Source organism: Lithobates pipiens, unplaced genomic scaffold, assembly GCF_037356315.1.
Source record: "Lithobates pipiens isolate NorthernLeopardFrog02 unplaced genomic scaffold, aLitPip1_a1.2 Scaffold_3, whole genome shotgun sequence".
Classification (NCBI taxonomy): Eukaryota; Metazoa; Chordata; class Amphibia; order Anura; family Ranidae; genus Lithobates; species Lithobates pipiens.
In genome coordinates, this window is record NW_027507790.1 from 212,253,362 (window position 1) to 212,397,540 (window position 144,179).

The window sequence follows — 144,179 nt, forward strand, 5'->3', positions numbered from 1 at the left end:
TATTCTAGACACTAAGGAGTTGATTTACAAAAGACACATTGACTGTGCACTTTACAAGTGCAGTTGCACTCTACAAAGGCATTTGTTCAAGAGGTTATTACATGAACTGAAACTTCACTTTGAAAAGTCTACCCAATTACATACAAGGACAATATTAAAAAACAACATTTTTACTTGCACATGATTGGAGGATGGAAGTCAGCAGAGCTTCCCCTCTTATACTAAGCTCTGGAGCAACTGCACTTCCAAGGTTCATGGCTGATTTGTCTTTGGTAAATCAACTTCTATGGCCTTGTTCACACCAGGGTGCAGATACATCAGTTTTTCTGCACACGTTCCGCATGGGCTCAAAAAAACAATGGTTCTCTATGTGCCCTGTTAACACTACAATGTGCAGATTTTTTTCAGCCGCAAGTATCTGCAATGTGTATGCAGTTTTCTGCACAGGAAAAAAAAACAGACATGACATAAACATTGGTGTGAATAAGACACATAAATGACACGCATGCAAACTGATGTTAATGTGCATAAAAACTGACTGAACTGCACATAAAAACTGATGTAAACTGAGGTCCCTGCAAGTGAAATCTGTGCGGCTTTCTCTTAAGTTTACATGCAGGTATGGCGTGGACGAACCCTATATATTCATATATAATTGTCTATAAGCACATAAACAGGTCACGAAGATGCCCCACCATCTGCGATACCCATCTTGTACAGTATGCGTCTTGCTGGCTTTAATGTTGAGTTTTCCCTGCCATAATTATTAGTTCTGTTCCTGCCAATCTTGAATTTTGAGAAGTTCTAATTTAGCATATACAAACTATATATAAAATACCAATCAACATAATATAAAATAAAAAATGAAAACAGGACAGTGAAAAAAATGCCACAATAGTTCCAATAGTCGTGAAGACTTGGAAACTCAAATACAGAAATATCATAGTTGGAGATCTCTTAGTTGGAAATCTCATAGTTGGAGATCTCATAGTTGGAAATCTCATAGTTGGAGATCTCATAGTTGGAGATCTCATAGTTGGAGATCTCATAGTTGGAGATCTCATAGTTGGAAATCTCATAGTTGGAAATCTCATAGTTGGAGGTCTCATAGTTGGAGATCTCATAGTTGGAGATCTCATAGTTGGAGATCTCATAGTTGGAAATCTCATAGTTGGAAATCTCATAGTTGGAAATCTCATAGTTGGAGGTCTCATAGTTGGAGATCTCATAGTTGGAGATCTCATAGTTGGAGATCTCATAGTTGGAAATCTCATAGTTGGAGGTCTCATAGTTGGAGGTCTCATAGTTGGAAATCTCATAGTTGGAGATCTCCAGGAGATCTAATAAAGCATTAAGCTGACCTAAACCCATGTCAGACTTTCTCTTCCCGTCTTACATAAAAATCACCAGGTAGTGCCTAAACGATGCTTCTAATGGCTGTGATTCTAGCATGAGGGGGTTCATATGAGGAGAAGGTACTAAAGGAGGCTGCCTCTGCATTCTGATCTTATACAGCAGCTGCTGGTGGAGGGAATTGTTTGATTTTGGTTGTGCTTGAAACAACTTCTAACAAATATTGAAATACAATTTTTTTGGTACAATGTCCCTTTTGGAGTCTAACTTGAAGACATGTTAAACACAAAGTAAAGTCTTATGATTATTAGGTTGGGATTTCAGAAATTACATTTATTCTGAATTCCGATGTTCCAGCTGTGACATTACATTACCGAGTGATAGCAAGTCTGATCATTTATGCTTATTACAATGGCAGCAGTTAGTTGAAAAGCTAAATTGAGTTGTGTTGCAAATAATTTCCACCAAGGCCTTAGAAGATTACATAAGGCAACAGTTTTTGGCACTGCCATGTAACCAATCTCTGTATGAACCTAAAAAAAAAACTGGTGATAGCATTGCAAGGGGCCTGGTGGATTTCAAATTTTTGACATTCAATTAATCTCTGACGATAAATCAATGGTGAAAAGAGATAATGCAGCATTCCCTATTTCTCCTTCATGAGACAATTTCTTAACATGCTTGGAAATGTGTCCTGTATATTATATGAGGGATGGATTATCCAAGGGTCTAACTACCCATTTTTAGAATGATCAATTCACTCCATGTCTGGCTGGTATAAGCCTTTAAGAATACAAAGACAAAGATAAAAACACAAGACATTACTATTCAAAGAGGGAGTCCTAGATCTTGATTAAACTAGATTGACTTGTGTCTTTATTCAACCAGACAAACTATGTCACTATATACTGTTCTCAAAAGCTTGCATACCCTGGCAGAAACTGGGAAATTTCTGCATTAATATTGAAAATATGACTGATCATGCCAAAAAACTGTTTTTTATTTAACCGCTTCAGCCCCAAAAGATTTTACCCCCTTCCTGATCAGAGCACTTTTTACGATTCGGCACTGCATCATTTTAACTGACAATTGCGCGGTTGTGCAACGTTACACCCAAACAAAATTAACTTCCTTTTTTTCTCATAAATAGAGCTTTCTTTTGGTGGTATTTGATCACTTCTGTGGTTTTTATTTTTTGCGCTATAAACAAAAAAAAGAGTGACAATTTTGAAAAAACGCATTATTTTTTACTTTTTGCTATAATAAATATCCCCCAAAAATATATTAAAATTATATTAATATTTTTTTCCTCAGTTTAGGCCGATATGTATTCTTATATATTATAAAATATACATATTTTTGGTTAAAAAAAATCGCAATAAGCTTATATTGATTGGTTTGTGCAAAAGTTATAGCATACAAAACAGGGGATAGCTTTATGGAATTTGTATTATTAATTTTCTTATTAGTAATGGTGGCAATCTGTGATTTTTATCGGGACTGCGACATTATGGCAGACACATCGCACAATTTTGACACTATTTTGGGACTGTTGTAGTTTATACAGCGATCAGTGCTATAAAAATGCATTGATTACTGTGTAAATGGCACTGGCAGTGAAGGAGTTAACCACTAGGGGGGGTGAATGAGTTAAGTGTGTCCTAGGAAGTGATTCTAACTGTGAGGGGGGTGGGCTTCAAGTCACATGACAGCGATCACCACTCCCGATGATAGGGAGCTGTTATCTCTGTCATGACACTATCCAGAACTGGGAAGTGCCTTGTTTACATAGGCACTTCCCAGTTCTGAGGCTTCGTAACACAATCGCCGGGAGACCGACAGACTCCCTCAGGCACGGTCAAGCTGCACGTGGCAGCGCACATGCGCCTGCTATCCCTGGCTCTTAAAGGGGATGTACAGGTAGGACCATTTGCCCCCCTCTGCCATTGTGCAGGTGTATATCGGCGTGCGCCGGTCAGCAACTGGTTAAGGATAGCAATCACATAAAGCCATTTATTATCACATAGTTTTTTGGAGCCTTTTTAAATCTTAATGATAACAGAAATCACCCAAATGGTCTGGAATGTTTGGCCTTGGTACAGACACAGAAGGTGGCACACACAGGTTAAAATGGCAATTAAAGGTTCATTTCCCACATTTAAGGCTTTTTAAATCACAATTAGTGTCTGTGTATAAACAGTAAATGAGTTTGTTAGCTCTCACATGGATGCACTAAGCAGTATAGACACTGAGCCATGAGGAGGTAGAAAAGAACAGTCAAAAGACCTGCATAACAAGGTAATGAAACTTTACAAATATGAAAAAAGAAATAAAAAGATATCCAAAGCCTTGAATATGCCAGTGAGTACTGTTCAATCACTTAATAAAAAGTGTCAAATTTGGGGATCTCTTGATACCAAGCCAGGGTCAGGTAGATAAAGAAAGATTTCAGCCACAACTGCCACAGGAACTGTTCAGGATACAAAGAAAAACTCACAGGTAACCTCAAGAGAAATACAGGCTGCTTGGGAAAAAGATGGTGTGGTTGTTTTAAGGAACACAACACGATGATACTTAAACAAAAAAAAGGTGCATGGTCAAGTTGCCAGAAAGAAGCCTTTACGGCACAATTTTCACAAAAAAGCCTGGTTACAATATGCCCAACAACACCTTAACATGCCTCATTGGCAGCTCAACCATGCATCTCTTTTTTGTTCAAGTATTGTTGAAAAATATATAAAAAAAATTGAAAAAAAAAAACATTTTTTACTTACCAAAAACCCCTGTTGCTAGGCAGTCTGCCTAATCTGCCTCTTCCTGTTCCGCGGCGCTGTTCCTTCACTTCCTCCTCTTTGGCAAGCTGCCCCTTTGTCTTCTGGGACATGTGTGTGTCCCAGAAATCAACAGGGCCATTCACAAAGTGGCGCAGCGACTCGTGTATGCGCAGTAGGAAACGGGCAGTGAAGCCGCAAGGCTTCACTGCCTGTTTGCCTTCGTTAGGATGGCGGCACCGCCACCCGATCCAATGGATGGATCTGCCTCGAGGGGGGCGACATTTTGGGCTCCCTGGACAAGTAAGTGTCCTTATTAAAAGTCAACAGCTACAGTATTTGTAGCTTCTGACTTTGAAAAAAAAAAAGAAATTGCGGCTGAACACCGCTTTAAAAAAAAAACACACTGTCATTTTGTAGGGCAGCCTGTATTTCTGTATTTCTGTATTTCTGCGGTTACCTGTGGGTTTTTCTTTGCATCCTGGGCAATTCTGTGGCTGCAATCTTTCTTCGTTTGTCTGACCATGGCTTGGTATCAAAAGAGCCCCTAATTTTCCACTTCTTAATAAGTGATTAAACAGTACTGACTGGCATATTCTAGGCTATAGTCAAGGCTTTGTAAAGTTTCATTACCTTGTTACACAGGTCTTTTGACTGTTCTTTTCTATCTCCTCATGGCTCAGTGTCTAGCCTGTTTAGTGCATCCATGTGAGAGCTCACAAACTCATTGATTATACACAGACACTAATTGTGATTTAAAAAGCCTCAAATGTGGTAAATTAACCTTTAATTACCATTTTAACCTGTGTGTGCTACCTTCTGTGGCTGTACCAAGGCCAAACATTCCAGGTTAAGTTAACTTTTTATTAGGGCCATTTGGGTGATTTCTGTTATCATTATGATTTAAAAAGGATCCAAAAAACGATGTGATAATAAATGGCTTCATGTGATTGCTATCCTTAAATAGAAGACAGTGTTTTGGCATGATCAGTCATATTTTCCATATTAATGCCAAAATTTCACAATGACAGGGTATGCAAACTTTTTTGCAGGACTGTAACTTCTGTTTTTCTTTTATGCAGTGACATCATTAGAGGGCTTTTCCCTTATATCCGCTACAGGCCTTACATGATTCATTGTTTGTGTGTATCCAGGTAAGTCTGCCTGATCAACAGCCCTGGACAAACTCTGTGATTAACAGCATTTGCTAAATAAAGTGACAACATGCAAACAATATTAAATATAATAAGAAGCAACTGTGAAAAAACTGCGTGTGTTGAAAAAAAAAAAATTATCAAATTAAATTAAAAAACACGCTCCTATATGTGATCCAAACAGTGAAGTTGAAGCAAAGTAAATGTGTCTTATGACAGGAGGAGTCAAATCAGGCTTGTGTGATCACCGTGACCAATTGCAGATTTCCAGCTGGGACTCCCGTCCACTTCGTCTGGTGGTGCTAGATATCCATAGTGCAGGCTTCATGATAAGGAGTCACCATAACCGGATAAGGGTAACCGACCAAGACCCTGTTCCTTCCACCCAGCAATGTGAGATAGCACAAATGGAGACTCTTGTTTAGCAGGCTGCAGCCTAGGAAGTAGACAGATCAAGTCTGTTGGAGCTAAAGGTTCACCCTGCTAAACAAGAGTCTTCGTTTTGGGGTATCTTTGTTTTTTGTTTTAGTTCGATTTTTTTTTTCAACACAGTTTTTCCACAGTTGCTTTTTATTGTATTTAATATTGTTTGAACGTTGTCACTTTATTTAGCAAGCGCTGTTAATCACAGAGTTTATCCCGTGCTGTCTATTAAGGATGAGCCGAATAAATCCCCCCAGTTCGGTTCCCACCAGAGAATCTGAACAGGCAAAAAATTTGGACGAACACTGTTAAAGTCTGTGGGACACGAACATGAAAAATCAAAATCAAAACCTAATTTCCATACCAGACCCAAAGAGCCTGATAATGGACTGGGGGGAACTCATGCCCCTTTTTCAATGAGTTTTATCTATATTGCCGAGACTCGACAATTCATTACAGCTGCGATCAGTTTTAAATTACAATTTTTCCTTTAGAAATGTCATTTTGCTGTGGTACTTTTCTAAACACAGGAAAAATGTGCCACTTTACAGGCATACTGTAGAACCTACCTAATTTACTTCAATCACTGAGGTGTGGCGCGGGTGTTATACGCTATTAGCATATATATTTTATCGGATCTGCCTGATCACCTGCCGGTCAATTATGGGGTGAGCATAAGTCCTTTTGGCAAAGTACAAAAATAAACAAAAACATGTGTAGCTCAATGTAAAAACCCAACATCTGCCAGATGCCAGGATGAAATTAATTCTTACATCTTCCTGGGCCGGCTAATCATAATGGCCAAGGATGCCTAACCCCAAAAAAAAAAGGCTAACATGTTAGCTGTTGTGCTGGTGGAGTTCCTTTGACCTGCAATTCTGCCATTAAATATAAATATGTTGTAAAAACTTGCATGTTATAGAAAAAACCCTGGGCACTGGCAACAGGGTGTTTTTCCTTTTTAAAGTGGTTGTAAAGGTAATTTTTGTTTTAAATAACAAACATGTTATACTTACCTCCACTGTGCAGCTCGTTTTGCACAGAGTGGCCCCTGAACCTGGTCTTCTGGGGTTCCTCGGAGGCTGTCTCAGCTCCCCCATGCAAGAACTTCTCACGTTCATGTGAGCTCCCTCACATGGTGAGGAGTGCTTGGGCACGCTCCCATGATACAGCCAGCGGCCATAGCCACTCACTGTATCACTCAGCCCCGCCCCCGCGCCCCATCATTGGATGTGACTGACAACAACGGGAGCCAATGGCTGCGCTGCTTTCAATCCATCCACTGTAACCAATCAACAGCCAGGCTGAGCAGCGAAGAGGATGTCGGGGGCAAGCGCGGGACTTTACAGGGGCCAGATAAGTAAAACGGGGAAGCTGGGGGTCCGGAATTGTCAGATGTTTTTTCACCTTAATGTATAAAATGCATTAAGGTGAAAAAATGTTTACCTTTACAACCCCTTTAAAGCCTAAAACAGCTTAGTAAACAAAAAAGAAACCAAAATTCATGTATCTTAATGATTTTGCATGCCAAAGGATTGACTGTTTAGCCACTCTTCAGATCCAGGCAGACCTTTTAGGCATTATAGCCAGGTCAAAGACCTCATATTTCTCTACTGCAATTGACTGTACAGCTTGGATCAGGATATACAGCAGATTTCTGAATAGGCTACAAAATAGCAGCAGGAAACTGATAAGTCCACCCCTTTGCTTTCCAATCCTGTAAGCATGATAGGCCGAAGTGTGGGAAACAACAGAGCCCTGACTGGATCAGAGTGTCTTTTCATGAAGGGGTGGGGGGGGTTGCAGCTTCACTGTGCCTATTTCAATCCAGTTGAAGGGATAGAGGGAACTAAGCGTTACCTAAAGCCTAATTCTAACCCATCTTTGACAACTGCATATCAGCATGCCTTCCCAGATGTTATAAACGTGATATCAAGTTCGGTTTGATATCAAGATATCAAGTTTTCCTGGCCAATCATTATTGTTTTTTCCCCAAGCCAAGGTGGCACATGAAGATTACCCCCTCCCTGTTCCATGGACACAAATACAAATACTTGCCCAGTGTGAACATATTTGAACGCAGTCATTTGGTGGCTGGATCATGTCACCATGGCCATTCATCATCCAGAGTCTGTAGGCATGGCTAGGATTCCCTTTTCCTTTGGAACATCCTACGTTTCCTGTCATTATTAGTATAAAACTTCAAGTCAGAGAAAAGGCAATTTTCCAAGAGAAAAAGGTCTCTGGATAAAAAGAAAAAACAAGGGGTTGATTTACTGAAACTGGAGAGTGCAAAATCTGGTGCAGCTCTGCATAGAAACAAATCAGCTTCCATTTTTTTTGTCAAAGTTTAATTGAATAAGCTGAAGTTTGAAGTTTATTGGCTACCATGCACAGCTGCACCTAATTTTGCACTCTCCAATTTTAGTAAGTCAACCCCATAGTATTTGTACAATAAAAGAAAAGAAGAGACTAGAACTCATACAATTATATGTATACAGTAGTGCTCAAAAGTTTACCTACCCTCGCAGAATTTATGATTTCTTGGCCATTTTTCAGAGAATATATTTTGCTCATGGTTAGTGTTTGGCTGAAGCCATTTATTATCAATCACCTGTGTTTACTCTTTTTTAATCATGGTGACAACAGAAATTACGCAAATGACCCTGATCAAAAGTTTACATACCCTGGTGATTTTGGCCTGATAACATGCACACAAGTTGACTCAAAGGGGTTTGAATGGCTATTAAAGGTAACCATCCTCCCCTGTGATCTGTTTGCTTGTAATTAGTGTGTGTGTATAAAAGGTCAATGAGTTTCTGGACTCCTGACAGACCCTGGCATTTTTCATCCAGTGCTGCACTGACATTTCTGGATTCTGAATCATGGGGAAAGCAAAAGATTTGTGAAAGGATCTGCGGGAAAAGGTCTGTATTTAAACAAAAAAGATCTGTCTAAAACAGGAAAAGAATATAAAAAGATATCCAAGGAATCCAGAATGCTAATCAGCAGTGTTCAAACTCTAATCAAGAAGTGGAAAATGAGGGGTTCTGTTGAAACCAAACCACGGTCAGGAAGACCAACTAAAATCTCAGCCACAACTGCCAGGAAAATAGTTTGGGATGCAAAGAAAAACCCACAAATAGCTTCAGTTGAAATACAGGACTCTCTGAAAACATGTGGTGTGGCTGTTTCAAGATGCACAACAAGGAGGCACTTGAAGAAAGATGAGCTGTATGCTTGAGTCGCCAGAAGAAAACTGTTGCTACGCAAATGCCACAAAGTATCCCACTTAAAATACGCCAAACGGCACAGAGACAAGACTTAAACCTTCTGACACAAAGTCATTTGGAGTGATAAGACCAAAATTTCGTTTTTTTGGCCACAAACATAAATGCTACATTTGGAGAGGAGTCAACAAGGCCTATGATGAAAGGTACACCATTCCTACTGTGAAACACAGTGGTGGATCACTGATGTTTTGGGGATGTGTGATCTACAAAGGCACAGGAAATTTGGTCAAAATTGATGGCAAGATGAATGCAGTATGTTAACAAAAAATACTGGAGGAACATTTGCATTCTTCAGCCAGGAAGCTGCGCATGGGACGTACTTGGATATTCCAACATGGCAATGATTCAAAACACAAGGCCAAGTCGACCTGTCATTGGCTACTGCAGAAAAAAGTGAAGGTTCTGGAGTGGCCATCTCAGTCTCCTGACCTGAATATCATTGAGCCACTCTGGGGAGATCTCAAACGTGCAGTTTATGCAAGACAGCCCAAGAACTTACAGGAACTGGAGGCTTTTTGCCAAGAGGAATGGGCAGCTTTACCATCTGAGAAGATAAAGAGCCTCATCCACAAATACCACAAAAGACCTCAAGCTGCCATTGATGTTAAAGGGGGCAACACACAGTATTAAGGACTGGGGTATGTAAACTTTTGATCAGGGTCATTTGGGTAGTTTCTGTTGTGATTATGATTTAAAAAGAGTAAACACAGAAGTTTTTGTGTTATCATTTCCATTCTCTGAAAAATGGCAAATAAATCATAAATTCTGCCAAGGTATGTATACAGCTCCCAATTGTCCATCATTTGGAACCATTCCTGTTTTGCAACCAAGCCCTTCTTCTTTTCTTTTTTTTTCAGTCTGATGAATTGACCCCTAAAAAAATATACTATTACTATGTCAAAAGTGTTTTGATACACTAAACCTTTTATCCAAACTCTAAATTATAGATTTTTTTTATTTTGAAAAGCCAGTATTATATTATTATTATTATTATTGTTATTATTTATTGACAGAATTTATAAAACACCAACAGTTTGTGCAGTGCATTGCAAAAGTACCTTTTTGAAGAGCCCACAGTCAGCTTTCTTGTGATAACAACTGATGTGGCTAAGCAGTCGCTCAGCTGTTATCCCAAGCAGCAGGAGGGGACATCCCCTCTCCCGCCCAGGCTCTCCCGTCCCACCGGTAGGCCCGAGCAGCCAGCCAAAACGTCCCCTGGCTGGACGGAGACCCGCACAAAGCCAGAATTGCCTTTGATCGGGTGTCGGATCTAGTAACCTGGAAACGATAGCATGACATCACTTCAGGTTTACTGAAGATGTAAAGGCGCCACATTTTTTGAGGTTCTTTTTTAATTCATGAAAGTGTATTTCTGGCAAAAAAAATTGCATTTTAAAGATCACTGTATAAATAGAGTATGATATAAAATATTGCAACAATCTCCATTTTATTCTCTAGGGTCTCTGCCAATAAATATAAATATATATATATATATATATATATATATATATATATATATATATATATATACATATATATATATATATATATATATATATATATATATATATATATATACCGGTATATATACCAATAGGCCCAGGCAACCAGCCGAAAAGTCCCCTGGCTGACCGGAGACCCGAACAAAGCCAGAATTTTCTTTTGATCGGGTCTCGGATCTATTAACCTGGAAACGATGGCATGGCATCCCTTCAGGTTTACTGAAGACATAAAGGCACCACATTTTTTTGGGTTCTTTTTTAATTCATGAAAGTGTATTTCTGCCAAAAAATTGCATTTGAAAGATCACTGTATAAATAGAGTGTGACATAAAATATTGCAACTGTCTCCATTTTATTCTATAGGGTCTCTGCTAATATATATTTATATATATATACATATATATATATTTATATATATATATACACACATATATATATATATATATATATATATATATATATATACATATATTACATTATATATATATATATATATATATATATAATTTTTGGGGGCTCTAAGTAATTTTCTAACAAAAAATATGGGTTTTAACTTGTAAGCAACAAATGTCAGTAAAAGGCTTAGGCATGAAGGGGTTAAAGTGTAATGCTGGGATATTTTTTTTTCTGTTTATAAGTCCCCCCAATATCATCAAAAGTCCCTCTAGGACTCATGCACATGGGGCTTAAAAATAATGGTTGCACAGCATTTTTTTTCCTCCTCCTCCTGTAAATGCGCCTGTATGTTAGCCTACACATAGGCTTTTACAGGTGTATTTGAAGAGGGCCGTTTACAGGCAGAATAAAAAATGCACCAAAGGTATGTTCTGAAAGGAGGCTATGAGCATAATTTAACCGCATAAACACATGCGTATGCGAGTAAATGTATTCCAATAAATATAAATTCATATACTGGCCAATAGAATACGCTCAATGGCCTACTAGTGCCAACCCTCACTTACCCTCTCTAGTACTGCCCCCAGCTTCTTTCACTTTGTTCGAGCCGGGCATTCCTCTTTGTTACTCTGCCTATTTCCTATGAGCCCAACCTATCATTTACACACCCCTCTAGGGGTAAAATCATCACACAGACTGAGCTCACAGTACTTCAGGATTGAGTGATGCTCATTTTTCATTATATGAGTGCTACTCATAAGTCCTTAAAGAACTGCTGATACAAAATAAGGAAGAGCAAGGCATGGTATCACAAGACCTGCAAAAGGCAAGACAAGACCTGCAAAAAAAAAAAAAGTTAAAAAAGGTATGTATAGGGGCTTTAAAAAAAAACCAGGATGGGGGCTTCATAAATGGGAGGAGGATGGTGGCAGGAGTGTAGGGAATCTGGAGTTACACTTTAACTCTTCCTGCTGTGCATAAATAATGCCATGGCTTAAATTATTTGCGTTATAAGGTGTCCCTCTTTACTATCTTTACAGTGCATTGCATACATACAGTACACACACACACTATTCCACATGTACCATCAGATAAGGCATATACTAGAAGAAAACTCCAGACAGCTCAATGAAATCCAGTAACTGTCATTTTATCAGCAGCAGGCTTGTCCATCAATAACTCGGGTCTGTCTGGAGAGGAATTCCTTTTCCTTACCAGTCTGAATCAACAAATAGTGCTAATAGCAAAGCATGCAATGCCGTCTTTCCCAGCCAGAACAATCAGCTGTTGATCAGCTGTTAATGTGGCTATCCTTTCATGTGGCCATTATTTTTACACCGCCCCAAGCCGCAGCTGTGAATCAGTTACATATCTGTGAAAACAGCCAGTGTACTTTTTTTTGAGTACTTCACACATATTTACATACGTTAATGTTGGCAGAATATAAATGATTGTTTTCAAATGTGTTAAAACACTTTAAATAAAATAGACAAAAAAAAAAAAAACCTGCTACAGAGCTTGTAAAAGAGAAAGCCAATGAAACCCTTGTCTGTCTTTGAAGCTAACACTGAAGGACAATTAAGACTTTGAAAGTTCTTCTTTTCTATATTATTTGCCTGCTGAGTATTACGGTGCTAAAACATCCCAGTTTTTCACAGCCTGCACAATCTCCCTTTAAAATCAATGGATGGTGAGAAGTCTGCAAATGAAACAGAGCTCAGGAATGTTACTCTGCATTGGCTTGAATCAATACCATGAACTTGTAACCTTCCTACTGTGGCTGCTAATATTTTGGTAGTATTAAGTGGAGCAGAGTTGAAACGTTATAATATGCATATTTCTGAAGTGTAGTTTGTATAAAAAAGGCAGATTTCTCATGGCAGTACTTTAGTTTAATGCTCTGGGGGATTTATACATGTTTACATTATATGTTTTTTTTAAATTAAGAGCAAAGTGGGTGAGACTGGGTTGAAGGGAAGGGAGGGCATTTGCTCCCCAGGCCTAATAAGAATTGCTAGGCTGGTGATCATCAGTGGAGTTACCATCACCATTCAAACATTAATCAGAGCAGGACCCACAGTGAGTTTTATATAGCTACCCGCTCCCTGTTCGGATCTAAATTACAGAATCTGGCATTGGGAATTCTTCCAACACTAACTACTTTTAAAACTCCAAAATCTCATGTGAACAAATCCAGGGAGTCACAAAGAAAGATGATGATCGAAAATGTAAAAAGAAGTGTCAATAAACCACGTCTTCTAGAAACTTCCTTCTTTCACCATTCTCACCAATCAATGAGGTACACTTTGTGTGGTGTACTTTCTATGGCCCCCAGGAATCTATCTCGACCATAAAATGGGAGAGTTTGTAGTGTTTGATCCACAGGGTTCCCGTTCTTCTTCTGCTAAAATATCCATCCTCTTTTAAAATTAAAAGGTGTTCTCTGATTTTACTGTAAAATAATCCAATTTGTGTTGTTATCCAGGTGGCAGGGTCGATTTAGGCATCAAATAAAAGTCACCATAGAACACTTGAGTGATCAGCAGTGCTAAAATAAACCACATATAGAGATGCAAACACAGGAAAGTGAATAGATGGAAATTCAGTGAATAAAAGACCATACACAATCAATGATATTAGAAGAAATATCCATAAACATGTGAGCAATCTTCCAAAGGGTGATAAAGTCTTCAAACCACACCATGTGTGTCACAAGTACCACTCCCCATCAGTATTGAACTCACCAAGAGAAGTTGTTTGGCAGTACCCATAAAGGGTTAAATCCACAAATCCTCTCCACTCGGTACAGACGGGCGTATGCAATTACATGGGGGGAGATAACAAAAGAGAGCTTCACTAGCGCAATAATGTCAAACACACTGATGTATTTATTTAATAAGCCTTCATAAATTGCACTCACACGGTACATGAATAACACAAGCATAGAGGGTATAAAACCAGAGAGCTGTAACGACCTATAATCAAAATAATCCACATTGCAGATACAGCTAAAGCTCTCGTTGTGACCAAGTTTTCCTACTGCCGTCCATCCACGGCCTGACGCGTTTCTTCATCTGGACTTCGTTCTGGGATTCAGGCATCATGTTGCCTTAATTACGCCTGAATAATGATACCAGTTTTAAAGAAAAGCATAACCTTTTGTTATGTTGATTAATAAGCTTACTTGTATGTGGGGATTTTTCCAGATATAGACCACCAAATAAGAGAAAAGAGAGATGGTTTTATGTTTTGCGATTTGTAAAAAGTCTGCTGACTTATCCCAACATCCCCTGCAACCCCTTTATGTTGCTGTTCTTTTAATGAATTTAGCCACAGATATCTAAAGGTAGACCAAAAAAAACAAAATAATTTAAAGCTTGGTGCCCTAACCGTGCACTGACCCAAACATTTCATTTTGGCAGATATGGCCCTGCTTGTGGAATACAGGTGTACCAAAGTTAATTTTTATGCTGCAAGGGTAAGGTCTTCAAGAGATCTGATCTCTTGCTAAAAAACAAACAGGATGCCTAAATGTATAGGAGTGGACCTTTTAGTGATATCATTGTGTGTCCAATATCCAGTAGGACGCTACGAGGTTGAGTTACTAAAACTGGAGAGTGCAAAATCTGGTGCAGCTCTGCATAGAAACCAATCAGCTTCCTTTTTTTGTCAAAGCTTAAAGGGGTTGTAAACCCTCATGGTTTTCACCTTTTCAGCCCCCCAGCCCCCCGTTTTATTTACCTGGACATGGTCATCCTCTGTCCAGGAACGAGCACACCATCTGTAGCTGGTCTCTCATGTACCGATTGGATAGATTGATAGCAGCGCAGCCATTGGCTCCCGCTGCTGTCAATCAAATCCAATGACACGGCGCTGGGGGACGGGGCCGTTTCCTGCATTCTGTGTGAATTGACACAGATGCAGGACTCAGGAGCATGCCCAGTCGATGTGGGAGGAGCCACCAGTGCCACCGAGGGACCCCACAAGAGGAGGTTCGGGGCTACTCTGTGCAAAACTAACTGCACAGTGGAAGTAAGTATGTCATGTTTGTTATTTAAAAAAAACACAAAAAAACAAAGGTTTACAGCCCCTTTAATTGAACAAGCTGAAGTTAGAACTGATTGGCTACCATGCACAGCTGCACCAGATTTTGCACTCTCCAGACTTAGAAAATCAACCCATATGTATGTAGAGATTTGGGATGCTAACTTTGTGGGGTTGATTTACTAAAGGCAAATAGACTATGCGCTTTGAAAAGTGCAGTTGTACTCTGCAAGAGCAGTTGTTCCAGATGTTCCAATAAACCAGCAGAAGTTCTGCAGTCTTCCATCCAATCATGTGCAAGCAAAAAAGCAGTTCTTTTTGTTTTGTTTTTTTCCTTGCATATGATTGGGTATTCTTTGCAAAGTAAAGCTTTATATAATTTACTAAGCTTTGAAGCAACTGCACTTGCTGAGTGCAAATGCACTAAAAGTTTTATTTGGTAGCTTGTGTTAAATGGTAGACTAAAACATATGCTAAGTATATGTAGTTACTATCAGTTAAGTTAAGGTTTCCTGAGAGGAAATTGACATGGAAAAGGTATCAGGACTGTATAATCTCACAGATAAACTTCACAGATAGTGTACAGCCTGTCTGGCTGGCCAGTGGCCACACACAGGGTTGTAAATGCGGCAGTAATGCGTGGTTTATGATAAGCATACGTATACTTATTTAAAGGATAACTCTACTTGCTTTTGGGTAGGTCCGAAGCTTTTGTTTTTTATTCCCTGCCAACAGCTTGTATTTCTTGGGGACACCAATTGTGAGATCTGCCAGTAATATAAATAATAAAAAAAGTTTGTATATTTGCCCCATCCACAAGATCACAATGTAAGCTTCTACTCCGCTACATTTCAACTCACAATTTACTTAGTTTATGTATAATATGGAGAACACATTAGAACATATCACATGTTGGGGCTGCCATATTTTTTCTTTTTTTCTTTTCCCTTTATTTTTACCTGAATATCTTGCCAGTAACATACTTCTTATCCTAAAGTGGCAAGGCCAAAGCTGAGTATACATGTCCAGTTTTTTTTTCCTTCTACCAGCAGGTTGAATGAAAAAAAAAACTGACATATCAACACAAGCAATGTTGATGCAGGGATCTCTTCCGCTGTTCTACTGTATTCTGACAGCAGATCAGATTACACAGATCAGCGCTTGCATCCATTGGCTGGGAGCGCTGATTGAATGCTAGTTTTCCAACATGACCATTCCAATGAAGGTGGCTGCTAGACCGGCTTCTGTTGAACAAACAGCCACACACACATACTGAAATTTGTCCGGTTCCTGCTGAACGTACTTAATTTTAGTATGTGGCCTTTACTTGTACTACATCTACAAAGAAGCAGTGTTGTCACCATAGGATATAAATACAGAGATAGTCCATCTCTCCCCAATGCCATACAATAGTGGAAAGCAGGGAGATCCTTCCCTTACGGGCGCACAGCCGCCGCCTCTCTATCCATGCATCTGGCCCCCAATGCAGGACTCCGGATGCATGAATTCCAATGGGGAAGGGGGGTTTGAAGCACCTGAGTTGAGCCAGAGGCCCTAATAGGCTTCAAAAAAGGGTGGGCTTGGGTGGAAGACCACTGTGAACCAAGCCCACCCAGTTGTGTTTCAATAGCGAATTAATATTTGCTATTTTCACACTGATTCTCCTCCCCGCCAATCAGGAAGCAGGTCTGAACCCTATTTCTCAATTGACCTAAAGGAGAAGCAATCTGATTGGCCACCAAGAAGGTGGGAGGAGACAGAAGATGCCATGATGCCCGTGGAGGAGAGCAGGGGGGCTGCCCATGATGCCCACGCCTGTAACCCGGGTGAATCGCTGCCTGCCATAGATGGGGTAAGTTCTCCGGACCCCCGACCAACCGACCGGAGGGGGGGTGGTGTGAGTTACCCAACTGACCAAGGGGGTGGTTGTGGGTACACCGCGCCCCCCCCAAAAAAAATTACCACCAGCCGCCATTGTTGGAGAGGTGTTATGTAATCCACAGAAAGAACTCGGAGCAATGCTAACAGATCAAAATGCAGCACAGGCAGAACAAGGGAGATAATGACAAGATTTTTTACAGGATCGACAATTATACTATTTGCGATTATTGAACAGATTTAAGAAAACACTTTTAATGGTTTTGTTAGCACTAAGTGGCTAATTGTCACAAAGTGGGCCAATAAGAAAATGGCATTCTTAGGATTTGCATACCTTGTAAAGAACTCTAATAGGAGGGATTTGGATATTCTGGAGCAACTTATCAAGCCATGGCATAACAACTGAGGTTGATGTTTATTCTTGCATTTGCTTTAGGCTCCATGCACCCTAGCATTTTTTATAAGCTCAAAAAAATGCTAGAAAAAAAAATGGCGGATGAAAAATGCTGATTATAGCTTTTTTGTGCTAGCTTCTAGTAGCGTTTTAGTAGCTTATAGAAGCTTTTAGGCGCATTAGCATTTTTTTAATCATTTTACAGTTCACAAAGTAAAAAAAATATCAAAAAAATGCTTTTAGAAGCGCTATAGTAGCGCTTAGAAACATTTAGGTGCATTTAGGAGCATTCAGCATTTTTTTCTGCCAGAAAAATGCTCAAAAAATTCGAGCTCCTAGATGCTGGAACGCAAAAAACGCTAATAGTCTAATGTAGTATGCATGGATATATAGGATAACACTTTCTGACTTATAGAAGTAGAAAAAAAATGCTAATAACAGGTTCTAGGAGCTTAAAAAAAGCTAGTGTGCATGGAGCCGGAGTTATGCTGGTTATAAACATAAAATTCAGTTCAATCACTTTCAACTTGCTTCATCACTAATACAATATAAAATGCCCTTGAACTCCGGGGCCAACATGTCCTGTCCTGTACGTACTGGGTAATCGCCTGTCTGATTTAGTAGAACCCCCAGCCCCAACTCACACCGACCGCTCGGCCCCAGGTTCCTATTTCAGCTAGACTGCTAGGTTGCTTTATGGATCCCAACCTCCATTCTGCGCATGGACAAATGGGGGAGCCCGGAGAGAAAACCCCCTTCCTAACCCATTTACCCACTATCTATCCCCCATCCCCTCTTTTGCTGTTCCCCTATCCTTATTCTTTCCTTCTTTCTTTTTGAGTTCACCACCCCCCCGCATGGGGGTTCGGCCTTCGACATTGACACAGACTCCCACACACAAGGACGGTTACCAGCCTCTGATTGACGGAGTGAACCCCTTCCCAGCCCCCTACGCCTCTCTTTTGGCAGAAGTTTTATCACCCACCCACCATTCCCCTCTATCATACTCCGGGAACTAGCCCGATAGCCCTATTGCGATGGACGACTGAACATTCTCGAGCCGATTAATTTGCCAATGATTAGCTACCCCCTGACACTCATTGGGATTGCAATCTTAAAGAGGAAATGGAAAGGAGTTGAGACGTAGGGGTTGTAGCACTGTGTGAAATTTGAACAGGCGATGTGGGGAAGGTCTCATTTCCGAGTTCCACTTCAAAACTAAGCGCTTTACGCCTGTTCACCTGTACGAATACTTACTTTGTTATTGTCTGTAATATTGACTTGTACTTCATTTATGTAGTACATTAAGTATTGCTTGTTACACTTTTTGTTTCTTTGAAATTCAATAAATACTTTATGGAAAAAAAAAAAAAATAAAATAAAATGATTGAAAGCATAAAGACAATCTACAGCAATAGACTTTACAACTAGTTTTACCACAATTTTTGATGTCATCCTTGCGTTCGCAGTCACTGGCTTCTTTTTCATTTCCCAGCAAAATTTCAATCCTTGATATTCCTGTTTTTAGGGTGGGTACAGTGGCTCAGAGGGAATAGTGCAGTCCTACTGTACCTACCCTTATGAGTGCATTCCCAACCAGGACTACAGCCCCATTTTACAATGCTTTATGATCCAAAATGCAGAGGCTGCTCAGGAGCACAAGAATCCAAGCCATTTCCATGCTCCTTCTCCAAGAGGATTGATTGGTAGGGACTCAAAACAGCCCTGGCCACTCATTATTGGTGATTGCATGTATTGCATATGGTAGCATTACAATGATTGAAAACAGAAATATAAAATGTGTAGTTTTTCATTTTAAATCATTATGTGACATTTGTGCAAATTCAACTCCCCAAATGGAAGTTTCAGGAACAGGTGATGATCGAAAAAGAAGAAAAAAAAAGGATGGTACACATTTCCATGTTGGATATAAATACCTAAATGTTAACCAATTAAGGACCAAGCCTCTTTGTGAGATTTATTGTTTACAAGTTAAAAATGTATTACAATTAAATGTAAAAGAACCCCCAAACATTTTATATATTTTTTTCTAACACCCTAGAGAATAAAATGGCGGTCATTGCAATACTTTCTGTCACACCGTATTTGCGCAGCGGTCTTAAAAGCGCACCTTTTATGGGAAAAATACACATTTTTGAATTAAAAAATAAGACAACAGTAAAGTTAGCCCAAAATTGATACCTAACATGTCATGCTTCAAAATTGCGCCCACTCGTGGAATGGCAACAAACATTAAAAATCTCCATAGGTGACGTTTAAAAAATTCTACAGGTTGTATAATTTAAGTTACAGAGGAGGTCTAGGGCTAGAATTATTGCTCTCACTCTACCGATTGCGGCGGTACCTCACATTTGTGGTTTTATACACTGTTTTCCGATGCGTGCGCTACTCACATATGCGTTCGCTCCTGCACACGAGCTCGGCCGAAAGGGGTACGTTTAAAAAAAACTTTTTGCTTATTTATTTTACCTTTTATTTTTTGTAAATGCAAACATTACTTGTAATAGAAAAAAAATCATGGCAGGACCTCTTAAATATGAGACCTGGGGTCAAAAAGACCTCAGATCTCATATTTACGCTAAAATGCAATAAAAAAAATATTTTGTTATTTGGGGAAAAAATATGGCCCTTTAAGAACTATGGGCGGAAGTGATGTTTTGACGTTGCTTATGTCCTGCAATAGTATGGAGACAGGTGGGGGCCATCTTTCCGCTCACTCATTTCCATGCCTAGCAGGAAGAACGATCCAATCACCTCCGCCGCTGCTGAGGGCAGCAAATCTGCCGCAGAGACCACTATTATCAGAAACCAGACCACCCGCCAAAGAAGAGGATACCAGGGTTATGGCAGCTATCTGCTGCCATAATAAAGATATTCCTCTTCAAATTTAGGACGTATATCGGCGTGCAACGGACCAGAAGTGGTTAATCCGTCCTTCTATTTTCATGTACTAGGTATGCTGTTCTGACAGTTGGCCCCCTCTGCTTTCAGAATACCTGACAAATGGCTGCATCTGTTTTGATGCAGCCACTGTTTGGCTTTCTGCCTGACTCTTTCAATTTTCAGATCAAATGATGTTGACCAGAAAGGTGCTGACAGGGTCATGTATGGGAAAATGTCATTAGTAACTGGCCCAAATTCACTTGAATGTATGAACACCATTTTCATACGTGGGAGCTACTCACCTTTAAGTCCGAATCCGCTGCAGAGACCATTTTTTATCTTGTAGCAGACTGATCGCTGAAGAAGGGGATACCAGGATTATGGCAGCTAGCTGCTGCCATAACAACGATATCCTCCTTCAAACAGCCAACGTAAAACTGCGGCGGGCAATCAATAAGTGATTAAAAAAGAGGAGGGTTTAGTATCGCTTTTTTAAGATTAATTGCACTCAAGTAGAAACCAATCAAAAGGACAGGATCTCTGTCAGGGAATCTGGTAAAAGATGATCAGATTTTCCTCTGTGTTAACCCCTTTCCTGCCAGTGTCATTAGTACAGTTACAGTGCATATTTTTTAGTACCGATCACTGTATTGGTGTCACTGGTCCCCAAAAAAGCATAACTTAGTGTCTGATTTGTCCCAATGTCGCCGTCACCACCATTACTAATGAAAAAAAAAATAATAAAAATTCCATAAAAATATCCCATAGTTAGTAGACGCTAAAACTTTTGCACAAACCAATCAATATTTACGCTTATTGGGATTTTACTAAAAACATGTAGCAGAATACATACTGGCCTAAATTATTGAAGAAATTTGATTTTTTAATTTTTTTTATTGGGTGTGTTTTATAGCAGAAAGTAAAAAATATTGTTTTACTTTTCAAAATTTCTGGTCTTTTTTTGTTTATCGTGCAAAAAAAAAAGAGATGATCACATACTACCAAAAGAAAACTCTATTTGTGGGGAAAAAAAGAACATCACTTTTTTTTGGGTTCAGTGTTGCACAACTTCGCAATTGTCAGTTAAAATAACACAGTACCGTATAGCAAAAATATGGTCATAAAGGGGGGCAAACCTTCCGCAGCTGAAGTGGTTAACCTGCTATCTCCCCTCTCTCCCAGGACAAAGTACAGGAAAGTTATGCCAGGAAAAGATTAGTTGGTCACTCTGGGAACCTGAACACTCTTCTGCTTTTCACATCATGATGTTAAATGTGCCCACTGGCTTCCTAAAACATTTTCAAAGAATTAATATTTTCAAAGCAATGACAATCTGTATCATCTGTCTCAGGAATAACATTTAACCAAGCTGAAAAACTTTTCCGTTTCCAGATTTTCAGTACCCCCTACTGCCAGCAGACCCCTATATCCAACAGTCTACGGATGTTGGTAAGAGTCCTTGTCCTCAGCAACATGGAGAGAAGGTGATTTGCCAGGGAGGTCTCCCCTGGCATAGTACCCTACCTATGTCGAGGGCATGTGGCCTGGTATGGTTTTGAGGTGCTGGCGCATGCTCATTCGCTCCCCCCTCCATTTCCTAGCCAACCAGGCAGCATGCTCTGATCATGGCCTGTTTTGGAATTTGGGGTGACTAGACACTTTTTTGAATAAGGATCTGCTGTGAATTTTTGGGGGAGCCCTATGTTCATTGGTTTTTATGGTTCGCCATGGCAACAAGTGACCATGTGGCCTCCAGCATTACATTATCGGTTGCTAGGACATCTGCTAAGAGGCAGGTGGTCACTTGCATCCTAGCAACAAAAACGCTTGCAGCCTACAGGGCAGAAAGTTTTCATTTAGTCGTGATAGTAATACTGTCCTAAATTACTTCTGGCTGCAGCCAGAGGTTCACTTTGGCTGGTGGGTGAACACCCTATTTAGTTCTCCTGTTCACCGAACTACAAGCATCCAAAGTTTGCACAAACTCTGGACGGCTGTGAATGTGAACCCCGTCCCAACTCTGTCAGCTGTTGAGCAAAGGAAATTCCCTATCTTTCTTGGATATGTCCATCACCTCCTGTTGTGACAGACAGGAAGGTAAATCTCCCCAGCATGACAGCGAAAAATAAACCAACAGGGAAGCCTCTTATTCACAGAAAAAATAAAAGTTTTTATGGCCACTAGAAAAAATAATGTTGTTTATTAAACCTAAAATAAATAAGCTCCCAGAAAAATTGCATGTAAATTTATGTTTATACAAAACTTGTTGAGCTGTTGTTGAGTTGATATTTTATTGCCTGTTTGATCGCCAATTATATGTTTACACTTTTGTGTTCCACTTGTAGTATTGTACTGAGGACAAGGGATAGAAGTGTTCTGTTCCGCTGTCTCTAGATGTGATAACAACATTGTCAGCAAGGGGTGAGGGGGTAGTCAAATTCCAACAGGCTTGTGTGCTAGACCACAGTGTATGAATTTTAAACCCTTTCCATGCTGGTTATCTACAGAAGCTGAACACGGGGCTGCAGCCAGCGCTTATCTGAGCAATTTATCCTCCTGTGACAAACACTGCATTAGCACTCTTGTTACATAGTTACATAATAAGATTGAAAAAAGGCACAAGTCCATCTAGTTCAACTATTAGAAAAAAAAAAAATATAGAGAACTCTAACCCCACAGTTGATCTAGAGGAAGGCAAAAAAAAAAACTATTAAGCGTGGTAAAATTTGCTTCATTGGCGAAAAAATACATTCTTTCCTGATCCCTTAGAAGGCCATCTGATATACCCAGGGTTAGCAATTTCCAGTGTCATTACTTATATTTTTCTTACTTTAGTCACTCCTCTGATTTTTTTTCATCCCTACTTATCTGTTATGAAGCATTGCCCTGGATTCAGATAGCCATCTGCTCAGCAGATCCAGTTTGTCCTTCGGTGATCCACTGATCAGGTGCCGCAATTCAGATATTGTTCCACAATCTTGGTCCTTCTAGGTCAGTGATGGTGAACCTCGGCACCCCAGATGTTTTGGAACTACATTTCCCATGATGCTCCTGCACTTTGCAGTGTAGTGGAGCATCGTGGGAAACGTAGTTCCAAAACATCTGGGGTGCCAAGGTTTGCCATCACTGTTCTAGGTCATCAGAAACAGGCTGCCTCTCCTGGCTTCAGGCAGCCTGCCTCCTATGACAACCAAAACCAGATTCTCTAAATACCTGCTCCTGCAGCCTCCTGGGATATATGACGTAGAACACCAGGAGGCTGAGGAAACAGGGACATGTCTCTCTCGGCTACGTAAGACTGGTGGAGGTGAGTGGGGCCAGGCATTAAGTTTAAAAAAGAAGTAAAGAGCCCCCAAAAAAGTGCTGATTTATATTTTGAGAAAGGGGCAGCAGTGCACAGAGTCTTAGTTGGCAGATGCAATACTTTTCCACCATTTAAGAATGCAGTGGAGACCTAGGGAGATATTTCTCTGCAGCCTCCATAGGTGTTACAGGAGAGTCAGTGACCTTCTTTAGCCATCTTGGTTGAGGGCAGTGCTAATAAATAGTAGAGTCCTACCAGGATTGGTGTGTATTTTGCAAGTGGTTAGTCTAGAGAGAAGTACCCAGTCTGGCAGGAGCAGAGTATTGGAGCCAGGAAAATGTTCCAATGTCAAGGCCAGAGTAGAGGTACACTGCGGTGTGCTGCAGCAAGATGGAAAATCTTGAAAAAAACATGTTTTTCTTTGTTTCTGTTATAAAATTTTGCAAATCAATAATCTTTCTTCATAAATTAATAATAATAATAACATTGTACTACTCTGGGGAAATGATCAGGATTGTTTTTTTTTTTTTTACACACTATGAATTTCACTGTTATAAGCAACCATTTTTACTGAATGAAATGGATTCATTCAGTGTTTAATATTGTGGTTGGCTGTAATTGGCCACAGCTAATTACATGGTTCAGATGGGCTGTGAATGGCCCTGTCTATATCATGTGATCATTGTGATCAATCACAGAGATCAACAGAATAGTATACAATATATGGTATGAATTAAAGCCATTCAATTGTACAGCTGTCATGTGATTTGCTGTGATTGGCCACAGCAATCACATGGTACCAGCAGTAGCCGGTAAACTGATCGGTTATCTGCTGAGTCCGGTGGACACAGAGGGTGACAAATTGCTCTGCGACACGGCATGTGGGGCGCGCACTAGACACGTTCCAGGGTGGACATCATATGGCATCCACCTGGAACAGCGCATGTCCCACCCAACCATCATTTGTCTATAGGCTGGGCAAGAACTGGTTAAGGACGGTGTTAGCATTCCTGAAAATTACTGAACCTGTTGTTCAGTACAACTGAACTAGCCACCACAAGAGATACTGACTAACATAAAGCTACTAGGACTCACTTTTGTGGTCTGCAAGTTTTAGTGGTGGAACGGCATTCAACTACAGTGCATCTGGAAAATATTCACAGCACTTCACTTTTTCAACGTTTTATTATGGTACAACCTTATTCCAAAATGGATTAAATTCATTATTTTCCTCAAAATTCTATGAACAATACCCCATAATGACAATGTGAAAGAAGTTTGTTTGTTCCACAGGTTTCCACTGATCATCCTTGAGATGTTTCTACAACTTTATTGGAGTCCATCTGTGGTAAATTCTGTTGATTGGATAAAACACAGTGGACCAACAAGAGCAGATAAGATGGCTCCCTAAATCATCACTGACTGTGGAAACTTTACACTGGACCTCATGCAACTTGGATTCTGTGCCTCTCCACTCTCTTCCTCCAGACTCTAGGACCTTGATTTTCAAATGAAATGCAAAATTTTCCACAGTCCGTGATGATTTTGGGACCATGTCACTTGCTGGTGTTGATCCACTGTGTTTTATCAAGTCCAAAGTCAGCCCAGCCCTTTACCAGGAAATTTTAGAGCATGTCATGCTTTCCTCTGCTAACCATCTTTATGGAGATACTGATTTCATTTTCCAGCAGGACTTGGCACCTGCCCACACTGCAGAAAGTAACAATACCTGGTTTAATGATCATAGTATCACTGTGCTTCATTGGCCACCAAATTGCCTGACCTAAACCACATAGAGAATCTATGTTGTATTGTCAAGAGGAAGATGAGAAACACCCAACCCAACATTACAGATGAACTCAAGGCCACTATCAAAGAAAGATGGGCTTCCATAACACCTCAACAGTGCCACAGGCTGATCGCCTCCATTCCATTGATGCAGTAATTCATGCAAAGGGAGCCCCAACCAAGTATTGAGTGCATACTATACTGTACATGGACATATTTTTCAGTAAGCCAACATTTCTGTATTAAAAATCCTTTTTTTATTGGTGTTTTGTAATATTCAAATTTTCTAAAATACATAATTTTGGGTTTTCACTAGCTGTAAGCCATATTCATCAAAATTCAAAGAATGAAATGCTTGAAATATATGAGTTTCACTTTTTGAATTGAATTACTGAAATAAACTAACTTTTTGATGATATTCTAATTTTATGAGATGCACCTGTACATGCTCCAAGCTTTTTAACATGGAGGAACCCTTGAAAAAATGTAACAGTGTGGAATCCCTGCTAAAAATTATTATATTACAGCTCACAGTATAGTCGCAAGATACTGTAAGTAAGTTATAGATATAATATTAAACAAATTAGAAATGTGATGTGCCTAGTATGTTTGACTCCCAGATTGAATACATTCTTAACACCGCTATTTTCTGTACAATAAATTTACCTTCAGTAATTATCTGTCAGGGCTGGGCCCAGCCCTTCTTTCTCTGAGCTGGCTGCTCAGCTGTCAGCTAATTGCCAGCTCCTATATCTCCAGATTAACTCACCTGTTGATGATCCTGCTCGTCGGTCCTGCCTACTTAAGCCATTCAGTCCAGGTGATCTCTGCCTTTGCCTTGGTCACATCTCTAGAGCTGGTCTCCTGTGTTCCTGTTAAATACTTGCTTGCCTGACATTCCTTCTGGCTCCCGTACATTTTGGCTTGTCTGACTATCCGGTTCCTGAACTCTGGCTATGTTTTGACTACGTTTACTCTTTTTACTTTTTTTTTATTATTATTATTAAACAAGTGTGATTTAACTGTATTTCTGTCTTAGTCTGATTCATGGTTTCTGACATTATCTCATAGTAGTTATAGTGAGAAAATAAATGGAAACAATCAAAACAGATTTGTTCCTTTACACTGGTGTTTAGTGAAGAAAAGTGCTCTTTCATTAGTCTTCAGTGGAGTGACCCTTTACATTGATGGACAGTGTAAATGTTCTCCATTACACTGAAGATTAGAAATTGAGGTAGCATCTTACATTGGTGGCAAATGAGAGAAGTGCCCACTTACATTGGTGGTCAGTGAGAGAGGTGCTCCCTTACATTGGTGATTAGCATTGAGTGACATTGGTACTGGAAATATGCAGGCACTGTCTGACAGGTAATGATTCCACTACTGATCACTGCCAACCTCTAGCAACCGCTAGAGCCCTGGCTAAGAAAGACCGGCCTACAATAAAATTGCAAGTTTTTGGGGGGTCTATCTAAGCATTGATAACATTTTAAATGCACATATCATATAGGAATAAACCCTCATCAAGTGCACAAGGCTGCCATAAAAGCCTTAAACTATATCCTTCTTCTCCAAATATAATCCATGCACATGTATTACTTAATGGCTCTGTATTCTTTTTTCATTAAATAGTTACTTACTGTGTTTTCTGCCTCCTGATAACATCCTCTAGGAGCTATTAACCTTTTCTTTTGTGCCTCACTTCTATTTGTTTGGAATGAGCAGTGCAGGTTAGTTGGAGTTGTGTATACTATTCTATGTACACTAGAAGTCCATAGTCCATCTCAGGAGAGAGCAAGAGAGGGTGGCTATGTTTCTACATACAATGGGATCATGGAGAACGAATGTAGTCATCCTCTACAAGAAGTCAGGTCACAGAAAAAAAATAAGAATTTAGAGATTTGGAGGAGGCTAAAAGCAATTGCTTTTTGTGTTACGAATACATACTTGAATAGAAGTTTTTTTTTTTTTTTTTTTTTTTTTTAAACCAGTTGGTTGCTTTAGATTATCAAAAGCCTCAATGCACCCCACAATATATACTGTACTGCGAATGGGTGCATCTTTGTACACTTGTGCCCTAAAATTAAAGCACCAACCAGTGTATGGAATGTCATGCTTAGAATATAGATTCCAATGGTAATTATCTATACATACTCTTCTTTTCATACAACACCACAGTATACAACAACATAATATAACAAGTACAGTATAAGAAGGATTTTATATTTCTTTTAGCTCGGTGCATTTCTTTTTCTTTTTTAACAAATTGCCATATGTGTTGCATAGCATAACATCTGCATTTTTTTTAGGGGGTTCAACATGTGTAGAAACTAGAACTGCAGCTTACGCATTGAAAATCAGTGTACCATTAGCTAGATAAGTTCACATAAGTTCATTCTCACATGTGGGTCTGTGATCCAATTATACGGTCATGATTTATCCCTGCTCTTGTTTTAATTTCTTTACATTTATTTTATTTAGCAAATCGGCCTTACTATGCATGAAATCTGGAGAACTTCTGTTTTTTGTTTCTGTTTTTTTTTTTTATAAAGGATTGAATTCCTGGAGTTTCAATTTGCATTTACTGTTATGGTATTATCCAAGTGCCTCATTTCCAGTCTAAGGCTGCTCATCATATATGAACAGATCATTTATATATAAAAACCAAAGACAGATAAACATTATACACCTGTCACAGCCATTACTCCTTACAAATTATACTTTTTCTCCATAAGTATACCTACTCACTGAAAGGATTGTTCCCTTTTCTTGGCTGATTGCCCTCAGAATGATTTTACTCTTTATCACGAAAATTGTCCTGTTTGCCAAAAGACTTCTTTCAACGATGCTACATACACAGTTATGTCAAACAACACATGTATTTTTGTTGCATCAGGCCTAGTGTAATAAAAATGTTACTGGTTTTTGGGAAGGGCTGTAGATAATTGAAATGAACTGTTGATGGTTAATCAGAGCACATCTTTTGTCTAATACACTGTAAAAGGTTCATTGATTGGCAAGTGGGTGGGCATGTATATGATACACAATTATATATTAAATACATGTAGTACTTTATCTCATGTTTCTGGGCAGTTTCAAACCCTTTAAGGGCTCCACTGCCCCTCCCCTTGGCCGAGTCGACAACAGCTGTGAAGGAGACAGCTGATTCATTGGGGAAACTTGTCTCAGTTGTGAACACTTTCTTGAGCCAAGCAACAGCAAGAGGAATGTAGAGCCTTACATGATATTACCTCACACCTTCCTCTGCATTGTTCTTGCCTTTGCTTGTCTTTTCTTCGCAGCTACGAATCAGCCATCTTCTTTATAGTTATATATAGTATAAAATCACTGCTCTATCCATAAACAATAAGTGACACCAAAATAAATGATTAAATACCAAAATGGTGAATATGAACTGCTGAAATCTCTCTGTGAGACTCGCACATCCATAAACAATTTCCAAATATCAAGTCGTGCTGTGGGTTAAAAATTTTAAAAATATGGTACTAAAACCTTATTTAAATCAAACAATTAAGTGAAAAACTAGTTAAGTAGTGTATAATTGATAGTCCATTCAGATTGATAGTTGTTATCCACTTGTGCAAGTATCACACAAAAACACCCAGGAATGGTGATTAATGAAAAGGATCCTGGGGCCCCCGGATGACGTCAAGTGTGACAAAACACATAGGGAGGAGTTACGTGCTCATGTCACCACGATACCCGGAAGTCCCAGACCATGGACTGTTACCGAGAGCTGGCACAGCTTGATATTTTTGCTCTGCATATGATGCTTTTATTTAAATGTAAGTGCAATACCTCCTATTACTCTTTGTGAAATATTTTTTTAATGGTTTTACGCTATGCAAGCTCTTTATTACTGCTTTCTGGAAAACATATCCTTCCTGTATGAGCCATTAATCCCTGTGAAGACGCTGGGATCTTGGTGGTGTGTAACCAAAGGCCCGTACTGGGTATTAAGTTGAAGGCGTGCATGATCTCCTATAATTAAGAGATCCATAGGAGATCTAGGAGCAAGTAAGCAGCAGTTTGTGTGGAGGTGGAAGGCGGATCCTTTTCTTTTATAACCATTCCTGGGTGTTTTTGTGTGATACTTGCACAAGTGGATAACAACTATCAATCTGAATGGACTATCAATTATACACTATTTGACTAGTTCTTCACTTAATTGTTTGATTGAAATAAGGTTTTAGTACCATATTTATCATATTTTTAACCCACAGCGAGACTTGATATTTGGAAATCTTCTTTATAGTTGTTGTTGGGTCATCCATATCAGTAAGGGAGTGGAACAAGTCTGAACTCATAACTAGTATTAGAAAGCACTTACAAATATGGGACAAGGTACCACATGTACTTTGCCCCACAGGGACTGTAAAATAAAAAATATAACGATAGGTCTTCTTTAACTTGTTAATATCATTTTAAAATTAATTTGATCCTGCCATGAAGGTCTTTATTCTAGCACTGTTGTCCTCCTGTATTGTCAGCCTGTGTCATTGTCTTCTGTTGGAGTGGCCAGTGCAGACATGGTTCACTGTGTCACCATCAGGAAACCTAAGAAATGCCATGCAGCTGTCACTGGAATTCATGTATACAGGAAATGGATGCAAAGAGGCTGCCAGAGATCAGCAACACTGAGATTTTAGAAAAGCAATGTTTTATTTAAAAACCACTGAAATTGATTTTATTACATTATATTTTTAGCAAACTAAATGTAATTCAGTTAGGGTTAATATTTACCTGTCTAATTACTTATAGAGACTTAAGCAACCCATAAATGATTCCATGGGTGGAAGTTAAGAAAATCAGTTGGTTCCCCCATGAACACAGTAAATCCCACCCACAGTGGTATTGTGTTCTGCCAGAAGGCAGCCTTCCCAGTCAGCAGAACATAATGATTACTGCTAGCAGCTACAGCAGCCAGCACTAGTCGAATGTAAAAAAATCAGACAGACTGGTTGCACCAAAGTTAGTCGATAGATCAATCAGTCTGCATATACATTGATTGAATTTTGGCTGATTCGGCAGGGAAATTTGATCCATGTATGGCTTTAGCAAGGCTCTTGGTGGCTATCCATGTCATAGAAGGCTGTCTGCGGCATGCTTAGCCATTGAATACTTGGCTGCAAGACAGTCCTTGCTGCCATATTCTGCCTGTTCTCTTTCTGTTGTCTCAACACTGTTTTCTTCTGGATATGTTTCAGGTCCCCTCCATGTTTCCTGCACTAGCATTCCCTTTATGCCCTCAAACATCATGTCCATCTGATATTTTAACTTTTTTAAATGATCGTTCCCATGAAAGCATCTGAGTGGCAGGCAATTTCTGGACCCTGCCCAAAAATCTGCCCAAAAACAGCTGGATCAGATGATTTCATCTAACATTGTTAGGTGCCTTTAGGTTTAGCTAATGACATTTGAATTAAACGGAATTGTCTGCTGAAGATGTTACCACCGGAATCCTTCAAGTTTCCAAAAATCTTGCAAAAAGCAAATTTTCCTTTTTTTTTGTAGTGTTACGGCCATTGAACTTTGTTTGTGTCCATGTAAGTGAATAAAAGCTACATAAAAACCAAAGCCAAAGAGATTAACAAACCAACCTAATCGGTCTCTAAGTTATGAAGAATTGTTACAAAAACAAATAACAAAGTGTGTTTTGTTATTTAGCCAATTGCTCGTCCCCGGGAAAAAAAAAAAGAAATTGTGCAAATCTTATCTGATAATTACTGTTTTCCTTACTGCAGGTTTGCTGATCTGTTATCTGAACACAATTTCTACATTCCAAGTTCGCTTATCAGATTTCTGGAGAGGTAATTTGAGTAGGTAGTGTCAACATGGCTGAAGATTATAGACCACATGATAAACAAAACAAAAATAACATTTTCAGGCAATTTGCTTAAAGGGAAGCAATCGCATGATAATTCTCTGGGCTAGTCTGTTGCCAGATTTTACCGATCTGAAATTCATATATAAGAATTAACCAATTTTTAAATATCTCATATTGACTAGTTATTCATGATTTCAGGAATGTGTTTGTTTGTCCAATTTAATTGCATATAAAGCTATAGGAAGGGATAAGTACAGCTACATGCTTAACCAGTTTTAATAGGTAATACCTTGTGAAATGGCCCAGGACCTCTGCTGGGAAATGTACTCATTTATAGTGAAGAACAAAGCATCTTCACTTTTATACCCGAATGTTCCTCTTGCAAAACAGCTATTGCCTCTTCAGCAAATATTCACCATTGTTCATGATAAACCATTAGAACTAATTGAAGACAATTGCCGTCTGATGATTAGGTGACTTGTCTGGGATAAGATCGTAACAACTGCTTTATTTGCTGACTTCCTTAATCTACCTGTCCAGAATTTGGAATAGTCACCTTCATGCCTCCCTGAAATAGGGAAGGAGAGGCTGAAGGTATAAATTGCATCCATATAACCAAACTAATTTCAGGATCCCATAGTGAGCTATTATGCAGTAAAAAAAAAAGGCACAGTGTTTTGGGGCGTAACACAGGTCAGGTTATTCAGCCAAAAAATCATGCCTAATTCACTGTCCTGCTTAAAATATAAATTAAAATAATCTAAAGTCTTGTTGTCATCGTTATGCTAGCGTCCAGGTAGCGGATTTCGAGTTGTTCATCTGAGTGCTGATTTGAATAAAATTGTATGCATTACATAAAATACTTCAATACTGACACTTTCACCCCCTTCTTGCCCAGGCCAATTTCAGCTTTCAGTCTGTCAGGTGCCTGGGTGTATTCGAACCGGGATGGAATGTTCCTGGTCCCACTGCTGCAGCCTTGCTTGTTGTGCCACAGAGGAGCTCTAGAGTTATAGCTGTGTCTCTCAGTTTGATGCATTACTTTGGACTCACTAGCCCCACCTGCTGCCAGCTGTGGACAATCTACAAACAAAGCAGCTCATAAATTGCAGCACTTCCTATCTCTCAGTGCCCGTTTGTGTAGACGAGCTCCCTGGGTGTTGTGACTGCTTTGTGACTCTGAATACCATATTTGAACTTCTGCCTGAATTCCTGACTACTCTCTAGCCTGCTGATTTTGTACTTCACCACAAGCCAGGGGCGGACTGACCATTTGGCCACTCGGGCACTGCCCGAGGGCCCCATGTCACTAGGGGGCCCCATCAGGGTTGCCAGCCTCAGTAAAACCAGGGAAAGTATGTAAAAATCTATGTTTTTTTTTACATCTGTCTCTGAAATGTCACTTACCAACATCCTTTTGGTCTAAAAAGCCTTAGATTATAGCTACCCCACCTCTCCAGTACCTTCTCAGCCAATAGAAACATGTCTGTGTATACTGTGTGATTGTATACTGTGTGTGTGTGTTTGTGTATACTGTGTGGCCCCATAATGTCTGATTGCCTGGGGGCCCCATAATCTCCTATTGCCCGGGGGGGCCACATGAGTTGTCAGTCCGCCACTGTCGCCAGCTCGTGTATGGCCTTTGCCTCCCTGACCACTCTCTGGATTTTGATTGTGTACCGCTTTGCCTGATCCGTTGCCAACCCAATCTGCCTACGCTTTTGCCTGAATCCTCAGCACACAAGCTCCACTTCGGACACTGCCTATCACAGGTACCTTAGACTGTCACACTTTGAATAGCAATTGCGTGGTCATACAACACTGTACCCACATTAAATTTTTATAATTTTTTTACACAAATAACACATTCTTTTGGTGGTTTTTAATCACCACAGTTTTTTATTTTCTGTTAAATAAATGAAATTTTTTTTAAAAAATAACATGTTTTTCTTCGTTTCTGTGATAATATTTTGCAACTAAATAATATTTCTTCATAAATTTAGGCCAAAGTGTATTCTGCTCCATTTCTTTTTTGTGGAAATAACCCAAATCAATGTTTATTATTTAGTCTGTAGCAAAGTTATAGAGTCCACACATTCCTGATTTACTGACGGCCTATCTCTTTTTTTGAGACCCGAAAACACCAGGACAGTACAAACATCCCCAAAATTGGATTATGCTTTGGAAAATAGTCAGTCCAAGAGTCTTTTGAAGTTGCAATTTGTCACACTTTTATGGAAAATTAAGAATTCTATTTTTTTTTTTCACAATTTGTTTACTGTTTTCCATACTGTCCAATCCATACTGTACCATACTGTCACCAGTACAGTACATCAACATCATATAACTGGTGTGCCAGTGATCAGGGACACTGATGCCGCATACACACAATCAGACTATCCGGCGGACAAACCCCCGCAAAGTCCGCCGGACTGTCCGAACGAGCAGACCTGCCCACACAAGGGACTTTTCCAGCGGACAAGGTCCGGTGGACTATCCACCGTACTTTTGAAATGAACGGACTTGCCCACATACACAGAGGAAAGTCTGTTCATTTTGAGCATGGCTCCAGGTAGCCGGGACTACCGAGTCTGGCGGACAAATTTTGGTGCAAAACTACTTTCTAAGTCTGCCGGACTTTTGGGTAAAAAAAGTCCACCGGAGCCCACACACGGGCGGATTGTCCGGCGGACTCGAGTCCGCTGGACTTTTCCACCAGATTGTTTGATCGTGTGTACGCGGCAAGCGACAAGCAACACCAACATAGTTTAATCTTTGATCTTAAAAACTATGGGATAATGGTGTTGTAACGTCCCCAAAAAAAAAAATTTGACTAGAAAAAAAAACCTTTGAAAATTAGTTTGCAATAACTCCATCAGTATCACCAGCAAAGCAGCTTCATTATTATCCCATTAAAGAAGAAGAGAATTGTGCGCTGCATTTTGAGATTTCATAATTTGCCACGTCACAAATGTTAATTCTCTATTGCGAATGCTAGATTACAAGACTGACCGCTTCTGGCTCGTCCTTGCTTCCGATCATGCGTATTTGTACTTTGCACTTTTGTCCGATGGACTTGTGTACACACGCTTGGAAAATCCGACAACAGACATTTGTCCGCGGAAAATTTTTAAACCTGCTATCCAATATTTGCCTGTGTAAAATCTGCACAACAATTGTCTTATGGAGCGTACACATGGTTAGATTGTCAGCCTGTCATCAGACATTTCCCGTTGGAAAATCCGATCGTGTGTACGAGGCTTAAAGCCCCATGTACACTGGACATTTTTCTTCTGTTCCTAGAGGTGTTTCATATTTTTTTTATTTCCTGCTCCTAAATGCCCCAGCATGTTAGCCTATGTGTCCATGCACACATAGGCGTTTAGTGGAGTTTATAGGCAAGGGCGTTTAGAGTTTCCTTTTACTTCCCGCTGTGCCCCTTGCTTGGGGAAATAAAGACACATCTCCCAAATAGCGCACAGACAGAAAAAAAAAATAGAAACAAAAAAAATTTGTGTTACATACATGGTAAAGGGACTATTTTAATGAAATAAAGTAAAACATCACTTTATTTAAAATATTTTAAAGTAAGATATTTTTCCCTATTTCAAAATATTGTGCACATCAGGTTAACAAATCATAAAACATCACATTCCTGTGAGCTCCACAATATGACATCACTGACATCAAACAGAAAAAGTTAGAAAAAGTTGTAAAATCCTGCTGTTTCTGGGGTTTCAAAGAAGGCCTATGAAATTTAAGACAAGGGAGATTACATAAGATTATAATGTGTCAGTATTGTAAAATATGGGTGTGGAGATTCAGCCATGATGTATAGTGTTTTTGTTGTGTGGTACATATTACTAGTCAAGTTTTTTTTTTTTTTAAAACCATTAAAGTATAGATTTAAGGATGGAGATAGCAATGAGTGAAAATTCACTCTTTGTTTCATCTGAAATATACTAACTGTGAATGTGATATAGTGGGATTTAAATGCCTGAGATTTAAAATGTAAAACCTGGCAAACTTGCTAAACTTATCTCAGCTGTACAATAATGTTTATATTGCACTTTAAAGAGACTTTGTCACCAACTTTCAAATTTTCAGGTAAAAGCACAGAAAAACAGAGGATTTTAAATGATTACTTGCAGTTTTCCTTTCCATAAATAATTTATTCAATTGCAATGTGTCTTTGAACTCAAGGATTTAACTACTCTAATGCCGCGTACACACGATCGGACATTCCGACAACAAAATCCATGGGATTTTTTCTGACGGATGTTGGCTCAAACTTGTCTTGCATACACACGGTCACACAATGTCGGAAATTCCGAACTTCAAGAATGCGGTGAGGTATGACAAGCCAAGAAAATTGAAGTTCAATAGCCAGTGTGACTCTTCTGCTTGATTCTGAGCATGTGTAGAACATTCTGTGTCGGGATTGTGTACACACGATTGGAATTTCCGACAACGGATTTTGTTGTTGGAAAATTTGAGAACCAGATCTCAAATTTTGTGTGTCGGAAAATATCCGATGGAGCCTACACACAGTCAGAATTTTTGACAAAAAGCTCCTATCAAACATTTTCCATCGGAAAATCTGGCCGTGTGCACACGCCATTAGAGAACTAATTCGCTAGCACAATCCCCTCTCTACTTGTACAATATAGCCCTCTCCTCTTCTAGGACTGTCTAGCTACTGTCTGTGCTGACCCAGGTACTCCATCTCTCTGTTCTACTCCCTACATAACATTTTATATAGCTTCTGGGAGGGAAGAGTAGTACGATACCATGCCCCTTTAATTACAGCTCTGAATCTGATGGAGCTGCTGACATCTCATCCAAGATGGTGGTACCCAGCAGCAGTTTTGAGGATGCCTAAACAAGTGAGATTTTGACAGCCAATTAGTATTTATAAAATGTTAAAGTAGAACTGCAAACTAAAAGGGAAGTTCCACTTTGACACCTCCTTTGCCCTCCTTGTCAGGAGTCTGAGGTAGTGAGCTCTTGTAGATCGCCAACTCATGGTTCCTCAGGGCTCAGAGTCTAAGCCCCAGACTGCTTCTTCACCAGAGCCCCTGATGGTGGAGATGGCCTTGCAGCAAGCTGGAACCAGGTCACAGACCCCAGGTATGCCTAGCTGAGGATGCAGAGACCACTCGCGTGTGCGATCAGTGCAGGCAGCGAACAAGCACAGACGGTAAACGATGCCAGGGTTGGTACACAGGTAGTCAGACACAGAATGGACAAGAGGTATGCAAATGGGAGCTCAGAGAACTAAGACGTTGCTCACGCAATATGAGTTACACTGAGCATGTCTTATATAGACAAGCAACTAGGAGGTGGACCAGAAAGTGATGGAAGGGAAGAAAATAAATGTCCACAGAATAGCAGACGATGCCCATAGGAGAGCAGGTACCCACTCCCACTTCTGTCAGGGTGACAGTTCGACCCCCCCAACTTGCCTACACTCTTCTGGGACACATCACAGGTCCCAGGATGCTCTGGGACTATTCATACAATGCAGCACAGCTCACAAATGCACATTGGAAAGCTGTCACTCCTTGTGGCTTCACAGCCGGCTTTCCAAAAACATGCCAGCACCAGGGACCCGGAGACCAGCAGAGAACTGGCCCTGGTGAAGACAGTGCTGGATCGATCCCTGGACAGGTAAGTGTGCTTTTTTTTTTTAAAGTCAGCAGCTACAGTAATTGACTTGTGATCCTTTTTTTAAGACTGAAGATCCTCTTTAACCACTTAGCGCAAATTGCCGTCATTGGACTTCAGTACTTTGATGCTACATACCTTTGTTATGGCAGCAGCTAGCTGCCATAACACCAATATTTTCAACAAGGGCGGGCAGTGCACTTTAAGATAAAAGTGGTCTCCGTGGCAGATTTGCTGCACAATCACTTTTATCGTGGGCGGGAGAGGGTGCAATTTTGAAGCATAACATGTTGAGTATCATTTTACTTGGTGTTACGTTATCTTTCACAATATAAAAAAAAATTGGGCTAACTTTTCTGTTGTCTCAATTTTTAAGTCAAAAAAGTGTATTTTTTCCCAAAAACATTGCGCTTGTAAGACTGCTGCATAAATATGGTGTGACATAAAATATTGGAAAGACTGCCATTTTATTTTCTAGGGTGTCTGAAAAAAAAAAATTGTTTGGGGGGTTCTAAGTAATTTTCTAGCAAAAAAGGGTTTCAACTTGTAAAAAACAAGTGTCAAAAAAGAGGCTCGATCCTTAAGTGCTTAAATTCATGTTTAATCTTATACTTTAATATTGCAGCAGGGCAGCCCTCCTGCGTGAAATCATGTACCTGTACATGATTTAGTGCATGGGGTCTGAGGTGTGCACGAGCCGCCGGTGACCCGTTTCTACTGTGATTGGACACAGCAGGAGCCAATAATCTGGTCCAGTGGATGTGATGCCTGCTGGGACAGAAGAGCGGTCTGCCTTTGTAAACAAGGGGAAGATGGAGATCTTGTGTTTTTGCTAAGCAGAAACATGGATCTCTGTCTTCCTCCAGTCAAAGCACACCCCCCCACAGTTTAAAAGTTCCCCCTAGGGACACACTTAACCCTTTGATCGGCCCTGATGTTAACCTCTTCCCTGTCAGTGTTATTAGCACAGTGAAAGTGCACTTTTTTTTAGCATTGATTAGTGTCCCTCTAAAAATCGCTGATTAGTAGTAAAAAAAAAATTCTATAAATATATCCTATAGTTTGTAGACGCTATAACTTTTGCACAAACCAATCACTATCCACTTATTGGGATTTTTTATCAAAAATATGTAGCAGTACAGATTTTTTTTCATTTTTTTATTGGATATGTTTTATAGCAGAAGGTAAAAAATATTGTTTTTTTTTTCAAAATGGTTGTTCATTTTTTTGTTTATACCGCAAAAAAAAACAAAAAAAAACTGCAGAGGTGATCGTATACCCCAAAAGAAATCTCTATTTGTGGGAAAAAAAGGACATAAATTTTATTTGGGTGGTCCAGATGTGCTGATGCAATTACATTGACCTTCTGAATGGGCTTTCGCGTGCTGGCCGGCATTTCATGCTTTTTTACTGCTATGTTTGTGAGTATATTTTGTTTATTTAAATAAAAATATCCTGCCTGGTTTATGCTATGGGAGGCTTTCTTTGTGTTTTCTGAGTTACCATCTAAACCATTGCTTGCTTATGTGGAAATCTCCATGGTCCATTCGAAAGTGTTTCCGCAATAGGAGTCAGGATTGGTGCAGTTCGGGTGACAAATTCAATGAGCGTTTACATACCTCTTTCTGGTAAGCGTGCATTCCCACTGTTGACTCACGGGTTTCTGGCTTGGTGAAGGTGGATCGCACGGCTGACTGGCACCCTCTTAAAGAGATCTCTCTTCCATTATAAAGACTTTTTGTTTGGACTTTTTCTCATTGGTTGTGGTTCACTGGCTCACCTTCTTTATGGATATATTTTTTTATTAATTTGTCACTTTTTTTATCGTATTTAAATATAATTAATAATCACTGTATTTATTTATAATTATTTATTGATTATAATTAATTTAAATTAGTTTACTTATAGTCAATAATTAATTAATTAATTTATTCATGTATAATTATTTATTCACTTTTTGAATATAATCAACTGTTATTAATCACTATATTAATTTAATCATATTTAATTTTTGAGCCTTTATCACTTAATTTTGATTGTATATGAATTGTTCTAGCTGATTTCACTTAATCTATTGGAATTATCTGATTAATTTTCATTTTCTTGCACAAACAGTAATAGCCTCAGTGGGGGCAGCTAATTTTGGTCTCTATATGTACTGTGTCGCACGATTGCGCAATTGCCAGTTAAAATAACGCAGTGCCGTATTGCTAAACATGACCTGGTCATGAATGGGCGTAAACCTTCTAGAGCTGAATTATGTTAAACAAATTTTCAGTAACTTTTCTTTATTATGAACAGTAGATATGTTTTATATTTCACATACTCACAGTGAAATTTTTCTTTTGGCACTCCATTGTGCAGGTCTAAGTCGATCCCCAGTGAACAAATAAGTGAACTGTGAAATCTCAACACACAAAAAAGTGCACAAGGGTAGCGGTACTGGACCTTTTAAGAGGAAAGACTTTTGCTTCTGCAATATCGAAGAGCAGTGAGGAATTGGCAAAAGCGAAATCTATGCTTGAAGAAGTCTAATATGAAGTAGAGAAGCATGAATAGGCTCTATCAGTGAACTGTCGTCATCTCCAGATTTCATATTGAAGACCAGATACTCAGAAGCAGTAGGACATATTGACCATTTGGGTCAGTATGGACCGTCTCCACTATACACAACAAGGATTTGCTAATTAAGGTGGATACACCCCTAGAGTATGAGGAGTATGTAGAGAGCAGTGAAACATTGTGTAAAGTGTAGAGCTGTCTTTAACCTTCTTCGCCTTCTTTGTGCAGTGCAAGAGCAAAGTTGGCACTACTCCATTGGAAAATAACTGGGTGATTATTTTTTTGTTCACTCATAACTTGTTTTATAAGATAAATAGTAAGTATTGGTGAATCTGCCTGGGTTTCACTGGTCAAATCCTGTTTGAAGTCTGTGAAGTCCAAACTTAACAGAAAGTCCACAGCCACTAATCATTTAACTGATGACATTTGTTCAGATAATTACAAGCAGTATTTTCTGCACACTTAACAAGTAACCATATTGATACTAGTAACCTTGAATATGCAGATCCCTTACCACCGACATGTTTGTGTAATTATTGGGATTGTTGTCATTCTCTTGTTGTCAATTCCTTTCTCTGTCTCAAAGGTGAGATATTTCATTCAAGCAAAACCTGTTGTCATCTTTTTCTTTTCAGCATGTCTAAAGCATTCTTTCATTTTGGTTTAAACCTCTGCATTGTGGCATATTTGCTAAACTTTGTATTATTATTTAAATAGAATGACAAACAACCAATTAAAAATACATTTGAATTAAATATTTAAAAACTATTTTATCTGCCAAGGAATTTGTAATTCTGTTCAGCTAGTCTTGTGATCCAACTATTCCCGTCAGACAGCATGGCAGGATCCTGCTGTTAAGCAAGGCAGCAATGTCCAGGGGTCTGAACGAGGACTGCTGACAGGAGGGGTACCACCGGTCCTCCTGTAGTGGGCCCGGGCACACAAAGGGGCCTGGACAGCAGGGGGAACGGTACATCGGGGACGAGGGGACAATTGCAGAAAAATGTCCTGTGTGGCTCTCTGCAGCGGCTTAAAGCCAGTTTGTCCCCCTTTCCTTCCCACTGGATTTCAACTGCTGGAGGGAGAGACACAGACAGAGTACATCATTCTGCAGTTGTACCCCCCCCTTTCATCTTGCCACATCTGATTCCCCCTGCGTGACTGGGTTCCCCTGCATGGCCGCCTGCTTCCGTCTCCTGCCAGCTGCAGGTACACAGGAGTATGGAGAGTGGGTGAAGGGACCGGTAAATAAGTAGTTTACCAGACCTTTCCTTTTCTGAGTTGGACCAGGGAGTGATCTGTACCAATCTCTCATGTGTCCATTCATAACTGAACATAGTAAATTGTGTTCATCGTGCTTCAATTTATGAATGAACAGGAGCTGATGTCTCCTGTTCATTCATCTTCAGTGTCGCTCATGCTAGAGAGAAAGGAATTGAATAAATTTGTGTCCTTAATTCCCTTCTCTATCTCAAAGGTGATATATTTCTCAACACCTCCATATTTTGTCATGTTACAACCAAAAACATAAATGTATTTATTGGAGGGTTTATTTGATAGACCAACACAAAGTGGCACAAGGTTGTGAAGTGGAAGGAAAATTATAAATGTTTTCCACATTTTTTACAAATAAATATGTGAAAGGTGTGGTGTACATTTGTATTCAGCCACCCTGAGACAATACTTTCCAGATCTACCTTTCTTGCAGCTGCAAGTCTTTTTGGGGATGTCTCTACCAGCTTTGCACGTCTAGAGAGTGACATTTTTGCCCATTCTTCTTTGCAAAATAGCTCAAGCTCTGTAAAAATTGGATGGAGAGCGTCTGTGAACAGCAATTTTCAAGTCTTGCCACGGATTCTAAATTGGATTTGATTTTCATCAACTCTGATCAGCTTTCTTATGCCTGCTAAAGAAAAACATCCCCACAACATTATGCTGCCACCACTATATTTCCCAATGGGGATGGTGTGTTCAGAGTGATGTGCAGTGTTAGTTTTCTGCCACACATAGGACTTTTTATGGCTCTCTTTCAACAATGACTGTCTTCTTGCCACTCTTCCATAAAGGCCAGATTTGTGGAGTGCACAACTAATAGTTGTCCTGTGGACAGATTCTCCCACCTGAGCTGTGGATCTCTGAAGCTATATATATATATATATATATATATATATATATATATATATATATATATATATATATTTTTTTTTTATGTAGCTTTATCAGTGATACATACTTTTTCATCAAATAGACCCGCTTTGACCTGTATATAGGACATTTCCAGTAGTTAGCTTTGGATGAATCTGCTCTTGCTGGTTCAAAACTGTCCTGCCACCTGTCTATTTGTATCAAGCTCTCATTAAAAATGAAGAGACCACAGATGATACAGCAAAGTCAAAACATACTAAAGAAAAAGAGTATAGGCAGGTGTTTTAAGTGACCACAGATGACATTGTAATAGTGTTAAATTGGCCAACTGCAGGAAATTTTTAAACAGCAATGCTGGGCCCAAATGTACTAGAAGCAATGGGCACAGGCTGGAGTTTTACTACAGTTACAAAATACTAGACATGTGCAATTTGTTTTGTAGCGAATTGAAATTCGACCACATTTTGCATCTTTCGCATTCGGATGCATCCGAATGTATGAATAAAAAAATAACAAATTTCAACTAATATGAAAGAAATTATAGAGGATATAACGAATTAATTTGACCTGATTTGGTAACTAGTTAAAGATCTAATGAAACAAAAGGTCAACTCAAAGTAAATCGTACAGTCCAATAAGCTAACTAATTTTGTGCTGGAGGTTGGATTACTGGCAAACTGCGTTCCTGAGAACTGAGTATTTGAGCAGAGGAGAAGAGATATTGTCATTGTGTGTGTTAATAGATTCAATAAACAAACGACTTTCCAAACTATGAATCATTATCACGAATATATATACTGTGGCAGCACGCAGGTAAAATCACCTGGTTGTATTCAGGATGGGAAATATGTGTGTCCTAGATTCAGGCTTTATGCAGACTTTTACAATTAGAGGGGAAGAGTTAATGAGCCCAGCTGTAGTAAGTGGGCTCATTAAGGCCTCTACAAAAAACCCCAGCATGCATAGGGAGATGCTCCATCCTGGAACCAGTTTTGTGTGTATAGACTGGGGAGTCTGAGATCTGTTCTGTGCGGTGAGTTAACGCCTGTGTGACAAACCCCTACAATAGAGACAGGGACTGGGGCAGCATAAGGCTGCACCCAGTTGTTAGGCAGGGAGTCTACGTGTGTAGTTAGAGGTCAAGCTGACCAGGATTTATTTTCTTGTTTTATTTTGTTTGGCTGTTATTTGTATCACTGCTTGTAGCAAAAATAAACCGGATCTTTTGTTTTTTGAACCTACACCGCTGTCTGCTGTGCCTGACTTCGTGTTGTGAACCCATCCAGGGGGTCACACACACCCGCTACCGAGCTAACCCCTCACAGTTGGTGGAGAATTTTGGCAGTTTTTTTTTTTAATTTTTTTTTTTAAAAGGCCAGCATGGAGGAGATACTGTGACAGCTGGCTCTAGCAAATACAAACCAGCAGCAAGCAAATGCAAATCAGCAGCAAACAAATGCAGCTTTACAAAAGAGCCTTGCAGCCCAGCAGAAAGCTCACCAGCAGAGCCTGGAAGCTCAGCAACAAGCACTGCAGCAATCTGAAGCCCGCTTTATAGACCTATTGCAGAAACAAGAGCAGAATTTTCAACAGAAAATAGAGACATTAATACAGCAACGTCCGCAGACCAATGAAGCAAGTGGTTACAATAATACCGCATTATTGACATTAGTGAGCCGTTTATTGACAAAAATGACTGGAGAGGATGATCCGGAGGTGTTTTTGACCACATTTGAAAGGACTGCTGAAAGGGAAAAGTGGCCTAAGGAGCAATGGGCTGGACTGGTGGCCCCTCTGTTAACTGGGGAATCGCAGAAAGCTTATTATGACCTAGAGCCTGACCAAGCAAAAGACTATGTGGTGCTAAAAGCAGAAATATTGGCACGGCTGGGTGTCACCCTGGCCGTCCGGGCTCAGCGTGTGCATAACTGGACTTTTCAGGTTGGAAAACCTCCCAGGTCTCAAATGTATGATCTCATTCACCTGAGCAGGAAGTGGCTGCAACCAGAGACTTTGACTGCACCTAACATTGTGGAGCGTGTGGTTATGGATCGTTTCCTGAGAGCTCTTCCTACTGCCATCCAAAAATGGGTAAGCCATGGAGACCCAGAAAATGCAGATAAACTTGTGGATCTGGTTGGGAGGTACTTGGCTACAGAGAACTTGACCACCTCTTCCAGGGACTCACGGACTTTCCCCCCTAAGACCAGATCATCCCCAGTGGCGGGTAAGATGACTCCAAGGGGTGAGGGTGGAGAGAGTGAGAGGGTGGGAGTTCTACCTAAGGTCTGGCGGGAGCCGCCCAGGAAGCCCATGCTGCAAGAGACAGCGAAAAAGATTGTTTGCTACCGCTGCCGGCAAGAGGGACATATTGCAGCCAATTGCCCAGTTGTGGATGAGCCTATGCAATGTGACTTTATAAGGGAGAGACGCCAGTCGCTGTTTGCGACAGTTGCATGCACTGCCATTCGGGGACCTGAGAAACATTTATGTAAAATGTGTATTAATGGTAGAAATGTTGATGTGTTGCTGGATTCAGGTAGCCTGGTAACATTGATAAAAGCTGAATTAGTTACTACAGAGGTCTCTGGGAGGAACAGGGTGGCTGTTATTTGTGTGCATGGGGACACCCGAGAGTATCCTGTAACTTCAGTGTTTTTTGAGACCCCCAAAGGTAACCTCTCTCATCAGGTGGGGTTGGTGTCTCACTTACCACATGATGCTATTGTGGGAAGGGATTTTCCAAAATTCTGGGAACTCTGGGATTGTCCTGAGGCCCCCATTGGTGCCCCTATAAACCAGGAAGATGACCAGAATTCCTCTGGGAGTGGTGAGGACTCTCCTGAATTTCCCTTGTCGGTATTGGCAGGGGAAACTCGAGAAACTGGGGAGGAGCCAACATCCTCAGATGAAAACATGCCGTCTGTGGAGTTTTCGGATCTTGAGGTTCACAGGGAAAATTTTGCTACAGAACAGTTAAAAGACCCCACCCTAATAAAGGCACGGGAAAATGTGGTGAAAATAGATGGCGAGTTAGTGAACCCAGATAAGACTTGCCCTTATCCTTACTTCACGATGGAAAGGGACCTGCTATATCGAGTGGCTCAAAGGGCAGAAGAAACCATTGAGCAACTTGTAGTGCCCAAACCTTACAGGAAGTTGGTGTTAGAATTGGCCCATGGGCACATTCTGGGAGGTCATCTGGGGACAGAGAAAACCAGAGAGAGGGTATTGCAGAGATTCTATTGGCCTGGGGTCATGAAGGAAATAGAAAATTATTGTTCCTCCTGCCCTGTGTGTCAGAAGTCGGCACCTATGCCACATTTCCGTAACCCACTGGTACCTCTTCCTATCATTGAGGTCCCCTTTGAAAGGATCGCAATGGATTTGGTAGGTCCGATAATGAAGTCCGCCAGGGGGCATCAGTACATTTTGGTTATATTGGACTATGCCACCCGTTATCCGGAAGCAATTCCTCTCCGAAATACCTCGGCCAAAACCATAGCCAAAGAGCTATCTCTTGTTTTTAGCCGCGTGGGTATTTGTAAGGAACTGCTTACGGACCAAGGTACACCCTTTATGTCCCGGGTTATGAAAGAATTATGCAAGTTGTACAAAGTGAAGCAATTGCGTACATCTGTGTATCACCCCCAAACAGATGGGTTGGTTGAAAGATTCAACAAAACCCTAAAACAAATGTTAAAGAAGGTGGTGGATAGAGATGGAAAGAATTGGGATTGTCTAATACCCTATCTGATGTTTGCCATTAGGGAGGTACCCCAATTTCTCACCCTTCGAGTTGCTCTATGGGAGACACCCAAGAGGGCTGCTGGATATCGCCAAGGAAACTTGGGAAAATGAGAGTTCTCCTCACAGGAGTGTGATTGAGCATGTTGCCCTGATGCAAGATAGAATTGCACAGGTAATGCCAATTGTAAAGGAACATTTAACCCAAGCGCAGTTAGCACAGCAGAGAGTGTACAACCGTGGGGCCAAGACACGTACTTTTTCCCCGGGGGATAGGGTCTTGGTGCTAGTCCCTACGATTGAAAGCAAATTTCTGGCCAAATGGCAAGGTCCATATGAAGTAATTGAAAAAATTAGTGAGGTGAACTACAGGGTTAGACAGCCAGGAAGGCGAAAGCCGGAGCAGATCTATCACGTCAATCTGCTGAAAGCCTGGAGGGATAGGGAATCCCTAGTCGCAGAGACTTTGTCACAAGTACAGCCTGATTGCTTAGTTCCTGAGGTTGGAATAGCAGACACCTTATCGAAAGCCCAACAACAGGAGGTTAAAGAGTTTGTACTTCGTAACAAAGAGATTTTCTCTGAGCTTCCGGGACAAACATCTGGCGTAGAGCATGACATTATCACCTCGCCAGGAGAAAGGGTAAAACTAAAACCTTATAGAATACCAGAGGCCCGACGGGAGGCAATACGTGGGGAGGTTCAAAGGATGCTGGAATTGGGTGTGATAGAGGAGTCCCAGAGTGACTGGTCCAGTCCTATCGTACTAGTGCCCAAACCTGATGGGAGCTGGCGGTTTTGTAACGATTTTCGACAATTAAATAAAGTTACAAAATTTGACACCTACCCCATGCCGCGTATAGATGAGTTGATTGACCGGCTGGGAACAGCCCGATATATGACAACTCTTGATCTCACCAAAGGGTATTGGCAAATTCCCCTGGCCGAGTCGGCCAAGGAGAAAACTGCGTTTGTAACCCCAGATGGGGCATTCCAATATAAGAGAATGCCGTTTGGGTTACAGAATGCACCGGCAACATTCCAGCGGAAAATGGATAAGATTCTGAGGCCCCATCAGAAATATGCTGCAGCTTACCTGGATGATGTGATTATCCATAGCACAGACTGGGTCTCACATTTGCCAAAAGTACAAGCAGTCCTAGACTCCATCCGGGAAGCTGGGTTTACGGCCAATCCAAAGAAGTGTACCATTGGACAGGAGGAGGCCAAATATCTTGGGTACACTATTGGGAGGGGGGTGATAAAACCCCAAGTCAATAAAGTCGAGGCCATACAGAGTTGGCCACGTCCCAACAGCAAGAAACAGGTACGAGCCTTTCTGGGAATCGCTGGCTATTATCGACGATTCATTCCCCATTTTGCTTCTCAGGCTGTGCCCCTCACCAACCTGACAAAAGGGAAAGAGTCGGTCATGGTTAAATGGTCCCCAGAGGCTGAGGAAGCATTTCAGTCCTTAAAAACAGCCTTATGTAGCCAGCCAGTGTTGTACTCACCAGACTTCTCTAAGGACTTTGTTGTACAAACTGATGCATCAGACGTTGGGTTAGGAGCAGTGTTATCCCAGGTCTGGAACGGGGAAGAGCACCCAGTCATTTACCTCAGCAGGAAGTTGAAGTCCCATGAGGTAAATTACTCCACGATTGAGAAGGAATGTTTAGCAGTGAAGTGGGCTCTAGATTCCCTTCGGTACTATCTGCTAGGTAGGCACTTTGACCTGGTGACTGATCACGCTCCTTTAAAGTGGATGGCTCAAAACAAGGAGACCAATAGAAGGGTAAATAGGTGGTTCCTGGCCCTACAGGAATTTAACTTTTACAGTTAAGCATCGCCCTGGTGTTAAAATGGGGAATGTGGATGCTTTGTCTCGGATACATGCGTGTCTGGCTGCTTGTGTTACAACCCCAAGGTTGAAACAAGAGGGGGGGGTATGTGGCAGCACGCAGGTAAAATCACCTGGTTGTATTCAGGATGGGAAATATGTGTGTCCTAGATTCAGGCTTTATGCAGACTTTTACAATTAGAGGGGAAGAGTTAATGAGCCCAGCTGTAGTAAGTGGGCTCATTAAGGCCTCTACAAAAAACCCCAGCATGCATAGGGAGATGCTCCATCCTGGAACCAGTTTTGTGTGTATAGACTGGGGGGTCTGAGATCTGTTCTGTGCGGTGAGTTAATGCCTGTGTGGCAAACCCCTACAATAGAGACAGGGACTGGGGCAGCACAAGGCTGCACCCAGTTGTTAGACAGGGAGTCTTCAGGTTCAGCCTTGTGCTGCCCCAGTCCCTGTCTCTATTGTAGGGGTTTGCCACACAGGCATTAACTCACCGCACAGAACAGATCTCAGACCCCCCAGTCTATACACACAAAACTGGTTCCAGGATGGAGCATCTCCCTATGCATGCTGGGGTTTTTTGTAGAGGCCTTAATGAGCCCACTTACTACAGCTGGGCTCATTAACTCTTCCCCTCTAATTGTAAAAGTCTGCATAAAGCCTGAATCTAGGACACACATATTTCCCATCCTGAATACCTGAATAGAGGTCAAGCTGACCAGGATTTATTTTCTTGTTTTATTTTGTTTGGCTGTTATTTGTATCACTGCATGTAGCAAAAATAAACCGGATCTTTTGTTTTTTGAACCTACACCGCTGTCTACTGTGCCTGACTTCGTGTTGTGAACCCATCCAGGGGGTCACACACACCCGCTACCGAGCTAACCCCTCACAATACATACATAAATATTGAATTTTTTCAAGATTCAGTATAACGAATATTGACACTCTACAGAAAAAACTAATTATCTGAAAACAAATTAACATAACATAACGAATATATAACGAAACAACATTTTGAATTTTACGAATGATAACGAAACTAAACTAAACAACATTTTCCATTGTGCACAAGTCTACAAAATACTTTGTTAATCCCAAAGGGAAATTTGTAAATTATTACTACATGAATTAAGATACTAAAGATGATAAAGCAGTGTAAAATTGGTCAGTAGCAGTTAAGTCTGGTATAATAGGCAAAAATGTACTAGAGACAAAGAGTAGATGAAGATGTTTTTCTAGAAGAAAGAGACCGCATATAGCACAGCAGTGTAAAATTGGCCATCTACAGGGAAGTTTTGACTAGGCCTACATTTCAATTTCAAGGAGCAAGACTAGACACAAATTTACTAGAGACAAAAAAACACAGGCTGGGGTTTTACCCCAAGTATTAAGCTACAGGAAGGTGTTTTATTATATTGTAATAGTATTGTCATATTTAAGTATGAAATTGGCCAGCAGTAGAACATTGGGACAGTTATAAAGTAAGACCGTCCAAATTTAGTAGACACAAAGAGCATAGGCTGGGGGTTTACTGCAAGAATTAGGAGACTACAGAGGTTAGATCACTGTAAAATGAGCTAGCAGTGGAACAGTTGTATCAGGAATAATAGGCCTAACTGGTGTATACCTAACTTTTAATTTATCTATGGGGATAGAGGGTGCTATGAATGTGAGTGAAATATCATGCAGTGGTTTAGGTGCACAATGCTCTTGCACTTCTTTCTATCTTTTCTTTGTCTTTTAAATTGTGCAGCAGCATAAAATGAAAAATTAAATGAAAACCCCAGAATACCAACCCTTAGAACAAAGCCCATATAAGAAAGCCTTGTAGCAAAACAGACAGTTTAACCTAAAATAAAGGTCCTATCAATATAAAATAAAAAATATATACCTTCAAAATAAACAAAACCCCATAATCCCACCCCTCCTTTTTTTAAAGCAAAACAAGGTGTTTTTCTGTGAACAGAACAGCAGATAAAGTAATTGCTGACCTCAAAGTATTCACACAATAAAAATAAAGACAAAAAAGTTAATAGTAATAAAAAAGGCCTAAAGAGCTATTCGACTACTGATGTTTTCTTGAAGAAGTGGGTGTTGTTCATGAAATGTGCGCTGTCCCCCGAGAGAAGTTTCAACACTTTCCATCTGTTCCATCTGTATAATTACTTTTTATTTATGGTGGGATCTCTTTGGGTTGTTACATTTGCGATTTCCATAAGAATTATTAATAAAGAATTGATTTTCTCATATTTGTTGTGGATACCTTTTGGCTTCATTCACACAACCAACCAGGGGGCGGAAAAAGCAGGTGGCTGTGCAGCAGTCTTAACCACCACCCCCCCCCCCCCCCCACACACCACCACCACCAACAGCTGATCAACATTAGAACATACAGCAACTAATGTTTTGTGTCTGCAATGCTTTGCTTCACTACTGCAGCAGAAAATTATACCCCCTGTAAAATATAATAATAATAAAAGTAATAAATGTTCTAGTAATATGGTAATTATAAACTTTTTTTATGGTTATCTAATTTTCTACATTTTATAGGCAGTATGGCTACCATATCACATTGGTGAAAATAAATGCCGCCGAGAAAATCCATAACTATACTGAGGAGGGATATTTGGACATAAACAGCACAGATAGTTTACATATTAAAATTAGATGAACATTTTAATTTGGTGCTGATTTATGCATATAAAATATTTCTCTCAGTAAACACCAATTGTCACAACTAGCTACAGGAGGCAAGTGATCCATTTGATCTGCCATTTTTTTTCCTACACTGGAGACATTGTAAAACACTTTGGGATGTAACTGAATCCTCATTACCGCACATTTGATGTCAGATTAGTTTAAATAGAGATTTGAGCATCTTTAGTATGTCAAGTGGGGTGGAGATTTTATTACAACTAGTTTGTACAGACATATGATCCGGCCACGAGACAGAATTCAATTGGCCACAAACGGAGTGTGTCTAACTAACCTAACCAAGCAGGAAACATTCAAAAGCAGCAAGGAAAATTCTACATGAAATATAACATCATTCATTTTTTTTTTCTGAATGTCAAAGATAAAATACATTTATTTTATACATTAATTCAAAAAACCACAGAATTTGGTAATAGAAAAAAGAGGACATAATAGTGGAATCAAAGCAAAAAAAAAAAAAAAAAGAACAAAATTTTAGGAACTAAATCACAAGCACAATTGCAAAGGTAGGTGATATTAAATTGATTTCCAGTTAAAGCCCAGCTCCAGTAAAACTAAAACTCCACCCTTGCAGTGGGACTGCACCTGCACTGTAAAAATTAAATCTTTGTGTCTGTCCAGGGGTTAAAAGCATTTTACTTACCTGATCCTCTGCAAATTATGCTTCCTCTTGCTCCGACAGTGGAGTGTTCCTCGGTGTCCTCATGTTCAATACAGATCTATGGACCCCACGCCATGATATTAGAGGAACTTATAACACCGGAGTGCTGGAGAGAGGAGGCTGAGGGGAACATTTCTATCTGCTTGCAGGGTTGGTGGATCTGGTAAGTAAGATATGCTTTTCTAAATCCCCTAGACCTAACTGAGCAGTTAATATTTGCAGTGTCGGTGTACTGTACATGGGAGAAATTTTCGTTTTACCAGAGTTCGATCTAAAGCAGAAGAAAATTCTAACTATACCTATTCTTCAAAATTTTCCCTGCCCCCTTGTCCTACCTATCCTGCCTAAACTGTATAAAAAAATGTGTGTACTTACCTATTTTTAATCTGTCACATTATCCTGCAGCTCTGGCTCTCTTGTGTCAGACAGTGAGTGGCTGCTGCAGGGGAGAGGAAACAACAGATGGGCCATTTCTAGTGCTACCTTACACAGAGCTGATCATGTAACCAGACTGGAGAGGGCTGAAAATAGATACGTGCACAGATCTTCTTTTATACAGGCTAGGCAGAATAGGTATAGGTACTCACATAGTAAGTCAGGTAGAAAAAAGACACAAGTTCATCTAGCTCAACCAAAAAAAAAAAAAACATACAATCTCATATACACAATCCTATACCCACAGTTGATCCAGAGGAAGGCGAAAAACCTCAGCAACGCATGATCCAATTTGCTACAGCAGGGGAAAAAATTCCATTGTTTTGCATAGAAATTTGGCATTTTATATTGTAATTCTTAGTAATAACACGCTTAAATCTGTCCAAACAAGAGTCTAGTAGACATCCCGGTATGATAACATTTGAAACACAACATTTTAAAATATATTATAAAAAATAACTATAAATATATATAAAAAATAATAATTATAATAATAATTATAATAATAATAAAATTAATTCCCCCACAAATCACTATGGCTCAATTCCGCAAGTGTTCTAATTTACTATCACTATTTTCTAGCTGGTCTAAAATTACTTTTGACGTAAAGGGACACTTTTTGGTTGCCATGGACATTCTCAAGTTTCCAGGCAGAAAGAACAGTATATATAATATAAAACTGCATGCAGGGCACTGGACAAAGGGGAGGTGAAATGATGTGATACAGTAATGTAATCTGTAAGATTACAGTGTACTGTATGTGTTATGGTTTTTGTACTTTTTGAATTTGCCAACCGGGCTCCGTACCCATGCATTGCTGCTCTTGCAGGGAACGGAGCCTGGAACACATCGCATGGAGGACACAGCCCACAGACACAGCAGGGGGACATTGCAGGATCCTGGTGACAAGGTAAGCAACCTGGAGCAGGATCCTGAGATGCAATCCCGAGTGTGGCTCTGGGTTACCACTAATGGTACTGAAATTTAACCCTGAGCCACACTCGGGATTACTGCCAGGGAGGTTAAAGCAATCTAATGAGCTGGCCAGAACCACCTCTGGAGGAAGTCTATTCCACATTTTCACTAAACGTAAAGAGTGCCCCCTTGTCCACTGTGTTGACCTTAAAGTGAATAACTCAACATCAAGTTCACTATATGGACCCTTTATTTCTTTTTATATGTTGATCATATCCCCCCTTAATCTCCTCTTCTCAAGAGAGAGTACATTTAGTTCCTCTAATCTTTCCTCATAGCTGAGCTCCTCCATGACTCTCATCAGTTTGTTTGCCCTTCTCTGCACTTTCTCCAGTTCCCCCGATATACTTTTTTAGAACTGGTGCCCAAAACCGAACTGCATATTCCCGATTAGGTCTGCTGGTTCCCATTGGTGTGATGCAAGAACCCTGCGAATCCACTGCTGGTTTCTGCATGGCATGTCTCCCAGCAGCAGTTCACACTGCCCTATGCAAACTGCTGGGAGTGTTAGTTAAAAGTTAATGACACCCCCAAATCAGTTTGCATATTGCAGTGAGATCTGCAAACTCAGACAGGAATCAGATCCCAATTCTGCTGGGTCCTGTGCGAGTTTGATGCAAATTCAGCCATACCATCTTTATGGCTGAAATTGCATCGCACAGAGATCGCAAATCACATTCGATCCGATCTCAGACATCGCACCAGTGGGAACTGGCCCTTACTAATGATTTGTACAGGGGAAAAATAATATCTTTCTCTGGAGTCCATAGCTCTCTTAATACAAGAAAGGACTTTGCTCACTTTGAAAACCACATCTTGACATTACATGCTATCATTAAGCTTATTATTTACCAAAACCCCCAGATCCTTATTCACTATGGATTCCCCCCTAGTTGTACTCCCCGTAGTATGTATGATGCATGCATATTTTAGCCCCCAAGTGCTTAACTTTACATTTATCAACAATAAACCTAACTTTCCACATAGTTGCCCAATTAGACAGTGCATTGAGGTCAGCTTGTAAGTTGGAGACATCCTGTGAGGACATTATTCCACTGCATTGGTGTCATCTGCAATGACTGAAATGGTACTTTTAATCCCAAACCCAATATCATTTATATTATAGATATTAAAAAGTAAGGGTAAAGGTAAAAAGTAAGATAGGTGGAGGGGGGCTGTTACCCTAACATTTCATATTGCTAATATGTGCCCGCTGTACCCTGTACATATATGAAAAAGTATACTGTTCTGTTTGTATTGCTTCCTTTTTGTGAAATCCCTAGTAATCCTGCCAGTCCTATTGCTTTCCTATTAGAAACTGACCACATTAAGCAGGAGAACATACCATAGTCAGTTCTCTAGCAATGCTGGGAACTCAGCCTGCCCTCCTCCAATAATCAGACTTGTCCTGACACACTCCTCTCCTGCACAGCCATTCTCTGGAAGGCTCTGTGTGCTCTTATTAAGCTGAGAACGGAGGGAACAGACGGAATGTGATCACTTATAAAAAAAAAAGGAAAAAGGGTATTTAGAATTTTTTTCTTTATATCTATACAAAAATGTTTGCCTTTCATTTCTATGTTAAACTTCATGGGCTGTTTTACCAAGTGATCATTTACAATCACTTTAAGCTTAGTACACACTATTCGTTTTTTTTTTTTGTTCAACCCAACGGGCACACGGGCAAAATGCCGTCTGGTTTCTATTGAGCTGGCCAATGCTGCATGATATTCAGCCCGTGTGTACGGCCCTTTAGGGTTCTCCTTGTCAGCTGTAGCAAAGTGTGCTAACTAGCACTTTGATATGTGAATTTTTAATGCAACTGGAACTAGCAGATTCAGTAATCCTGTTGGTCATCTTCAAGTTAATATAAAGATGTTAACTGGAAGGAAGGTAAATATTTGCCTTCTCTTGCTGCCTGTGCCACCAAATGCTTTACCTTTGAGGAGGCATCCGTTTTTGGTCATGGGTTCCTGTTGCCCACCCTCTGTCTCATAGTAACAGTAAGGTCAGCAAGAAGAACCATTAAATGTTGTGTACAAGTAGACATTAAAGAGGAAGTAAACCCTGATGAGTTTACTTCCTCTTTCATTCCCTGCAAAGGCAAAGCATAATGGACTACTATGCATCACATAGTAGCCCATTATGTGTCACTTACCTGACACAGGAGCCAGCGAAGTCGCCGCTCTCCCCTGTAGTCCGCCGCATCCATCTTGTTGGTGGGGTCACGCAGCTCAGCCGCTGTCATTCGGCGAAGCCGCGATGACGTCACTCCCGCGCATGCGCACGGGAGCCGACACGCGCGGCAGTTCCGTCACTGAGAATGCCGCGCTCAGAGCGCCTGTGCGCCGCTGTCTATGGCGCATGCGCCGTAGACAGCGGTGCCTGTTTTCGGGCAAATATCTCCTAAAACGTATAGGTTTAGGAGATATTTCTTGGATCTACAGGTAAGCCTTAATCTAGGCTTAACTGTAGGTCAAAGTGGTTTGTAAGGGTTTACAACCACTTTAAAAGTGTCAGTTTCCCAGAAGACTTTGAGAGAAATTCCTCAGCAACAAAATGTCCTGCAATGGAGAAAAGTCTGATGATTCATCTTTCACCCTAAAATCCAGATGGGTTTTCATTTAAAGAAACTGCAAAGATGTCTTAAGCTCACCACACTCATTGCAATTTTATTGTACAATTGCCTTTCAATCTATCAACAAATATGGAGTGCAAGGACCTGCCTACATAGATACAGGTTAGTTGGATAGTTTAACCACTTACAGACCTGACCATTTTGCTGGTCAAAGACCAGACCACTTTTTGCGATTCGGCACTGCGTTGCTTTAACTGACAATTGTGCGGTCGTGCGATGTGGCTCCGAAACAAAATTGACGTCCTTTTTTTCCCACAAATAGAGCTTTCTTTTGGTGGTATTTGATCACCCCTGCGGTTTTTATTTTTTGCGCTATAAACAAAAATAGAGCGACAATTTTGAAAAAAACGCATTATTTTTTACTTTTTGTTATAATAAATATCCCCCAAAAATATATAAAAAAACATTTTTTTCCCTCAGTTTAGGCCAATTCTTCTACATATTTTTGGTTAAAAAAAATCGCAATAAGCGATTATTGATTGCTTTGTGCAAAAGTTATAGCGTTTACAAAATAGGGATAGTTTTATAGCATTTTTATTAATAATTTTTTATTATTTTTTTTTTTACTAGTAATGGCGGCGATCAGTGATTTTTATTGTGACTGCGACATTGTGGGGGACCCATCGGACATTTTTGACACATTTTTGGGACCATTGTCATTTATACAGTAATCACCGCTATATAAATGCAGTGATTCCTGTGTAAATTACCTCTGAATTAAGGTAAAAAATGCCCCACTCCCTGCCCTACTTACATCTGTCCTTAAACACTTACCTGGGTCTATGTTACTGCTACAGTTCTGCCTTCAGATCCAGCACTACTGCCCTCACTTCTTGCTTTCATGGGAGAAACTGAGGCCAGTGGAGCCACAGACTCCTAATGCCATTAGTCCTGTGAGAAAGGAGTGCGGGCATGGCTTAGCAGTGCTGTGTGTGTCTATGCATGCATACACCCTAACTCGGGACCCAACAGAAGCATGCATGCTTGGGTGCCACTTTGGCACTCGGTTTTATACAGGAGGCACCCAAAGGAGTAAGGGCCCAACAGCACCAGTAGGGACTGCAAGAAGAAGAGGTAAGCAATTTTTTGTGCAATATTGTTTCACAGAGCAGGTAAGTATTACCTTTTTTTTGCTTTTGTATCCCTTTAAGGCCCATACAATGGAGAACAACCCTTTAAGGGTCATTAAGTGCAATAGTTGCTCTTTTTTTAGAGAGAAGTTCACTCTCTCTATTTGCCCCAGGGACCACTGTCACTAGAAATAAAACTGAAGGAAATTCTTTCAACAGTGACACTTGTTCCAGGTGACAACTGTCTAAAAGAGGATTACCCTGGAGAGATTTTCTCTCACTTAATGTTATGTCACTAATTGGATGTGGATTGAAAGAAAAGCTGACATGGATTTTAACCATTTACTACTCCATCCAACATGAAAAAAAAGTTTTGGCATTGGATATACTTCAAGGATAAGACATGAAGAATGAGGCAGACACTGTTACTTCATGATGTTCCCAGGAGCCCTCTTCCAAACTACTAAAAAACATTAGTTTATGGACACTTGATTGAAGTCAAATGCCTTCCGTGACTTCACCAGTAATCAGATTTAAAGACCAAGAAGAAGAAACAAAACTAAGAGTCTATATTTTCTTAGACTTGTCACCATTATCATGTTACAGAAGTTGCACAGAGCACCCAAAATATGACCGTGCAGTAAAATAGAAACCACAATTTGATTGTGTAAGCAGGTGTATTCTAACTGACCTGTACAGACACGTGCCCATTTTTCTTGTACAGTCTACCTGAGAGTCCCCATCCCCCATTTTTTACATTCTTTTACCAGCCTTGTTGGGGAGCCTTTGGTGAAATATCAGGGGTCTAAACAGACCCCTGATGTCTTACATTTGCGACAGAGAAAAGGACTGAGGGCAGAGAGTCCCCAATCCCTTTTCTCTGCAGCCTCAGAAGCACTGGACAGTGAATTAATGGGAAGTGCTCTGAGGCTCCCTGTTCATTTGCAAATGGAAGCATAAAAAACATAGTTTACTATGCTTCAGCAATGAATGGACAAAGTGAGTGATCAGAGCCTATCAATCAATGTGTTCATTCAGGAAAGGAAGGGGCTGGTAAATAGGACATATTCACTACACACACCTCACTCTCCATCCTGGAACATCGCCCTGTGTGCCCTCAGCAGTTGTTGGTGGGAGAGGAGAGGAGGGAAGCCAGCAATGCTGCAGGGGGCACACAGGAAGGTCCAGACAGCAGGAGGGTAGGGACACGGGTACCAATGCAGTTCAGCTGGAGGAAGAAAAAGGAGGAGAAGCCAGCAGAGCTGCAGGGGGAACCACAAGAGTTGTCAATATGGCAGAACAGCCATCACTCCTGCTCGTCAGGTGCCTGGGCCCCCTTTCTGAACTAATGGGGCCTGGGGCCAGTACAGGAGGGCTGGCTGTACTGCATTATCAGCGACCCTGTTCTGGAGCACAGTATGCACTGGAGATTATTTGCCAGGGTGCTGTCTGAGAGGGCCTTAATTGCAGTAGGTAGTTTTAGTTACAGAGAGACTAATTTGTTTCCTGACACGGTGGGCCAGCTCTCTCTCATCAGAAATGAACCAGCCCTGGAATTGATACTACCAACCAAATATTTCTTTGCCATCCTGCCCAAAAAAACATTAATACCTTCCATCACTACCAGATTTTGCCACTCATGCTGACCTGCCATCAATACCAGCTTCTGCTATTTCTGCTGCCCTGCCATCATGACAAGCTACTCTCACACCTGGTGGCCTGCCACCATTACCAGTAGGTACCTCCTCTGCAGGTCCCATATTAACTTTTGTCACCTATTCTGGCCTATTCTGGCCTATGTTGCCACCGTAAGGGTGGCAACATAATGTTTTCAGCTGGATCTCAGCTGAAATTTTTTTAATGTTTAAACAGCTAAATCCTGTTTTTTTCCTCTAAGTCTGTAGCCTAATCCAGTGTTCAGGCACAGAAAAGGTGCCACATATAATGTTTATGCAGCTGGGTCTAAGCTTTAAAATATGTAATGTTTGCTGCAGGGTTTATCATGGTCTGTCTCTCAAGGTTTGTTGCCCGTTCCATTGCTCAAGTACTCAAACATATTTGTGGCTCTTCTTTTCCAAGTTATAAATTAATGTTTATTTGAACATAAAATCTGTCTCATCTTTCCCTCTTACATTGTGACCTGAGAATACTGCTTACATACTGTCCATCCACTGTACACTATTTGTGGATACTGTCTTCTGAAGTAATTCAGTCTTATTTTTATTTAGTAGAATACCTGCCTTATGTCTCCTCTTTTATACTGTGGCTATAACACACCGCTTACATGCTGCCCAGGCACTACACATTTTTTGTGGCTATTGTATCTGACATAACACACTCTTAGGCCGCGTACACACGGGCGGACTGTCTGCTCAACTTAGTCCGCCGAAACACATTTCAGCGGACAGTCCGCTCATGTGTGGGCTTCAGCGGACTTTTTCAGCGGACAGTCTGGCGGACTAAGTCTTTCGGAATGTTGGAAAGACTGTCCGTCGGACTCGCATTTCAGCGGACAGTCCGCCCGTGTGTGTGCCAGTCCGCTGTACTTTTGAAATGAGCAGACTTTTCCCGCCCGGAGAAAAGTCCGCTCATTTCGAGCGGGTATCCAGGTAGGCGGGGCCCGCGACGGAGACGTCGCTGGCCCCGCTGCCTTGTATGGACTTAAAGGGGAACCCCAACGCCGAAAAAAATCGTCTCGCTCGCCCCCCCTCCTGAGCCGTACCAGGCCTCTTCCCGACAACCCTGGCCGTTGGTTGTCGGGGTCTGCGGGCGGGGGGCTTATCGGAATCTGGGAGCCCCCTTTAATAAGGGGGCCCCCGGATACCGGCCCCCCACCCTATGTGAATGAGTATGGGGTACAATGTACCCCTACCCATTCACCTGTAAAATAAAAGTACCAAAAAAAAACACAACACACGAGATAAAATATTTTATTGCACAGCTCCGGGGGTCTTCCGTCTTCGGGGGTCTTCTCGCCGGACTCCTCCGCTATCTTCTTGTAGCTCTTTTGCTAGAGGAGGAGTCCGGCTTTCTTCCCCGCCGCCGGCCTCTTCTCCCGACTTCGGGGGTCTTGTCCCCCTCTTCGGTTCTTCTGCCGGGCCACCGCGCCTTCTTATAGCTCTTTTACAGGCGGTGGCCCGGTCTTCTGTCGCCGCCGCCGCCGCCGCCGCCTTCCGTTCTTCTTCTTCTTCTTCTTCTTCTTCTTCTTCTCCAGGAGATGTTGCCTCGACGATCTCTCCGGCCGGAATGCCAGAGCCGCGCTGCGCGGCCACTTATATAGTGACAATGGGGCAGTGTCACATGGCTTTATGTCACATGGGTTGGTGTCACATGGTGACCCCGCCCCCTTACGATGTCATAGTCCCCATGTGACATCAACCCATGTGACGAGCCCATGTGACATATACCATGTGACACCGCCCCATTGTCACTATATAAGTGGCCGCGCAGCGCGGCTCTGGCATTCCGGCCAGAGAGATCGTCGAGGCAACATCTCCTGGAGAAGAAGAAGAACGGAAGGCGGCGGCGGCGACAGAAGACCGGGCCACCGCCTGTAAAAGAGCTATAAGAAGGCGCGGTGGCCCGGCAGAAGAACCGAAGAGGGGGACAAGACCCCCGAAGTCGGGAAAAGAGGCCGGCGGCGGGGAAGAAAGCCGGACTCCTCCGCTAGCAAAAGAGCTACAAGAAGATAGCGGAGGAGTCCGGCGAGAAGACCCCCGAAAACGGAAGACCCCCGAGCTGTGCAATAAAATATTTTATCTCCTGTGTTGTGTTTTTTTTGGTACTTTTATTTTACAGGTGAATGGGTAGGGGTACATTGTACCCCATACTCATTCACATAGGGTGGGGGGCTGGTATCCGGGGGCCCCCTTATTAAAGGGGGCTCCCGGATTCTGATAAGCCCCCCGCCCGCAGACCCCGACAACCAAGGCCAGGGTTGTCGGGAAGAGGCCCTTGTCCTCATCAACATGGGGACAAGGTGCTTTGGGGTGGGGGGGCCGCGCGGCCCCCCCTTCCCCAAGGCACCCCCCATGTTGAGGGCACGCGGCCTGGTACGGCTCAGGAGGGGGGCGCTTTCTCGCCCCCCTTTCCTGGCCAGCCGGGTAGCGTGCTCGGACAAGGGTCTGTTGTGGACTTGGGGGGACCCCCACGCCGATTTTTTTCGGCGTTGGGTTCCCCTTTAAGTCCATTCCAGGTGGCAGGGTCAGCGACGTCTGCTTCGCGGGCCCCGCCTACCTGGAGACGCACTCGAAATGAGCGGACTTCCCTCCGCGTGTGTGGGCGAGTCCGTTCATTTCAAAAGTAGGGCGGATTGTATGGCGGACTTAGTCCGCCGTATTAGTCCGCTCAAAAAGTGCCGTGTGTGGGCAAGTCCGTTCATTCAAAAGTTGAACGGACTGTCTGTCGGATTGTCTGACGAACTTAGTTGGGCAGACAATCCGCCCATGTGTACGCGGCCTTATGCTTTTTTTTTCAAGAAAAAGCCTGCCTCATCTTTCCCTCTTACATTGTGGTCAAATCAACATGCTTATGCCCCTGAAAAATATAATGTTTATTTAAGAATAAAACATGTCTCTCCCCCTTGTAGCATGGTCTAAGGAAGCTGCTTTTATTCTGTTCAGGGATTGTACAATATGTGTGGCTATTGTATCTAAAGTAAATACACTCCCATTTTTAAATTTAATTAATGATAAAAACTGTTCTCTTACCCTCTTACATTACGGCCTAACCAAGGTGTTTACTTTTTCACCAGAGAATGTAAAATATGTATGGTTTTTGTCAGTTAAATAATACGTTCCAATTTTGTTTTTAGATAAAACCTGCCTTCTCTCTCCCCCTTTACATTGTACCCTAAGGAAGCTGTTTACATGTTTTGAAGTGACTGTACAATAATTGTGGCTCTTTTCTCTAAAACAAGTAACTCAAAATTTTATTAGAGATACAATTGACCTAGTTTCTACCTCTTATGCCCCATATACACAGTCGGATTTTCTGACGGAAAACATGCCATCGGATCCTGTTGTCGGAAAAACTGATCATGTGTGGGCTCCATCTGACTTTTTCTGTCTGATTTTCCGATACACAAGTTTGAGAGCAGGATCTAAAATTTTCCAACAACAAAATCTGATTGTTTAAATTCCGATCGTGTGTAGACAATTCCGATGGACAAAGTGCCACGCATGCTCAGAATAGACTAAGAGATGAAAGCTATTGGCCTCTTTATAGTCCCGTTGTACGTGTTATGCGTCACCGTGTTCTGAACGATCGGATTTTCTGACAACTTTGTGCGACCGTGTGTATGCAAGACAAGTTTGGGCCAACATCCGTCGGAAAAATTCTGCCAAGCTAAAAGTAATACAATTAATTACACATCCAAATATGTAATGCCAAAATATAGTGTCACTGATAATGTCCATGAGATTTGCATTGTCCCCCAATACCACACACAGCTTTTGCATCTCCCAAGCATGTAGTTGAAGGGATTGGTCCGTTTCTTATGTTGTCCTTGAAATGACAAAGGAGGAACTTCTACTTGTAGTACACTATATGTTCTTTTTTTTCTTTTCATGCCTTGGTACATGTCCCCCATGCCAATGCCCAGCTCCCAGTGCCCTTTTTTGACAATCCCTTGCCCATTAGCCTTGGCCAGAATTGTCTATCAAGATTTGCCTTCCATAGAGTTCAATGGGATTCAGAGCAAAGTGTGCAATTGTTGGACTGGGTTCAGCAGATCCACATGAACCAAATACCCGGTAGATACATTTGCTCATCCCTAGATAATTTTGCGTTTGGTGCTCAATATGTTACTCAGTTCAGTAAATGAAGCTGTTCCCTACCTGGTGTGGTGTATATTATTTTGGGGCTACCACTAGAACAAGCATGGATGTCTGAGTTTTATGTGACCTCATAACATTTGTGTTAAAAACATTTAAATATTAAGGAAATATATTGAATAATTTAAGGGAGCATATATTTTGAGCTATCGCTGTAAATTTTATGCAACTTTCACTTTTTAACAAATTTGTTATTGTATCAAATACAAAGATTTGCAGATCAGCCCATACCTCTGTATTTAAAACTTTTCCTGGACAGCTGCAGCTGTGGAAATAAGTGGAAAAATAATGGATTCACTTGCCGGAGCAACAGGTTATAAAATTATTGTAGAAGGGTGAACTCGAAAAATCTGAAACTGCTGTATTATATTTGACAGTCCATTAACAGACTGTCGAATATAGGTAATTTATGTATTTGCTCCTAGTTACAATTTTAAAGTGAGTTCTGGTGACAGGGCCTCTTTAAGACAAAGGCATACAGGTTGATACATTAATGTGACTGGATAATGGAACCCCCCCCCCCCATTTACAAAGTTAGTGACAGCAAAGTTTATCATTTCTAAATTATTTCTAAGAGAACAATACTGGCACACTTACACTTTTTTTTATCACAATCAACCCATTATAAATAATTCCCATTATTTCTACAATTCAAATTGTGTCAAGGATTGTGTCTGCTTCTAAGATGTCTGCCTGACAATGGGATCATCAAGAGTCCTTGAAGCTTGCAATGCTTTTCCTGTCCTTCATTACAGGTATCGCATTTTTATAAATGCAAACCTTGTTGCCTGTCTTCTAAACTGATTTTAGTGTAATTCACTCAAAGCATTTCAGCTGTTACTACACAGTTTTTGTTTGAATACCATTCTACTCAGTATTATGAAGGATTTGCTCCTTGGCCTTTAAAATTAACACTTTAGTTCGTAACTCTAAATCTCCAAAACTATTATTTTTATGGAGTGTTGTATTAAAGAATCTGCCATATCTGAAGCAAGAATATTGTATTGAAAAGCAAACTGAAACAAGATTAAAAAAAGATTGCGCATCACTGCAGAGAAGGTTACACAAGTACCATCCCCAAAACCATCAGCCTGCAAGACATTAGAAATACTTCACTACAGGTAATTTATTTAATTGTGTCTGTAGAAATAAAAGAACATTTTTACCTAAACTCCAGAATAAGAGGTGCACATACTGTACATACGTTTTCCCCATCTTTGTTCATTCATCTTCGATATCCTGTAGATACGTACTTCTAGCTGGCCACCTCTACTACTGGCCACAGTCTACTCTGGCTTAAACAACTCCAGTCCACTTCATTGAGCCAAAGTTGCAGAACACCGCACATAAATGGTTTCCACCAATGGACTTACATCCTAACCAAACACTGAGCTTCTCTCACTTGTTCCCTTTTGGCCTCTTAAATACACCATTTAAGAAATTTTGTTTTATTTAGTCTTGTCCCAGGAAGACAATGCTGCTCTTCCATAAATAAGCATTCTGGTTCCTATTGATGTCACTTCCAGTATCGTGGAAAGCACGCCATGAATGGCATTTCCTGTATTCACAGCACCATGTTTTTATGCCTGATTTTACCTTGCTTCTTGTAAGTATCCATTTCTATGCGCAATAATTCCTTTTCATATTGGTACTTCAATATTAGTCCATTCCTTTTCATTTTGGGTACCTGTTATTCTGGCCGAGTATCTTTAACAAGGAATATTTGTTTGATGATCTGATGCCAAAGCTGCCATTCCTGGCCATCACTTTTAAGCCTGAAGTGACCCCTAGACTGAGAAGCTGGGGGTCCATTTGATCCAGAGAGTGGGGACACAGGAGGGGGTGTTTTTTGGAGCACTTTTCACTTTTGTATTCGAGCACATCAGTCACTTTATTTGGACTTTCACGTTTATTATTAATGTATTGTTTGCAATTTCACCTGTACTGTGTTTGCTAGTGCTGTATTGTATTTATTTGCATAAATAAGCATTGTCATCATAGGACAAGAATTGTGTTATTGGTAGAGTCACCTGGACAAAATAAAGGTAAAATAAAAGTAAAAATAAAGTCTACCAAAAGAGGGGGGGCATGGCCTGCTGCCGACCGGAATGGCTGCTTAGATTCACAGCTCCGCTCCACAGCTGGGATAATAGCAACCATGAGCGACTTGTCTTCCCTCCAAGCACACTGGCCAGGAGAGGAAGAGTAGAGGACACACTGGGGTATGTCTAAAAAGCATCAGAAGCCACCTGCACTGCTCCGCCTGACTTATTATTATACCCCCGCCGCGGCCATGTAGTCAGCCCAAGATGACGCCGGCTCAGGAGACTCACAGTGCACTGTCTCAAGACTCCCACAGCAGACCGCTTAGAAATCCTCACACCGCTCAGCGTAGAACCTCCCCAGCATTCACAGGGACAGCATGGATACCCTGCCACTGCTGACAGAAGAACTGGGGACACAGCAAACTGACAGAGGTAAGAGACTGACAACCTCCCCTGCTAACTCCCCATGCAAGGAACCACATGCGAAAAAGCAACTATGGTCAGCAGTAGTGGCAGGAGTGCAGAGCACAGATCAAACCCCATTACTAGCCGCTGTCCCTATCACAGGCAATCCAATGTCTGAAGCAATGTTAAAATCCATGCTATTAACCCTTCAGAAGGATTTACATAGAGAGCTGCAATTCTCCATGTCACAAATACATGATAGAATACACTGCTTAGAAGAGAGAACAGATGCCATAGAAGAAAACATGCAGGAATATTTCAAAGCTCATAATGAGCTTTCAGATGCACATGAGCATCATACTAAGGAAATTCATCTCATGAAAATGAAGTTAGCGAATTTGGAGGATCGCTCTAGACTTAACAATGTAAAATCATCAAAATCATTGCCTGCTCTGTACACTAACATCAAGATGTTCACAGATCTCTCTCCAGCAACAATGGAACTGCGCAAATTGTTCACACCAGTTACCTCTATCCTTCAGCAGAAAAAAATCACCCACAGATGGGGATTCCCGACAAAACTGCTAGTGAACTATCCTCACCCCCAAAGATGGACATAAGAAGCTGACCAATTGGGGACTTCTTCCTATCGCCTCTAGAGACACTGGTCAAAACAACAACCACCCTAGAACAGCTGCCGCTGGAAAGCCGACACCTCGTCCAGACCGAGATGAATAGTCTACTATTGCACCCAGCCCTCTCATCTACCTTTCCCGCCATGGACGGAACTCATACACAGGTAACTCCTTTTCTTTTTGCTGTTTTTTTTGTCTTTCTAACCAAACGTGATATTTTGGGCTCTTCTTTCCACCCCCCAGGATATATTGTGCTAAGCACACCAAAATACACCGGTGTTAATACTGTTTGGCTCCACCTGAGTACAGTTTGCAACTCTAAGTGTTAGTATTTTACTGTGTATTACATACCATATTGCATACCGTATAGAACTTTTCTTTCTCTCTTCTTTTTGTTTTTGTTTATTGCAACCATAATGCCAATAGATCTTTGTGTAGGAGTAACTGTTTGACCTGCTTGGAAGGCGTAGTCTCTCTCTGCACACTCCCTACTCTGTGTACAAACCACTATTATGGCCCTCACAATCACCACCATAAAAGCAAAAGGCCTAAATTCTCCCTTTAAATGCAACCTTCTTTGGAAGGGGGCCCTAATCCTCCACCCTGATGTCCTCTGTGTCCAGACCAAACCCCCCGCCTGCACCCACAAACGTTACCCTCACAGTTTTTTTGCAAATGCCTCGGGAAAGCAGAGAGGTGTAATGGTAGCCATTAGCGCAGCAATCAATTTTGTGTTACATCATTCTGAACTTGATGAAGAGAGCAGGTACATAATTCTTTTGATTACAATTGATAACTGTCCTTTTACCATAGTAAATGTGTATGCCCCCCAACACGGTTTAAAGCAAGTTTTTCACAACCATAATGTCTAAACTGGCTCCCATTTAGATCTTCATCTCTAGTTATGTGTGGGGAGTTCAACGATATCATAGATCCCTCACTGGATTAATCAAACCCAGCTAAACGCAGGCCTTCTGCTCTGGCCACGCTACTCAGAAGGGAGGACCTCTACGACTCATGGAGGTGCACACATGGCTCAAAGAGAGACTACACCTTCTTTTCTTTCCTGCACCAGTCTTACTCGTGGATAGAGCTAGTTATTACAGATAAACTCCCAAAGGAGCAGCTGGTTTTAATGGGCTTACCTTCTTTCGCTTGCTCCTTGTGTCTAGGGGTTTCCCGAGGCCCAGAAACATTAGAGACTGACGACAGATCGGCTTAAAGGGATTTTTATTTTCAAAAACGTAGTTAACAAGAGTCTCTCAGTATAGGATCAGAGGGTTAGGTGAAAAGTTCAGGTCCTCTTATGCCGCATACACACGACCAGACTTATGTCCGACAGACTTTCGAAGGAGTTCTGCCGGAGTTCTGACAGAGTTCTGACGGACTTTCCGAATGAGCGGACTTGGCCACACACAATCACATCAAACTCCGACAGATTCGAACGTGATGACGTACGACTGGACTCGAATAAGGAAGTTCATAGCCAGTAGCCAATAGCTGCCCTAGCGTCGGTTTTAGTCCGTCGGAATAGCATACACACGAGCGAATTTTTCGGTAGGAACTGGGTCCGGCAGAGTTCTGGTGGAAAAATTTGAAGCATGTTCCATTTCTAAAGTCTGTCAGACTTTTGCGAATCAAAAGTCCGTTGCAGCCCACACACGATCGAATAGTCTGCCGGAATCATTCCGTCAGACTTTGGATGTTGAAAAGTCCGCTCGTGTGTACGGGGCTTTAGTGTCAAAGTCAGTAATAAAGTACTTTCTTACTTTGAATATATCCAGAGAATAGCCATTCACAACTGGATGTTCACTCTAGTTGGATAGTCCCTCTCTCACAAGTCCTAGCAGCCAACAAGGTGTTTGAGTCAAGAACAAGTCCCTGCCACAGACTTTGTTGTAGAACATGAACAAGGAAACTAGAAAACTTGTAGAACACTCGCGTGGTACCAGTATCTTGCAGCCGGTACTGCGCAAGATTGGATTCACTTAGGTCCTTCAGCTTTACCAGGCTCTTGCTAAGAAGCCAACCTTGCGTGGTATTCTTGTGAAGAGTCCTCCCTTGGATAACTACGAAGTTGCTGGGCCTCTCCACAACTTGAGATGGCACCAGACCACCTCCGAATCCCTTCCTTAGTTCCCCCGCCTCGGGCTAGCCAGCCCCGAGACGTAAAGTCAGGTGGATCCGCACCCCAGGCCATAGGCCTCCTGGGGGCTGTTCAGAAGGACCAGGACCCTGAACCACATGACATCCGCATCTTAAGTACCCTCTCCCAGAAAGCAGAGCAAGAGTGACCCTCCCACTGGGCTGGCTCTGAGAGAAAGTAACCTTAAAGCACCCAACAAGACTGTGTTTCCATGCCTGCCAGAAGAGACAGCGCCCCCTATGGCCAGGCCGAACACCCTATAGTCCAGTCAGACTGATGCTGAGGTCAGAATTTAGAATAATTATACCCAAACCAAACTGCAGTTCAGGTGTAACATTAAATTTCAAAAACACATGCTCTTCAGGAGCCGGCGCTACACCTGCTACAGTCTATAATTGGCTCACACATAAGAACAATCTCATGGTCTGACCACGCACCAGTTTCCATCAAATTAGCACTGCTATCCCACACACCCAGACACACCATCTGGAGACTAAATTCTTCCCTCCTCAATAACCCAGCATTTGAACCACAAATACAATCAGAAATTTCCTCATATTTCCTTACCAACAAAAACTTGATAAAAGACCAAGCCATTGTGTGGAACGCTCACAAAGCTTGCATGCGAGGTCTTTTTATAAAATTAGGAGCACACCTAAAGAAAACCTGAGCGGCCACTGTGGAGTCCCTACTCAAACATATTCGCACTTTAGAAACTATAAATAAACAGTCCCCCTCGGATAAAGCCTCTGCCGACTTAAAAAATCTCCGACAACAACTTAGCGAACACCTCCGAGTTAAATTTGACTACTATATTAGGCGTCTCAAACTCCAATCCTACTCTTCAGCTAATAAACCAAGTGCCTACATGGCCAAATAACTAAAAAGACGACTAGCTAATAAAAAGATTTAATTTCTTACAAACTCCTTAGGCACCTGTATATCCAACCTGCTTGATAGTGTGAATTAATTCAGCAAATTCTACTATAAACTCTATAATCTCACAGAAACAGACCCTCCCCACCCCCCCAAACCAAATGCATGTCACAAAATTTCTATCACCTATCTCCCTCCCCTCAATCTCCTCGGCTCAACTTGACTCTCTCTCAGCCCCCTTCTCGCTTGAAGAGAGTTTCATAAACTTATTAAACAACTCCCTCTGCACAAGGCACCAGGCCCTGATGGCATACCCAAGCCTTACACAGAGCTCATAGTCCCTCATCTCTGCAAAACTTATAACCAATACGCGTCCACAGCAAACATCCCAAAAGAGTCCCTAGAGGCACTAGTGGTCACTATCCCAAAACCGGGAAAGTCTCCAGACAACCCGGCCAACTACCGCCCTATCTCGCTCCTTAATACGGACACAAAATTATATGCCAAACTCTTTTTCAGCACCAGACATTTTATTGACCTCATACAGTGGGTCAAACATGAACGAACGCCTTCTCTCTTCCGTTCACTGGATGCAGAGAAGGCATTCGATAGAGTCTCCTGAGCATATATGGAAGCAGTTCTCCGCAAAGTTGGGATATCGGGAACGTTCCTGTCTACTATACTCCTGTCGGCTATACTCTCAGCCCAGCACGCGTGTCTGGACCTCGGGCATAATATCAGATAGCTTTAGGGTTTGCATGTTATCCACTGATGATATTCGCATTGATGATGGAACCACTCGCACAGACCATAAGATCTGACCCAGAGATCTCAGGAATAGGGATGAGCTTCGAGTTCAAGTCGAACTCATGTTCCACTCGAACATTGCTTGTTTGCCCATTTGCCGGACAGCAAACAATTTGGGGTTGTTTGAGGCAAATTCGAAAAGCCGCGGAACACCCTGTAAAAGTATATGGGAGAAATCTTAAGTGATAATTTTAAAGGCTTATATGCAAGTTATTGTCATAAAAAGTGTTTGGGGACCTGGGTCCTGCCCCAGGGGACATGTATCAATGCAAAAAAAGTTTTAAAAACAGCAATTTATTGGGGAGCAGTGATTTTAATAATGCTTAAAGTGAAACAATAAAAGTGTAATATTCCTTTAAATTTCGTACCTGGGGTGTGTGTATAGTATGCCTGTAGTGGGGCGCATGTTTCCTGTGCTTAGAACTGTCCCTGCACAAAATGTCATTTCTGCAGGAAAAAAAAGTCATTTAAAAGCACTCACGGCTATAATGAATTGCCGGCTCCCCGTAATATAGAGAACAGTCATTGAAAGTCATTGATAAAAAAAACGTGGGGTTCCCCGCATCAAATTAAAAAAAAATGACATGGGTTCCCCCCAAATATCGATACCAGACCCTTCAGGTCTGGTATAGTTTTTAAGGGAAACTCCACGCCAATTTTTTTTTTAAAAATGGCGTGGCGTTCCCCCCAAAAATCCATACCAGACCCTTTATCCGAGCACGCAACCCAGCAGGCCGCAGGAAAAGAGGGGGGATGAGAGAGTGCCCCCCTCCTGAACTGTACCAGGCCACATGCCCTCAACATTGAGAGGATGCTTTGGGGGTCTGTGACCCCTCAAAGCACCATGCCCCATGTTGATGGGGACAAGGGCCTCATCCCCACAACCCTGGCCGGTGGTTGTGGGGGTCTGCGGGCAGGGAGCTTATCAGATACTGGAAGCCCCCTTTAACAAGGGGACCCCCAGATCCCGCCCCCCCCGTTTGAAATGGTAACGGGTACATTGTACCCCTACCATTTCACAAAGAAGGTGTAAAAAGTTGTTAAAAAAACACACAGGCACCGTTGGGATAAGTCCTTTATTAAAAATAAAAAAAAGTAAAAAGATTCCAGCTGTAGTAATCCACTCTTGGTATCCAGCGATTGGTGATCTCTTCTCCGTGGTCCAGCGATGGGTGATCTCTTCTCCGGGGTCCAACGATGTGTGATCTCTCCCTATGACGTCCAGCGCAGTGCATCCTGTCTCCACCGGAGACACCGCGGGAATCCAGGCAGCCTGACAGGTCTTAGCTGAGGAGGATGGGGCCACCTGTCACCTGACCCCGCCCCCCCTGACGCAAGGGGAAACCCGGGCTTCCCCAGTGACATACGAGTGACCCCGCCCCCCTTCTGATGTAACAGAAACCTGCAGAAAAAAAAACGTTTTTTCCTGCAGAAATGACACTTTGTGCAAGGACGGTTCTTAAAAAAATTTTTTGCATTGATACATGCCCCTTGGGGCAGGAACCGGGTCCCCAACCCCTTTTTAGGACAATAACTTGCATATTAGCTTTTAAAATTAGCACTTTTGATTTCGAACATTCGAGTCCCATAGACTTTAATGGGGTTCTAAAGTGCGTACGAATTTTCGGTCCGTTCGCAGGTTCTGGTGCAAACCGAACCACGGGGGTGTTCGGTTCATCCCTACCATATATATAGTGGTGGAGGTCGGTTTATGTATTTGGACCAGTAGCCAATGGGTGAGGAAAACGTTCCCAGTCCTGAGGAGGTGAGCACTTTGTAAATAAGGGAGATTCCTTTAGACTTGGTACTCTTTGTTCCATAGAATTTCAGCAGGGCATCTGAGAGAGAGTTCATAGATGACAAGGATTTTTAGATAGGATAAACCTGATCCGAAGGTAGAGGAAGAATGTTTTCAAAGATATATGGAAGTTTTGCTGTAGTTGTGAAAATGACAGCAGGGTTGTCGATGTGTAGAGTGATCCTAAGTTGGTGATACCAGCGTTTATACACTCTGAGAGGGGTAGGTCAGGAGATAGAAGATGAAATGTCTCCAAAGGAATCAGTGGTAGGGTATTTGGTGATAACCCTTTGTTGTGTTGAGAGGCTTTAAGCGTCATTAAAATCAGGAGTACTGATTTTAATGACACTTAAAGTGAAAAAAAGTAAAATATTCCTTTAAATATCGTGCCTGGGGAGTGTCTATGGTATTCCTATGAAGTGGCACGTGTTTCCCATGTTTAGAACAGTCCCTGCACAAAATGATATTTCTAACGGAAAAAAAGTCATTTACAACTGCTTGTGGTTTTAATGTAATGTCTGGTTGCGGCAATATGGATGAAAATCATTGAGAAAAATGGCATGGGTAGCCCCCCCCCCCCCACCCATTACCAACCCCTTTGGGTCTTGTACAGATATTAAGGGGAACCCTGTACCTAAATTAAAAAAGGGAAATGTGTGGGGCGCCCAGGCCCTATATACTCAGAACAGCAGTATACAGGCGGTGTAAACAAGACAAGGACTGTGTAAGTTTGTTGTGTTAAGTAGAATCTTTTTGTAATTTTTAATTGGTACATTTTTAAAGTGTAGCTCCAGTCAAAAAATCTATTTTAAAGCTTTTTGGAAAACATAATTTTTTTTGCCGTCCGTCTTTTTTCATCTCCTTCCGTTTGCAAGTAAGAGACGTTTGTAAATTGGATGTTTGAAATTAGGGGCCTGCCCTATATGCTCTGCAGAAGTTTGGGCCTAAGGTATTGGTGATGCCACAACACTGCAAGCCCTCAAATTGACTCATGGTGGGTGCTGGAACACCCTGCTGTGAACTATTATATCAAGAATTGTAATTACATGCCATTGTTGAACAGTGGTAGAAAAATTGGGCCTTTGGTGGTTGTGGTGGTGGGGGTGCTGGAGCCACAACACTGTAAGTCCTCACAGTTACTCTCTGTGGGCGCTGGAACGGGCCCTGCTGTTAAACATTATATCAAGAATTGTAATTACATGCACCTGTTAAAGAGGGGCTGAAAAATTGGGCCTTAGGCACTGGTGCCACAACACTGCAACACCTCACAGAAACTCTAGTTGGAGAGCAGGAATGAGCCCTGCTGCAAAGTATTGCATCAAAAGTTGCTGCCTGTGGTATAGGACTAGAACAACACCAGCAATTGGGGTAGCTTCAGGTGTACACTGTGCAGGTGGCACAATACACAGACTATAACTGCTACAGCTGCCTGTGGTATAGGACTAGAACAACACCAGCAATTGGGGTAGCTTCAGGTGTACACTGTGCAGGTGGTACAATACACTGACTGTAACTGCTGCAGCTGCCTGTGGTATAGGACTAGAACAACACAAGCAATTGGGGTAGCTTCAGGTGTACACTCTGTAGGTGGCACAATAAACTGACTGTAACTGCTGCAGGTGCCTGTGGTATAGGACCAGAACAACACCAGCAATTGGGGCAGCTTCAGGTTTAAACTGTGCAGGGGGCACAATACACTAACTGTAACTGCTGCAGCTTCCTGTGGTATAGGACCAGAACCACACCAGCAATTAGGGTAGCTTCAGGTGTACACTGTGCAGGGGGCACAATACACCGACAGTAATTGCACTAGGTTCAAAAGAAATTTAGACATTGTCTCTGTCTATCTGTCTCTGAGCCGCCCGCAACACACTAGGCAAGGCCACCATGCATGTGGCCTTATATAGTGTGGGGTGTGTACTAAACCCCCTGAGCCATAATTGCCCACAGGCATCCTGCCTGTGGCCAATTAAGGCTCTCTTTTGCTGCCAGCGCTGTGATTGGCCAAACATGCGGGTCATAGTGCATGCTTGGCCAATCATCAGCCAGCAATGCAATGCGATCCCGCAGTGCATTATGAGCTGTAAGCGCCACTCGAATATGGCGCGAATAGTCCATAACATTCAGAATTCGCTGAACGGGCGAACAGCTGGTGTTCGAGTCGAACATCCAGCTCATAGCTAATATATAGCAAAGGGCCCTGAGAGCTCACTCATGCCTCTCCCACCGCACCTGAAATTGGGACTCCTTCATGAAACGTTTTCACGGTTGGTGCTACATGCCAGCCAGATTGGCAAGGATCTTCCCAGCCACATCATCAAACTGCTGGAGGGAGTGTGGCAATAAAGGCTCCCTGCACCACATTTAGTGGGGCTGCCCTCAAATTAAGTCTTATTGGAGAAAAATTGAGAACTTAATATACACTGTGTGTGACATTTCCATACCAATGTCCCCCCTAGACCTTCTTCTGGGGCTGTCGATTCCCTCTTGGCCAGGCCATCTACAAACTGAGGTAACACATATCTTAATAGCGGCCCAATTAGCCCTAGCCAAAAAATGGAAATCAACACAGCCACCTACCCTCAAAGATGCCATCGGACTGCTCAACTCTCACTTCCAGTTGGAATTCTAATTTGCCAAGGCAAATTTAACCACAAAATCTCTCTACAGCTGGGGAAAAGTGGATGGTTGACCCGAGAAGTGCTCCCCTGGATTGAACTACTCCTAACAATTAGACTCCTCTGATTCCCATACCAATCAGACTTTACCTATCTAGCGGTATTTCCCAAGCATTAGCAGACTTAGACTGCAACACCAATGCACAGTTGCGATAGGGGTGTAACCCTAATTCTTCATAAGAATCTGTTCTTTGTTGTTCTTTAATGCTCCTTGTAACATTCACCTGGTTGCCTAGCAATAGGCTATTGTATACAATGCTTCATGTTTGCTCTATGCCAGGGTATGCCTTAATAACAGTAAAAATTTAAAGTTAAAAAAAGAGAAAATGAGTGCAGCCACCACATCTAAGGACTGGTAAGATTTTAACATTTTTGTTTTGGAGGCTCTAGTCTCTACTTACAAGTCCAATACTTTGTATTCACTTGTTAATATATAGTATTGGGACTGCAAATTGTTCAAGCTGAACTCCAGACAAACAGCTAAATGTGCATATGAAAAACATACAGTATATGAGAACTGTTTAACCTGCCAAAGGATTTGCATGTTATGCTGCCCAGTCCAGAGATTAAAACAGCTCTGCCACACAGCACAGCCTTGTCTGGCAGGACAGGAGAACTGATTTTTAAAGTGATTGCACCCTCCTAGATAGGTGCTAGAATTAGGTCGATTTTCTTTTGGCTCACTGTGTTCATTGGAGCTGTATTTTTGTTGTTAGATAAATTTAGCATGTCTCAGTAACTAGTGTGGCTGCAATCTCTGGATTAGGCAAATTTAGTTCTAGCTCACTGTAACCAGTGCAGCATCATGTGCTTAGTTCTGTTCAGTGTTTTAGCTGGTGCTGGTTGGATTGCTTCCTCTGCTTTCCAGAAGCCTGTAGATCTCTCTGGAAGATAAGTGTAGGGCGATGCAAATAGCAGCATGAATATTTATACAGCCCTGGCCAATCCCAGAAAGTAGGGCTCTGAAAGCTGCTGGGAGTCTGTATAAATATTCAGAGTTTCTGGTTCTTTGCCTGCAGAGGGATGGTTCAGCCTGGAGGGCTTGCTGCCCTCTGGACAGTGCTGCCATGTGCTTGCAATTCATGAGGCCTCAGGTGGGCAAACTGTCGTTTGAAGATCTGGTCTGATATCACAGGAGAAAGTGTTGAATGGATGTTGGAAGGAGGCAACTAACTTTCCTTGGACATTTTGTGAGTACAGACTGCTGTGAGAGATCTTAAAGACTTTTTGGCCACCTCTCTTGTGCTAGAGAGTCAGCTGTGTGTTTCTATAAAGGGGACATCAGCTTGTGTCCTGAAGAGCTCAGTCTATCTAGTTTTTTTGCTAAGGGACTCTGCTTGTGTGCTTTAACTGCTTCTACTGCAAAGTCAAGTCCTTAGTTTCCTTTTTCTAAGGACTTCTGTTTCAGCTCTACAGAAGGAAATTTATTGTCCTCATCTTGTACATAGTTTTTTTTTTGCAGTATCCCACCCATTTCCCTCAACCCCTAAGCTTGTTATTGAGTAAAATAGTAACTGTGAACATGTGCCAGGTTGTGGGGCAATTACTGGGAAATGGAAACGCAGCAATTTCCAACAGCTCCTTTGGGGGTAGTGCTACACAAATACATACTGAAGTGACTAGTCTCAGGTAATACTCATGTAGCAATGACACTCTGGGCAAAGTGTCTGTCAAGTACAAATTTAGTTTTTTTGTCTCAGAACAGTAAAGGGGTTCTGAGGGTTAATTGTGTAGGTTTAACTTTGACATCAGTTTGGCTGGGCTGTGTTAGAGTTCTGCCTGGTCATGTGTACAGTTAGGTGCACATGACAGGCTCAGAACCAGACTTGGTTGGACGTTTTGGGTATCAGTTTCCCCCAGAGCCAATCAGTGGGTGCGCCGGGCCCCGCTGAGGAGTCTGGGGAAGGGTACTATAGTATAGTGTTCTAGTTTTTCGTTTGTGAGGTCTTAGCGGTCTGTTCCTGATTCTGGACCGGGGTAGCCTCGCAAGGGGTCCCAGTCACGGGAGCATTTGTCGCTCCGCAACACGCTTCAGTTGGCTAACCCCGATAGAGCCGCCTGGTCTGGGGTAGGGATCCGTCTGTTCCCGAGTCTCGGAACGGCTGGTCCGAGGCGTAGTAACTGAGGGAGGATTCAAGGCGTCCAAGTGTGCTCTCGACTTGGAGGGGCAACAAGCTGGCATCCTGAGAAGTGACTGGTTGCTGAGTTGTGAAGGACACTGACGAATTCACGCTTTTTCCAGTACTGCCAAGGAGACAGAGAACGTTCCATGTACTGAGGAAAAAGGTTCTTGTTCACTTCTGTTACCAGTTACTCAAGGTCAAAGATTTCACCAGTTCTGGATCAAAGTGCTGACTGCCATAATCTCTGGCTAGAGATTTGTTCAGCCTTGAAGCGCCCAGCTGCGAGTGGCTACTCTCTGGGTGGTATTAGAGACTTTCTGATATTAGCAGTTCAAGGTGCCTGAGTTTCATCACCCTTGCCCTCTGTTCCCATACGAGACTGTGTTGTTGGATGTTACCCCTGCAAATAAAAACCTTTTCTAAAGGACTTTTATGGTGTCAGCATCCAAAGTTGTTGGGTACTAACTCTGGAAACCCCTAGAAGTGGAAGAACCAGCCAAGCGGAGGTAATCCCAAAAGTTAAGGCCGCCCTGCCAACGGTTATGGCTGCTACATGTGGGGGCTCGCAGTCCAGGATTTACAGTTACCTAAAGGAGCGGGGGGGACCCCTCCCACTGCCTTCCGCCGCTCTTCCCGGGCCTGACATCACACCAGGAGACCCGATCAACAATCCGGTACTTCCACCGGCTAGGCTGAGACTGGAACAAAGCCGGAAACAGCTTTATTCCAGTCTCCTATGTAAAAACACAGAAGTGATGTCACAAAGTCGCTTACGTTTTACTCGGCTGTCAATGGCACAGATTTAAATAAAATGACAGTATTCAGAATTGCAGTTTTTGGTGATCTGAATACTTTGAAGTGCAAAGGAGGGATTTGGGATCCCTCCATAAAAAGTACAGTAAAACCTTGGTTTGAGAGTAACTTGGTTTATAAATTTTGACTTGATATACAAGTGATGTCTTGATATATAAGTAGCGCCATGTCACAACTGAGCATAAAACAGAAGAGGTTCCCTTGACAATGTCTATGTGAGACGAAACGTACGTCAGGTGGTTGATACGCTGACATCATCGCTGTGCACCGTTGAGTCTGAACGGGTGATTGCTAGCCGGCCGGCCATGTTCTCTATGTGAGACTTTTTTTATCTGCTGCTTTCATGTAAGTGCATCTCTTTTATCCATATTAAATTTGTCTTACTGGTTTACACTATGGAGCTCCCTGTTTTCATTTTTTTGGGTTCCATTGCTTGACTGCTGTATGAGTATCCTGTCTGCCCCTGTGTCCGTCATTAGAGGCTGTGCTGTGACTGCATTTTGGTGGATTCCAAACGTAACTAAGCTTGCATCTGGTAAGCGAGCATTTTATGTGGTGGAGGATCACTTTTGGGTGTCAATTGAATCTATTCATCTCAGCTCACTGGATTATTATTATTTTTGTGTTTTTTTATTATTATTATTTATTTTTATTTTTATTTTTTTTGTCACTTCACTGGACAATCACTTTTGCCTTTTTTGTGTTTTGGTTGACACAATTGGGACTATATATTTTTCACTTAACCTTTCATATACACGGAATTTTTCATTATTAGTATAAATTACTGTTATTAGTAATTTATTTTTACTTTTCTTTTTATGATTCACATTCATAATGGACTGGTATTGATTTTTATGTATTTTTTATTAATTTATGAAATCTTTATAGCTCTATGCATTTACCTTGTTATCAATTATTATTAAGTATTTGGATTTTTTGGGTCACTCAGCGCAGTTCATTTTCTTTATTCTTTTATAAAAGAGAAGAGGGTCGCCTCTAAGTGTAGCAATACAGTTACAGTTAATGAAGGTACAACATTTAGCAACTCACATGGTTTATGATTAAAACAGGCACATCTAAATATGCAGGCATTTGGGGTAAAGATGTCAACCTAGAACATCCTCTTCACCGCCACTGACATCATCCTTTCCACGCTATGCTCCACGAGCGGTTCAAGCCTCGCATTCAGAACACTCTACTGCAGGGTAGTCTTCACGATCACGATTGCAGACAGCTTTACCCTGGATGCCTGCATACTTAGATGTTCCTCTTTTAATCATCAACCATGTGAGTTGCTACATGTTGTACCATTATTAAATTTAACCATATTGCTTCACTTAGAGGCCCCTCTCTTCTCTTTCATACTCTGTAGCATCTGCTAGATTTTACTTCTAATCCCCTTGTGGAGGCTTCCATTTGTGGATGGACATTTTATGGTTACACAACCTATCACAATGCTATAATATTTTTATATGGACTATAAACTGAAGGACTTACGAATAGAATAATTGGCTGTGGAACGAATCATTTGAGTTTCCATTATTTCTTATGTCAAAATTTGCTTTGATATACAAGTGCTTTGGATTACAAGCATGCTTCCGGAACGAATTATGCTCACAATCCAAGGTTTTACTGTACCTGTCACCACCTTTCACTGTCACAAGGGATGTTTACATTCCTTGTGACAGCAATAAAAGTGATCAGAGTTTTTTAAAGTGACAATGTAAAAAATAAAATAAAAAATAAACAAAATAAATACGTTTTTTTTTCTTTAAGCTCCCCCCTGTCCCCACGAGCTCGTTCAGTAAAGAAACCGCATGCATAAGTCAAGCCCGCATATGTAAACGGTGTTCAAATCACACATGTGAGATATTTCTGCAATCCTTAGAGCAAGAGCAATAATTCTAGCAAAGGACCTCCTCTATATCTCTAACCTGGTAACCGTTTTTTTTTAAACCTTCACCTATGGAGATTTTTAGGTACTGTAGTTTGTCGCTATTCCACGAGTGTGCACAATTTCAAAGCATGACATGTTAGGTATCTAATTACTCGGCGTAACATCATCTTGTACATTATACAAAAGAATTTGGTTAACTTTCCTGTTTTTTTTTTTTTTTTAATTTATGAAAGTGTATTTTTTCCCAAAAAAATTGCGTTTGAAAGACCGCTGCACAAATACCATGTGACATAAAATATTGCAACAATCACCATTTTATTCTCTAGGGTCTAGGTTCTCTGCTAAAAATATTTATATATATATATATATATATATATATATATATATATATATATATATATATATATATATATATATATATATATTAGCGTTTGGGAGTTCTAAGTATTCTTTAGCAAAAAAAATACAGATTTTAACTTGTAAGCAACAAATGTCAGAAATAGGCTTAGGCATGAAAAGGGTTAAATAAAATAAATAATAAAATAAAGAAATGTAAAGCGCCCCTGTCCCTCTGTGCTGGGGTGCAAAGGTGAACACATAATGGCCATGCACACATATGTAAACAGTGTTTACACCACACATGTTAGGTATTGCTACAGATGTCAGAGTGAGAGCAATAATTCTAGTGTCAGAGCCTGTGTAACTCTAAAAGGGTAATCTGCAAAGGCTTTTAAAGCCTATGGATTTTTTTCAGGTATCGTGGTTTGCCATTGTTCCACAGGCATCTGCAATTTTTATAGCAAGATGTGTTAGGTATCTATTTACTCAGTATAACATCGTCTTTTATATTTTACCAAAAAATAGGTATTATATTGTGTTTGTGTGCACTAAAATTTATTAAAGTGTATTTTTTACAAAAAATGTGTGTAAAAAACCACTACTCAAATACCAAATACCGTTTGACAAATACCTTGGTAATTTAATTTAAGATAGTTGGAAAGGAAGATATTTTTCAGTGCAACTCACAGGAAGAGACAGGAAAAATGCATTTCTGCAAGATCAAATGGTATTTTCTGTATTTGCTGAAAATGTTTTTAGTTTGAAGTAAAAAAAAAAGAAGAAAAAAAAAGAAGACAAAGGCAGCCATTGCATCTAAGAATTGTAATCTGCAAAGTATTACATTTTTATTCTTAGGTTTAGTTTTCTTTTAATGGTATATTATTGAATATACAATTGCTATCATTTGTGTATTTTATATCTGCCTGGTGTTCTACTTTATCAATTTACATTCCATATAAATAATGTATTTATTTATTTAATTATTTATTACAGGTATTTATATAGCTTTGACAATTTGCACCTTAGATATATTTTGTACATTCACATTTACATGTCCTCAAGGAGTTTACAGTTCAGAGTCCCTAACTCCCATACATACAGTGAAGGAAAAAATATTTGATCACCTGATGATTTTGTACATTTGCCCACTGACAAGGACAAGATCAGTCTACATTTTTAATGGTAGATTTACTTTAATAGTGAGAGACAGATTAACAACAAAAAAAATCCAGAAAAACGCATTTCAAAAAAGTTATAAATTGAATTGCATTTTAAGGAGTGAAATAAGTATAAATTAATTTTGAGGCTAACATTTTGTAACTCGAACCTTCAGCTCCCTCCACATATTTTCTATTGGATTAGGGTCTAGAGACTGGCTAGGCCACTCCAGGACCTTAATGTGCTTCTTCTTGTGCCACTCCTTTGTTGCCTTGGCCTTGTGTTTTGGGCCATTGTCATGCTGGAATACCCATCCACGAACAATTTTAAATGCCCTGGCTGAGGGAAAGAGTTTCTCACCTAAGAGTGGATGGTACATGGCCACGTTCATCGTCCTTTTGATTCGGTGAAGTTGTCCCCTTAGCAGAAAAACACCCCCAAAGCATAATGTTTCCACCTCTATGTTTGATGGTGGGGATGGTGTTCTTGGGGTCATAGGCAGCATTCCTCCTCCAAACACAGTGAGTTGAGTTGATCTGAATTTCGGTCCCATCTGACCACAACACTTTTACCTAGTTCTCCTCTGAATCATTCAGATGTTCATTAGAAAACTTCAGATGGGCCTGTACATGTGCTTTCTGCAGGAGGACCTTGCGGGCACTGCAGGATTTCAGTCCTTCATGGCGTATTGTGTTACCAGTTGTTTTCTTGGCGGCTATAGTCCCAGCTGCCCTGAGATCATTGACAAGGTTCTCCCGTGTAGTTCTGGGCTGATTCCTCACCATTCTCATGATCATTGAAATTCCATAAGGTGAGATCTTGCATGGAGCCCCAGACCGAGGGAGATTGACAGTTATTTTGTGTTTCTTCCATTTGCGAATAAAAGCACCAACTGTTGTCACCCTCTCACCAAGCTGCTTGGCGATGGTCTTGTAGCCCATTCTAGCCTTGTGTAGGTCTACAATCTTGTCCCTGACATCCTTGGACAGCTCTTTGGTCTTGGCCATGGTGGAGAGATTGGAATCTGATTGACTGATTGCTTCTGTGAACAGGTGTCTTTTATACAGGTATATCAAGCTTTATCCCTTTAAGAGAGTCCTCCTAATCTTTGCTCGTTACTTGTATAGAAGACACTGGTAGCCAGAAATCTTGCTGATTGATAGGGGATCAAATACTTATTTCACTTATTAAAATGCAAATAAATGTATAACTTTTTTAAATACATTTTTCTGTCTCTCACTGTTAAAGCAGTTGTATACCCTTTTTTTTGTATACTTTTTTTTATTTCTATCTACCGGTAAGTCTATAATAAGCCTATAAGGCTTACCTGTAGGTAAAATTAATATCTCCTAAACCTGTATGGTTTAGGAGATATTCCCTTTGCATGCAACCGCTGATGTCATGCGCGGGAGTGACGAAAGAAAAGCCGAGGACAAAATGTCAGCTCCCTCGGCGTGGACCGAGATCAGATGCCGGCACTTCGTTCAAAGGTATTTCATAATGAGCATCATGCCTTTGCCTTACATGTTTTTTTGTTTTTGTTTTGTTTCTAATTCTGTGTGGGTATTCAACAGCTTTAGGCCCCTTTCACACATGCGGACATTATGTCCGTATTTCATCCATCCGTTTGCGGATGAAATACGGACATACATGCATTCCTATGGGATAAACATCCGCAGACACCCGCTATCATCCGCCTCCGCTATTGTCTGATTCTGCAGACGGAGGAAAATACTATTTTTCTATCCGTCTGCAGAGCGGATCGGATGAACACGGACAGACGTCCGTGCTCATCCGATCCCCTATAGAGGAGAGCGGAGAGCCCTGTCCACCACCGGCTCAGAGGGGACAACGGAGCGATCCCCACTGAGCAAGCGGATCATCACGGGGCTGATCATTACTGATCTGTCCCGTGTGAAAGGGGCCTTAAAATAAACCTTCAATTAAATTTATAGACTGAGCATTTCTTTGTCAGTGGGGAAACATAAAAATTCAGCAGGTGCTCTAATACTGTTTATGCTCACTGTACACATACTGTACTAGGACTAATTTAGACAGAAGTCAATTAACCTTCCAGCATGTCTTTGGCATGTGGGAGTACCTGGAGGAAACCCAAACGGGCACAGGGACAACATGCAAAATCCATGCAGGTACTGCCATAAAACCATAACTAAAAATGTGTACTTACTAAAAACACCCCAACATGTTCATAACTCCCAACATTTTGAGATGGGAATGAGGAACAGCTACTAGTAAACATATGTAGGCATAGGTCACACCCCCTGCCATGCCCCCTTAAAGGAGAATTAACCCCAAAAAAAGGTTAATTAAATCCCCAAGGGCTTTTTTTTTACCACTACTATTCCTTTACATTGGCTTTTAAATGTACAAATGCAATTTAGAAATTGGATGAAAGGTTTAGTTCTGGGAAACACCTTTTGAAAGATAAAAAGTGCATTTTATATACAACTATATAGATCAGACCAAAATGAGGGACAAATGAGGAGGAATGAGGGACAGAGGGACATTGCTCCAAATCAGGGACAGTTGGGACCTATGCATGTTGTTCACAAAAAAATTATGTTTATTACCTGAACTAATGTTAAACTAGACAACAAGATATTTGCTGGCATTAGGATTCTAATGTACTTTTAATACAACACAAAAATATTTTTCTTTGCTTACTTTGTTATAGGTAACAGACTTTTTTTTTTCTTTGCATAACCTATTTCTAAATTCTAGAAAAGCGAGGAAGAAATTCCAGGCAGCTTATGACAATGCTTCTTTTCATTACGCCACACTCCGCAACATACTCTGCAAAGCGTAAGATTGATGGAGCCTCAGCGGCCCTGCAATTTATCTCCAGTTCATTACAATGGAAAATTTCTTCACTACAAGCCACTTGAATCAGTTGTAGTGAAGCATGTGCATTAATGTGTCAGAAAGAGCAGAGCTGTGAATATCTTTGTTTCTCCAAATATTTTAGGTAAATGCAGCGTGTTTCTTTGTCTGGCTGAGCAGGCAGAGTGTAGTGCGCTTTGTTATGAAATGCATTGTTCTTGAGTAGGTACACTGTGCCGGCTTTCTGTGTAAACAACGGCATGCACCACTAGCTGATATTTGTACTTTCCATTCCTGATTTGCATTTAAAGCTGAACTCAGGACAGATATTTCTAGAATACAAATAATTGCAGTTAAAAAAAAAAATAATAATAATGCAAATAGTGCAAATACCTAAGTATGATTTGATTTTAGAGTCTGGTGATGTCCAGTACAGTAGGGCTCAGACTTAAGCTGGAGATTCCTCCAGTGAAGTGGATAGAGGACATTGTATTCTGACAACAGGACTAAAGCTTAACTCTAGTATTCTGTCACTTTAACCACTTGCCGACCATCCTATAGCAGTTTCACTGCTACAGGGCAGCGGTGTTGCGCAGGATCACGTATATATACGTGATCCAGAACTTCTGGGTTTCAGGCACGAGTTCATGCCACCAGCGTCTCGTTCCTCCTGTGATTCTGCACAGTGGGAGCTGACATTTGGTAACTCGAACCTTCAGCTCCCTCCACATATTTTCTATAGGATTAGGGTCTAGAGACTGGCTAGGCCACTCCAGGACCTTAATGTGCTTCTTCTTGAGTCACTCCTTTGTTGCCTTGGCCTTGTGTTTTGGGCCATTATCATACTGGAATACCCATCCACGACCAATTTTCAATGCCCTGGCTGAGGGAAGGAGTTTCACACCGATGTCCAACCGCTGACAGCTCGGTACACAGGCAGAAAGGAAGGCACGGATCCTGTGTTCCTGCTGCAGGGCCACAGATCTATGCCTTCCTCTAGTAAAAGCACTTCCCACACTACATTAAAACACAAGCTAGGCACACACTTAACCATTTGATCGCCCTTGGTGATAACACCTTTCCCAGCCAGTGTCATTAGTACAGTGACAGTGCATATTTTTAAGCACTGATTATTAGGGTCACTGGTCCCCAAAAAAGTGTAAAAAGTATCAGTTAGTATTAGTGTTCAATTTTTCCACCGCAAAATCGCAGTCTCGCTATAAATCACTGATCACCACCATTGCTAGTAAAAAAAAAAAAAAAAAAATTCTATAAATATACCCCGTAGTTTGTAGATGCTACAACTTTTGCACAAACCAATCAATATACGCTTAACAACACAGAAGTTCTCAACAGATCACTTATCCGGCGCTTTAGGAAAAATGTACTAATATAATGATAGAGCAGCTGCTATAATATAAACCAACATTTCTAAAAGGAAGCAATCAAAATAAAAATAAAAATAGTCCTTCAAACTTCAGCATCGCTGCTGAAGTTTGAAGGGCTATTTTTATTTTAATTTTACTTTTGATTGCTTCCTTTTAGAAAAATCAATATACGCTTATTGGGATTTTGTTTATCAAAAATATGTAGCAGAATACATATTGGCCTAAATTGAGGAAGAAATTTGATTTTTTAAATTGTTTATTGGATATGTTTTATAGTAGAAAATAAAAGATATTGTTGTTTTATTTTTTTTAAATTGTCAGTCGTTTTTTTTCATCTTAAAGTGTTGTAAACCCTTACAAATCACTTTGACCTACAGTTAGGCCTAGATTAAGGCTTACCTGTAGGTCCAAGCAATATCTCCTAAACCTATATGGTTTAGGAGATATTTGCCCGAAAAACGGGCACCGCTGTCTACGGCGCATGCGCCGTAGACAGCGGCGCGCAGGCGCACTGAGCGCGGCATTCTCAGCGACGGAGCTGCCGCGCGTGGCGGCTCCCGTGCGCATGCACGGGAGTGACGTCATCGCGGCTTCGCCGAATGACAGCGGCGGAGCTGCGAGACCCCACCAAGAAAATGGATGCGGCGGACTACAGGGGACAGCGGCGACTTCGCTGGCTCCTGTGTCAGGTAAGTGACACATAATGGGCTACTATGCGATGCATAGTAGTCCATTATGCTTTGCCTTTGCAGGGAATGAAAGAGGAAGTAAACTCATCAGAGTTTACTTCCTCTTTAAAGCGTAAAAATAAAAAATGCAGTGATGATCAAATACCACCAAAAGAACGCTCTATTTGTAGGGAAAAAAGGACAAAATCTTATTTGAGTGCAGTGTCACACATCGCCAAAATTGTCAGTTAAAGTAACACAGTGCAGTATAATGCCCTGTACGCACGGTCGGACTTTCCGACGAAAAATGTGCGATCGGATCTTGTTGGAAAATCCGATCGTATGTGGGCTCCATCTGACTTTTTCTGTTGGAATTTCCGGCACACAAAGTTTGAGAGCAGGATCTAAAATTTTCTGACAACAAAATCTGATCATTTAAATTCCGATCGTGTGTAGGCAATTCCGACGGACAAATGCCACGCATGCTCAGAATAAATTACGAGATGAAAGCTATTAACTACTGGTCTGTTTATAGTCCCATTGTACGTGTTCTACGTCACCGCGTTCAGAATGATCGGTTTTCCGAAGACTTTGTGCGACCGGGTGTATGTTAGACAAGTTTGGGCCAAAATCCGTCAGAAAAAATCAGACGGATTTTGTCATCGGAAAGTCCAACTGTGTGTACAGGGCATTACAAAAAATAGCCTGGTCAGTAAGGGAGGTAAATCTTCCAGGGCTAAAGTGGTTAAAATATTTCCATTAGACCAAGCTGTGCTGTGTTCCGGCAGCAGGATGGTGACTTCCTGTCCTGCTCCTGAAACAAACTCCAAGTCAGAATGGGTGCTGATCAGCCATTCACAGGAAGTTTTGTATTTTTATGAATGAATACAAGACTTTCCCTGATTTACTGACATGGAGAGGTGTGTGGATGAGGTCAATATCTCCACCACAGCCAATCAGAGGAAGCCTTGCACTCATTCAGAAAATATGAAGCTTTCTGTGAATGGCTGAGCAGCATTCAGCCCAAGTTTATTTTGCTCCGGGAGCAGGAAGGGAAGTCCATGTCCTGGTATGGGAACACACTGCTGTGTACTGTATGTACCTGATGCTTTATACAGTTTATACAGTACTCCCAGCGGGTGAATCTGTCAATGAAGTTAATCGTTAATTTGGACCAGGTTGGTCCAAACAAGAAAGCTTGAATTAGGCTTTAATCTGGCCATACATTGTTAGTTATAACTGTTATGCCCCATACACACAGTCAGACATTCTGACCACAAAATCTGTCGGATTTTTTGCGACAGATTTTGGGCCAAACTTGTCTTGCATACACATGGTCGCACAAAGTTGTCGGAAAATCCGATCGTTCGGAACAAGGTGGCGTCAAACATGTACGTCAGGAGTATAAACAGGCCAGTAGCCAATAGCTTTTGTCTCTTAGTTTATTCTGAGCATGCGTGGCATTTTTGCATCGGAACTGTCTACGCACGGTCGGAATTTAAACGATCGGATTTTGTTTTTTGGAAAATTTTAGATCCTGCTCTTAAACTTTGTGCGTCGGAAAATCCGATGGAAAAAGTCCGATAGAGCCCACACACGATCGGATTTTCCAACATCATAATCCGATCAGACTTTTTTCATTGGAATTTCCAACTACATGTATGGGGCATAAGAATACAATATTCCATTGAGGGGGATTCCTCAATCCACCTTGTTTCTGTGGATGGAGGAATCTAAATTTGGCCACACGGTAGTAGATCAAATTAACATTCATATGAAAATTCTTGATGACTTGATGTACTGTATGTTATTGGAAAGTACTTAAAAATGTTGTTTGCTTTTAACATTCAATTTTGGAATAAATGGACTTTCCATGAAAAATGTCCATCTTGCTTATTCACATTTTCTCACCTCTGCAGTGGAAAATGAACATAGATTTGACCCCACTAATGATTGGAAAATCGAAAGTATATTCTTCAAATGGAAAAATTCAAACAAAATTCTATTAGTGTATACAAATATGGTAAACATCCCTTCACTACACACAAAATCAGGTCCCAACAGCTACAACCCTGGCAGACATACAATACCAGAAGCCTCAAAAAATTGAGCCATGCTTTTGAGCATTCTGTGGCGTAAGACTAAAGTGGAGTTGCCCCCCAAAAAATAAAACTACTTAAAAATCTTAAAAAAAATCAAAAAAAAATAATTGGCAAAAAAAAAAATTTTTACTCACCTCTAAATACCGGTTGCTAGGGGGTCCCTCGTAGTCTGCCTTCTTCATTGCCCGGGCTGGTGACATCACTTCCCCTCGCGCCGCACATTCACCTGGGACCTGTCACGTGTCCCAGGTGACTGTACGGCGTATCACGGCGCCCTGCGCCGCTCGCGCATGCGCAGTGGGTGCCCGGCTGTGAAGCCACAGCCGGGTGCCCACAGTATGCATGACGGCGCCGCGAGCGGAGCGGGGAGCGAGGGGGGGGCTTCGTTCCCCCGCATCGCTGGAACCCGGGACAGGTAAGTGTCCGATTATTAAAAGCCAGCAGCTGCAGTATTTGTAGCTGCTGACTTTTAATTTTTTTTTTTTTAGGGGGTACCCCACTTAAGCCAAACAGACCTACTCTATCACTCTCATTAACACCCTCTCACGCAGTCCCCGTCAACTCTTTTCTACCTTTACCCCTCTACTTTGTCCTCCATTACCTCCACCCACTAACTTACTCACTGCCCAGGAGATTGCCAATCACTTCAAAAATAAGATTGAGACAATTCATTTTGAGAGCTCTTGTCTACCGATATCTCCCTCATTTTAGACTCCTTGTCCTCCTGCACGATCAATACTTCCCTCTTTTAACCCAGCTACTATAGAGGTAGTCACTAAAAATGTTTCTAATGCCCACCTAACTTCCCGCCCCCTGGACCCTTCTCAAATACTATGGTCACCATCTACCTCTATCCTAGACTCTTTAACTCATATCTTCAACCTCTGACACTCTGCTGGCATCTTCCCCAACCCTCTAAAACATGCACTAGTCACTCCCATACCAAAAAAGGCCTCACTAAACCCCCCAATCTTAACAATCTAAGATCCATCTCTTTACTCCATTTTGCCTCCAAGCTCTGTTTAGTCTACAACCGATTGAGTGACCACCTCATTGAGAATAAACTTCTTAATCCCCTTCAGTCTGGATTTCGCCCACAGCACTCCACAGAAACTGCACTCCTAAAACTCACAAACAACTTACTAACAGACAAAACCAACGGTCATTATTCCGTATTCTTGCTCTTGGACCTTTCTGTTGCATTTGATACAGTTGACCACCCCCTCCTCCTCAAAAAATTTGGTCTCCATGGCTGCACTCTCCATTGGTTCGAATCTTACCTATCTCATTACACCTTCAGTGTCCCTTACTCCAACTTGACTTCCTCCTCTCCAACTCCTCTTACCATTGGGGTCCCCCAAGGTTCTGTCCTTGGACTATCTAAAACTGAGCTCTTAATATTTCCTCCCCATGTGCCCCTTCCCCTGACTTCTCTGTCAAGATCAATGGCACATCTATCAGTCTGTCCCCACATGCCAGGGTGCTAGGGGTAACCTTAGACTCTGAACTGTCCTTCCAAGCCCACATACAATCCCTGTCCAAATCATGCTGCCTTAGACTCCGCAACATTTTCAGAATATGCCCCTTTTTAACTAATGACAAAACCAAGCTTCTAATTCACTCCCTAGTTATCTCTCGCCTCGACTACTGCAACTCTCTCCTTATTATATTACCTTTACATAGACTATCCCCCTTCAGTCCATAATGAATGGTGCTGCAAGACTCATCCACCTTACCAACAATTCAGTGTCCTCCACCCCTCTCTGCCAATCCCTCCACTGGCTTCCACTCACCCAATGAATAAAATTCAAAGTACTAACAATAATTTACAAAGCCATCCATAACTCTGCCCCTAGTTACATCACTAACCTAGTACCAAAATACCAACCAAACCGCTCTCTTTGGTCCTCCCAAGACCTCCTGCTCTCTAGCTCCCTTGTCATCTGCCATGCTCGCCTCCAGGATTTCTCCAGAGCTTCTGCCATCCTTTGGAACTCCCTACCCCAATCTGTCCAACTGTCCCTTAATCTATCCATCTTTAGGCGATCCCTGAAAATCCTTCTCTTTAATAGTGATGGACGAACTTCCGACGGGACGTTTCGCGAAAGCGAAATGCGAACGGACCCAAACGTTCGCGAAACCGAACGTTCGCCGCGGGCCCCATTGACTTCAATGGGAGGCGAACTTTGCAAACCTTCATGTCGAATTTGCGGCCACATGGTAATTATTAGGGGGTAAAACGTAGTCCCACCATCTGGACAATGACATAATACATGTATGAGGTGAATTTGGGATCGATAACTACAAGCATTTTTATTTTATTTGGGAAATTGTTCTAACAATTCAGGACTATGGAGCTAATGAAGGCAATGGAGGAGAGGGAAGGTCAGGGACCAGGGTAGGCAAAGAAGAGGGTGCAGGAGATGATCACCAGCAGCGTGACATACCGGAATGACACATGCACCGTGATAGAGGCATCTGACAGCAGCACCGTAATACAGAGCACTGACAGCAGCACCGTGACATACAGCGCTGACAGCAGCACCGTGACATACAGCGCTGACAGCAGCACCGTGACATACAGCGCTGACAGCAGCACCGTGACATACAGCGCTGACAGCAGCACCGTGACATACAGCGCTGACAGCAGCACCGTGACATACAGCGCTGACAGCAGCACCGTGACATACAGCACTGACAGCAGCACCGTAAGCAGCCCCAGGAGGAAGTCAGCACAGCACAGGGATGGTGTGATCCCCTCATAATAAGAACCCCCAGGAGGAAGTCAGCACAGCACAGGGATAGTGTGATCCCTTCATAATAAGAACCCCCAGGAGGAAGTCAGCACAGCACAGGGATATCATAAGCAGCCCCAGTAGAAATATGACACCGCTCAACCTCTTCAAAGAGGAGGGTAGGGGCATATAGTACGGTGTGCTTTTTTGGGTCAAGGAAGTGAGCAGACTGTACGTCAGTCCCTATACCGCTGAAGGACTGCTGCAGTATAGGGCAGCGGTCAGCAGTGGTGCACGTCAACCCTATCTATTGTGGACCTATAGCGGTCCTTACAGAACAGCAGACTGTACCGCACTCAAGCCTATGTACCGTAGCACCCTATACCAAGTTACCAGTCCTTATAAGAACTTTTGTGGACCAAGCAGGTTGTGTATTAGTGTTTAGCAGACTGTACGTCAGTCCCTATACCGCTGAAGGACTGCTGCAGTATAGGGCAGCGGTCAGCAGTGGTGCACGTCAACCCTATCTATTGTGGACCGATAGCGGTCCTTACAGAACAGCAGACTGTACCGCACTCAAGCCTATGTACCGTAGCACCCTATACCAAGTTACCAGTCCTTATAAGAACTTTTGTGGACCAAGCAGGTTGTGTATTAGTGTTTAGCAGACTGTACGTCAGTCCCTATACCGCTGAAGGACTGCTGCAGTATAGGGCAGCGGTCAGCAGTGGTGCACGTCAACCCTATCTATTGTGGACCGATAGCGGTCCTTACAGAACAGCAGACTGTACCGCACTCAAGCCTATGTACCGTAGCACCCTATACCAAGTTACCAGTCCTTATAAGAACTTTTGTGGACCAAGCAGGTTGTGTATTAGTGTTTAGCAGACTGTACGTCAGTCCCTATACCGCTGAAGGACTGCTGCAGTATAGGGCAGCGGTCAGCAGTGGTGCACGTCAACCCTATCTATTGTGGACCGATAGCGGTCCTTACAGAACAGCAGACTGTACCGCACTCAAGCCTATGTACCGTAGCACCCTATACCAAGTTACCAGTCCTTATAAGAACTTTTGTGGACCAAGCAGGTTGTGTATTAGTGTTTAGCAGACTGTACGTCAGTCCCTATACCGCTGAAGGACTGCTGCAGTATAGGGCAGCGGTCAGCAGTGGTGCACGTCAACCCTATCTATTGTGGACCGATAGCGGTCCTTACAGAACAGCAGACTGTACCGCACTCAAGCCTATGTACCGTAGCACCCTATACCAAGTTACCAGTCCTTATAAGAACTTTTGTGGACCAAGCAGGTTGTGTATTAGTGTTTAGCAGACTGTACGTCAGTCCCTATACCGCTGAAGGACTGCTGCAGTATAGGGCAGCGGTCAGCAGTGGTGCACGTCAACCCTATCTATTGTGGACCGATAGCGGTCCTTACAGAACAGCAGACTGTACCGCACTCAAGCCTATGTACCGTAGCACCCTATACCAAGTTACCAGTCCTTATAAGAACTTTTGTGGAACAAGCAGGTTGTGTGTTAGTGATTAGCAGACTGTACGTCAGTCCCTATACCGCTGAAGGACTGCTGCAGTATAGGGCAGCGGTCAGCAGTGGTGCACGTCAACCCTATCTATTGTGGACCGATAGCGGTCCTTACAGAACAGCAGACTGTACCGCACTCAAGCCTATGTACCGTAGCACCCTATACCAAGTTACCAGTCCTTATAAGAACTTTTGTGGAACAAGTGAGTTGTGAATGTTTAGCAGACTGCAGCAGAAGGGCAGCAGTCAAGTATAATATCCTTTCTATATTTGGAAGAAAGAATATTATACATGTACAAGCCTATTACTGTACCACTGATACCAGTCCTGAAAAGAACCTTTGTGGAACTAATAATAACAGCAAGTCTTTAAAATTACCCTCACTGCCTGACAACACTGCTTCCTTCCTGTCCCTATACAAATTGGCAAAAAAAGAGAACGATTAGTGGTTACTGGAACAGCTCTTTTGTGGACCTTGATAGTAACAGCTAATGATGATGATGATGATGATGATGATGAAAGACTAATCTGGCTGTCCCTGTAGCATACACCGTCCTTTCCCTTTCTCTAAACTAACAAAAGACACTCAGGCTGCTGCAAGAATCAGCAGCACAGCAAACCTATCAACACCTAACACCTATACCAGTCCTGAAAAGAACTTTTGTGTACCAAATAGCTAGTGGTTTATCTCTCCCTACTCCACACAGGAACCTGTCCCTATCGTAACAGAAGAAAGAATGTAAAATGGCCACCGGATCGGGTGTATTTATAGGTTAGGGGGAATGTCCAAGTGTCCATGTGCTGTCATGTCTCAATTGGCTGTCCTGTATCACATGATAAACGTGTCACCAAAGGTTAAAGTTCTTGTATACATTAAACACGTAAGTCCGCCGCGGCGAACGACGGAAAAAGGCGTTCGAACGTGCGGACCGCGAATGTCGGAAATTCGCCGCGAAACGACCGCCGGGCGAAACGTTCGTCCATCACTACTCTTTAACCGCTTAACAACCGGCCCATAGCCGAATGACGGCTACAGGGCGGTTGGGGCGCGCACTTAAGAGCATCCGTGACCGCCGGGTCCACAGGACCCGGCGCATCACGGATCACGGTAAACGGCTGCTCATCGCGGCTGTTTACCACGTGATCGCTCCGTCAAATGACGGAGTGATCACTTGTAAACAAACCAGTGTCATTTTATGATGCCGGTTCCTCCTTCCCCCTCTCTGTACCGATCGGTACAGCGGAGGGGGAAGAGATCGGTGTCAGCAGCGATGTGGGCTGCATCTGCAGTGCCCACATCGCTGTTCACCGAAAATGAAGCCCTCAATTCCCTGCCAATACTCTGCAATACCCTGCAATACTCTGCAATGCCAGCTAATACTCTGCAATACTCTGCAATACCCTGCCATTACTCTGCAATACCCTGCAACACTCTGCAATGCTCTGCAACACCCTGCAACACTCTGCAATACCCTGCAACACTCTGCAATGCTCTGCAACACCCTCCAATACCCTACAATGCTCTGCAACACCCTCCAATACCCTGCAACACTCTGCAATGCTCTGCAACACCCACCAATACCCTGCAACACTCTGCAATGCTCTGCAACACCCGCCAATACCCTGCAACACTCTGCAATGCTCTGCAACACCCGCCAATAACCTGCAATGCTCTGCAACGCAATACTCTGCAACGCCATACTCTGAGATACCCAGCCATACTCTGAGATACCCAGCCATAGTCGGTGATACCCTGCAATACCCAGCCATAGACACCCCCCCCCCTCCCGCCACCCTCCGGTGCTTCTACCGACTCGCCAATACGATCAAAGCCAGAATCTTTTTTTTTTTCTTTCAGGCTTCCCAGCTTAGAGGTGAGATGTGGGGTCTTATTGACCCCATATCTCACTGTAAAGAGGACCTGTCATGCCATATTCCTATTACAAGGGATGTTTACATTCCTTGTAATAGGAATAAAAGTGATCAAAAAAATTATTTTTGGGTAAAAAAAATGTCAAACTAAAATAAATAAAGTAAAATGAACAATAAAAAAAAAAAAAAATTTTTAAAGCGCCCCTGTCCCCATGTGCTCGCATGCAGAAGCGAACGCATACGTAAGTCCCGCCCACATATGAAAACGGTGTTCAAACCACACATGTGAGGTATCGCTGCGAACGTTAGAGCGAGAGCAATAATTCTAGCCCTAGACCTCCTCTGTAACTCAAAACATATAACCAGTAAAAAAAAATTAAATCGTCACCTTTGGGGATTTTTAAGTAGCAACGTTTGGCACCATTCCACGAGCGTGTGCAATTTTGAAGAGTGACATGTTAGGTATCTATTTACTCAGCGTAACTTCATCTTTCACATTATGCAAATAGTGGGCTAACTTTACTGTGTTTTTTTTTTTAAGCACAAAACAGTTTTTTTTCCAAAAAAAAGCATTCGAAAAATTGCTGCGCAAATACCGTGCGAGATAAAAAGTTGCAACGACCTCGATTGTATTCTCCAGGGTGTTTGCTAAAAAAAATATATAATGTTTTGGGATTCTATGTAATTTTCTAGCAAATAAATGATGATTTTTACATGTAGGAGAGAAATGTCAGAATTGTCCTGGGTGCTCCAGAACGCCTGATGGCGCTCCCTGCATGTTGGGCCTCTGTATGTGGCTACGCTGTGTAAAAGTCTCACACATGTGGTATCGCTGTACTCAGGAGTAATAGCAGAATGTGTTTTGGGGTGTAATTTGTGGTATGCATATGCTGTGTGTGAGAAATAAACTGATAATATGACAATTTTGTGAAAAAAAAAAGTTAAAAAAATCTTGATTTTGCAAAGAATTGTGGGAAAAAATTACAACTTCAAAAAACTCATCATGCCTCTTACTAAATACCTTGGAATGTCTTCTTTCCAAAAAGGGGTCATTTGGTGGGTATTTGTACTTTTCTGGCATGTTAGGGCCGTCAGTACTTCAGGTGTGATCAATTTTCAGATATTGGCACCATAGCTTGTGGACTCTATAACTTTCACAAAGACCAAATAATATCCACCAATTTGTACTTATTTTTACCAAAGATATGTAGTAGTATAAGTTTTGGCCAAAATGTATGAATAAAAAATTACTAATCTGCTAACTTTTATAACATAAACAAAGAAAAATTCATTTTTTTACAGAATTTTCTGTATTTTTCTTTTATAGCACAAAAAATAAAAAACCCAGTGGTGATTAAATACCACCAAAAGAAAGCTCCATTTGTGTGAAAAAAAGGACAAAAATTTCATATAGGTCCAGTGTTGCATGACTGAGTAATTGTCATTCAAAATGTGAGAGCACCGAAAGCTGAAAATTGGTCTGGTTATTAAGGGTGTTTAAGTGCCCAGTGGTTAAGTGGTTAAAGAAGCCTATCCTGCTTCTAACTAACACTGTTTTACTTCCTCCATCAGCTCATCCCCCACAGCTATTACTTTTTGTATCAATTGACTCTTGCTTTTTAGATTGTAAGCTTTAATGAACAGGGCCCTCTGATTCCTTTCATACCAAATTGTAATGTAACTGTAATGTCTGCCTTTATTTTGATAAGCACTACGCAAACTGTTGGCGGTTAATAAAACATGTATATTAATAATAATAACAGTAGATGGAGGTATTTTCTTCACCAGAGGCACAGAGGCACCCATAACTTTCAGGATACACTGATCAGAGGCTGCAACTCACCCACAGCTTTAAAAGTTCCCAGAGACTGCAGCTGCTGATCAGTAGAAATTTTCCAACATGTCCTTTCAAACAAGTGACTTTTGTTGAGCAGGGACTGCCACACACGGCTGAACTGCCAAAATTATAATCAGTGTATGGCCAGCTTCAGAAATGGAGGAGTAGTGCTTTGGGCCAGTCCTGAATTCATATCCTGACAAGGAATATGCTGATACTCAGAGAGGGTAGAGAGATGATCTATTAATCCGCTGCTGCTCCTTCACTGTCCAACAGTTTGGGGTGAGGGTGGTAACTAGTGATGATCTCAGGTTCTAGTCAAACCCTATTCGGCCTGAATTTGTCACATGATAGCCAAACCAGCTACTGGTAAAACCTGTGCTGTAATTACATTGGAAGGAATGCCATTAAAGGTCCAGTCCACTTGTATTTCATTTACATTGTTTTTAATCTTATGCCCTGATGAAGGGGGCTGTTTTGAACCACTTTGATCGTTCCTTTTGCGTTTTTTCAGAATAAAGCTGTATCTAGACCTTTAAGCAGTGGTGTAACTCTTCAATTTACATTTTTGTTACATTGCACTACAAGCCAGAGGGCTGTAGATCCTCTGAGGTGTAGAAGCCATTTGCCTACATCAACATCAATACCTTAAAAGAGGATAACAATGCCAATAAGATAACCTTACGGGTCAAGCACTATCTTTCTAATTCCCTTATCATGATAGCAGGCTACCAGCCCAAATCAGTTGTGGTCAGGGAATACTCCATTCTCTCAGTCACACAAAAGGGGCAGGGTCACTGGTGATATGTATTATTGAACTAATATGGCCACATGGGGAATATTTGGTCAATTACATTGTTAATATGGCTATGTGGCCATATTAGGTTAATAAGGTCAACAGAAACTCCTTGTCTACATTATGTGTGGCTGAGGTATGGAGAATTCCAGAGCTGCAGCACATTTGGGTAGCATCCTGCTATCGTGTGACAACTTACCGGAGGTTTGGTCCAAACCTTAGCTTTTTGTACACAAGCAAAGCTGCTCCAGGTGAGTAATTAGCAGTCCATCTACCAGTCCCTCAGGCTGACGGTTCTAGCACAGCTCGTCTGCATAGTACAGGAATGAAGAGGATCCGGAATTCCCTGCACTTCTTCAACCTTTATTGCATATTCCATAAACATCATCAAAAACCGCGTGGGGTACAGCTGAAGGTTAGCGCGTTTCACGCTACAGATAGTGCTTACTCATAACCTCTTATCCCCAAGGCAAGATACGAGGTTAGAAGTAAGCTCTAGCTGTAGTGCAAAACATGTTAACTTTCAGTTGTACCACACACTGTGATGATTTTATGGAATATGCAATTAAGGTTGAAGAAGTGCAGCGAATTTTGGATCCTCTTCTTTCCTTAGCTTATCACTAGTGGTGGCTTAGATGTGTTGCTGAACTGCAGTAGAACAAAGTCAGGTCCTAAAGGTTGGCCAGGCTGTGTAAATCTCAGAACTGGATGGGCAAAAATATAAGTCCTTTGGCAGGTTAGACAACTCCCATACATACATTTCACCTACATATGTAGCTGTTTACCTGAACTTCAGTTCTTAAAGGAAATCTGATATGAAAGAAGTATGAAGGTCGTCATGCATAGATGACTTCTCCTTCTGAAAATGCTAGTCAGTGACCCAGAAAAGCACACATATCAGGAGCTCTGACTTCAGTGGCTTCATGCTTGACCTAAGATAGTAGTAAATCCACTGTACGCAATGCATTTCCACAATGACTGATATCCAATTTCAGCAGTTGTTAAGTATGGTCACTGAATGATTGCAATAAAATACAGAGTCTCCTCCAACTGCCAATCTATACATCACATCATAATATAAACATAAAAGAGTAATTAAATGATGCTTTATGTTTGAATATGTTTTTATTATTATTAACAAAGTTAGAAAATGACAGTCACTCAAAAGAAATGAGTGCAAATGCACATATACAAAATAAAAATAAAACTCTATGCAATGTATGAAAATAAACATACAAAGAAGTAGAGTGAGATATTGCTCTTAAAAACGGTCTGAAGTGTATACCAAAAAGCAGAGCTTGATGATCCTTATTCATTGTATGTATCATGATATTAAGGACATAAATCAGAGGGTGAAAAAGATGAAAAGTATAGCAATCATAAAGAAAGAGAAAGTGGAATTATAGAAATAGAAGAAACTAAACGAATAGACAATGGAGGATTCAGTTTAAAACTACAGAGAGTACGAGAGAGAGAGAATTAGAGCTATTGACAAACTCTACTCCTCAGTTTCTCCAAAGAGGAATAATTAATCTATATATACACCAAGTACTGGTAAATATGTCTAACTGATCGAGCTCTTTAGCATGTATCTCCTCCATAAGCATAATATTATTCATTTTGCTCACGCAAGAAGAAAGGGGTGGGGCAACCGTATTTTTCCAATACTTGGATATTAATTGTCTAGCTGCAGAGATGAAGAATTTTAGTAGGCTGGATTTTAGGGATTTAATTGTGCCTGGAAGAATGGACAATAAAGCTATAGTGGGGAGGGGGGTGAGAGGTTTATTGTAGATTGCCGCATAAAGATCTGCAACCAGAAGGGGTGGATAGTGTCACACTCCCACCATATATATATAGATATGTTCCTCTCTCCGTGTGGCATTACCAACATATGTTCGCAGCCAATGGAAATATCTGATTGATGATCCCGATACCATCTAGAAATTAGTTTGTAATTTTTCTCTTGAGTGTAGTCTGACATAGAAAATTTGTCGGTAAAGAGGAATGCCTTGTGTCAATCTCCTGTGGTGACCTCCAATCCCAGCTCCCTGGACAATAGTTTAGTGAAAGTAGGAGGTATATTTTGGGTGTGAACCAATATGAGTTTGTATATCGCTGATAGAATGTGACGGGGGACCTGAGGTAAAAGACACAAGCTTTCAAATTCTAACAGAGGTCTATGAACCTGATTGGAGGCAAGTAAGGTTTTTCAATAAGTGGAATTTCATTAGCCAATTTATCATAGAATAGGTAGCTGTAGAGTGGACTATGTAGGATCCAAGAGACACATGTACAAATGAGCGTGCTATTGGCCAGGTGGATCTGTCATAAGATCCAAAGATTGATATCCCTCTACTTTCAGGAAGGGCTATGTTATCAACAAATTATATTTTAGTGTTTTGAAAAAATACCAATACCAAATACCTTTGTAATATGAAACCAGCGATTGTTCTTCCATGCAATATGGCAGACCGGTAGCACTGTATGCTATTGATACACACAAAGTTCCATAACTCTCATTCAAGCACATTTGGCTCGCTGCTTCTCTCAGATGTCTACTCAGTTTTGTTTTTTCTGAGATACCTCTAAATTATTTAGATGCAGATGGTGCTTCTTCTCCTATTACAACACTGAGATTGCTCAGGTGAGTATGATGAAGACAGATTCTTCCATTTAGCAGTCATGTTGGGAAAGTACATGGTCAGGACATTTATTCTAAACTTTCTTTTCTACAAATCTTAATTTCTGTGTTATTTTTTTTTTAACATATTCATAATCCTTTTATGTGGTCCTATAAACTTAAAGTGATTGTAAAGCTTTGTTTTTTTTTAAAATAACAAACATGTCATACTTACCTCCACTGTGCAGTTCGTTTTGAGTGTCCCCGATCTTCGACCTCTGGGGTCCCCGTGGCGCTGGTAGGTCCTCCCACATCGTATAACCCCTAGGAGAAGCAATCTCACAGAGAGGTTACCTTGCGGGTGCGCTCCCAAGTCCAGCATCCATGGACACAGAATGCCGGACTCGGCCCTTCCCCCCGGCGCCCGTGTCATTGAATTTAATTGACAGCAGCGGGAGCCAATAGCTGCACTGCTATCAATCTATCCAATCAAGAGCAGAGACAATGGGCAGAGGGGAAAGGCGTGTCTCTGGCGTGAGAATTACGGGGCTCAGGTGAGTAAAATGGGGGGCTGGGGGGCCAGTCAGTGACAGAAGTTTTTTCGCCTTAATGCATAGGAAGCATTAAGGTGAAAAAACACAAGGGTTTACAACCCCTTTTAAAGATACCATAATGAAAAGAAAAAAAAGGACCACAATGTTTTTTTATAGAACAGGTCTTTGTGGACTTAGTGTCAAGCTTATTCTTCAAAGTGTTTATTTGCAGGCTTAAGGAATGTCAGTGTTTAAGCATCGTTAGATCGAAAAGGCAATTGTTATGTGGCTCGGGTTTCAGTTTTACAGCCTACAGGTAGTCTCCAACCACAATCTTTTCAAGCATCATTAGATCCAGCAACAAGATAGCTAACATTGATCCATTGGGGTTGATTTACTAAAACTGGAGAGTGCAACATCTGGTGCAGCTCTGTATAGCAACCATCATCATCTTCCAGGTTTTATTGTCAAAGCTTAACTGAACCAGCTGAAGTTAGTAGCTGATTGGCTACCCTGCACAACTGCTCCAGATTTTGCCCTCTCCAGTTTTTGTAAATCAACCCCATTGTTTTTCTTTAAAAAAAAATCTATACATAAAAGTCAGCGATAAAATATTTCTCACAAGCACCCATCATATCCGAAGCTTCCTTGAATGTTTCAATTTAAATGGTGATACAGGAAGCATAGAAAGAACATAGAATCTGCATCAGGAACTGCATTCCCAGTAACCCTCTGAGGTGCTCTTTTGATAGATTTTTTTTAATACAATCAGAATGTTGAATTATACTTGGAAATATTTTCTTTATGAAATACATGCATCTGTTGCTTCTTTATTGATGTTTTATGCTAGCTTCCAATATGTACTCATTTGATTGATTTTCTATGGTACATGTTGTAAAAGGATTCAATTAGAAAAAAATGCTTGAGCTTCCAAGTATGCTATAATGAAAAAGAAAGTTTACATCCTGTTCTATCCCTCCCTTTTCACTATGACTTCAAGAAAATCTATTGACACCCACCTGTGTATTGTACAATTTTTAAAAGCAACAATTTGAAATTATATGAACATTGAACAGCAAAATCAAACCTAGCCAACGGTTTTATTTTTCTCTGATGTGCTAGCTGACATCTATGTTGGTGTGCCTATAGCAGTGTTTCTCAACCTTTTTTACACCAAGGCACCCTTTAAAAATGACGGACAGTCTCGAGGCACCCCATTCTAAAATGGTAAAACTATTCTAATAGTTTTACATAATGCAGCAACATCCACAAGTCCTTGTAGGAGAGTCAGTATTAGAGGTGATTTGTTCTTCCAAAGTTAATAGACTTTTTCAAACTGGTACTAACTAATATTCCAAAGTTTCTCCATCAGTCAACTAATGTGACCCCACCTTTGATGGAGAGAGGCAGGGGAGGGTCAAACAAGGAAGCTGTGTAATCGACTGACATCTTCCTTATCAACTGCTGATGCCATTGGTTGTTAGGATGCTGGCAGCTTGAAGGATGTAATAGTGCACAATGAAAGCCTGTGACTTAGTGTAACTAAAAGACAGGCTTCATCCACACGCCGGCTTGTAAACAATTTTTGGGCAAAGTTTAGGCGTTTTTCCAGGGCTCCCCAGGGGTGCCTGGGCACTCTGGTTGAAAAAGGCTGGAATATAGGTAACAATAGATATGATATAGTAACTGTCATCCCATGCTGCAAAAATCACCAGAAAAAAACAAGCGGCTAAAGTCTGTTTATACTTTTTGTAATGAGTATCCAAGGCCTTAACAGTGTTGTGCCAAAAACCATGCAGCACCTAACAGTTTCAACAATTGTGTGCCATGTGTATGCAAGACAAGTCTGGGCCAACGCCCTTCGGACAATAGTCCACGATTTTGTTGGCCAACGGTCTATTCGTTTTCTAATTAATTCCAAATTTTTCCAAAAAAAAAACAACAACATTTGTGTGAAGAATAGTTGGTTGTTAAGGACCAGCATTCTTCACAACCGTTGAGTCATCAGCTGTCAGTGGGCTTCCCTGCTGACAGCTGAAATGTAAACAAAAGAATGCTGGCAATAGAAAATTCTGAACCCCCCCATCCTAAATCCATATCAGGCCCTTATCTGAGCATGCAGCCTGGCAGGCCAGGAAAGATGGGGACGAAAGAGGGCCCCCTCCTGAACCATACCAGGCCACATGCTCTCAACATGGGGGGTGCTTTGGGCCTGTGTCCCCATGTTGATGAGGACAAGGGCTTCATCCCCACAACCCTGGGCAGTGCTCAGTGGTTGTAGGGGTCTGCGGGTGGGGGAGCTTATTGGAATCTAGGAGGCACCTTTAACAAGGGGGCCCCCCGATACCAGCCCTCCCATTTGAATGAGTATGGGGTACATAGTACCACTACCCATGCACCAAAAAAGTGTAAAAAATTAACACTACATGAGTTTTTGACAGTTCCTTTATTTAAAAAAAAATGATGTAGATGTAGACTTGAACAACAACTAAAAAAAAAAAAATTTGCCAAAGGCTCCCCACTAACTGCCTGCTCCTCCGTCTGACATTTCTTAAATAGCTAACGGGCGGCATTCTTTTCTTTACATTCATCTGTCAGCGAGGAAGACTGCTGACAGCTGATGACTCACCGGTTGTTAAAGGCCGCGGCGGCCGGATTCCCGATCTGCTCCTTAACAACCAATTCTTCATACAAAATTCGAATCGGTTGATCAGTTTTCCAAAGATCTGAATTTGAATCGTTCCGAACATTTGGAATTCATAAGAAATCTAATAAACAAAACTAAAATGAAATTAAACTAAACCAAATAAATTTGGAAAAAATCAAAAAATTTTAATTAATAACATAACGTATCTATCTGAAATTAAACTAAACACATTTTTTCATTTTGCACATGTCTAGCTGAGTCCAAGTAAGGACATCTATGTGATGATGGTGCAGTGTACTTATAAGACTTTGTGCTTCTATTTAGATATTAGTTGAAAGTCCATTCCTTTACTGGTTAGAGCCCAACAAGTCTGAGCACGGTACCAGATGTAAACAGCTATGAACAGAAGAACTGGTACAGAGGATCTTTTTTCACTTCAATGCCAAATCAATTAGTAAATGATTCATTTATGAAATGGTTTGCAGGGCATATTTGTGGGATTCATTCATCACTAGGGATAAGGTTTGTCAAACCTTGCTTGAAATCTATAACATCCAAACATACCTATAAACCCTTTAGAACTCTGTGAAGGGTGAATATTGATACTGCTCTGTCCATTTCCAGATAATAGGCAAGCTTTTGTCAAAAAGGACATGGAGAGCTGGGTACTGCCATGGAGGGTATTTAACAAAGCAAAAAAAAAAAAGACATAACGTTCAGCATGTTTAGGAGCAGGGGTGGTTGGTGGAGTTTTGGGATGGGGGGGCACCAGACCCCATCCTTCCTTTTTGGCCCCTCCCACTTGGTGAAAATGGGTGTGTTTTCAGTGAAATAGTGGGCGTGGCTCTAAGGTGGTGGGGTTAGCATCTGAGATCAACGAGGGATGGAGGGACAACAGGCCCAGAACCTACACAACAATAGAAATATGTGTATTCTAGAAAGTTTAACAATCAGCAGATAAAGATATTCCAAACACCTGGTGTTAGCACTTCAATCATCCCAGCACCATGGTTTTTATGGTGTCAGGATGATTAAAGCACATTATTTCTATTATTACATTGTAATATAAAATGAAATCATTCAACTCACCATAATGCAGAATCAGTGGGAGCCCTGAGCATGTCACTAGCCACGTCGCCTGCCACCAGATGCCATCAGGTGTCCCCAGCGGAGTCTGTCCTTACATGCAGCCTGTGTCCCACCAAATGCAGCCTTGCCTGTGTCCCCCAAATGCAGCACAGCGGTACTTACCTTGCTGTGTGTTGTCCTCTCCAGTGGTGTGTCCTTCCACAGGGCGATTGAGAGGTCTGTCCTCTCATACTTCCTGTTTTCTCTCTCCCGGGCGCAATGGGAAAAATAAACCAGGAAGTGACATCAAACTGAGATGTCAATCAAACCACCCATCTGTAGTAATAGATACAACAGGCGCGGGCGGAAACTACTCAGCGCTTCAGAAAGCACCGCAAGGCGGGCTAAACGCCCGCAAATGAAGCGTCACGTCTGCAATCTCGTGATTACATAGACGTGGCATTTCCCATAAGTGCTCTGTGTCCGGCGTTGAACACAGTGTACTTAAGGACCTTTTTTTGTATTTTTTTTTTTTTAAAGGACCATTATTTAAAAAAATATATAATTTGGTGACTCTCTGGAAGGGGGCGGTGCCCATGCGCCCCCTATGGACGGGCCGCCACTGTTTGGGAGTCTGTATGTGGTGTTACAGATCAGTATGAATTTAACATTAATGACACCATATTCCGACATTGCATATTTTATTAAATTTTTTTTTTTTTTACTCTACATTTATCTTAGCTTAAATAGAGCAACAGAACCCCAAGATGATTCATACTGACTTGAAAAAATAGCTTTTTTAGGTGGTTTTGTTTGACACCTGTTTTTTTTTTTTTTTAAATCCAGGAGCAACAGGCCTGAATTGAATAGTAGAAGTAGCAGCCACAACAGATTTCAAATCTACAGAAAAGTTAGTTATATAAAAAGTAAGGGTAAAGCCCTATGTAAAAAGTCACCGTTGGCAGAACAGTTTAATAGTATAGCAGCATCTGGGGTGCCAATGTTCACCATCACTGGTATAGCTTGGAAGCATTCTTTTCCCATAAACATACTGCATTCTCTTTAAAATGTTATGAAATGTAAAACAGAGTAGTGATGGACGAACTTCCGACGGGACGTTTCGCGAAAGCGAAATGCGAACGGACCCAAACGTTCGCGAAACCGAACGTTCGCCGCGGGCCCCATTGACTTCAATGGGAGGCGAACTTTGCAAACCTTCATGTCGAATTTGCGGCCACGTGGTAATTATTAGGGGGTAAAACGTAGTCCCACCATCTGGACAATGACATAATACATGTATGAGGTGAATTTGGGATCGATAACTACAAGCATTTTTATTTTATTTGGGAAATTGTTCTAACAATTCAGGACTATGGAGCTAATGAAGGCAATGGAGGAGAGGGAAGGTCAGGGACCAGGGTAGGCAAAGAAGAGGGTGCAGGAGATGATCACCAGCAGCGTGACATACCGGAATGACACATGCACCGTGATAGAGGCATCTGACAGCAGCACCGTAATACAGAGCACTGACAGCAGCACCGTGACATACAGCGCTGACAGCAGCACCGTGACATACAGCGCTGACAGCAGCACCGTGACATACAGCGCTGACAGCAGCACCGTGACATACAGCGCTGACAGCAGCACCGTGACATACAGCGCTGACAGCAGCACCGTGACATACAGCGCTGACAGCAGCACCGTGACATACAGCGCTGACAGCAGCACCGTGACATACAGCGCTGACAGCAGCACCGTGACATACAGCGCTGACAGCAGCACCGTGACATACAGCGCTGACAGCAGCACCGTGACATACAGCGCTGACAGCAGCACCGTGACATACAGCGCTGACAGCAGCACCGTGACATACAGCACTGACAGCAGCACCGTAAGCAGCCCCAGGAGGAAGTCAGCACAGCACAGGGATGGTGTGATCCCCTCATAATAAGAACCCCCAGGAGGAAGTCAGCACAGCACAGGGATAGTGTGATCCCTTCATAATAAGAACCCCCAGGAGGAAGTCAGCACAGCACAGGGATATCATAAGCAGCCCCAGTAGAAATATGACACCGCTCAACCTCTTCAAAGAGGAGGGTAGGGGCATATAGTACGGTGTGCTTTTTTGGGTCAAGGAAGTGAGCCAAATGAATTAAGAAGGTCTGTGTGCTTGATTAAAAAAATAGTTTATAGACATATACATGGTCTACTGGTCACATGTGTTGAATTCCTCCGAGATCCATGCCTCATTCATTTTTAGAAATGTGAGGTAGTTAACACTGTGGTGAGCTAGGCGAGTACGCTTATCGGTCACAATCCCCCCTGCTGCGCTGAACGTCCTTTCGGACAGGACACTGGATGAGGGGCAAGCCAACAGTTCGATTGCAAATTGGGCAAGCTCTGGCCAGAGGTCAAGCCTGCCCACCCAGTAGTCTAGGGGTTCATCACTCCTCAGAGCGTCCACATCGGCCGTTAACCCAATGTAGTCGGACACCTGACGGTCTAGGCGTTCCCTGATGCTGGATCCGGATGACACCTGTCGATGGGTCGGCTGAAAGAATGACCTCATATCCGAAGTCACCAACACATCTTCAAACCGGCCTCTTCTTGCAGGCGCTGTTGGATTGGTACCCGCAAATCCTTCTCTGGGAGTGGGAATTGCTCCTCTGCCAGCGCACGCAAAAGCAGAATGCAGCATTTCTCGAAGCAAGGCCTGGAAGTGCTGCATTCTGACAGCCCTCTGCGACGGCGGTAACATTTCCGCCATTTTGTGTTTGTACCGGGGGTCTAAGTACGTTGCCACCCAGTACTGGTCCTTGACCCTCATGCTTTTTATACGGGGGTCCCTATTAAAACACTGGAGCATGAAGGCCCCCATTTGCACTAAAGTGGAAGCGGTGTGGTGGCCTGGCTCCTGCTCATCATCCAGGATAATGTCGTCCTCTTCATTCTCCTCTCCCCATCCTCGCACAACAGGGATCCCAGAAAGGTTTAAAGCATGCTCTTCTTGCTCCTGCTCATCCGCCCCGGCACCATCCTCCTCTGACTCCTCATCAGACTCCTGTTGTTGACTTGTCTCAGATAGAGTAGCCCCCCCTGGGAATTCATCCAGCATTGCGACTTCCTCATCTTCCCGCTCCTGCTCCTCCACAGCCTGATCAATGACACGACGCAATGCACGCTCCAGAAAGAAGGCATAAGGTACCATGTCACTGATGGCGCCATGGCTGCGACTGACCAGTTTGGTGATCTCCTCAAATGGCCGCAGAAGTCTGCATGTGTCGCGCATGAGCAGCCACTGGCGCGGTGAAAAAAAACCCAGCTCCCCAGAACCGTTTCTTTCGCAGAGTTCATACAGGTAGACGTTAACTGCACGTTTCTGCTGGAGCAGCCTATCAAGCATATAGAAGGTTGAGTTCCATCGCGTCGGGCAATCGCAAATAAGACGTCTGACCGGCAGATGGTGTCGCCGCTGAATGTCAGCAAGGCGAGCCATGGCCGTGTAAGATCTTCTGAAATGGGCCGAGATTTTCCTTGCCTGCCGCAAGATGTCCTGGACCCCAGGGTATTTGACAAGGAATCGCTGCACGACCAAGTTTAAGACGTGTGCCATGCACGGCACGTGCGTGATTTTGCCCTGTTTCAATGCGCTAAGCAGATTGGCACCGTTGTCACACACCACTTTACCAACTGTCAAATTGAGCGGTGTTAGCCACTCATCTGCCTGTGAACGCAAAGCTGAAAGGAGTGCCGGGCCAGTGTGGCTCTTTGCTTCCAGGCACAACAGACGCAGCACGGCATGGCAACGTCTCACCTGGCATGTGGAATAGGTTCTGGGGAGCTTGGGCGGTGCAGTGGAAGAGACGCTAGCAGCGGAAAAGGAGGAGGCAGCTGAGGAGGAGAGGGAGGAGGATGGAGTAGGAGGAGGAGAAGAAGAGTCAGGCCTGCATGCAATCCGTGGCGGTAAAACCAAATCTACACGGGTGCCACGGGTTACATGCTTGACGGCCGTCAGAAGGTTCACCCAGTGGGCAGTAAAACTGATATACCTTCCCTGCCCGTGTTTGCTAGACCACGTGTCTGTGGTCAGATGTATCTTGGCACCGACACTGTGTGCCAGAGATACATTCACTTGCCGCTGAACATGGCCATATAGCTCTGGGATGCCCTTCTCTGAGAAATACTTCCTTCCTGGGACCTTCCATTGTGGTGTTCCAATGGCCACAAATTTGCGAAAGGCCTCCGAGTCCACCAGTTTATATGGCAGTAGTTGGCGGGCTATGAGTTCTGACAAGCCAGCCGCCAACCGTTGGGCAAGAGGGTTATCCGGCATCATCATTTTTTTACGCTCAAACATTAGGCCCACGGAAGCCTGCCTTTTTGCAGAAAAATGTGAGCTTGGCGTGATGGAAGGTGGAGTGGAGGACAATTGTGAGGAGAGAGGAGAAGGAGAAGTAGAAGACGAGGCTGGACGGTGAGAGCCTGCAGTGTGGCTTTGTGTGTTCCGTTGCTCCCACTGGGCTCGGTGATGGCTGCTCATGTGCCTTCTTAAGGCGGTCGTCCCTAGGTGAGTATTGGGCTTACCGCGACTAACGCGTTGACTGCAAAGATTGCAGATGGCAACGCTATTGTCAGCAGCGGACACGTTAAAAAAAGCCCACACTGCGGAGCCATGTGCCGGTGTCCTGGGAGCGCCAGATGTGACCGTACATGGTCGATGACTCGCTCCTGATACATTTGCAGTCTGCTTTGTCCCTGCTGTGCAATGTAAGTCATTGCTGCTTCTCCTCCCTATCTGCTGGTCCATATCTCCCTCTGAACTCCCCTCCTCTTCCTCTCTTGTGGGCACCCACGTGACATCACTAGACACGTCATCATCAACGTCACCTTCCCCACCGCTATAAGTAGAGATCTCGGAGTAGGCAGCAACACCGGGGACCAACCTCCTCCTTGGGCTGATCTGGGTACTGGCGTCAGACTGCTGAGTAGCGCTTGTTGCTACCTCCTCTTCCTGATCCAATACCAAGAGTGGCTGCGCATCAGAAATGTCCTCTTGATATGGATCGGAAAATAATTCCAGTGACTCAAGCGGAAGGTATGTGGTGGTGGTGGTGGTGGTCGTGTTGTTGGTGGTAGTGTCTTTGGGGGTGCACATAGCAGAGAGTGAAGAAGAGGGTGCAGATCGAGAGGATGAGGAGGGTGCAGAAGAGTAAGGCTGAGCGAGCCACTCAACCAAGTCTGGTGCATCCTTTAAAGTAATTGAACGCACCTTCTGCAACTTCCCACTTTGGCTCAAGCCTGTTGCTCCTGCCCTACCCCTACCACCCCTGCGGAAGGGCCTGCCTCTTCCTCTGCCTGTCATTTTTTAAATGACCCTGTGACAAAACTCTTAGTCCCTATACCGCTGAAGGACTGCTGCAGTATAGGTGAGCGGTCAGCAGTGGTGCACGTCAACCCTATCTATTGTGGACCTATAGCGGTCCTTACAGAACAGCAGACTGTACCGCACTCAAGCCTATGTACCGTAGCACCCTATACCAAGTTACCAGTCCTTATAAGAACTTTTGTGGACCAAGCAGGTTGTGTATTAGTGTTTAGCAGACTGTACGTCAGTCCCTATACCGCTGAAGGACTGCTGCAGTATAGGGCAGCGGTCAGCAGTGGTGCACGTCAACCCTATCTATTGTGGACCGATAGCGGTCCTTACAGAACAGCAGACTGTACCGCACTCAAGCCTATGTACCGTAGCACCCTATACCAAGTTACCAGTCCTTATAAGAACTTTTGTGGACCAAGCAGGTTGTGTATTAGTGTTTAGCAGACTGTACGTCAGTCCCTATACCGCTGAAGGACTGCTGCAGTATAGGGCAGCGGTCAGCAGTGGTGCACGTCAACCCTATCTATTGTGGACCGATAGCGGTCCTTACAGAACAGCAGACTGTACCGCACTCAAGCCTATGTACCGTAGCACCCTATACCAAGTTACCAGTCCTTATAAGAACTTTTGTGGACCAAGCAGGTTGTGTATTAGTGTTTAGCAGACTGTACGTCAGTCCCTATACCGCTGAAGGACTGCTGCAGTATAGGGCAGCGGTCAGCAGTGGTGCACGTCAACCCTATCTATTGTGGACCTATAGCGGTCCTTACAGAACAGCAGACTGTACCGCACTCAAGCCTATGTACCGTAGCACCCTATACCAAGTTACCAGTCCTTATAAGAACTTTTGTGGACCAAGCAGGTTGTGTATTAGTGTTTAGCAGACTGTACGTCAGTCCCTATACCGCTGAAGGACTGCTGCAGTATAGGGCAGCGGTCAGCAGTGGTGCACGTCAACCCTATCTATTGTGGACCGATAGCGGTCCTTACAGAACAGCAGACTGTACCGCACTCAAGCCTATGTACCGTAGCACCCTATACCAAGTTACCAGTCCTTATAAGAACTTTTGTGGACCAAGCAGGTTGTGTATTAGTGTTTAGCAGACTGTACGTCAGTCCCTATACCGCTGAAGGACTGCTGCAGTATAGGGCAGCGGTCAGCAGTGGTGCACGTCAACCCTATCTATTGTGGACCGATAGCGGTCCTTACAGAACAGCAGACTGTACCGCACTCAAGCCTATGTACCGTAGCACCCTATACCAAGTTACCAGTCCTTATAAGAACTTTTGTGGACCAAGCAGGTTGTGTATTAGTGTTTAGCAGACTGTACGTCAGTCCCTATACCGCTGAAGGACTGCTGCAGTATAGGGCAGCGGTCAGCAGTGGTGCACGTCAACCCTATCTATTGTGGACCGATAGCGGTCCTTACAGAACAGCAGACTGTACCGCACTCAAGCCTATGTACCGTAGCACCCTATACCAAGTTACCAGTCCTTATAAGAACTTTTGTGGAACAAGCAGGTTGTGTGTTAGTGATTAGCAGACTGTACGTCAGTCCCTATACCGCTGAAGGACTGCTGCAGTATAGGTGAGCGGTCAGCAGTGGTGCACGTCAACCCTATCTATTGTGGACCGATAGCGGTCCTTACAGAACAGCAGACTGTACCGCACTCAAGCCTATGTACCGTAGCACCCTATACCAAGTTACCAGTCCTTATAAGAACTTTTGTGGACCAAGCAGGTTGTGTATTAGTGTTTAGCAGACTGTACGTCAGTCCCTATACCGCTGAAGGACTGCTGCAGTATAGGGCAGCGGTCAGCAGTGGTGCACGTCAACCCTATCTATTGTGGACCGATAGCGGTCCTTACAGAACAGCAGACTGTACCGCACTCAAGCCTATGTACCGTAGCACCCTATACCAAGTTACCAGTCCTTATAAGAACTTTTGTGGAACAAGCAGGTTGTGTGTTAGTGATTAGCAGACTGTACGTCAGTCCCTATACCGCTGAAGGACTGCTGCAGTATAGGTGAGCGGTCAGCAGTGGTGCACGTCAACCCTATCTATTGTGGACCTATAGCGGTCCTTACAGAACAGCAGACTGTACCGCACTCAAGCCTATGTACCGTAGCACCCTATACCAAGTTACCAGTCCTTATAAGAACTTTTGTGGACCAAGCAGGTTGTGTATTAGTGTTTAGCAGACTGTACGTCAGTCCCTATACCGCTGAAGGACTGCTGCAGTATAGGGCAGCGGTCAGCAGTGGTGCACGTCAACCCTATCTATTGTGGACCGATAGCGGTCCTTACAGAACAGCAGACTGTACCGCACTCAAGCCTATGTACCGTAGCACCCTATACCAAGTTACCAGTCCTTATAAGAACTTTTGTGGAACAAGCAGGTTGTGTGTTAGTGATTAGCAGACTGTACGTCAGTCCCTATACCGCTGAAGGACTGCTGCAGTATAGGGCAGCGGTCAGCAGTGGTGCACGTCAACCCTATCTATTGTGGACCGATAGCGGTCCTTACAGAACAGCAGACTGTACCGCACTCAAGCCTATGTACCGTAGCACCCTATACCAAGTTACCAGTCCTTATAAGAACTTTTGTGGAACAAGCAGGTTGTGTGTTAGTGATTAGCAGACTGTACGTCAGTCCCTATACCGCTGAAGGACTGCTGCAGTATAGGTGAGCGGTCAGCAGTGGTGCACGTCAACCCTATCTATTGTGGACCGATAGCGGTCCTTACAGAACAGCAGACTGTACCGCACTCAAGCCTATGTACCGTAGCACCCTATACCAAGTTACCAGTCCTTATAAGAACTTTTGTGGACCAAGCAGGTTGTGTATTAGTGTTTAGCAGACTGTACGTCAGTCCCTATACCGCTGAAGGACTGCTGCAGTATAGGGCAGCGGTCAGCAGTGGTGCACGTCAACCCTATCTATTGTGGACCGATAGCGGTCCTTACAGAACAGCAGACTGTACCGCACTCAAGCCTATGTACCGTAGCACCCTATACCAAGTTACCAGTCCTTATAAGAACTTTTGTGGAACAAGCAGGTTGTGTGTTAGTGATTAGCAGACTGTACGTCAGTCCCTATACCGCTGAAGGACTGCTGCAGTATAGGTGAGCGGTCAGCAGTGGTGCACGTCAACCCTATCTATTGTGGACCGATAGCGGTCCTTACAGAACAGCAGACTGTACCGCACTCAAGCCTATGTACCGTAGCACCCTATACCAAGTTACCAGTCCTTATAAGAACTTTTGTGGACCAAGCAGGTTGTGTATTAGTGTTTAGCAGACTGTACGTCAGTCCCTATACCGCTGAAGGACTGCTGCAGTATAGGGCAGCGGTCAGCAGTGGTGCACGTCAACCCTATCTATTGTGGACCGATAGCGGTCCTTACAGAACAGCAGACTGTACCGCACTCAAGCCTATGTACCGTAGCACCCTATACCAAGTTACCAGTCCTTATAAGAACTTTTGTGGAACAAGCAGGTTGTGTGTTAGTGATTAGCAGACTGTACGTCAGTCCCTATACCGCTGAAGGACTGCTGCAGTATAGGTGAGCGGTCAGCAGTGGTGCACGTCAACCCTATCTATTGTGGACCTATAGCGGTCCTTACAGAACAGCAGACTGTACCGCACTCAAGCCTATGTACCGTAGCACCCTATACCAAGTTACCAGTCCTTATAAGAACTTTTGTGGACCAAGCAGGTTGTGTATTAGTGTTTAGCAGACTGTACGTCAGTCCCTATACCGCTGAAGGACTGCTGCAGTATAGGGCAGCGGTCAGCAGTGGTGCACGTCAACCCTATCTATTGTGGACCGATAGCGGTCCTTACAGAACAGCAGACTGTACCGCACTCAAGCCTATGTACCGTAGCACCCTATACCAAGTTACCAGTCCTTATAAGAACTTTTGTGGAACAAGCAGGTTGTGTGTTAGTGATTAGCAGACTGTACGTCAGTCCCTATACCGCTGAAGGACTGCTGCAGTATAGGGCAGCGGTCAGCAGTGGTGCACGTCAACCCTATCTATTGTGGACCGATAGCGGTCCTTACAGAACAGCAGACTGTACCGCACTCAAGCCTATGTACCGTAGCACCCTATACCAAGTTACCAGTCCTTATAAGAACTTTTGTGGAACAAGCAGGTTGTGTGTTAGTGATTAGCAGACTGTACGTCAGTCCCTATACCGCTGAAGGACTGCTGCAGTATAGGTGAGCGGTCAGCAGTGGTGCACGTCAACCCTATCTATTGTGGACCGATAGCGGTCCTTACAGAACAGCAGACTGTACCGCACTCAAGCCTATGTACCGTAGCACCCTATACCAAGTTACCAGTCCTTATAAGAACTTTTGTGGACCAAGCAGGTTGTGTATTAGTGTTTAGCAGACTGTACGTCAGTCCCTATACCGCTGAAGGACTGCTGCAGTATAGGGCAGCGGTCAGCAGTGGTGCACGTCAACCCTATCTATTGTGGACCGATAGCGGTCCTTACAGAACAGCAGACTGTACCGCACTCAAGCCTATGTACCGTAGCACCCTATACCAAGTTACCAGTCCTTATAAGAACTTTTGTGGAACAAGCAGGTTGTGTGTTAGTGATTAGCAGACTGTACGTCAGTCCCTATACCGCTGAAGGACTGCTGCAGTATAGGTGAGCGGTCAGCAGTGGTGCACGTCAACCCTATCTATTGTGGACCTATAGCGGTCCTTACAGAACAGCAGACTGTACCGCACTCAAGCCTATGTACCGTAGCACCCTATACCAAGTTACCAGTCCTTATAAGAACTTTTGTGGACCAAGCAGGTTGTGTATTAGTGTTTAGCAGACTGTACGTCAGTCCCTATACCGCTGAAGGACTGCTGCAGTATAGGGCAGCGGTCAGCAGTGGTGCACGTCAACCCTATCTATTGTGGACCGATAGCGGTCCTTACAGAACAGCAGACTGTACCGCACTCAAGCCTATGTACCGTAGCACCCTATACCAAGTTACCAGTCCTTATAAGAACTTTTGTGGAACAAGCAGGTTGTGTGTTAGTGATTAGCAGACTGTACGTCAGTCCCTATACCGCTGAAGGACTGCTGCAGTATAGGGCAGCGGTCAGCAGTGGTGCACGTCAACCCTATCTATTGTGGACCGATAGCGGTCCTTACAGAACAGCAGACTGTACCGCACTCAAGCCTATGTACCGTAGCACCCTATACCAAGTTACCAGTCCTTATAAGAACTTTTGTGGAACAAGTGAGTTGTGAATGTTTAGCAGACTGCAGCAGAAGGGCAGCAGTCAAGTATAATATCCTTTCTATATTTGGAAGAAAGAATATTATACATGTACAAGCCTATTACTGTACCACTGATACCAGTCCTGAAAAGAACCTTTGTGGAACTAATAATAACAGCAAGTCTTTAAAATTACCCTCACTGCCTGACAACACTGCTTCCTTCCTGTCCCTATACAAATTGGCAAAAAAAGAGAACGATTAGTGGTTACTGGAACAGCTCTTTTGTGGACCTTGATAGTAACAGCTAATGATGATGATGATGATGATGATGATGAAAGACTAATCTGGCTGTCCCTGTAGCATACACCGTCCTTTCCCTTTCTCTAAACTAACAAAAGACACTCAGGCTGCTGCAAGAATCAGCAGCACAGCAAACCTATCAACACCTAACACCTATACCAGTCCTGAAAAGAACTTTTGTGTACCAAATAGCTAGTGGTTTATCTCTCCCTACTCCACACAGGAACCTGTCCCTATCGTAACAGAAGAAAGAATGTAAAATGGCCACCGGATCGGGTGTATTTATAGGTTAGGGGGAATGTCCAAGTGTCCATGTGCTGTCATGTCTCAATTGGCTGTCCTGTATCACATGATAAACGTGTCACCAAAGGTTAAAGTTCTTGTATACATTAAACACGTAAGTCCGCCGCGGCGAACGACGGAAAAAGGCGTTCGAACGTGCGGACCGCGAATGTCGGAAATTCGCCGCGAAACGACCGCCGGGCGAAACGTTCGTCCATCACTAAAACAGAGCGCATAGAAAGTTAAACATCCCCCACACCTATGGTTGCCACCTGTGCAGTCTGCCGCCTGAAACCCAGACACATTATTCAGACTGGGCTGGGGCTCCCCAAGTAACCAAGATATCCACAAAAATGTGTTGCTTTCCAGAAGCTGCGAGCGTCTGTCTGGTGGCAGGTTCGGCATCACTGGGGCAGGATTATGATGTCAGCAGGAGCAGTTGGTCACATCCATTGTTAATACTCTCCCTGGTGCATCCAGAGGTGTCCCATGTCTTTTATAATCCTATAGTGTATACTACAGAAAAGTAAAATGGCCCTGTGCTGCTGTTTTCGGATTTGGCTTGAAGAAAAGGTGGCAGGAGAATGGGAATGTCGGTGTGCCACCAAGAGAACATATACATGTGTACATAAAATCTATGCAGTCTTTATTATACAATCAAAATAGGCAAAATAAATTACAGAGACATAAAAGGTAAATGGACCATATCCCAATAATGGACATATAGTGCCTTGAAAAAGTATTCATACCCAAAAATTGTCCACATTTTGTCATGTTTTCAAGAGAACAAATTCCACCAAATAAGTTAAACCCACTAGGATAGAATAAACATCAAAAAACTGATCGCATTAAATGTCACCCTTTACATGACTGCCCCCAAAATGCAAAAGAAAAAACATCAGTTTAGTAGTTGGACTGACAAGAGTCTATCACATGTCAAAAATGGCGCCTGGCGTGTTCAAGACATCGGTCACTATGCCTTATATGAGCTGGCTCAACTTGAGTCTCATTCATTGCAACCGGCCATTTCCCCTACTTAAAATGCTTGGATATATATATAGTCAAAATTGTTTTGTTTTTGATGGAGTAAATATGGATTAGAACCCCAGTAAAGTTTTTATTTTCTGGCCACTTTCCCTCTGGGAGATTTTGTTTTTAATTGGTAGCTATTTATAGTCCATCCTAGATACTGCTGCTAGACTCATTCACCTTACCAGCTATTCAGTGTCTGATACCTCTCTCTATCAATCCCTCTACTGACTTCTGCTCACCCAAAAAATAAATATCAAAATACTAAAAAAAACTTTTAAAGCCATTCACAGCTCTGTCCCCAGCCACATCACTAATCTAGTCTAAAAATATAAGCCTAATTGTTCTCCTCTGTTACTCCCAAGACCTTCTGCTCTCGAGCTCCCTTGTCACCTCCTCCTATGCTCACTTTTTCCAAGCCTCTCCCATGGAACTCCCTATCCCAGGGTGGACTGGGGGGCAGCAAGGTGTAGAGGGAGGCAGCGGGGTGGACTTGGGGGCAGCGGAGTGGACTTGGGGGCAGCAGGGTGGACTGAGAGGCAGCAGGGTGGACTGGAAGGGAGTGGAGTGGACTGGGTGGCAGCAGAGTGGACTGGGGGAACCAGGGTGGACTGGGGGGACACCAGGGTGGACTGGGAGCTAGTGGAGTGGACTGGAGAGTAGTGGAGTGGACCAGGGGATAGTGAAATGAACTGTCTGGCAGCAGGGTGGACATGGAGGCAGCAGGGTGATCTGGAGGGAGGAAATAGGGTGGACAGGGGTAGCAGGGTGGACAGGGGGGCAGTGGGATGAACAGGGGGGGCAAGCGGATGGACAGAGTGTAGTGGGGATGACAGGGGGGCAGCAGTGTGGACAGGGAGATAGTAAGCAGAGAAGTGTGGGCAGTTTGTGGTCTCTGGAGTCTGGACATGGGACAGAGGGGAAGGCACTGGGGACATCTCACTGGCAAGTATGCTATCCGAAAAGATGAGGAGTCCGGGTGTCCCGGAATCTGAAACCTGGACAGATTATGTAAAAACTGGACTGTCCAGGTGAATCCCAGACAGGTGGCAACCCTAGTTGTAAAGTGCTGCACAAACTGTTGGCGCTATATAAACCCTGTATAACAATAATAATTTATCCAAAGAGTCACTGCACTCTAAACATTTATTGCTTTTATCACCAATTTCGTAATGTCATTTTATTGTCATTCAGAAATATACAAAAACACCATTACTTCTTTTAAAGATAAATGGAAGCAGACATGTACAATTGAACATTTGAAGCTTTGAATCATTCTTATATATACGTTCACTGAAATAAGTGAATGCAGAGATGTCATCAACAGGGCAGTCATATGAAGAAATGAAACTATCATTGTACATTTCCCACCATCTTCATCCCCAACTCTGGCTCTGTCATACAGTATTAATGGAACTATTATTGTACGTCCCTACCATCTTCATTCTTGACCCTAGCCCTCTTATATTAATGGAACTATTATTTTACAACATCCACCATCTTCATCCCTGATGCTGGGCCTGCTCATAATGAAAAAGGTCCTTTCACAACAGCAAAACAAATTTGGCTAGTGTGTGCTTAAGTAAAAAGAATTTTCTAGACTATTAAATAAAAAAATGGCTGCATCTAGGTGCAAATAGGTGTAATTCTAATAAAAGAAATGTAGTATTTAGGACATGTGAAATACATCAGCATGATGTCTGTAATCCAGGGCTTTTTTTCTCAGCAAGTAGGTGCAGGAACTCAACCCCCCACACACTCATATACACACACACCCTCCAAACTACATTAAATAGTGGGTGTGGTCACATTTTACGTAAAACAGTGGAAGGGGCTTAAAGGGGTATTAAATACCAGGAGTGTATTACGTACAGATTGCAGAGTTCAGGGGAGTTCAGGGGTGTGCTATGTGCAGAGTACAGGGGTGCGCAACACACGGAGTGCAGAGTTCAGCCTTCTTCCACAGCTGCTTACCTCTGCATCCCCAATCCATATCTCACTTTCACCCCTCTTCAGCTCTGACCTCTGCATGTAACCCCCCCCCCCCACACACCACCACCACCACTACTGCCCCCATCTTTACCCTTCCTGCTTAAAAGCTCCACCATCTTCCACATATATTGTATTGCTGTATAAGGCTGAAACACCCAGCCGGCTCTAGTACCTCCCTGCACATTATAGGTGGCTCTGCCTCTCTCACTTACAGGGAGATTAGCCAGTGGGGGGGGGGGGGGGGGTCAGGATCTGCACTGCACCCCAGGCACCTGTTTCTCCCTTATCCCCATCCTGCACTCAGTGGGAGCCACGTAGGAGATCAGATCTGTGGGAGTCATTGGGAGACAAGCTGTCACTTGTAAACATAGGAGTCAGACTTCTGTGATTACAAGTGATAATAGTGAGCAAAGGGCCTGAGCCAGAGGTGGTGGAACAGAGTTCCACCAAGTTCCAGTTGAAAATTGCTGTAATCTAATAATCTAATAAATATGTTTAAGGGTCCGTTAAGACCTTGTCCAATCTATTATTGTGTATTAATGAAAGCATTTTAACATGCTGTGGGGTTGATTTATTAAAACTGGAGAGTGCAAAATCTGGTGCAGTTCTACATAGAAACTGATCAGCTTCTAGTCTTGTTTTGATTTTGTCAATGATTAGGTGAACAAGCTTAGGTAAGGCTGTATACACACTATGCAACTTTTGTTGTTTAATTTCCTTTAGATTTACCCTCAACTATATAGTGCAAGGGCCTGCCTGATTGCATACAAATTGAAAGTGTTTAGCTTTGACCTCATATTATATGGTTTTGGTAAATCTAAAAGAGAAAATCTAAAGATAACTGTATAGTGTGTATCCGGCTTTAGAAGCTGTTTGGCTACCATGTAGAGTTGCACCAGATTTTGTACATTAATAGATGCCCACTTCTCTCATGGGAATGTAGGCTGTACAAAATAAACTATTAAATTCAATATATAAAGAAAAAAATTCAAAAACACACACATTTATTTTTATATATATATATATATATATATATATATATATATATATATATATAATTATATTATTTTTATTTTTTGGTGATAAAAGTGGCTGTGACACCTTTATTGATATATAAACATAAAACGTATTATTCTTTTCTTTATTAAATTCATCGATAAATAGAAACTCTAAAAACTTCAAAATATCAATCAATATCTCGCTCAGTCATAGAACTCGAGCGAATACCATAGATAAAAACATTCAGTAAAAGTCCCCCACCAGCCCGTTTTTGTTAATAAAATGGCCTACCCGATAACCATGGCCATTTCTATAATATTGTGAAGACCCAGATTAAAAATATCCAGGCCTACATCAAACAAGTGAACCCCATTTTGTCTATAAAGGCCAGAAAAACTGCCTTCTAAATCTACATGACAAAAGAGGGGCCATTCAAAAGGGGCATGAACTTTTCAATGGAATGGTTCACACATCTTCTGATCTTTTCCAAAGATTTGTTCTCTGAAGAAGATAACCAAACAAGACGCGGAACCATTTCTGAAAAAATGACACGAGTACCTGTTAAAGAAAGTTTTATGCAATGTAAATCTCTTTTGATCATAAAAATTTAATCCAAAGTTTTTTGTTTGCCTACATCATTACCCCCTAAATGAACTATTAATATAGCTGGAGTTGGCCATAGCTGAGCCAACTTGGAAATGTGAAAGAAAAGATTAGTCCATTGAAGCCCACGAATGCCTCTCCAAAGAACTTAGAAAAGAATCCCGAGATAAAGATAAGTTGCAAGTATAACAGCGTCAGCATGCTCTTTTGTGGGCCGAATGAAGAAATGAATGTTCAATGATCCAAATGTAAGACTTGGAACCTAAAGAATCAGAGAGATAAATTAGGACAAACGTAAAGATTAAATCTCTTGGATTCCCACCTCCCTAACCGCATAATAACCACATCATTGAGTCCCAATTTATCTGCTTCTGTGGCAGCTCCAATACGGAATGAGTGGGAGGAAAATTTAAGGTGATAAAAACCTAAATGAGACAAACAGTGCTAAAATAGGGCTGAAAATTGAAATTTTGTGAGGGGGAATAGTCTAAATGAACCAAAAAATTACCCAAATATGAAGGCCTAAAAGAAAGATATTTTGAAATTACCACATGAGGGAAAATAATGGAGTCACCACAGGCATGTAAAGTGAGCCAATGCCCTTTACCAGTAATGTCCGTCTTCAATCTGCTGATTAAAACCTTCACATCGCCTTGTGAAATTAAAACTTCATCAAATTTTAAACCTGAATTAGCTCTTTTATTATTTGGAACCATTTCAGAAATACGAAGCACCACAAAGAAGAACGGCACACAAAAAGAGTTGTTAAACAAATATTTTTTAAAAGATCCAAAGAAATGGGTCTATGCATATCAGGTGTAAAAGTTTGTCTCCTATATCCTTTGAGCGTTTGGCGGACTGAGAAAAAACTATTACAAAAAGGCAATTTATAAAATGTTAAGAAAAAAGAAATTCCTGCCAAATTCTTATTACTATGGTTAAAAGATAGTTTCTTCTGCATGAGTGAACAAAGAAAAGCCAAAACCGTTTGTTCAGCATGAGAATAACCAGAGAAACATAGTTCTTCATTAAATAGGAGCCACTTTTTTCATACGACCGAATCTTCGGCCCATATTCTAGGAGCAATAAAATACTGAATTGCTGAAAAAACAGGGGCTAGATCAATTCCCAAAGATGACTCCGGCAAGAATGACCAACTAGATCCCCTTCTTGATCCCCTTGCCTAAAACAAGCCAACTGGAAACAAGATAATGCATCAGCTACTACATTATTCTTACCAGGAACATATTTTGCTTTAACCCAAATATTACATTTTAAGCATAATAAAATAAAATAGCGCAGAAGTTTTATTACAAAGATTTGGAAGAAAGACAGTTTAATGCGAAAAGTACTCCTTTGTTGTCCAAATGAACTAAGATCCTTTTGTTGGTAAAAAATTCACCCCAGATCTCAAAGGCCACCACTATGGGAAACAATTCCAACAAAACAATATTTGTAATATTGTAATCCATAAGGAATTGTGACCAGACTAAAATATCATCTTTTAGATCTGAAGTAAGGGGAATATGCGAAAAGGGAGATTTGAAACCGGACATCGACATCGTCAGTCTCCTAGAAAAAATTCTGCCAACAGGCATAATCCAGGACACAAAGGTTAACAAACCCAAAAAAAGACTGGAGTTCTTTTAATAAAACCTTTTTTCCTATGCAGAAAAGGGCAAATTAAAGCCTGAAGCCAAGAATTTTTTAATAAAGAACAAATTGGTATCAATGCTGATCCCTAAAAATTCAATAACTGAAGCAGAAAGAACCGTTTTTTCCAATACAATAGGAATGCCAAAAAATTGTGCAATAGCTAAAAATAATTGTAACAATAAGGCACATATCGGTGAATCTGGAGGAGCGATAAAAAGTTAATCATCCAAATAATGAATTATTCCATCACAGCCGGATTCATGCAAAAGAACCCATTGTAGAAAAGTCGCAAAGGTCTCAAAATACCTACAGGATAACAAGCAACCCATAGGTAAACACATATCATAGAAAAGGAAACCTTCAAAACAAAAACCCAAGGAATTAAAAGATTCCGGTGCAATAGGCAGTAACCTAAATGCAGACTGAATGTCAGATTTTGCTAATAGAGCGCCTTTACCAAATTTTCTTATAAGTTTAATAGCATCATCAAAGGTGGCATATGTTACAGAGGATAATGAATTATCAATTTCATTATTCAGTAAACTGCATTTTGGAAAAGAAAGATGATGTATCGATAACAATTCAGATCCTTTTTTGGTATCAATCCTAATGGGGATAAACGAAATTTTTTTAAAAGAGGAGATACAAAAGGACCAGCCACACGACCAGCTGAAATCTCTGATTAACTTTTGCTTAACCACTTTACAGTGACTCTGAACTGATTTAAGATTATCCACCAGATTGCAACCGGAACCAGAAAAAACTGGAAGCCTCAAATCTATAGAAAAACCTTAAATTAAAATTCCCGCTTTCTCCTTGTCTGGATAGAGAAGTAGCCAAGGGTCAATTTTTTTCAACTTCACTGGTGTGAGAGCTTTTTGAATTGTCCTGGGACTGAGTGTAGGAATAAGGCCTTTTAAAACATTTAGATAAGGGATGAGTCCCAAAACAAAAGAACACTCATGCTTATAATGGCATGATGTGGACCATTTGCACTGGGATTCATTAAAAGCGTGGCACACACCTTTTTTATATACCAAAGAATCATTTTGATTCAAAGCTGGTTGTTTTGTAAAAGCTTGTTTTTGAGGAAGGATGAGGTTTAACCATAAACCAACATCCTTCATCCTCCATTTGAGAGTAGGATAAATAGCCATTTTTTGACGTAATGACTCATCATACCAAGCCAAAACAGCCAAAATTTCTATATGCCTCAAGAATATGCTCAAGATGTTGAAATAAACCGCTACATTTGTTAGGGAATTTTTCACCTATTATTGCCGAAAAAATACAGAAGGCTTGTAACCAGTTATAGAAGTTATCTTGGCGCTGTATGACGCCTGTCTTCAAATCATATTTAAATTGTCTTCAAATTCATCATCAGATCTCTTATTTTTTATAGCAAAATCCTTTGTGCTAGGAAGTAATGTTAACAATTCAATAAACTCACCTTTCCATATTTTTTCTTTTATACTTGATGCTAAATGAAAACCCAAATGTGAAATATCACATGGTAATACCTCCTTATAACATATTTCAGGAACATGAGATAACACATGGGATGTGTCACTAGGTTCCTGAATATTGTTAGCATTAACAGCATTAACAGAAGCAATTGGAGTAAAAGGCATCGAATTGTTAGCAGCTGTAGACCAAACATTAGCAGGAGAAGAAACAGGTACTGATAACTGTAAATTATTTTAAAAATCTGTACATTTTGATAAAGAATTAAGAAATCGTGTAAACAACTGTTGTTGTGCTGACTCACCAGCCTGGATGACTCCATGAGGTGATTGATCATTGAGTAGAAAACTGTTCTGTGTTTGTGCACCCGAAACAGCTGCACCTGCAGGAGATTCTGGCAGCTGAGGAGCCATCACAATGTCCAGTTGTGATAACCTGGACACTTGCAATGCCGTCGGCATGGAAACTGATGACGTTTGCCCTGGAACTACCTGAAAAGAAAGAGGAACATTTCTGACAGGAGGCGGAAATTGTCATGTTCTTCACCGCCCTTCACTGATGCAGAGGGGGACAGAGAGAATGCCCTCTTCTTCCTCCGAACGCGCTGGCCACTGCGCAGATTCGCCATGACAACATCAGCCTCTTCTTCATGTGGCAGGACTCTTGACCTTCACGCGAGGCTATTGAGGACCTAGGACAATCCGGGGTTAAGCTTCGCTGTAGCCTGCGGGGTTGAGAGTGCTGATTTGTTGCTGGTGGCTCAGGCAGCAGTGAGACCGGCTCTCTGTTCATTATGATAGCCGATGGATGTGTTGACTGGTCTTCCGTTCCCGCATCCAGCACCGTCTCCACTTCAAATTCCGCCAGGCATCTCCTCAGCCACTCTTCTCCACCTTCTGATGCCACCTTCTCAAGGACCTTCCATACGAGAATCTTCATGGCCTCACGTGACAGGCGAGCTCCCGTATTATAGCTCTGTATTATAGCCTGTGGAGTTCGCCAAATAACTCTGGGTCAAACTGTGACAGGAGCCTAGATGCGGGGGTCTTATATAGCCCCTACTCACGTGTAATTCCTCCAGAAAAACATGTTTTTCCCACCTGAAATCACGTTGTTCCTGTCTGGAATCCTCATGACCTGTCAGGTCCCCATTTAAAGAGACAGGTACACAAAAAAATTTTATTTTTTTGACCACCACAATCCCATGCTGTGGGCATTAATAGATGCCCACTTCTCTTATTGTAGTGTACAATAAAATGCACTCAAAATTAGACCTGCTCTATGTTTTCTGATGCAGTGCAACACAACACACAGTTGTCCGGTACTGTATGATATGGTACAATATAACTAAAGAGCATTGTAACATATTGGTTTAGTGCATTGGGGTGCAATTCAAAATGAATAGCACCACAATGCACCTTGTTTCTGTCTACTGGGGGCGACCGATTATTGGTACGTCATTCACTTTTCTTGAAGCATCCGTGTTGGTCACAAAACTTACCGATATTACAGATTTTGCTTCAAGGGGTTGTACCAGGGTAAGCGGACGGTCAGCTTTCTTGTAATAACAACCAATGCAGCTCAGCAGCTGCTCAACTGTTATCACAAGCCACCCATCCCGCCGCCTTCCGCTGCTCGCCCGGCTCTCCCATCCCACCAGGTGGCCGAAGACCTGAACAAAGTGGATGCTTTGTTCGGGTCTCTGATCTACTAACCTGGGAATTTTAAAAATAGAAAGTATTCAAAAATGCCAATCTTGATGATTTGAATACTTTCAAGTGCAGAGAAGGGGCTTGGGGCCTTATAGACTCCAGATCCCTCCATAAAGAGTACCTGTTACTGCCTTTAGTGTCACAAGGGATGTTTACATTCCTTGTGACAGCAATAAAATAGATTACATTTAAAAAAAATTTAAAAGGACAGTAAAAAAATTTTTTAAATCTACAGAATATCGGCACCTGATATCGGCTATCGGCCTGAAAGGCAGCCGAAAACTTATAAAAATAAATGTGCATGTCCCATTTAAATGCAATCATAAAGTGAAACAAACCCTTAAACATAATTAATAAGAGCAAAGAATAAACATATATTTGCCAAAAGTCCAAAATGGATATCAAAAGTCCATCAATGACTCAAGGTGCTTTAACCACTTGACCTCTGTACCTCAAGTGTTTGACCTCTGGAAAATGTACAGATGTGCAGAATAAGGGAGGTGAAGGGTTTAATATGCAAGATGCCTGTGGCCAATTATAGCTCAGGGAGTTTCGTACATGCCCCACACTATATAAGGCAGCCTGCGTGGCGGCCTTCTGTAGTGTGTTGCGGCGTTCATAGAGAGAAGGATAGGCAGGGACAGTGTCTACATTTCTTGTGATTGAACCTAGTGCAGTTACAGTGGGTGTAGACATCACATTAAAATCGCAAGCAGTTTTAAATGACTTTTTTTCGTTAAATGTAATTTTGTGCAGAGACTGTTCTAAACACGGGAAACACATGCCACTTCACAGGCATACTATAGACACCCCCCAAGCATGATATTTAAAGGAATATTTCACTTCTTTTTTCACTTTAAGCATCATTAAAATCAGTGCTCCCGAAAAAACTGCAGTTTTTAAACCTTCTTTTTGCATTGATACATGTCCCCTGGGGCAGGAGCCAGTTCCCCAAACCCTTTTTAGGACAATAATTAGCCTTTAAAATTAGCACTTTTGATTTTGAACGTTCGAGTTCCATAGACTTTATTGGGGTTCTAAATGGGGTTCGTACGAATTTTCGGTCTGTTCGAAGGTTCTGGTGCGAACCGAACCGGTAGGGTGTTCGGCTGTGTCCAGCAATTTACATAAATAAATGGGGTTTATTGGAAGGACCTTTCACCCCCTGCTTGAAGGAATTGTTCAGATGGAGGCAGTGCTGGGGCAAGGTCATCTAGAGCCCAGGGAGCACATGCCAAATTGCCCGCCCTCAAGATGTATTATGTGTCAGCAAAGATCTCCAGCCCCATAAAAGTCGAGCACTAATCTGCATACATAACCCCAGAGCAAAAACTCACCCTCCTCCAAGTACAAATCTGCTGCCCTACTGAAATTCTCTCTTTTCCCGCACACATCTCTGCCCCCCCCCCATCCTCCCTCCCAGCTAAAATCCTCTCTCCTTCCCAAAAGAGTGTCGGAGGCCTTTGTCTGCCACTGTGCCTGGTGATTCGATCCTCGGAGCCCTTCTTCATGGCTGAATCCTGTAGTGTCAGATGTTTCATTTAATACATATAAAACTAAAACTCCAATGAAATCATAAAGTAAAAAAATCACATAAAAAAACCTCTTCCATCTAGGCAATATGCCAAAGCACACATGTCAGCGTTCACACACAGAGAACTGTATCTCACAAGGAATATTAGGCTGAATGCCTTCGAAATATATTCAGCCTGCCTATTGACATACTGCAGCCAGAAAAATATCAGTGCATCTGAAATATTGGTTAAAGGTTTAAACAACATGATCTACCTCATTCGCTGGCAATCTTTCCTCTGTGCGTTTGTAAAATAATATCCAGCCTGAAGTAGCATCATTAGAATGAGTAAAATGCTTCGGCTTGGCCAAAACGTAAATACATCCAGGTCTGACTCAGCTACTCTTAAACCTTTCAGTTCATGAAACTAAGATTTGTGACTGGTAGAATCCTATAAACTTAATTGCTACTTCCTAAGAGACATTTTCTCTTCATAAGTATGCCAGTGGACATTGCTGCTGTGGAGCTGAGGGATGCGTCACTATGGAAAGATGTGCAGTGAGAAAATGTGTAATTAAAGTGAGCTTGTCACAAATAAAAAAAGAAAAAAAAATGAAGAAAGAAAAGAAGCAGCACCCTTACAACTTACCTGCAGTAAAGGTTTCCTACCTACCTTTCCAGCAGGCAGCAAACAAAATATCATCTGACTTGCAGAGCTAAGTGCCCTGCTGCTAGCAGACAATTCCATGTGTGTAAAGCTGCCTATAGATGGGTCAGTTTCCCCAAGGTAGATGGGGGAATCCTCCCACTATATCACAGCATTCTGACAGCAGGGAGACTTCTCTGCCATCACAATACACAGTGCAGGACTACAGGTTATAGCCTGCAACACTGATCTAGAGGAAATTTTCCAGCAGGGCAGTTGTACAGAAGTCAATAGGTAGATCAGCTTCGGTATAACCACAGTGCCATAAATGAATTGAAATATGGCTGGATCCTGCTGAACCGGCCGAATTTCGATCCATCTATGGGCAGATTAAGATAGCATGCCTTTGGATGAGCACTGTGGTTCCTCTCACAGGCTGCTACATTACAATTGTGTTCCCTAATGATGTAGTGACTGCCTGGAAAAAGGACAGTGCCCTGTGGGAGGCATGCTATACCTGGAAGTGTCTGATCCAACATATCTGGAAGTGTCTGATAGCAGCAACAATAGCAACAATATGTTGTTTTTTATTTTAATTCAAGGGACATCTTTCATCAGTTACTACAGTAATATTTTAAAAATAGGTAGTGTCCTATACTAAGCTCCCAAACTATTAAATCCCTGCATGTGTTATGGGCAGGGGTTCATTACCACTGAGAGGACAACAGTCCAGGGGATATCAGGAGCATACATTAGGGTTGAGAGGCAGCAGGGGGTGCTGACAGTGGAGTGTAGCTGGCCACACAACTGTTGGGTAGGAGACTTGGTGTGGGCAGGGTTGCTAGTCCCAGGGCTCTGAGCTGAGAGCATCTATCTCATACAGCTTAGAGCTGGCTTGACAGTTCTCCCTCCACCTCCCTCTCACAGAGGGGAAAGGAGAAAGCCAATCTGCTCCTTCTCTTCCCCGCACCCGCTCTTTCCCTCCTGTGTTTACTGTGGGAAGTGTGCCTCCTTGATCGAATGCCAACCTTAGCTTCACACTTCCCGTGGTGTCTCCTTTCCCATCCACGCGAGGGACGATCTCACCTGCTGAGGAAGCAGGTGGCATTTATGAGCGCTGATAGGTGGCACTGATATACAGGGCTGATAGTAGGCACTGATAGGCAGCATTGATGAGTACTGATAGGTGGCACGGATGGGCACTAATAGGCAGCACTGATGGGCACTGATAGGTGGCACTAAAAGGCAGCACTGGTGGGTACTGATAGGCGGCACTGATAGGCTGCACTGATGAGCACTGAAAGGTGGCACAGATGGGCACTGATAGGCAGCATTGATGAGTACTGATAGGTGGCACAGATGGGCACTGATAGGAGGCATTGTTGAGCAATAATAGGTAGTACTGATAGGTTGCACTGATTGGCATTGATGAGCACTGATTAGCAGCACTCAAAGGCTGAACTGATGGGCACTCATATGCTGCACTGATGGACACTGATAGGCAGCATTGATGAACACTGATAGGTGGCATTGAGCACTGATAGGTGACTCTGATGGGCACTGGTAGGCAGCATGGATGAGCACAGACAGCTGGTCACATGGTAAAGGTCTGCTGTGATTGGCTTTTTACCGTGATCTGTGATCATCCGAAGAACACAGTAGTCACAGAGTCCATTTGATGCATGCCCCAGGGGACAACCCGAGAGGCAGGGTTCTGGGGGGATGTCCATGAATGCCCTCCTAAAATTGTAAGCCCGTGGCTGGGATGGAAGGGGGAAGGGGGCCCATAATGGTTTCTTGCACTGGGGCACTGGAGGTTCTAATTATGCCTCTGTTTCACTGGCAAGTTGTACACTTGCAGAGCACTTGAGGCTCAAGTTCTAGTTGACACTTTTTCAATTTGTAGCACATTTATGTGGCAAGTCTCTAACAAGAGCAAAGTTGCAGTGGTGAGTCTACAGCAAGAACTCTGCAAGTGTATAGGAAGAGCTATGCGAGTCTCAGTTTTTATAGGGTCTATTCATTAAAAATTGTCAAAAATCTTTACCATTTCCCTGAAAATTTACCTCAATTCAGTGAAAAGTGCATTAGGATAACTGATCTAAATAAAAACATTAGTTCAAATATGTTATGCAGCCCCGCACAATGTATGGATCTCTATATATAATGCAATGCATTTATCTGCATATTACGCTGTTATATATGCTATGTCATATTATGCATATTATGCATATTGTGCTCTCCCCCCTCTACTGTTGGCGCTATATAAGTCGTGTATAATAATAATAATAATATTACAGTAAAATGCATGAAGCTTTCTATATACAGTACAGGTTATGGATCTCTCTATATATAATACAATGCATGGCTCTCAAAATACAGTGCAATGCATAGATCTATATATACAGCACAATGCATAGATCACTAAATACAGTGCATTGCAGGTTTCTCTGTATATACAACACAATACATGGATCTCTCTGTATACAGTACAGTTCATACATCTCTCTATATACAATACACAGCTCTCTATTTACAGTAAAATGCATATATATGCAATTCTCTCTATATACACCCCCCATAGCTGGTGGAATTCTGCATTGTTACTGTATTGCTGGGATTTGTAGTCCTCTATGCACTGGTGGAACTACCAGGTTTCTTGCACAGGGTCTCTGAAGTTTCTACTTATGCCTTTGGTTACATACACAAATTTTCTCAGCATATAAACAAGGAAAATTTAAATATTCCAAATTGTGCTACACCAATGAGATATTAGGGATAGTCACTCCTTGATTTCTACCTCCCTGAAATCTATATTAGATCTTATGGTTACCACTCACCTCTCTGTAGGGTTGTATCATGAAATCAGTGGGTCCATGTGAAATGTGGGCGTGGTTTAAATTGCACTAAATATTGACCTTAAAGGGGGCATAGTTTAATAGAGTCTGGGATGACTTACATAGTGCAAAATGTGGTGATGTTAAATACGGAATGTACAGTGTACTGTGGTGGGTAGTATGTGCAGGAAAGGGGTGTGAAATGTACTGTGGTGGGTAGTATGTACAGGAGAGGAGTGTGAAGTGTTTAGCATAGGAGAAGTCGAACACCCTCCTGTTCGGTTTGCAGCAGAAGATGCGAACAGGCAAAAAATTTGGCAGAACACTCAAACACCGTTAAAGTCTATGGGACACAAACATGAATAATCAAAAGTGCTAATTTTACAGGCTTATATGCAAATTATTGTCATAAAAAGTGTTTGGGGACCTGGCTCCTGCCCCAGGGGACATGTATCAATGCAAAAACATTTTTTTTTAAAACTCCCTTTTTTTGGGAGCAGTGATTTTTTTTAATGCTTAAAGTGAAACAATAAAAATGAAATATTCCATTAAATATCATGCCTGGTGGGTGTCTATAGTATGCCTGTAAAGTGGCACATTTTTCCCATGTTTAGAACAGTGCCACGGCAAAATGACATTTCTAAAGGAAAAATTGTCATTTAAAACTGATCACGGCTGTAATGAATTGTCGGGTCTCGGCAATATAGATACAGATTGAAAAAAAAGAGCATGGGATCCCCCCTGTCCATTACCAGGCCCTTTGGGTCTGCTATGAATATTAAGGGGAGCCTCAAATCAAAATTTTAAAAAAATTGTGTGGGGGTCCCCCTAAAATCCATACCAGGCCCTTCGGGTCTAATATGGAAATTAGGGAGAACCCTGCACCAAATTTAAAAAAAAATGGCGTAGGGGTCCTCCCCAAAACCCATACCAGACCCTTATCTGAGCACGCAACCTGGCAGGCCACAGGAAACGAGGGGGGATGAGAGAGCGCCCCCCTCCTAAACCATGGGAGGAGGAACAGTCGCGTAGTAGTACATTTGTACCTCATTACCAATTCACACAAGGGGGATGCTGGGATCGCGAGCTCCCCTTGTTAAAAGGTGCTTCCAGATTCTGATAAGCCCCCTGCTCGCAGACCCCCACAACCACCGGGCAAGGATAGTGGGCATGAGGCCCCCATCACAGCTACCCCAAAGCACCCTCCCCATGTTGAGGGCATGTGGCCTGGTACGGTTCAGGAGGGGGGGCGCTCTCACGTCCCCCCCTCTTTTCCTGCGGCCTTCCAGGTTGCTGGGATTAGGGTCTGGTATGGATTTTGGGGGGACCCCTAAGCTAATTTTTTTTCAATTTTGGCACAGGGTTCCCCTTAAAATCCATACCAGACCTGAAGGACCTGGTATGGATTTTAAGAGGATCACCATGCAATTTTATTTTTTCATTTTGATTTGGGGTTCCCCTTAATATTCATACCAGACCCAAATGGCCTGGTAATGGATGGGGGGGATCCCATGCTCTTTTTTCAATTATCTGTATCTATATTGCTGAGACCCGACAGACAATTCATTACAACAGCGACCAGTCCTTTCCTTTAGAAATTTCATTTTGCTGTGGTACTGTTCTAAACACGGGAAAATGTGCTTTAAGCATTAAAAAAAAAAATACTGCTCCTGAAAAAACATCAGTTTTTAAAAAAAATGTTTGCATTGATACATGTCTCCTGGGGCAGATCCCAGGTCCCCAAACACTTTTTATGACAATAACTTGCATATAAGCCTTTAAAATGAGCACTTTTGATTTTTCATGTTAGTGTCCCATAGACTTTAACGGTGTTCCGGAAGCTTTCGAAATTGCCGCGAACACTGCATATTGTTCGCTGTTCGGCGAACACCTGATGTTCAAGTCGAACTTACGTTCAACTCAAATATCGGGCTCATCCCTAGTTTAGCAGTGGATAGTATGTGCAGGAAAAGAGTATGGAGTGTATGGTGGTGGGTAGTATGTGCAGGAGAGGAGTGTGAAGTGTATGGCAGTGGGTTGTATGTACAGAAGAGGAGTGCGGAGTGTATGGCAGTGGATAGTATGTGCAGGAGAAGAGTGTGGAGTGTATGGCGGTGGGTAGTATGTGCAGGCGAAGAGTGTGGAGTGTATGGCAGTGGGTAGTATGTGCAGGTGAGGAGTGCAGAGTGTATGGAGGTGGATAGTATGTGTAGGAGAGCAGTATGGAGTGTATGGCGATGGGTAGTATGTGTAGGTGAGGAGTACAGAGTAAACGGCGGTGGATAGTATGTGCAGAAGAAGAGTATGAAGTGTATGGTGGCAGTTAGTATGTGTAGGTGAGGTATGCAGAGTGTACAGTAGTATGTGCAGAAGAGGGGCATAGAGTGTATGGTGGCAGGTAGTATGTGCAGGCGAGAAGTGTGGAGTGTATGGAGGTCGGTAGTATGTGCAGGGAGAAGTGCGGAGTGTATGGAGGTGGGTAGTATGTGCAGGTAAGGAGTGCAGAGTGTATGGAGGTGGGTAGTATGTGCAGGTAAGGACTGCGGAGTATATGGAGGTGGGTATGTGCAGGTAAGGAGTGTGCGGAGTGTATGGAGGTGGGTAGTATGTGCAGGGAAGAAGTGCGGAGTGTATGGAGGTGGGTAGTATGTGCAGGTAAGGAGTGTGGAGTGTATGGAGGTGGGTAGTATATGCAGGGGAGGAGTGCGGAATGTATGGAAGTGGGTAGTATGTGCAGGGGAGGAGTGTGGAGTATATGGAGATGCATATAGAAGGGAGTTTGGGACTTTAAAATGAAGCACTTGGATAGTGGAGGTAGATTTTAACCATGTTTAAATGTTTATTGATTGTTAAGTAAAAAAACTTAAAAAGTATCAAATTCATAATATGTAATGGCATCAATACAGTAGAAGCATGATATATAATATATACATAAAACAGCACATGATAATAATAAAAAAATGTAATAGTGTAGCATAATGGTGCCCATGACAGCATACCCGATATCGACAGATATACCCACATGGTAAGTATGCATCCACTAGATGTAAACAAAAATTATTTTTAGTATATAATTAAAAAATCAATTCATGATGAAATTAATATGGTTCCGTATAAAATGTAGCTGGGGCATCAAATCAAAAGCTCAACGCGTTTCGTGGGTGTATCCCCACTCATCAGGAGCTGATGCGACCAAAAAGTTCCTAAGGGACATGAATAAAAAGTATAATATACTTAAACATATAGACAAAAATATGAATTAATAAGGATTTAATGCATATAAATGGTTAGCCAGAACACTCCGGACGGCAAGTGCAGTGCGCTGCGGTGGGCGTAGGGTGGGCAAGGAGCATAATCCCTCCACGGGAACTGAGGCGGCATAGAAATGGATGCGATATCAGGCAAAGTAAGGAAATGCAAAAGTATAGAAGAGTATCACCAAAAATGGGATGTGTTGTAATTTTTGAGACCAACATATCTGGGAACAAGGTACTAAAAATGTGTATAATTAGTAGTAATAATATTTTACAAGAGTAATTAATGGTGACCCCCAAAGAGTGCAGAGAGAGTGATAACAGGTGGCAGAATCGTACAAGGAAGTAAGTGTATGAAAATGAATACCATCGTCAATGATGTACAGATTAACGAAAATAAAATGAAAGTGTCAATAAAAGTAAAAGTGCACAGTTGCAAGTAAAGAGGGAAAAATGGTAATGTGATGTGAATTGGCCATAATGAACAAACGAGAGTAGCAAAATTACCAATAGAAAAAAACATGAGTGTGAAAAAGGGAAAGAAGAAGTTTCACCTAGATATCGCCCCTAGAATACCACCAGCAAGCCCAGCGGCTGGTGTGTACAGACCCCATGCAGAGACTAGCCGTACACACAGCTAGCTCCGAGTGGGGTTTAAATATGCTGATAAGGCCACGTGCGTGAGACAAAGGGGGAGGGGCCGCACCTAACCTGGGTGTAAAACCAGCGACAGGCACTCAAGAACTCCCTCATGGAGACACGGAGGAGGAAACACTAGACGTCGGCGCAATGACATCAGATCTGTTTTACATCTAGTGGATGCATACTTACCATGTGGGTATATCTGTCGATATCGGGTATGCTGTCATGGGCATCATTATGCTACACTATTTAATATTTTATTATTATCATCTGCTATTGTATGTATATATTATATATCATGCTTCTACTGTATTGATGCCCTTACAGATTATGAATTTGATACGTTTTACGTTTTTTTTACTCAACAATCAATAAACATTTAAACATGGTTAAAATCTACCTCCACTATCCAAGTGCTTCATTTTAAAGTCCCAAACTCCCTTCTATACTTACCTATTATTGGGATGGAGGCATTTAACTGTGCTTCATTTAAAGTCCCAAATCCCCCCCTTTTCGAGTATATGGAGGTGGATAGTATGTACAGGTGAGGAGTGCTAAGTGTATGGCGGTGGGTAGTATGTGCAGGTAAGGAGTGCGGAGTGTATGGCAGTGGGTAGTATGTGCAGGGGAGGAGTGTGGAGTGTATGGAGGTGGGTAGTATGTATAGGTGAGGAGTGCTAAGTGTATGGCGGTGGGTAGTATGTGCAGGTAAGGAGTGCGGAGTGTATGGCAGTGGGTAGTATGTGCAGGGGGGAGGGTGGAGTGTATGGAGGTGGGTAGTATGTACAGGTGAGGAGTGCTAAGTGTATGGCGGTGGGTAGTATGTATGATCATTTTTTCAAAATGCTTTTTGAGGGCCAGTGGATGGTGTTAGTAGGGCAGTGGACATTGTCAGTAGAGCAATGGACAGTGACAGTTTATATATATATATATATATATATATATATATATATATATATTATTTTTTACAATTTTATTATTCCATTATTGTATAAAATTTATTTTTGTATTTTTTTCACAAAAATAGCGGACGGTGTCAGTCGTTTTTTGTTTTTAGTATTATCTTTTATTACAATTTTATTTTTTAATCTTTTTTTTCATTTTATTTTTTCACAGTGCTTCTAGGGAAGGGGGTAAGGGGCAGTGTGAGTCATAGTGGAGAACAAAGATGAAAATTAAGCTACAGTGACCCCTGTGGTGGGATGACTATTACACAACATAACTAAACCAGACCTTGCAGCAGACTAGCAGAATGTTTGCAAAAAAAGTTGATCTGGAGTCATTCAATCCAGACTTGCTGCACTTGTGCAACAAACTTATGAAGCCTGGCAAGTCTACCAATACTTAACAAGTAATTTTCAAACTTGAAGCTCAATTGCTTGCTATCTGGGTAATTTGCATTATAAATAAAAAATTACCTCTTTGGGGGAAACACAAGAGAGGTCCACCACCGAAGAAAAAAAGGGGGGGCTAGATGGCTACTTATGGCTGTAGTGGATAGATTTACGTGAATATTTTAATATTAAAATTTTTTTATTCAAATATCAAAAAATACCATTATGTCAAAAATTCATTCAGTGCAATACCTTCATTTAAGAATAATCCTAATATGTTATACAAAGTACTAACATCACACCACCAATGTGACTAATCAAAAGCTTTTTTAACCTACAACCAATAATAATTTGCATTATGTCTGTTCCTCATTGTAGATATTTCACTTCACTGCCTGTCCTGACAAAAAGTGATGAGAAATCTCCACAGAGGGAAATCCTGATAGAAGTTCAAACCACACGCTCTATTAAAAAAAGGTGTCTATACTGTATGTTGAGGAAGACAACCTTATGCCTTGTCGAAACGTCAAATTAAACCGCCATCTGGCGTTCACTTTTCAAGACCCGTGAGTGCTGCTCTCTTTTTTGGATATATATATATATATATATATATATATATATATATATATATATATATATACAGTGGGCAAAATAATAATAATTTTGAATAGTTTTCATCATAGGTGTATTTTAAATGCTAGAGACAGAATATCAATCACAAATCCAGAAAAAACACATGATATAAATGTTATAAATTGAGTTTCTTAGGAGGGACCAACAATCCCTCCTAAGATGTGTGCAAACCTGGTCACCATCTACAATAAATGTCTTACCTCTGTGCTTGCCAACAAGGGTTTCTCCATCAAGTACTAAGTCATGTTTTGCTTGGGGATCAAATACTTATTTTGCTCACTGATATGCAACTTAATTTATAGCATTTGTTTTGTTTTTTTTCTGGATTTTTGGTTGATATTCTGTCTCTATCATTTAAAACACACCTATAATAAAAATTATAGACCCTTAATTTATGCAAAATCTGCAGGGGATCAAATAATTATTTTCCCCACTGTATATATGTGGTGGTGATGGGCTTGCTATCATCTACCAAACATAAAATATTAGTTTTTGATAGACCAACTGTATGTTTACCACCTATGACTAAAAGTTCCGTCTACAGACTACATATGATCAATCATATAGTTTTGGTGCTTACATGCCTGCTTTTTTTCTGTTCTCAGCTGTGGATCCTAGAACCTTTTGGGATGGATCACACCAGGATATGGTGTTATAAAGGTATGTTTCTAGCACTGCAATTAAACACACTGCACAGTTAATGGCAAAAAAAAAAAAGTGCAAGCATTTTTCCCCATTCCTGTGTGGTTTGCAGTCCATTCAAATGAACGCACCATTATGGAATTTCCCGATCCTGGTGTTAACCGGCCCTAAATGTACTGGGTGTTCAGAAATTGAAGATTTTCTATTAATTTCAACAACTCTAACCAATCTCCTCTGACTTCTTTCAAGCTGTTTTTGCTCACAAAATTGACTTGTTTTAGCACCATTCTTTGTAACCTTTACAGACTATAATACATGACAATCCCAGCAGGGCCTTTTCTGAGATGCTTTAAACCAAGTCTAGCACCAACTATTCTATGGTCAAAGTTGCATAGATTATGTATCCATCCAACATTCTAATGTTTAACCAAACAACAATCCAACCTGTTGACCATGTCTTCATTCTTTTTCTATTTATTGAAATTTAGTTTATATATGCAGATGGACCTAAGGATCTAATAAAGTGGGCAAAATGAGACAGGACCACTCATCATGTATAAAAGTAGTTTCTTTATGTATGTGTGTATGTATATATGTAGACACACATATACACAGGTAACTGGGATGCAGTTACTGGAGATTGGCATACTTCATTCTGGCAGTCAGATACAATTTCAGAGTCACCTCACTCTGAAACTTTCTTGGTTGCTTATATTACCAACAATGAAATCAAGAAATGGGTGATATAACTTTTGGAGTGCAGTGACCCTTTACGATAAATAAATAATATATATATATATATATATATATATATATATATATATATATATATATATATATATATATACACACAATATCTTGCAAAAGTGAGTACACCCCTCACATTTTTATAAATATTTTATTATATCTATCCATGTGACAACACCGAAGAAATTGCACTTTGCTACAATGTAAAGTAGTGAGTGTACAGCTTGTATAACAGTGTAAATACCTCAACACACAGCCATTAACATCGAAATCATTGGCAACAAAAGTGATTACACCCCTAAGTGAAAATGTTCAAATTGGGCCCAAAGTGTCAATATTTTGTGTGGCCGCCATTATTTTCCAGCACTGCCGTAACCCTCTTGGGCATGGAGTTCACCAGAGATTTACAGGTTATTATGGACAAGGAGGCAGGTTTATCCACTCTGGCAACTGCAGGGGACTGCACACTTGTCTCTGTTTGTGTGACAGAAGATGAGGAGGATGAGGAAGGTTTAGTAAGCCAGTCCATCACCTCCTCTGCATGCTGTGGCTGAATAGCACGGGCAAACACACTAAACAGAGGAAATGATGCCCTACCTGAGGAATGACCACCACGTCCACCTTTGCCTGTGGACACATTTGTTGCAGGCCCCCTTATAATGCGAACATCTGCCTCTCCTTGTTGTCCTCCCAGACATTATTGGGAGGGAGGGGGCGGTTCTTATAATCAAATGTAAAGAAGAAGTTGAAATCTGTATGTAGATGCACTTTAATCAATGTAAAGAGGTATTTGGTGCACTTTAATTAGGGTACTCACACTACACAGACATACTCCACAGATACACTATAATATACTACAATATAATGCACCAAACGTACAGTGACAAACAGAACTATATGGCATTAAACCGACAGTAATGCACACAGAAGTAAATGGTGTTAAACTGGCAGTAACGTACACAGAACTATATGGTGTTAAACTGGCAGTAACGCACGCAGAAGTAAATGGCTTTAAACTGGCAGTAACGCACAAAACTATATGGCGAAAATCTGGCAGTAATGCACACAGAAGTAAATGGCGTTAAATTGGTTAACGCAATCAAATAGACGGTGTTCAACCATCACTACACTGATGGTATCTGAACTATCCCTACTCTAGCTATACACTAATGTAAAGATTACTGACATGGTCTTACTACACTACACTACAGTCTGAGATGTCCCTACTCTAGCTGCATACTATGCAAAGCTGAATGATGGTCCTCCTCATTACACTCACACTATCCCTAGAATGACACTAAACTAATATTCTACACCAGGGGTAGGCAACCTTTTGAGCACAGTGTGCTGAAAAAAAATGTAAAAGAAATTTTATAACAAAAAAGTCAACTTTTTTAATAAAGTAAATGCTGTAAACTATTTGAGTAGTAGTGAGAAATTAACATCCTGCACTCTCACACTTCAGATCAACCCAAGTTCATGCATCTTCACACCTCAGATCACTGTCCACCCTGCAAATCTGTTTCACCACTATACCCCCCTGCACATCTGACCCACCACTCTAACCCCTTGCACATCTGCCCCACCACTGTAACCCTCTGCACATCTGCCCCACCATGTACCCCCTGCACATCTGCTTCACTACTGTACCCCCTGCACATCTGCCCCACCACTGTAACCCCCCGCATATCTGCCCCATAACTGTAACCCTCTGTACATCTGCCCCATCACTGTACTACCCTCACATCTGCCACACCACTGTAACCTAATGCACATCTACCCTACCACTGTTCTACCCTGCACATCAGCCCCCAACTCTGCACCCCCTGCTCATCTGTCCCACCACTGTAACCCCCTATACATCTGCCCCACCACTGTACCACCCTGTTCTTCTGCCCCATCAATGTACCCCCTTTGTCATCTGCCCCACCACTGTAACCCCTTCACATCTGCCCCCCCTCTGTACCCTCCTGCTCATCTGTCCCACCACTGTACTACCCTGCAAATCTGCCCCAACACTGTACTACCCCACACATCTATCCCACCTCTGTACCCCCTGCTCATCTGCCCCATCAATGTTCCCCCTTTCTCATCTCCCCCACCACTGTACCTCACTGTATATTTGCTCCACCGCTGTACCCCCATGCTCTTCTGAACCATCTTCTCATCTGTCCTAACCCTGAACTTATCTGCTAATCTGCCCCACCACTGTAACCCCCTTTCTTATCTGCCCGACCACTGTACCTCCTGCACATCTGTCCCACCTCTGTTCCCCCTGCTCTTCTGCCCAACCACTGTAACCCCCTGCTCATATGTTCCACCAATGTACCTCCTTTCTCCTCTGCACCCCTCTGCACATCTGTCCCACCTTTGTAACCTCCTGCTCTTCTGCCCAACCACTGTAACCCCTTGCTCATCTGTCCCACCAATGTACCTCCTCTCGTATCTTCCCCACTGCTGTACTCCCCTGTTCTTCTGTCCCACCGCTGAACCCCCTTCTCATCTGCCCCAACACTGAACCCGCCCCGCTCATCTTTCACACCACTGTAATCCCCTTCTCATCTGGCCCAACACTGAACCCCCCGCTCATCTGTCTTACCGCTGTAACCCCTTGATAATCTGCCTCATCACTGTACCCCCTTCTTTTCTGTCCCACCACTGAACCCCCTTCTCATCCATCCCATCACTGTACCTCCTGCACATCTGCCCCACCACTGTACCCTCTTGCTCTTCTGTCCCACCACTGTAACCCCCCTGCTCATCTGTCCTATCAATGTACCCCTTTTCTCATCTGCCCCACCACTGTACCTCCCTGCACATCTGCTCCACGACGTATCCCCATGCTCTTCTTTCTCACTACTGAATCAACTTTTCATCTGTCCTAACATTGAACCCATTTTCTTATCTTCCCCACCACTGTAACCCACTTTCTCATCTGCCCAACGAATGTACCTCCTGCACATCTGTCGCCACTGTAGCTCCCTGCACAACTGCCCCGCCGTTGTACCCTTCTGCTCATCTGTCCCACCCCTAAACCCCTCCTGCTCATTTTCCCCACCGCTGTACCATCTTCTCATCTACGATATGCATGATATGCAAAGTGCTGAAAGGTAGCAGAGATGAGACACCTCTACCTGTTCTGGCACACTCATCCTGCTTATCCACCTCTCGCATCCAGCCCACATGCTTCTATGTGATGTATGTGATGTATGGGATGTAAGGGATGTATGGGATGTATGTGATGTCACATACAAGCATCTGGAATGTATGTGCAATGATAAGCTCAGGTATTTTCTAAAAGCAGTGGGCCTGTGTGCAGGATCATAAGTTGGGCCCCTGCAGCTAAGAAAAAGTGCGCTGCAGCAAAAGTTGGGTGTGATTTTCACTGCTCTGAATACTGGCTGTGGCTTAAAGTGGTTGTAAACCCTTACAAACCACTTTGACCTACAGGTAAGCCTAGATTAAGGCTTACCTGTAGGTCCAAGAAATATCTCCTAAACCTATATGGTTTAGGAGATATTTACCAGAAAACAGGCACCGCTGTCTACGGCGCATGCGCCGTAGACAGCGGCGTGCAGTCGCACTGGGCGCGGCATTCTCAATGACGGAGCTGCCGCGCGTGTCGGCTCCCGTGCGCATGCGCGGGTGTGACGTCATCGCGGCTTCGCCGAATGACAGCGGCGGAGCTGCGAGACCCCATCAAGAAAATGGATGCGGCGGACTACAGGGGACAGCAGCGACTTCGCTGGCTCCTGTGTCAGGTAAGTGACACATAATGGACTACTATGCGATGCATAGTAGTCCATTATGCTTTGCCTTTGCAGGGAATGAAAGAGGAAGTAAACTCATCAGGGTTTACTTCCTCTTTAAAGGCACACAGAGTGCCGGGGTTCAGTAGTAAGTGATGCAAAGGTTCAGGAATAATTTCAACAAAGGCCCCAGAAGCTCAACATTAATTCCACAAACTGTCACCTGATTGTGGTTTTCTCAATCACAGTGAAATCCCTTCTTTCTGAGATTGGTCATGGCAACCAAGCGAGCCATCTTCCTCCAGATGGTGGACGGGGCTAGCAGGACTATGATTGGCTTTAGCAGTGGCCAATGACTGCCCCCCCCCCCCCAAGCAGAACTACACCCAATCTCTTCCCCATCACAAAAGCTGACGATCGTAGCTACAGCAAAGTTAGAGAACAAACAGCGTTTCCCATCTTTTACAATATGTGGGCGCACAGTGCTCCCCCTCAGTGCAGGTGCGGTGTGGGGAATTCTGAAATTGCAATGCATTAGTGTCTCCCTGACACTTCCCTGCACTGCTCTCCTGATGGGGAGGGAGTCGAGTGCCAGTAAAAGAGGCTTTGTGTGCCGCTTGTGGCACCAGTGCCGGGGGTTGCCTACCCTTGTTCTACACTGACAATTGAAGCAAAATAGCACAGTATAGCACATTAACTAACTAATAGCACCGAACAGAGCCCTGTTCTATCTCTCTCCATGCCGAAATCACACTGAAAATGTCTGCCATTCATAGAATACTTTTATACAGCTTTCACTGCCTCAGCCAATCAGGGCTTGCAATGCCCTGTTTAGTGTCACAATGCGTTGTGATCGGTTCGGAGGGCCGAACAAATGGTTAAACGACCCGTTTGTTCAGATTTTCACAGTGAAAGTTTGGCCCGAACTTATATTCGTGGCGAACCGTTCGGCCCATCCCTAATCCAGACCACTCTGATAAAACAGACTGATGGCAATCTAAAAAAAATCTGGTGGGTGGCAGATAAATGAATACATGCTCAGACATATCTGTGACATCCATGACTCCTCTCCAAAGTCCACAAATTGAATGAAATAATAGAAAATAAGGATCCCCCACAAAGGAGAACATTTCTAGAATGACACATTCTAAAGCTGTCCCTTTAGCTTTGTCCTTTGAGTAACGCCTTTAGTTGACTCAATATTCAAGTGCCTTCCTGAACACAAAAAGACATGCTAGGACATATAGTAATATAACATCTGTAGAGCCAGCCTCTTCTTATCTAGCACAACATGAGAATTAATCATTCAAAAATGTAAATATAAAAAATAAATACATTGTCAAAACAGCATGTCTCTTTTTTTAGCAAACAAAATAATTAAACATTATAAACAATGTAACAGAGACTAACACAAGACCAAATAGTAACATTTGTATAACAAATAATGTTTAAATAGTCTAGCACAGAGGAAGGCAACCTTTTGAGCACAGTGTGCCGAAAAATGTTTTCAAAGAAATTGAGCGTGACAATTGTATAACCAAAAAATGTCAACTTCACGCTCCCAATCACAAAAAGGATTTTTTATAAACTAAACGCTGTAAATTAGTTTAGTAATGAGAAATTAACATCCTGCAACTCCACACCTCACATCAGGCTCAATTCCTGCACCTTCACACCTCAGATCACTGTACCCCCTGCAAATATGTTTCACCACTGTACCCCCCTGCTCATCTGCCCCACCACTGTAACCCCCTGCTCATCTGCCCCACCACTGTACCCCCCTTCAAATATGTTTCACCACTGTACCCCCCTGCTCATCTGCCCCACCACTGTACCCCCCCTGCTCAACTGCCCCACCACTGTAACCCCCTGCTCATCTACCCCACCACTGTAACCCCCTGCTCATCTGCCCCACCACTGTACCCCCCCTGCTCAACTGCCCCACCACTGTAACCCCCTGCTCATCTACCCCACCACTGTACCCCCTGCTTAACTGCCCCACCACTGTAACCCCCTGATCATCTGCACCACCACTGTAACCCCCTGCTTATTTGCCCCACCACTGTAACCCCTTGTACATTTGCCCCACCACTATACCAACCATATCATCTGCCCCATCAATGTACCCCCTTTCTCATCTGCCCCACCACTGTAACCCTTTGTACATCTGCCCCACCAATGTACCCCCTTTCTCATCTGCCCCACCAATGTACCCCTTTTCTCATCTGCCCCACCAATGTACTTCCTTTCTCATCTGCCCCACTACTGTAACCCCCTGCTCATCTGTCCCACCACTGTAACCCCCTGTACATCTGCCCCACCATTGTACCACCCTGCTTATCTGCCTCACCAATGTACCTCCTTTCTTATCTGCCCCACCAATGTACCTCCTTTCTCATCTGCCCCACCAATGTATCCCCTTTCTTATCTGCCCCACTACTGTAACTCCCTGCTCATCTGCCCCACTACTGTAACCCCCTATTCATCTGCCCCACCACTGTAACCCCCTGCTCATCTGCCCCACCACTGTAACCCCTGCTCATTTGCCCCACCACTGTAACCCCCTGTACATCTGCCCCACCACTGTACCACCCTGCTCATCTGCCCCACCAATGCACCCCCCTTTCTTATCTGCCCCACCAATGTACCCCCTTTCTCATTTACCCCACCACTGGAACCCCGTGCACATCGTCCCCACCACTGTAACCTCCTGCACATCTGCCCCACCACTGTAACCCCCTGCTCTTCTGTTCCATCACTGTATGACCCTGCTTGTCTGTCCCACCAAGATTCCCCATTTCTCATCTGCCCCAACACAGCATCTCCCTGTACATCTGCCCCACCACTGTACCTGTATCTTCTCATCTGTCCTAACACTGAACTTATCTGCTCATCTGCCCCACCACTGTAACCCCCTTTCTCATCTGCCCCACCACTATACCTCCGGCACATCTGTCCCACCACTGTACCCCCTGCTCTTCTGCCCACCCACTGTAACCCCCCTGCTCATGTGTTCCCCCGATGTACCTCCTTTCTCCTCTGCACCCCTCTGCACATCTGCCCCACCTCTGTACCTCCCTGTCCCTCTGCCCCACTGCTATAACCCTCTGGTCATCTGTCCCAATAATGTACTTCCTTTCTCCTCTGCCCCAACACTGACCCCCCCGGCTCATCTGCCCCATCACTGTACCCCCTTGCTTTTCTGTCCCACCGCTGAACCCCCTTCTCATCCCTCCCACCACTGTACCTCCTGCACATCTGCCCCACCACTGTACCCCCGTGCTCTTCTGTCTCACTACTGAATCACCTTCTCATCTGTCCTAACACTGAACCCATCTGCTCATCTGCCCCACCCCTGTAACCTGCTTTCTCATCTGCCCCATCAATGTTCCTCCTGCACATATGTCTTGCCTCTGTACCTCCCTGCTTTCCTGCCCCACCACTGTAACCCCCTGCTCACCTGTCCCACCAATGCACCTCCTTTCACATCAGTCCCACTGCTCTACCCCCCGCTTTTCTGTCCCACCGCTGAACCCCCTTCCCATCTAACCCAACATTAAACCCACCTGTTCATCTGGCCCAACACTGAACCCTCCTGTTCATCTGGCCCAACACTGAACCCCCCTGCTCATCTGCCCCAACAATGTAGCCCCCTGATCTTTTGTCTCACTGCTAAAACCCTTTCTCATCTCTTCCACCACTGTACCTCCCTGCACACCTCCCCCGCTGCTGTACCCTCCTGCTTATCCGTCCTACCTCTGAAGCCCTCCTGCTCATTTTCCCCACTGCTGTACCCTCTTCTCATCTATGATATGTGTGATATGCTGAGTGGTGAAAGGAAGCAGAGATGAGACACATCTGTCTGTCCTAGCACACTCATCCAACTGATCCACCTCTCACATCCAGCCCATGTGCTTGTATGTGATGTATGTGATGTTTGTGATGTATATGATATATGTGATGTATGGGATGTATGGAATGTATGTTATGTCACATACAAGCATCTGGAATGGATGCGCAATGATGAGCTCAGGTCAGAGGCATTTTCTGAAAGCAGTGGGCCTGTGTGCAGGATCATTAGTTGGGCTCCCACACCTGAGAAAAAGTGCGGCACTCTGCGCCACAGGAAAAGTTGGCTGTGATTTTTATTGCACTGAATATTGGCTGTGGCCTAAAGGGACAGTGTCGGGGTTCAGTAGTAAGTGATGCAAATAATTTCAACAAAGTTCCCAGAAGCTCAAAATTAATTTCACAAACTGTCACCTGATTGTGGTTTTCTCAATCACAGTAAAATCCCTTCTTTCTGAGATTGGTAGAGGCAATCAAGGGAGTCATCTTCCTCTAGATGGTGGGCCGGGCTAGCAGGACTGATTGGCTTTAGCAGTGGCCAATGACAGTCATCCTCCTCCTGGAAACAGGGACTGCTCCCCCCCCCCCCCCCCCCCCAGCAGAACTGCACCCAACCTCTTCTCCATCACAAAAGCTGACGATCGCAGATACAGCAAAGCTAGAGAACCAAACAATGTTTCCCATCTTTTTCAATATGTGAGGGCACAGTGTCTCCCCCTCAGTGCACGTGCAGCATGGGGAATTCTGAAATTGGAATGCATTAGTGCCAGCAAAAGAGGCTTTGAGTGTCGGGGGTTGGCTACCCCTGGTCTAGCAGTCTGTGTTTGCTTTACAAAGCAGATTTGTCATCTGAGGAAGTCATACTGTCCTGAAAAAGGAAAAAGCAGTACAAAATAATATAAATCATTACACAATAGTACTACTATATGCTAATATATAGATAGATAGATAGATAGATAGATAGATAGATAGATAGATAGATAGATAGATAGATAGATAGATAGATAGATAGATAGATATCAATGTTTATATCTCTCTCTCTCCCTCTCTCTCTCTCTCTCTCTATATATATATATATATATATATATCTATAGATACTGTATAGATTTATATTATATTATATAGATATATCTATATACAGTAGCTCACAAAAGTGAGTACACCCCTCACATTTTTCTAAATATTTTATTATATCTTTTCATGTGACAACACTGAAGAAATGACAGTTTGCTACAATGTACACATACATGGAAAGTGGGTGTAATCTGAGCAAGAATGCTCAGAAAGTGGGTTTGATCTGGGTGGCACTGCCAGGAGAGAAGGCATGATATATGTGGGACATGGACAGGCATGATAGCATCCCTGGGACTGGGATGAAGATATTGGTAAGTATGCTATTGTTGTAAATCATGCTGCTGGGCTGTGTAAGATGCTTGCCTCATTCATTCCTTTGTTTGAGGCTGAACTTTTTGGATGGTGTTTCCACTGTAAGTACAGTCCCATTCATAGGAATATAAGGGGAAAGCTGTCTGCAATGGACTCTAGGCCTGGCAGCATTATTTACAACAAAGGGGTTTTGTGATGCATGGTGAGGAACTCTTGGAGCCGGGCTGAAGTGTTCAGCACTACTGGTTATACAGGGGAAAAGAGTTATTTAAACTGTCATAATATTCTCTGTCAGGTTAAGAATAAGGGGGCTGAAAATTACCACATGGAGGGGGGGGGGGTCAGGGGAGTTTTTGATTTCAACTAAAGCAGCAGCTATCAGTTCAAGAGACACTTTGGGGTTGATTTACTAAAGAGAAAAAGACTGTGCACTTTGCAAAGTGCAGTTGCACTCTTCAAGAGCAGTTGCTACAGAGCTTGGTAAATGAGGAGAAGCTCTGCTGACTTCTATCACCCAATCATGTGCAAGCAAAAATGCATTTTTTTTTCATTTTCCTTGCACGGGATTGGG